Source organism: Bacillus rossius, chromosome 15 (genome assembly GCF_032445375.1).
Source record: "Bacillus rossius redtenbacheri isolate Brsri chromosome 15, Brsri_v3, whole genome shotgun sequence".
NCBI lineage: Eukaryota > Metazoa > Arthropoda > Insecta > Phasmatodea > Bacillidae > Bacillus > Bacillus rossius.
Window position 1 is genome coordinate 22,592,448 of NC_086342.1, and position 136,077 is coordinate 22,728,524.

The 136,077-nt window shown below is 39.9% G+C and overlaps 1 protein-coding gene across 1 annotated transcript; it reads left to right on the forward strand.

The window, feature by feature from the left end:
- The first annotated feature begins 32,559 nt into the window (after positions 1-32,559).
- Positions 32,560-120,230, forward strand: LOC134539652 (uncharacterized). Its single transcript, XM_063381839.1, has 14 exons — positions 32,560-32,660; positions 40,610-40,889; positions 52,954-53,051; positions 55,553-55,693; positions 88,704-88,829; positions 89,611-89,850; positions 92,447-92,575; positions 94,080-94,209; positions 95,803-95,925; positions 97,990-98,079; positions 100,632-100,755; positions 105,507-105,725; positions 114,338-114,429; positions 116,391-120,230. The coding sequence occupies exons 1-14, from the start codon at positions 32,560-32,562 to the stop codon at positions 116,529-116,531; spliced, it is 2,034 nt and encodes a 677-aa protein (XP_063237909.1). The 3' UTR covers positions 116,532-120,230.
- Positions 120,231-136,077: the final 15,847 nt, after the last annotated feature.

A 136,077-nucleotide genomic window follows, 5' to 3' on the forward strand; every position in this document is an offset into this window, starting at 1 on the left:
TTGATTAAAACCTTTATAACGCACAATAACATGATCTATGTTCATGCTAGGACGGAAATGCCTACAGAATGGCCTTTAAAACATTTTAAATAGATGAAATATTTTACAATCTATTACAAATAAATAATTGGTACATTTAAAATTAAGAAAAAAAAACTAATTTTTAAGCACAAAAATTTAGGGTACTATTCCCTTGAAAAGAATTAAGCAAGCATTTGTTTTGAAAAACATTAATAAGCTTGTGGATTTTTTTATTATTTATTCCTTTACAATAATGGCTTTAAACTAAACAGCTTTCATCAAAGTTCTAACGTATTTCCATTCACAAAAAGAACCTATTAATACCAATGTGGTTTGAGATGGATAAATAGTTTAATAAACTGTGTTCTGCAGGTAATTAAGTGCTATGTAATGTGTTTTTTTTTTCATAGAGCTCAAATGGGATTTCCGTTTCGTTGGGTTGGTTTACCTGGTATTATGCGATAAATTTTAAGAGCACAAGAGACTGTAGAGTATCAGGTATAATTGCTTCGGTGCCCCTGTGGGGCCTTGTTAAATCAAACAAGCCAACACCGCAATCGATAAACCTGCAAATCGAGATTCATCAGCTTGTTACCCAAGTATAACCTTGTGGCGTGGTTCTTAAGACTCAACTTGATGTAAGCTTTTGGACATACGCCATTGCTAAAGCAAATGTATGTCTGTAGAAGAAAACTACAAAAAACACAAAAGACAAAAACACAATTTAAACAAAAATTGCTGTTGTCAACAGGATATAAACACCACATAATATTCCATAACAGGAAAATGGTCACCAAACAAAGAAAAACAAAGAAAATGGACTAACAGAACGAAAGAAAAACCACAAATGATGACAGCACTAAAATATTGAACCCAAAAAAAAAATTCAGCACAACAGTTGAAACGAGACAATTGCTGTTGACAACAGCAATTTTTTGCTTAATTTGTGTTTTAGTCTTTTGTGTGTTTTGTAGTTTTCTTCTACAGACATGCATGTGCTTTAGCAATGGCGTATGTCCAAAAGCTTACATCAAGTCATGCACGCCCAATGCACAAATCTTTCAAAGATAATACCATAAGACTCAAGTCTCACACCTAGCTGTGATTTTTTTCATTTTATTGTCTGCTATTTTGCGACGACGTTTTCCTAAATATGCATCACACTGTAATTTTTTTTTTTGTAAATGAACAGAAATATTCATGTAAAATTTACAGATATTTTGTAAATATGTACATTTACATGAAAACAACTGTATCAGTATTAAATAGTGTTCGCAGTAATACCATGTTCGGATACTTACCCGGGAATTTTATGCTTTGTGTTGTTCCAATACATCAAATAGTTAGTTTTATGTAGCCCGTTCCCTAATAGCTTTCAAGTATTTACTGCGCGCATTAATATGCATAATAAAATAAAATAAAATAATTAATTAATTTAATATTAAATTTATTTTTCCTTGATTCAAAAAAAATTATGCTTGATCAAAACAAATTCAAATATAAAATATGCGCCAATTTTCGTAAGAAATATTCAGTATTACCTTGCAAAACGTATTTTATAGATGCAAAAATGAACATAGCCACTCGTTGTATAATGTTCAATATCTTTCTTGTAGTATTACAGATTATTTCTTGGCAACTGGTTTCCAAAGGAATCTTTTTTAAAGTACAGACTTTTTTTTTCAGTGTACAATAGCGCTCTTGCGTTTCTGTTTCGTCTTAAATTTTCTCGACAGGTATTTACTTACTATCATCTCATAGCGTTACAAATTCGTGAGATTGTTCATGGTTATAATAACTTGCGTTAAAATAACATCTGTCAAACATTGGTGAGAAAATATTTGACCCAAAAACAAATGCAAAATATGTATCGTGATAAATCTACATAAATATTGCTTTATAAATATAAATAATAAGAAAATTAATTATCAAATTAAGCAAGACCAAGCATTTAGCTAATGGGACTCCGTAAGATAAAATTAATACGGATGTAATATGTATGTAGGTCTATATGGACTAAAGCTAAGAAAATAGGTTATCTGACTTTTTTTATGTTCCCAAAAAATAGTTTGCTGTTAGTTTTTGTGAACGAAACTAAAATGACATGAAATAAAAAATGTGTGTTTCTTTAGTGTATGTTCGCTTAATAATTAAAAAAAATATTGTAAATATTTTTTTAATTATTGTAAATACTTTAAAACACATTAACATATAAGTTATGACATTTCATCGGACTATTATAAAAACTAACGTCAGTTTTGCCGTCTAGCATAATATAATGTGGAATTGAAAACTAATTGTTTTCTGAGAATGTTACGTTCATTAATTCCGTGTACTAATATTAAGAACTCACCACCTGATAACACACATCATATGTAATTTGTGAGAATTAAGATGAAACAAAGGTTTTGCAGTGCATAATTATTGTACATTTATACGTAATAAAGGCTGATCGGATGATATTAATTTACCTTTTTTTGTGACGAATCATTGAGCAGGAAAAAATGAGAAAAAAAATTTTATTTTTTAAGTAGCTATATTCTTTATTAAAGCAATTTTATATAGTAGTATTATTTTGTTTGATATTGGTTTATTATATTTTATAATGTGCGCCATTTCCTTTATTAAAAAATGTGATACAACCATTTACAACAGGATAAACAAAAATTTATAAATAATGCTCATATGTAAGTGTTTTAATCCTCAGCTAATCTAACATCTTTTCACAAAAAACAAAAACATACATGCCTTTAGTTATTGATTTTTTTTCTCGTAAAATATAAAATGATGGGCATTTTCTTTTTTTTTTCTTTTCAGATTATGGTTCTCCGGAAAATTTCGCGGAGTCATTTCGGGATGGACTAAGATCCAAATACAATTTTTTTATATTTTTTTTTTACTGCTTAAGTGATTGGGCCACAGAAAGGCTATGGGCCAATGGAAAAAAAAAAAAAAAACATCCAAGTTAACAGGTGACCAATGAGCAAGTTGTAATTTGGCCAAGTACACGGAATATCGTGGACTCTATGACCCGGAGGGTCATTATAACCGCGAATGGTTATTTTTTTTTCTTTTTCCTTTTTCGGTCCCTAGCCATGGTCCCATCTGCGAGACGGGGGAACGCCGGGTAATGGGCCGGCGGAGGCTACGGGACGAGGGAGGGGAGGGTGTGGCCACGTGACCATGTGACCATGCGACCACCATGAGTCGCGTGACCCATTCGCGCCGGCGCGCGGGGCAACAACAGCGAGAGAGAGGCTCTTGTGCTCTGCCGCTTCTTGGCGTCGGCTTGGGCGGGTCCGACGGCACGACTTCACCCCCCCCCCCCCCCTCATCCGGCTACTCATCCACTCAACACCCCTCCGCATTTCATTCGGGGCTCAACGTCCGACCGAAGAGGCCGTCGGAGACGGACGCACACGCGACGTGGTTTCGTGTTTTATTTTTTTTTGCCCATCTCCCGATTGGCTACATTTCAAATACACATAAGAGACCGGACAAATTCACGGTTTCATTTTTCCGTAACATGCCAACATTCAAATTACTATACCGATTATGTTGTTTCTTGTCCACTTGGGTATTTTTTTTTTGACGTGACAACCGTCTAATAAATCGACGAACGCCGGCTGCTCGCACGAAAAAAGTGTCCCGTTACGCACATTGTTCCGTTACGCTGTGTCCCGTTACGCTCATTGTACGCTTGCGCCGCATCCATCTCTCTTCCACTCGACTGTTTATAAAGTGAAGTGAAAAGTTAATGTGGCTTTCATTGCTTATTGGAACAACAATTTCGGCAATAAAGGTTAATTATTCTTGCATTTTAAAAATCTGATTACTAGTATAATTTCAATTATTTTATCTTTTATTATTAAAATAAAAATGATTCAATTTTATTCATAAAAGTATGCAATCTTTTCATCAATGTTTTGTTATGACGTTGTCACGTTAAACTATCGTCCGTAAACCGACTTTACAGACAACCAATTTTTTTTTTGGATCTGGAGGACTCTGGGGCCAATTGAGAGACCGTCGATCGCGAAGTATCGAATCGCAGGCTACCTACCCGGTCGACATGACTCTCGATGAACAGGCGGTATTTTCCCGCGCAAGAGCATATAAATAGTGGAGGTTATCCTGAGGGACAATGAACCCGTGAAATTTCCCCAGTCTCTGCTTACGTGTGGGATGTCCTGAAATTCTGGCGATTTTGATAGAAAACACTGGACTTTTAAATAAAGCATACAGTTTATGGTTATGTAAGAAAAAAAACAAAATTCACGCAAGAAGTAACTGTGTTAGGGAACACGGGTTTTTAATTAAAAATTTCCAAATGCACAAATGGCGCACAATTTATTAAAATATTTAGTGAATTTTGGGGAACTCTATATATAGACCTAAACTATGACCAGTGCTATAATGTTAATAGTAATGCTAATTTCGACATTTTAAAATATAAAATGCGAATTTCTGCATTTTAAATTTAAAATGGTTATTTATTACATTTTTGAAACAATTGCGAGGAAGTTTTTAATTCTCTCTTTATATTATATTTTATATATGAAAGTTAAATATGTATAGAAATAATTAAAATATGTATTCACAGTATTTAAACTTAACTTGCGTTGTTTTGGTGGGCACTACGGTTATATTTTCATATTTTATCGCCTTCTTTGATAACCCAACACGTTGACGTTGGTAGTAATTTTTTTAAGTTAGCCAATTTAAAAATTAAAGTGGTGTGGTCTCATTTTTGAAAAAAATACTGAAATAATTACGTGAATATAATTTTCAATTTCTCGAGTAATTTGTTTTTTATTTTTATAGAACATTATTAAATTTGTACTTATTGTTTTAAATATTCCTTCACATTTCGGTTTAGTTAATCTGGTTTCTAAGCCATTATGAGCGGGTTTTTTCTTCACACTGTTGTGTGGGGCAAGTTTCCAAAGGAAACTTCAATTTTAAAATATAGAGTAAAAATATTTGTTGTAAAATGATTTTTTTATTAGTTTTTAAACCTTTCTGCATAAAAAGAAAAATACATCCGACATTGAATAGATTTAAATCGTAACTTCAAAATATGAACTCCGTACAAAGCAGCAAATGGTGATGAGAACAGATTAATTGCAGATTCATATAACATCGTAATTGTAGACTGTGCGACAATGTGACGTCATGAACATAAGGCCTGCCCACGGGTTCGAACTGTTGTTGAGGGGCTTTAACAGTGTCAGCCAGAGTGTGCTATAGGGAGAGCTCAGAGTTAAGAGTGAGACAGTGAACTACTCCCTCTAATCGAGACACAGGCTTAGCCGTGCCACTAAAGTCCAACACAGAAAAAAAATTGTTCATTTTACAAAACATTCTTTTGGAAACCATTTGCCAAAAAATAGTTTGTAATAAAGAATAGTGTGAATTTTTTAAACATATATAAAACTAGCTCCAGTACCCGGCTTTGCCCGGGCTGAACACCGGGTGATTTATTGTCCGCGAGTTACAGCAAAATGGATAGCGATATGTCCAGTGTGTTGGACATTAAGAAATGACACATAATTACTGTTTGTGTATCTGTAACCTATGATTTTCTGTTTACCCATGGCGATCGGTTGAAAGGTTTAGAAGTTGATGCGCTACATCGCCATCTAGCGGCGAGTTACAAAAAAAATGGATAGCATAAAAACCTTCTTCATGATAAAAACACTTCGATGTGCCAACTTTCATGGCGATCGGTCAAACGGTATAAGAGTTTATCGACGTCATACATACCAAAATCCAATTATATATATTCTTGTATTTCGAAATTTTGGGGCTTTCACTTTTGCGGAAAGTGGATGTTCAGGACCTCGAATGGTTTGGAACACTCCATCTCGAAAGAAATGATATTTGTTATTCCTGAAATTTTCGAAATTTTGGGGCTTTGTCCCCAGAGGGGGAGGGGTGATTTTGAGGACCCTGAATGGCTGGGAAACAATAAAAATCGAAAGAATGATATTTGAAAATTTTTAAATTTTGGGGTTTTGACCCCTGAGGGGGGGGGGGGGTGATGTTGTGGACCCCGAATGGCTCGTAAACACTCCAAATCGAAAAATAATAGGTTTTTGGAAATTTTTGAAAATTTTTTTTTATTATTGGGTCTTTGACTCCTTGTGGGGGGGAGGGTAGTTTAAGGACCCCGAATGGCTCGGAAACACTCCAAATAGTAAAAATGTATTCTTAAATTTAAGAATTTTTTTGAAATTTTGGAGTTTTGCATTCCCCCAATCCCCTTACAAAAAATTTGTTGAACACGTCTTTGGGTAAACGTTCCGCCATCCCCCGGACACTTTAGTTAGTAATGACTTAATTTTAATACAATTTCCTCCAATTTTTCGCAATTTTGTGGTTTTCACTTTTGTAGAAGGGGGGGGGGGGTGGAGGTTCAGGACCTCGAATGTTTCGGAACACTCCATCTCGAAAGAATAGATATTTGAAATTCCTAAAATTATCGAAATTTTGGGGCTTTTTCCCAGAGGGGGGCGGGGGGTTCTAAGGCCCTGAAATGGCTCGAAAACGCTTAAAATCGAAAGAGAATGATTTTAAAAAAAATTTAAACTTTCGAAATTTTGGGGCTTTAACCACCTGGGGGGAGGGGGTGGGGAGTTATGTTGAGGACCCCGAATGGCTCGGAAACACTCCAAATCGAAAGAGATATAAAGGAAAATTTATTACCTACCTATGAATAATTTTCTAAATAAATAAATTAATGTTTCTATGTTTAAGAATTTACGTACATACATAATATTAAACTTCAAACTATACACATCAAAAAAAAAACTAAGGATGATTGTGAAACTATTTTTTATTTGTCATAATGTTTAAAACATTTGTAGGATTTGTTTATATGTAAAACTGTGGTGGCCATATTCCGCTTATCCAAAGGAGTATAGAAATTAATAGAGATATCACTCCCTGTGCACACCACAAATCTTTGAATTAAGTAAAAAAAACATAGTCCAAAATGAAAAAAAAAAGTATAAATAACAACTAATTTGTCAAAAAAAATTATTCAACTGGAACGACAATGTTAACATCCACCTGAAATTTAATAGAAGTAGGTAAGTAAGAATATATATAAGAAATTAAATGAAATTAAAACATACATAAATAAAATTATATCACACTCAACCAAACATAATGTTTAATATGAAATAAAGGAAGATGGCAATTACACGTAACTATTATAATAAATAAAAAAAATTAACTTTCCTGAAATAGTAAAATTCAAATTATTCAACAATATATTACATTATTGATAAATATTTCTGGTCTTCGGTCTCAGCTATAAATTATAAACACTAAACCAAACTCCTTGCAAATAAGTTATAAGTAGGTACTGTAAAAAAAATAACAATATTGACAAATAGAAAAAATTAGTAAGCCCTACCAACCTATGAATAAATTTCGAAAAAATTTATAAGTTTAAGAATTTATATACCTACATAATATGAAACTTGAAACTATCCACACATTAAAAACCTAAGAATGTTAGTGTTACTAATTTTTTTTTATTTGTCATAATACCTAAAAATACGTATGTTTCCAAAATGAAACAAAGTATAAATAATGACCAATTTGACAAAAAATATGTACAACTGAAATGACATTGAAAACATACACGTGAAATTTAAAAAATTATGAGTGCCCTAGGTAGGGAGAAAAAATATATATAGAAGAAATTAAATAAAAAAAATGGGTGCGTGTACTTAGGAACGCGCATGAGAAGTTATACTTCTTTGGCATTATTAAAAAATAGTTTTTAATTGCATGCAAAAATATTGCGTGGAGTCCCTCCGCGCGGAAGAAGTGAAACTTCGTAATGTGGAAATGAAAATAGGAAGGGGTAGAAATTTATTTTTAGTGAAATCATATTGTATAAAATCAAACTAAAAAAATAAAGGAAATAAATTTGTAACGATTAATAGATTGATCTTAAGAGAGAGAGACACCTACTAAATGTCTATAAAACTTACTTTTTTATGAGAGTAGATTTTCATGAAATAAATCATGAAATCATTCAACGATAAAAGCTGTTTATTTAATGAAGCGGACGGGTTCGCCCCAAGGAGAAAATAAACGCGTCGAGACCTCGTGGACATAGAGAAATGACACACACTCACTATTTATGTGTTTATGAAACACTAGCTGCAGTACCCGGCTTTGCCCGGGCTGAACACCGGGTGATATATTGTCCGTGAGTTACAGCAAATTGGATAGCGATATGTCCAGTGTGTTGGACATTAAGAAATGACACATAATTACTGTTTGTGTATCTGTGACCTATGATTTTCTGTTTACCCATGGCGATCGGTTGAAAGGTTTAGAAGTTGATGCGCTACATCGCCATCTAGCGGCGAGTTACAAAAAAAATGGATAGCATAAAAACCTTCTTCATGATAAAAACACTTCGATGTGCCAACTTTCATGGCAATCGGTCAAACGGTGTAAGAGTTTATCGACGTCATACATGCCAACATCCAATTATATATATTCTTATACTTCGAAATTTTGGGGCTTTCACTTTTGTGGAAAGTGGATGTTCAGGACCTCGAATGGTTTGGAACAACTCCATCTCGAAAGAAATGATATTTGCAATTCCTGAAATTTTCGAGATTTTGGGGCTTTGTCCCCAGAGGGGGAGGGGTGATTTTGAGGACCCTGTATGGCAGGGAAACACTAAAAATCGAAAGAGAATGATTTTTGAAATTCTCTAAATATTGGGGCTTTGACCCCTGGGAAGGGGGGGGGGTGATGTTGAGGACCCCGAATGGCTCGTAAACAAAACACTCCAAATCGAAAGAAAATAGGTTTTCGAAATTTTGGGAAATGTTTTTATTATTGGGTCTTTGACTCCTTGTGGGGGGAGGGTAGTTTGATTACCCCGAATGGCTCGGAAACACTCCAAATAGTAAAAAAGTATTCTTAAATTTAAGAAATTTCTCGTAATTTTGGGGTTTTGGACTCCCCCCTTCCTCAAAATTGGGTGGGTGGTCGACTTTGGGTAAATGTTCCACCATGCCCCGGACACTTAAGTTCGTAATGACTTAATTTTAATACAATTTCCACCAATTTTTCGAAATTTTGTGGCTTTCGCGTTTGTGGGGGAGGGGGGGGGGGTGGTGTGGAGGTAAAGGACCTGGAATGTTTCGGAACACTCCATCTCGAAAAAAATGATATTTGAAATTCCTAAAATTATCGAAATTTTGGGGCTTTTTCCCAGTGGGTGGCGGGGGGTTCGAGGACCCTGAATGGCTCGAAAACACTTAAAATCGGAAGAGAAAGATTTTTAACAATTTTTAAACTTTCGAAATTTTGGGGCTTTAACCACCTGGGGGGGGGGGGGTGATTTTGAGGACCCCAAATGGCATGGAAACACTCCAAATCGAAAGAGATATAAAGGAATATAAGAATGTAGGCATTTACTGTACTCCTATCTACCATAATAACAATATTGACAAATATAAAAACTTATTACCTACCTAACAATAATTTTCTAAATAAATTAATAAATAACTCTATGTTTAAGAATTTACGTACATACATAATATTAAACTTCAAACTATACACACCAAAAAAAAAACTAAGGATGTTTGTGAAACTATTTTTTATTTGTCATAATGTTTAAAACATTTGTAGGATTTGTTTATATGTAAAACTGTGGTGGCCATATTCCGCTTATCCAAAGGAGTATAGAAATTAATAGAGATATCACTCCCTGTACACACCACAAATCTTTGAATTAAGAAAAAAAACATAGTCCAAAATGAAAAAAAAAAAAGTATAAATAACAACTAATTTGACAAAAAAATTTATTCAACTGGAATGACAATGTTAACATCCACCTGAAATTTAATAGAAGTAGGTAGGTAAGAATATATATATATATATAAGAAAATAAATGAAATTAAAACATACATAAATAAAATTATCTCACACTTAACCAAACATAATGTTTAATATGAAATAAAGGAAGATGGCAATTACACGTAACTATTCTAATTAATAAAAAAAACCAACCTACCTGAAATAGTAAAATTCAAATTTTTCAACAATATATTACATAATTGATAAATAATTCTGGTCTTCGGTCTCAGTAGCCTTAAGACTCTTGACGCTCAGCAGATAAATTATAAACACTAAACCAAACTCCTTGCAAATAAGTAGGTACTGTAAAAAAAATATAACAATATTGACAATAGAAAAAATAAGTAGGCCCTACCAACGTATGAATAAATTTCGAAGAAATTTATAAGTTTAAGAATTTATATACCTACAATATATTAAACTTGAAACTATCCACACAATAAAAACCTAAGAATGTTAGTGAAACTAATTTTTCTATTTGTCATAATGTACAACTGAAATGACATTGAAAACATACACGTGAAATTTAAAAAATTATGAGTGCCCTAGGTAGGGAGAAAAAATATATATAGAAGAAATTAAATAAAAAAATGGGTGCGTGTACTTAGGAACGGGCATGAGAAGTTAAACTTCATTGGCATTATTAAAAAATAGTTTTTAATTGCATGCAAAAATATTGCGTGGAGTCTCTCCGCGCGGAAGAAGTGAAACTTCGTAATGTGGAAATGAAAATAGGAAGGGGTAGAAATGAGAGAGAGAGAGAGAGAGAGACCTATTGAATGTCTTTAAAACTTACTTTTTTTGAGAGCAGATTTTCATGAAATAAATCACGAAATCATTCAACGATAAAAGCTGTTTATTTAATTAAGCGGACGGGTTCGCCCCAAGGAGAAAATTGACGCGGCGAGTACTCGTGGACATAGAGAAATGACACACACTCACTATTTATGTGTTTATGAAACATGATTTTTTTCTGCAAATTAAATTGTAATATACAAAAACGGTATTGAAAATTGAAACAAATATGGCGACACTACAAACTGTCAAGATATTTATTTTTTTCTTACTCTCTACTTAGTTCCTTACAATAGAAAAACGTAACGTAATGGCTTGAAAGCTATTGCTCGGCAGGCATAGAGGAATGACACTAACAGTTTGTATATCTATGACACACATTACATAAAATTAAGATATATTTTTTCAACCCGTTTAAAGATTATTTTTTTAGACAAAAGATAGCCTATGTCCATCCTCAGGATATAATCTATCTCCTTGCCAAATTTCATTTCGATCCGTCCAGCCGTTCAGCCGGGAAAAGGTAACAAACAAACAAACAGACATACAGACAGACAGACAGAGTTACTTTCGCATTTATAATATTAGTATTGATATGTTATTTTGGGGTAATGCTAAGCATTTTTACGAAAATCCGGGCTCAATTTTATTTTAATGCAGTTTATTTTAGACATAGGCCATTGCAGTTTTGAACTACTTGTCATAGAAAAATTCCGAAAATAAAAATAAATAAAAATATGCGTTTGTACAGGTTTGTTGTCTGCCTGCATTTAATCTGTCTCGTCGTTGTTAGCCCACTGGGTTCTTCTGTGTTGTTATATTATTTTTTTCCTTGACTAAGTTCCTTCAACGGAATTCTTGTGCTGTTTGATATTTATATTTTGAACACTTTTTGTCCGTGCTGTCGTTGTTGTGCTATCCATATGCTTGTTCAGTTTCATAGTTGGTTCTGTTTGTCCAACATCAGCTGATTCAGTCTTGTTTAATATGAATTTCTATCTTCATATTATTATTTAATTTTTGTTTTCGGAATTTTTCCATGACAAACAGTGCAAAACTGCAATGGCGTATGTAAAAAAAAACTACATCACATCAAAATTCCCCATTGCATGAATGATTCAAAAAACTTAATTTTATATTTTTATTGATGTTTCATTCGATCATAATATTTTTTAAACTATGGATAACAATCGAAAATTCTAAAAAATTTGAATATACTTTGTTTAACCGTGCCTATCATTATTTCTGCGGTTAATATGCGCAGTTAATACTGGAAACATATTAAGGGAACAGTTTACAAATAACTTTAACTATCCGAGGTGCTGGGAGTAAACGAGTGCCCAGGTAAGAATCCGAACCCAGTATTACTGCGAACACATTTTTTTTTTCTCCAGTGATACAGTAGTTTTTTTCGTGTGAATGTAAGCCTACAACATTTAAAAAAATATGTAAGTTTACAGCATGTTCCGTTTGCGAAATAAAAACCCACGGGGGAATACCTGTAGGGCTGAATGTAGGTATACCCAGGTTTATATTTCATGTTTGATGGTACAGTTCAGGCCCTTTATCCCCATTTGACCTTTACTCGGCGGGAGCGCTTTACACGCACATCCTCCGTCCCTGGAGCGAGTTGGAAGTTTAGCGGGCGAAACAGCCGAACCGTGCGAGACACCTCAACAAAACACCAAGCTAGAGCACGTGCAAGCGGGGCGAAACACTCGCGGGCAAACACTTCCCCCCCCCCCCCCCCCCCCCCCAGCACAGATTCAGCTCTCCGACGGAGATTCTCCCGTCAACAAAAAAAAATAAGGAAAAAAAACGAACGGACGCTCCAACTGTCAAAGTTCAACTTTCAATTCTGCGCCAACGCAGCGTCGCAACTTCTGCACCAGCGACGCCAGCGCCACAAGAGGCGGGTGTTTGAAGCACCGGGTAACAGAGCTTCCACGCCGAGTGCTCGGTGAACGTAATCTTCGCGTTTGCAACATCGGGCGATCGAAGCAAGGAGAACGGATAAAATTTTCAAAGATAACTATGCTTTTTTATTATTTCTTAGTCTTCATCCAGGAAAATTTTCCACATACTAGGACATGTCGTAAATTTGTACGTACAGGGAATTATAAGGGAAGCTAAATCGGTTTAATGTTTGCGACTTTAATTCTAAATATATTACCCACATTGAAATAATGTGTGCTACAGAATATTAGTGGTGTTCTTGTTCTTGAAAAAAAACTTTAACACAGGAAATGTACTGATATGTGTCTGAATTGGTTTCAGGTTAAAATTTAGGTTAAATCATATTCAGTAAATTATATGTTTCAATTTTTTTAAAGTTTTATACTTTCTAGTTTTGTGTTTATTATTTGTAGAAGGTTTTCCCTTTCTTGGTTGTTTTCATTTTAGGTTAACTTAGTTATATACAGGTATTACTTGGAGATGGGAAAAATGCGCATTTTCGATTACCTTCAGGATAGACTACACAGTCCTGTGTACACTCTGGCAAATAACGCCTTTTCATTGGCTGCTGACTTGTAAGGCGTCTCAACAGGTTTACCTGTGATTCGACACTTCTTTGGTTCAGGGTTTCTCACTGGCCCAGGGACGTATAGAAGAACAGTGCCTAAATTTCAATAGCAGTTTAAATGTATATGTCTTTGAATATTAGCCTATCACGAAATGAATTCACTAATTTTTTTCCGGTCCCTAGTTGTACACGCTTTGTTTTATTGTCACTTTACATGTACTGTGTAAACATTTGAGTGATTAAGCGGTAGGCAATTCATGTATTAATCTCGCCACATAATATAAATCAAAATAAAGATAATATTAAAAAAGGCGAGAATAAAACCTTTCCTGCTGCAGCTAGCGGGAACTTAACTCGGTATTCCATGTTTACAGAAATAAATTCAGGCTAGTATTAGCAAAATTATTATTTTTTATGTTAAACGTCTTAGCTTTCGGTATACGGAATTTGGTAGGAATTTTTTCGTAAATGGAACGGAAGTCGCGCGGAACGGAAATGTGTAACCGTGGTGTTGCCATCTGTGGTGGATGTCGCGAAACCAACGTTCACAAATCCAAAAGTAAACTATGTAGTATTAACTGTTTGATGAATTTTAACGATATGGGCAGTATTTTAATAAAATTTTCTTGTCGAAATTCTAGTCAAAATTGGGGCCGTTTCATTACATTGATTAAAATTTCTATCTGCAAATGGAATGATTCGATAATCGACGTAGCTGCTTCGGAAAAGAATTTTAGCGGCGATGCGAAAACTACGTTTCTTTCGCGTCCAGAAATTCGGTCGAAAACAAAATTTGGGTATGTTTATCCCGCTCGTTAAATTTCTTGTCCGATTTTCGTATTATAAATCCTTTTTCTACATGAGAAAACATGAATTCGATTCGTCCCCGAGGTTAGATATCACGCATCTCTGGCGAGTAGTCAAAGACTCGCTCACGTGTATTTTTTTTTGACGTGACAACGTCTAATAAATCGATGAACGCCGGCTGCACGTACAAAAAAATGTCCTGTAACGCACATTGTCCCGTTACCCGGTGTCCCGTTACGTTCATTGTACGCTTGCGCCGCATCTACCTCTCTTCCACTCGATTGGAACAACCATCGATTTGACTTTTTCGAGGCACATTAAACTTGAAACACTCCCATTCGTTTCCTACTTTTCCTATCATCGTCCTATCTTTAACAGAATAACACAGATTGGAAGAAGTTAAATAGCAAACATGTATAAAAGTTGTAGTTAAAATAATCTCTTCGTTAAAGTTATAAACATATTTGAATTAATGAGTGCAAATAAAAGTAAATTTATCAATTAAATTGTAGATTTAATTTCACTCCTTCTTTGTATCCATACAAAATAGTGATAATTCAATAAAAATGATTCAATTTTATTAATAAAAGTATGCAATCATTTCATCAATGTTTTGCTATGACGTTGCCACGTTAAACTATCGTCCGTAAACCGACTTTACAGACAACCAATTTTTTTTTAATCGTGAACTCAGCTTAAGGCGTCGCGCTTGTGCGGTGAGACGGCGGCTAACATGCCGTGTTCAACCTCCTTTCGTCTGTTTGCACGATGCACCGAACGTGTGCACATACTTCAACCCAGCGGCGAGGCGGTCGCCTTGATTTACGAGTCCCGGGTTCGCGTCCAAGTGTCGTCGCCTCACAACCTCGCCGTGAGTCACCGCCGTGATCTGGCTTTCATCCTCACGAGGCAAGCCTCTCACAAAGTAGGCCTGCTTATCGTCCTCCGTCTCCGACTGGGCAAACGTAATTAACAGTGTTTCAGACGACGCGTCCGAATTTCAACTGCTGGCCACAAAGGAAAAAAAAAATTTCCTGTACTTTTGCGAAAGATTCCTATGTAAACGTATTGCCAAGAAATAGTTTTTGATGCTACAAGAAATATATTGTACAAGTCTACAACACATCGCTGTAGTTGTTTTTGCATACCAAGATACAATCAGTAAAACATGAGGCAAAAATTTAATTATAATCATTTTAAAAAGCACCTAAATATATAAATATCACTAGGATCAACGCAATATGGCTACATGGCGATGTACTAACTACTTATATAACGGTCGTAATATTATATTTAACACGTTTTATCTTTTGACCATGCCACACAACAAATGTCTTTTTTTTTTTTTTGTGAATGGAACGGAAATATTCCTGTAAACTTACAGATATTTGTAAAATTTGTACATTAACGTGAAAACAAATCTATTGCCACAAAATATTGTTCTCAGTAATGTTGTGTTCAGATTCTTACCCGAAAATTTATGCTTTTGTGTTGTCCCAGTACCTCCAATGGTTCAAATTATTTGTGAATCTTTCCCTGCACAGCTTCCCAGTAGTAACTGCGCATATTAATAAGCATGGTAAACCAAAACAAAACAAAAAAGTCTAACTGTTGAGTATTCGATTGTCGTTTCCGTCGATTAATATAAAAATTTTCCGGCGGTATTACAAAACTGTCTCTCGGCAACTGGTTTCCAGAGGGGATTTTATGTAAAAGTAGAGAATTTTTTTTTTCTGTGCAAGTTAGCTTTCATCAGCGTTGGACTCTTCCCGGAAGGCATATTGCCGACCACGCCTCTGTCAGACGTGTTTTTGTTTGGACGTTGTTCCTCGCAGAACTTTACGCGGGCTTGACGGGCGAGACATGGTGGGGAGGGGTCCCACTCTTGACAGCCCAGTGACGATAAAACCCTCCCCCATCCCCCCCTCACACTCTGACGGGCTCCATTGATCGACACCTCCCTTTCCCTTTCGACCGCGGGAGTGGGTTCGGATTGTGTCCGTATCACGTCCCTCCTGCGTGCCAGGCGGACGCACGGGCGCTCGGCGCCTCGGGAGATGGAGTGACGGGACGGAAAATGGGCCACGGCGTCAATTTTTTTTTGTTGTTTTTTTTATCGAACCCCTTACCACGAAGCGCTCGAACCTGACAAGGACGTGCGCTGCCGTTCAGCACGCAGCCAACATTCGTTTCCTGAGACAACAAGTTGCTTTTCACGCTGAATTTACTCCCATGCATTATAAATCACGGTACAAGGAAAAACAACTTTTTTTTTAATTTTTATGAATGGAAAAAATAATAACTAAATAGAATTACAAAAACAATGGCTATACTGTTAAAAAAAAAAATTGGTGGTCTGTAAAGTCGGTTTACGGACGATAGTTTAACGTGACAACGTCATAACAAAACATTGATGAAATGATTGCATACTTTTATTAATAAAATTGAATCTTTTTTATTGAATTAACATTATTTTGTATGGATACAAAGAAGGAGTGAAATGAAATCTACAATTTAATTGATAAATTTACTTTCATTTGCACTCATTAATTCAAATATGTTTATTACTTTAACGAACAGATTATTTTAACTATAACTTTTATACATGTTTGCTATTTAACTTCTTCCAATCTGTGTTATTCTGTTAAGGATAGGACGGTGATAGGAAAAGTAGGAAACGAATGGGAGTGTTTCAAGTTTAATGTGCCTCGAAAAAGTCAAATCGATCGTTGTTCCAATCGAGTGGAAGAGAGATATATGCGGCGCAAGCGTACAATGAGCGTAACGGGACACATTGTAACGGGACAACGCGCGTAACGGGACACTTTTTTCGTGCGTGCAGCCGGCGTTCATCGATTTATTAGACGTTGTCACGTCAAAAATATTTTCACCTTTATTTTACGAAGAACGCTGATTAAAAATTGTCCAGGATCTTCGTAATTTGACGGCTTTCTTCGTAAATTTACGGACACTGTAGAATATGCTTGGTATATCAACAAAAAATTTTAAATAACTGGTTTAATCTAAATAATAACCCTCTTATTCTCTCCATGTGTTTGTGTCTTCCTTTGGTTAGAACGTAACACAAAACTCGGATGTTGAAATACGTTGCAGTTTTTACAAAGCTTAAGTTATTTTGAATTACGAAAAACTATTCGTTTATTTTACTTCAATTCTTCGTAGCAAAGTCAGTAAATTTATTGTAATTTCTAAAAGTTTGCGTACAAACGTTTAATGTATACCACAAGGATGTTACACACTATCATTTCAAGCTATTGGGTAGAAATATAGATTGGCCTTTGACTTTCTTGGATATATTAAATTAACACTTGTTCAATTAATCATAATTGAATCTAGACCCATGATTGTTTCGTTAATTCATTTTACCCCAGGCTGGACTCAACTTGCCTAAAGTACAGAAGCAAGCCATATTGGAATGCTCATTGGTTGATGACAAGGTCACAAGGTAATGTCCTTTGGTGGGTTACAACACTGTTAAACATTTTATACTTAAATTTACGAAGACCGCTGGCTACAAATTCTCCAGGGATCTTAGTAAATTTGCGTTATCTTCAAAAATTTATGGTACTCAGTTAACGTGTTTCGAACACGAATCAACAATAGTAGTCCTATTATACTAACAGGACATTCAGAACCCTATTAAATATACAGCAAAAATCTCGTTTTTCTTTTCCACGCTTGTGTTAACCCCGTTCATAACGAAAAACTTAACTCGAAGTCGGAACCAAGCGTAGTTTCTATGAAGAACCAGTTATCTGACATTACGAATAACAATTCGTTTGTTTCTGGTTTAACCTTCGTCGAATAAGTACGATGATCTGCTGTGATTTCTCACAGAGCACGTGACTGGTAGAGGCTCGCTATCTCAGCGTCCTCCGGGCTATACTCTGCGATCCTCTGCACACACTGGTAAGATGTCTCATCTGTAGGGACTGGAAAAATTCGCGTATTCAATGACCTCCAGGATAGACTCCACGATCCTGTGCATACTCGGGCAAACGTCACCTGTTCATTGGCTGCTGACTCGTGAGGCGTCTCAATTGGGAGACTCGTGATTCGATACTGCTTTTACTGAGGGCCTATAATTGGCCCACACTCCTCCAGGTTATCAGTGAACCAATAGCAGAAATTTCATAAAGGTAAACTATTTGCATTTCAGCATATCGCGAAATGAATCCGCGAATTTTTACTCATCTGACAGTTTGTGTTTCGGTACTCCGTTGGCTGAGGATTCCTCACTGACAAAGAGTGTTCGTGACAGCTTCTGTGCCAACAGAGTAACCAGCTCTAAGCTACAAGTATTTTAATTTTAGCCTATCGTGGAATGATTTCGCGATTTTTCTCATTTCTAGTCATGTGGATTTTTCATTACTTTATAGCAGGATATCTTTATTACAGGTTATGTCAAAGACTTTTAAACGGATGGAATTATCATTATTAAAAATTTATGTTCGTATTAAGTAGAGACATTTTTTCAAATAATAAATTGAATTTTACTGTTCTTTTCTAATAAGTGACCAATATAACACAATTAGTCAGGCAAAATTGTTTAACCCTGAATATTTACCAGACTTTATTTGCAAATAGCAAATAAAGTGTAAAAAATATAAGTCGTTAAAATTAATACCAGAAATTAAGGTGAAATTTTAATATCTTGTTGTTCTGGGAATTGTATAACATATTATGACGCAACATAGTTATAAGTCAAGCATTAAAATCGGCTCGCAAAGTGAGGATGAACTCTTTTCCCAGTGTGATTAGGAAATTTGTATGACTTGTTCCCAAACTAGTTAAGGTAGGATTTCGGGAGAAGGTTAGTAGCTCATAAAGACTGCCATTATAAAAAACAGAGGCGTGAATAAAAGCTTTAAAAATGTTACCATGGTCTTTTTTATGCCTTTTTTTTTTACACAGCAGAGTTATTTTTAATTTAGGCAGGGCTAACATCATACTTAAAGACGCGATAATATACGTAAACTATACGTACCGTGTCTGTAACCATCTATTTAGTAAAAAAAAAAAGCCAAATAATTGAGTAAATAAAGCTATACACGTGTTCCTATTGTGGAAAAATAAATGAAGAGAACGAAACATAAAGAACACACTATGACTAGACATCTAGACATTTGACGACAAATACTTGTATGTTTTGCGATGTCTTCAATTCGGCCAAATTTGTTGAAATAGCAAACCAACGGCAATTACACATTCGTTCAAATCACACAAACAAGTCTTTCAAGATGGTAATTTTTTTTTTCAAGAAAAACAGCCAATTTAGAAATAAATGTAGGGGCCTACATTTTTCTCGAAAACATTACGAGACTGAGATTAGAATAAAAAAAATTGTAGCCTTGTCTGTGTTTCGTGATTGAGTTTTTTCAAGGTATGTGTCTACTGTTGGCACACCAATGACAGTAATTCAGTGCGGAAGCAAATGCATTCTGATTGGCTAGGGACCGAAAAAAAATCACCCCTAGGATAGAAACCACAGTCCTCAAGTACTCGAGCAAATTACACCTGCTCATTGGCTACTTCACTCGTGACCTGTTGACTGGGTTTCTTGTGATTCGATACTTCTTTCGTTGAAGGTTTTTAACTGACTCAGAATCATACTTGTGAACTTTCGCCCAACCAGTATCGCAGAAAAATGGTAAACGTATTTGGATTCTAGTATATCTAGAAATAAATCCACGAACATTCCCGTATTTTAACAATGGTATTTTTTGCGAGTAAATCTGACCACTCATTAAACGGTATTCCCGGACTAGCAATTGTCTCCTTGTAACAGATTATTAAGTAAATTGGTCTTAACACATGTACCTGTGGTGGAACTAATAGACGAATAGAATGTAACTTAAAACACAGATTAGAAAACTATAAATTTCACTGATTCATTTGACGGCAAATACTTGTATGTTTTTACGACGTCTTCAATTGGTAGCTGTGAATTTTCCGCCGTCTTCAAAAGAAGCCACTGCCCTGTTTGGCAGGGTCATTCAGGAAGTGTTGGCTTCTGCACTAAACGGCTGTGATGTTTGTGCTGACAGTAGACATAAAACTGAAAGAAATCACCAATCAGGAAACACAGACGATACTTCAGTGAGTGTTTTAACTCACAGCTGGTCTCTAAATGTTTGCTCAAAGATTACATGGCATGTCATTAAATAAATCTTCGTACAGCAAGAAAGATATTGTATAGTATGTTAACTCACATCCGTGGATTTTTTTTTTAAATAGTTTTTCTTTTCAAGAACGATTGCACTATGCGATTGCAAAAATATAAGTACATATATTATTCATTTTCTTAATAACAAAAAGGCACAGGAAGTAATTAAAGAACTTAATGAAAATTTAATCGAAGTTTTCAGGGTAAATAGTAGCAGAATTCACACGTTTCACTCTAAATTTAGTGAGTAAAATAAGTTGGTGTAATAGGTGTTTGAGTTGGTATCACTGAAGTAAATTGATCTTGCCTTTAAATATGCCAGGGTTGGAATCGATTCCACATCGTGCACAAGTTCTTGGATTCCAACCTGGTGCAAGTAAACAATGCAAGATTCACACAATGAGAAAAACATTTGGTTGTCGAAACCAAACCTATGAAGCAGCAGCCTAAAAGACTGTTACTATCATGGCGGTATGAAGTTAGGGAGTGTGTGTTTGCAATACTTGCCGTATTAATAATCACATCCGGATGTCAAACAATGTTTGGCTTAGTTAAGGACTGGAAAATTTTGCGATTTCAATTATCTTGAACTCAGGCAGATCACGCTTGTTCTTTGGATACTGACTCGTGAACTCTACTAACTAGGATGCCTTTGATTCGAAGTTTCTTTTTTATTGTGGGTTTCCCGATCACTGAACCAGCAAAAGGTAAACCTTATCGTGAAATGAATCCGTTACGTTTTCCTGACTCTAGCTATAATTAATTTAACGCTTATTCCTTACTGATGTTCAAAATTACCTATTTCATAATATCTTTATTTTACGATTCTTCAAAGCAAGTTCAAGCTATTAAACTATCTAATAGAATCAGGCCTTTATGGAACAACTGTTAATTTTGCTAGCCGATTGCTAGCCAGAGTGACTTCAACCTTAGAAAAGACAACGACTCCATGGGCTAACACCTTCATGGTTGATATGGACACACAAGTCGGTTGCATCGGAGGTACCATGTACCTGTACTAGCAAAATACAAAAATTAGAGGTAGGTGAAAAATAAATAATTGTCATGAACCACTTTAGAGTTGCAACGGAGTGTATCCCAACCTAATAACTTCAAGTATACAGGAAGATTGCCCCAAGTAAGTCCAAGGATGAGGTGGGAAGATCAGATAGTTGAAGTAGAGCAGGATAGAGGAGAAGAAGGGAAAATAGTGACAGAGGAGGAATGGTGTAATGACAGACGCAGATGAAAGCATTTTACTTTGCCCAACCGGCCACAGGTTTATGATGATATTGATGATAAAGATGGAGATGAACTAAATACATAATCATTTTAACTTGTCTTTAATAAGTTATAAACTCGCCAAATCACCAAACACAGAAGATGAAAGAGTTTTTTTTTTAACTCTCAGCCAATCTGTAAGTATTTTCGCGAAATATACATGACCCTACTAATTGCTGACTGTTTGTCGGCATCTATTTGAATAGTAAGATGTTTCTGACCGTATTTCGACGTAACAGATGTACATCCATGCCTTACCAGGGACTTGAACCCGAGAACTCTCTCACCGCCAGCACCACGTGCAACCAATCACATCACGGAGGTCTCTCCTCTCCATAAACGTCAAAAGATAAACACACAAAACTGTTATACACTGTGGAATGGAATTTCGTTTACGGATCATTCTGTTGGTTCTACTGAAGTTTGGCTTGCTGCCACCTTGTGAACATATTACACAACTGCTCTGTTCACGGCTTGTGTCTCACCACATGCGCGCGTTTTTACATCTGACACTGACGCACGAGTTACCGAACATATATATTAAAAAAAAATATATACATATATATTCCAAAATCCGCGTTCTAGAAACCATCCATCTGTTGAACACACGCCCACGCATAAATGTTTATTTATTAATTTTTTAAAATTTCTGATTCTGCATCAAGGCGTAACCTTGACCAACAAACGTCACCAGTTATAATTCCAGAAGTTTATGTGCTTTGGCGGCACAGGGGTAAAAATGGGGAATGAATGAAGGCGATCTTTCTATGCATTTAAGACTCAGTCTTACGTACCGAGTTGGCTATTTTATTTTTGTATCATTACTATTATCTTAGGAATTGTTCTCTTGTATACTATGCATAGTCTCAAATTTTCGAAATGGATATTTACTGAAGAACATCACGTGGGGTGAGCACCACAACTAGATAACAACAAATTTTCTGTTTCGAGGAAAAACGCAAATTAATGGGTTTTTTTTTCTTAATTTTGAGAGAATGTAAGGAATCATGTCATTATTATTTTACAAAAATTTATGCTTTTTAAATTGTAACATGTTGTGACATTGGCCTGTTGGAACTTCTATCTACATTAAAATTTTCGTCAATCGTAGTTGCCTACTAGCAGTACTCACGCCACGATCTAATAGAGATAAGCATAATGTTACGCAAGCGCTCATAACTTCATATTTACCTGATTTGACCCTTTCAAAGCTCTCAAATAAAATTTAGTAAATAAATATATTTAGGTATATAAAGGGGGATAAATATAGGTGGTGAGACAAAAATTAAATTATCTGGCGGTAAATCTCAACAAAGAACATTTCAAGCTTCAGAACTTCAATTTTTGATAGGTACTAGTCAATAAACTAATTGTCCAAAACTTTGGGATAAAAAAACTACGTAGCTCAAATATAATTAATTTTACATAATTATTCTTCGAAGAACAGCCAAGCAAGTGAGAAAAATTAATAAAAAGGAAAATAACTATATTCTATCTGAGTATCAGTTAGTTTCTCTACCGTACATGGTTTAAGACTGCAGTTTTATTAAGGACTTAAAATTATTTTTTTAATTCCATACATGTGAGCTAACCTTCTAGTACTCGCCAGAAATGTGTAACATATAACCTCAGCACCAAGCTAATTAATGTGTTATAACTAGAGACCGGAAACATTCGCGAATTCATTTCGCGATAGGGTCAAATACAAATCGTTATACCTTAACGCTGCCTTAGCTATTGGCTCACAACTAACCTGGATGACTCTGGACCAATGAGAAACACCCAAGCAAAGCTTTATCGAATCACAGGCTGCTACGCTGGAACTTCTCACAAGACAGTAGCCAATGAGTGGGTGGCATTTGATCGAGTGTACGTAGAACTATGGAGTTCATCCTACAGGTCATTGAACCCGCGAATTTTTCCTGTCCCTAGTTATAAAGTTGCTGATACACTTATAATACAAAACTCGGACACGAAATTTCACGTAGACATCTTGTAAAAAATGCCAATCGTGATAAATACATATGAAAATTGTGTTTTCAGCCACAGCCGCTAGAATTCTCTGCCGGAGCAGCTACTTTGAATTATTGAATCATTTGATTGGCAGACCAAAATATTAAACCATATGGAAACAGGTCCGACAAAAGCTAAAAAGTCTTGAAGAAATACTAAAATCCGGCTTTGAGTTTGATCTGCGACAGGTTATTATTATTATTATCTTTCAGATACAGCCCGTCTTGTTAAAGTTTCACTAAAAAGTTAATTCCATAAAATTTTCCCCTTGGGCTCTGTGAACTTCGGTTCGCCCCATCTGCCACAGATGGCAGCACACCGTGGTTACACATTTCTGTCACCATTCAGAGAAATTACTCCTACTAAGCGCCGTACACCAAGAGCTAAGATGTAACGCATCAAAAAAATATATATTAGGTTAAATTGTATAAAAATAAATATTCATTACGACAGTCAACAACCCAGCAAACCAACGGAGATAAGGCGGTCGGAACACACGCACGGGAATATCCCTCGTCAGTTGACGGTAACAACCCGCTATGGCGGTGTGGCGCAGAGCCTTAAAGCCGGGTCGTAAAGCTTCCGCGGACCCGCGCCGCCGTCGCGCGCATGCGCGCCGAGTGAATTATGTTCTATTTACGCCGCGCGCAGTTTGTTTGCCTTGAGCGGCTGGATGCACCAGGGAGGACAGCCGCCGGCTATGAGCGGCTCCGAGGGATAAATATAGCCCATCCGTCCGCACGGCTCTCTTGAGAGGAGGGTTCGACAACACGAATACAGAATTGTGAGGGGGAGATTAAGGGGAGAAGCTACACCCCTTCCCTTCTATTACGAAGAGGGGAATATAAACATATATCAGGGGTGCCCACAAGGGGGGCTAACGACGCAGACTGCGTCATTAAAATTTCAGGGGGGGGGGGGGGGTGGTTAAAAGACGAGAAAAATGTATATATTATTTACATAATTATAGCTTCTAATGTGAAAATACTTTTCTGGTGCTTTGATAATTGAAAGGGATCTTGTAAATCAAATTGGCAACCCCGCACTTTCCTCAACATAAGCAGTTTGGCATCTGTCGGTTCAGGATGGAAATATTACCTGATATGACCAAAATTATTATTAGAAAATCAGTTTTAATTAATGCAATATGTGATAAAATATAATACTAAAAAGTATAATATTATAAAATAATTGAGTAAATCATTGAGAAAATGGCATAAAAAATTTCGAGGGGGGGGGGGGGGGTGGGCACCACTGCATATATACATATATAAAAATATATAAATATATATATATATACAACCAATTATTAGGGGCATACATATTTCGCGAAAAGATTCCGGGACTTGCTGAAAGTTAAAACACTGTGGCATAATCGGTGTTCCGTGATTGGGGGAGTTTCTTTCAGGTAGGTACGTGTCCACTGTCAGTTCACCACTCACAGTGATTCAGTGCGTATTCAAAAGCGTCCTGAGTGGCTCAGGTCAAACAAGGCGACGACCTCTCTCGCAGACGTCCGCCAATCACAAGGAACAAAACCGCTGGCACGGGTATACCTTGTTGCATTCTAATAGGCGTTCAAATCTTTTCGCGAAAAATGCCTGCCCCTACTAATTATTTTATCACGGTGTTTTATTTTTTGACGTGATAACGTCTTATAAATCGATGAACGCCGGCTGCACGCACGAAAAATTGTCGCGTTCCGCCTGAGCCGAGCGTGCAAGAACTTGCCTACCACCGTGCGAGAAAATCTTCTATAATATCAAACAGGTTAAGGGCGGGCCTTTTAAACTAATTGTTCGTGATTATATTTAAACAAATATTATTTAAATTAAATTTGCAAAAACCTGTAAATAATATTTGAAAATTAAAAAGTATTACAATTTTTCATCACTGTTTTCTTATGATGTTATCACGTAAAATTATCGTCCGTAAACCGACTTTACAGACAATCCCCTATTTTATCGAAGAGGCAGGATGATACTCTGGCTTTTTTTAGCGCTGCATTGCCTCTGAACCAGCGCACGAAATTATTCCCGTCTTGCATAGGACAATCACGAGACTTCGCTGGAAACTACAACATTATGTAAATTTTAAGTAAAAAAAAAAGTTTTAATACGAGTGTTTCTGTGCTGGGATTTTCACGCTTGAAAATTATCCTGATAAAAAAAAAAATATTGTGTTTCAACTGTTTTCACTCTCCTGAAAGTACAGCGGTCTCAGATATCAAAAGGGACCAGGAAAATTCGCGGGTTTATTTTCGCGATACGCAAAAACCCACGTCAGGAAACACAGATAGTGCTACATTGTTTTCACTTTCAGTGGGGGGGGGGGGGGGGGGAATGCACGCTCTCTACACAGAGACCGGGGAAAAATTCGCGATTTTTTTAATTACCTATGGGATAGACTCCATGACCCTCAAAGCACTCAGGTAAATTACAGTCCCTTCATTAACTACTGACTCGTGACACCTTGTTTACTGGAATGCTCGTGATTCGATACTTATTTTGTCGGAAAGATTTTTCACTGCCCCAGGGTCCTTCAGATAAACTGTGGCCCTATCACTGAAGCATCAAAAAGGCAAACGCATTTCTATTCTAGCCTTTTTTGCGAAATGAATCGGCGAATTTTTTCAGGCCACTGCTTGTACATTATTCAGGTAATTTCTGCTGTAAAAATAAAGCATGTCGATTTCCTGGATAGCCTTAGTGAAACGTGGCAAAAATAAATATAAATATATTAAAAATATTTTTTTATGTTAATTATATTGTTCACTTAAAAAATTGTTAATAACTATTTGATTTTATTTGTTGAAAAACAATGTTTACAGTCTGTTATCACGAATTATTCAGCAACAGGTAGTCAAATTAAGAAGACAAGTTAGCTTTTTACTGCTTCAGTGATTGGGCCACAGTTTATCTGAAGGACTATGAGTCAGTGAAAAACCCGCAACAAATTGAGCATAGCATCAGAATCACCCCATCAGTTAACAGATGTCACTAGTCATTAGCCAAAGAGCAAATGTAATTTTCCCGAGTGCATAGATTATCCTTGTGGTCATTGAAACCGCGGATTTTTTTTTCCAGTTACAAAAAATAAAGTTAAATATTCATTGTTAAAAATTACAGTAAATTTACAGATCAAGGAAAAGTGCCACTCAAATAAACGAAGAGTTCTCCGTGATCTTAATAAAGGAATCTCGGCAGAAGGTAGGCTACGGCGGATTCCATCTTTCGAATTCTGTGTTCTCTTGCAAACATGTTAAAATGCACGCGAATGGAAAAAAAATGTGTTTAATAAGTTTTCACATTTTCTAACACCAAAGTGTTAATAGTAAGTAACTAAATAATCGCAAAATTCACGAAGATATACATAAATTTACGGAAGATTATTGCATAAATTTTAACAAACGTCTTTAATAAAACAAACGTGGTCATTTTAACAGCGCGTGGACTTCTCAATGAAGAATGAACATAATATAATTCACAGTATCTGATATCTTGACATTCGTAAAAAAAAAAACTACGCCATATTGCGACCTCCGAAATCTGGGTTCCGTTTAAAACATGTTAAAGAGGCACGTGAAAGAATGAAGAGTTTTTTTTTTTTTTTTCAATGAAGAATTCGCCTCATATAAATGAAGTATTATTCGTAGTTTTTGATATCTCGACATTCGTAAAAACAACACAGACGAACACAGTGGATTAAAAACGATAAGACTAACAAAGATAAACATTTCAAAACGTCAAAACGTAAGTCCAAGAAATTGTATTAAATTAAATAATTTTTGTAGCCGTATATTTGCATGTATATCCGTAATTTTAAAAAAGGTTCCTGCATAATTTGTATTTAGTGTTCTTTGTAAATTTAAGGCAAAACAATTTTAACAGTGTAGAAATCAGTTTATTTACGGAATTTTCGACGAATAAGAAAACTGAAATAAACTTAGGGTTCCATATTATTTACATATAACTGGATGTTCGTAAAAATCTACGCCATATTCCATATTTCCGAGTTTTGTGTTCTGTTCAGAGTGGAACCATCTGAGAATTTTAATATTTTTTTTTGTGTATGAGTAAACATCTCAGCTTTCAGTATTCTGCTTTTGGCGGGAGAATTTTCGTGATAATGGAACGGAAGTCGATGAACGTAAATGCGTCACAAAGATGGCGGACCCACGTGCAGCAACACAAACTCGTAAATACTAACTTTCCCAAACATTAGGGTACATGCCAAACGTATTGGTGTGCCAGATGAAACGTTTGTGTAAGTGAAACTACCCTGGAATATACTGGGTAATCTAGAATAGTTACATTAAAAAGCAATCCCAAATTTTAAAATAATTAAGAAAACTGGCATTACAATAATTCCCTTACCCAAATTGTCCCGATAGCGAAGTTGTAAAACACGCGTTTGATAAACGCAAGGTGTTATATTTAACGTAGTTCAAACCTCGTCAATTGAAAAACGTTTTTTTTTTTTTGAAAATGACAGATTACTGGATAATGAAATTGCATGCATTCATTCTATATGTTTATCTTATTGCTATACAATTATTATTAAATACATGTCTTAGTCCATTTGATTGAATGCTTCATACTAGGCAGGCCTATATCCTTTATTTTTACTAGAAATAAAATAAATTACGTTTATTAGGAAACGAATGTCCATGAATTCGCATGGGAATTAAAAATAAAACTTTATAATATTACAATTATTCTTTAATTCTTTGTTATAATTTGTAGCCTTGTCGTATGCGGAAACTTTATAGTATTAACAGTTTATTGAATTTCAACGGGCTGGGCAGAGTTTTAATAAAAATACCTTGTCAAAATTCAGGTTAGAATGTCGGGATTTAGTATTTTTAACGTATTTTTTTAGCTTCAATACGAGACGTTTCATTAAATGGTTTAAAATTTCCTTCTGTTTCGGGCTGGTTCGTGCCGCTATCTGCGCGTGATGGTGACAATCATCGTTTACGATTCAGGCAGCGAATTCTAGCGGCGGGTGAGGAAACTACGTACTTGAAAAACGAATATTTATCACGTTCGTCATTGAACGGGTTTCATGGTCTCCACATTCGATTACGGGCCCTGAACCCAGGATCTGAGCCGATTCCCCCCTTCCCCCCCCCCCCTCACACACACACACGTACACACACACACACACCTTATTTTACAGTCACGTGCTACGTTATAATTTCATGATTATTTCTTACCTACACTCTTTTTAGAATGTTATTTAACCTGAAAGTAGAGGGTAAAATTATGGTTACTATTTTGTAAGTCCAATCTAAGCTTTGTTTATAAAATTTATTTTACTTTAAAATAACCACAGCGAGTATGTATATTTATTTCACACGCCGAGATAAAAATAAACAGGACTGGACCCAGGGGTCCACCCAGCCCCACCCTTGTGGGGGAGGGGGGGGGGGCCATGCCGGGTTTACAAACTACGCAACGAACGCAGTAGCGCAAATAAAGCATATTATAGGTACGTTTATTTGCAACATGAGAACACGTGAATTTTACTCGTTACCGACGAGGTTGTATGTTTACACATCTCTGACGAGTACTGAAAGATTCGCTCATATATATATATATATATATATATATATATATATATATATATATATATATATATATATTTCCATTCTGCTAATGGCCCGAGCGGCGTCTGTCTCTTCCCGTCGCACGCCGGATGATCCATTACCTCGTAACTTCGTAACGCGTCGCGAACATTACCCATCTGAATCTGTAGTAGTGGAACTCAGCAGATCCAGGGCCACTTTCGTGGAAAGCTCGCTCAAACTTAAGGCTGAGCCTCACACACTGTGTTGATATTTTTTCCCGTCATTACTAGAGAGCTGAAAAATTCGCGGGTTCATTTCGTGTTATGCTAAAATTCAAATAATAATACCTTAGTGCTGCTTCTGCTATTGGTCCACTGTTATTCTGGAGGACTGAGGGCCAATTAGAGACCCTCACTCATTGAAGTGTCGAATCACAGGCCACCCAGTCGAGACGACTCACAAGTCAGCAGCCAATGAACAGTTGGCATTTGCCCGAGTGTGTAGAGGATATTGGAGTCTATCCTGGAAGTCATTGAACCCGCGAATTTTTCCGGTCTCTAGTCATTACATTCATACAAGGGCTATTTCTACCATTTCAACTCGATATCTACTTTTCATTTGTAATATTGTGTCACAAATATTTTTCAAAATAGATTCACTTAGTGTAACATCATGGTTGTAAAAAAAGGCTCATAATTCTTCATAACTATCATCACTTGCGCTCGTTTTCACACCCGTTATATTGCACTCAGCAAACATTTTTTTGAAAACATTAGGGGCAGAAAAAAATGCAAGGGAGGTATCCAGTTGTTTGTAACAGTGTTCTACTACAGGCACGCTTGCTTTTAAGTTAATAAATCGCTGTTACAAATTTGCTAGTAAAATATTACTCTAGTGCAAATTTATTTCAGATTTGTGTTTGTTAACAAAATTTAAAATTCTTTTGGTAACATATTGAAATGTAAATTCATAGAAAGATTTTCAAAAGCTTAAGTCATTTTGTTTTTCCTATCAAATAATACGTAAGTAACAATATACATGTAAACGTTTGTGATTTTGGATAATTGTTTCTAAATCTTACTGCTGAACCGATTTGGATGAAATTTAGAACAGAGATATAATAGAGGCTATACTGTATTCGCACGCAGGCTTTGTATTACTACGAAATTCCACCGCTTAGTAATGTTAAAAAAATATTAGTTTCTATAAAAAAAATATGTCACCTAATAAACTACATACAAAAAGAAATACTTCGTATTTTCTTTTTATTTTATTTTATTGCAGATGCTAATACCTTAATTTCATACTAAGAAATAATATCTCCTTATATAATAAATTGGGTGTTAACATGATGGGCTTTAAAATTTACACAGGGTTACTAGCTGATTTTAATTATTTTCTGAAGAATTTCCACACATAATTGTAGTGAAAATATGGTTGTTTATAGTTTTAGTATAAAAACTAATGACTCCGAATCGAAACAAACCGATGTTAAAATATTTTATATGGATGGTAAAAATTAAAAATATAAAATGTATTCGTCATTTTTCCGAAACCACGCGCATAATAATATGAAAACGGGATAGAAAATGAGGTAATATGTGTCTTTCAGAAACTAATCATAAACATACAATTATTAAAACTGTTAGTAGGATGTTGTTAACAGTACTGTATTAACACGTCTACTATAATGTAAAAGTTCGAATGTTTGTTATTTAATTATGTCTTTATTTTTGATCAGATATTGTTTAAACTATAGAATATATTTAGTGCATAAATTGACCTTCAGAGTTTGACTCTCTACTTCATTTGTTATTAGACCTCCTCTTCTCCACCATCGAGCCCCCCAATCCTGAGTTAAGCTTTGATGAATCCTAGCCTCGGCTTTACTCTACCGGCTGTAAATAAGCCACTTCGTAACTTTTGAAACCAATATGGCTGGTTTTTGTTTACATCTCGACTCGTCAGCATAGTCTCTCTCTCTCTCTCTCTCTCTCTCTCTATCTCTATCTCTATCTGTCTGATCTGTCTCACACGTTGCATTCCAAGTGGGGATAAGGCCCGTTCTTCAATGGAACGGAAACGGGAGACGGATCACGTATACGGAGACGGAAAATGTCATTATCGCATGTATTGCTGCTTCCAAAGTGCAATGTAACGTAACTAATGGCAACCAGTGAGATTGAATTTCAAGATTACGAAATGTTAATTTAAAAATTGTATACACGTGTATGATGCTTCGAAACCATAGCACACGGGCAGAATTTATATAATATAATTCAAATTAACGACAAAGTGATAATATAATACTAGATATTCTTGTCCTTGAATACCATTTTCAGCGGACATAGAACATAAACAAACATGGCTACCACCGCAGCCAAGTACTCGGCTTCTATTGGTCGCAAAGAAGGCAACGTAAACGGAAGAGCTCAGCATTGCCGAGCTAATCCATACTGGTCCGTCTCCGTCAGCGGGTTATTGCAGAAACTCTGTTCCGTCTCATTGTAGCACGGATAAGGAAGGAGCCGATGGTCGGACAGTACACAGCATGGGGGAGAAACTCTAATTACCAAGACTGAGACCTAGTTTTTTGAAGTAGTTATGGGCGCGTCCGCTAGATAGTATTTTTCATAATATATTGCTGACATAACTACATTAATTAAACAGCATTAAGTATTTTCGCATCAATTAAATTAGTTTTGCGCCGCCAAGGAGATAACTTAATACAACCAAAAAAAACGTATTAAATCTATTCCGTTTTTTTTTTTTTTTTTTTTTTTTTTTTTGCTGGTAGTTATGGGCCCGCCCAACAGATAGCGGCACATGTCGCGTGAAACATGGTTTCAGTTTCCACTGTAAGAGTCGCACTTCTTTTTTCCTTTCTTGTTCTGTGGTACACAGCGGGGACGCACCACAACGCCGAAATACCACAACGCCGAACGTACAATAACGCCGAAAAATGTCATTGCAGGACTGCCACAAAGGTTACGTTAGGTAAGGTTAGCACACAAATATATTCAGTTGTTTTTCATTTTGCTCCTGTAGCCCCCCTTCCCCGCAAAATAATTTTTCGGGGCGTTGTGGTACACAGCTGTTTTCTAGCTGTCGTAGTTGTGGTCAATTTTGACATTCGGCGTTACGTTATTCGGCGTTAATTGTACGTTCGGCGTTGTGGTATTTCGGCGTTGTGGTAACGATCCGTACACAGCACGCTTGCAGAAACTCCCCTCCCCCCCCCCTGCCACCTAGCGAGGAGGAGGGGGAGCAGGAGAGGGGGACTGTTCTCGTGACGTGGCGCCTCGCGCGCGTGTCAGTTGTCTTGCCGAGCGCGCGACGGGCATCTGGCTGCGCCCGCGGCCGAGCGGGGCGGAACCCATGGCCGAGCAGCGGCGGCGGCGCCGGCGGCGGGGCGGGGGCGGCGCGCCCTGAGCAGGCGGCGGCATCAGCGGCGGCAGGATGACCAGCTACTGCTCCGGCGACCTGGGCGAGCTGCAGCTCAAGGTGGTCGCCCACAGCGGCAATGGCGACGCGTCGGGCTGCGGGAAACCGCGCGCCAGGTACGTGATCCATAGAGCAACGTCAGCTGTAGAACTGGTTCTGCGCTCCAGGAATTTAACCATAGAGCGACGTCAGTTTTAGAACAGATTCTTCATAATATTACCTCGCACCAGGTAAATGATCCATAGAGCAACGTCAGCTGTAGAACTGGTTCCTCGTGTCTTTCCGCTCTACAGGAATGTAACCATAGGGCAACGTCAGTTTTAGAACAGATTCTTCATAATATTACCTCGCACCAGGTAAATGATCCATAGAGCAACGTCAGCTGTAGAACTGATTCCTCGTCTCTTGCCGCGCTCCAGGAATGTAACCATAGGGCAACGTCAGTTGTAGAATAGATTCTTCATATATTACCGCGCACCAGGTAAATGATCCATAGAGCAACGTCAGCTGTAGAACTGATTCCTCGTCTCTTGCCGCGCTCCAGGAATGTAACCATAGGGCAACGTCAGTTGTAGAACAGATTCTTCATATATTACCGCGCACCAGGTAAATGATCCATAGAGCAACGTCAGCTATAGGAACTGGTTCCTCGTGTTTTGCCGCGCTCCAGGAATGTAACCATAGAGCAACGTCAGTTTTATAACAGATTCTTCATGTATTACCGCGCGCCAGGTACGTGATCCATAGAGCAATGTCAGCTTTAGAACTGGTTCCTCGTTGTCTTGCCGCGCTACAGGAATGTAACCATAGAGCAACGTCAGTTTTAGAACAGAATCTTCATATATTACCGCGCGCGCCAGGTACGTGATCCATAGAGCAACGTCAGCTGTAGAACTGGTTCCTCGTTGTCTTGCCGCGCTACAGGAATGTAACCATAGAGCAACGTCAGTTTTAGAACAGATTCTTCATATATTACCGCGCGCGCCAGGTAAGTGATGCATAGAGCAACGTCAGCTGGAGAACTGAATCCTCGTCTCTTGCCGCAGTGGCGTAGCGTGCCATCTCGGCGCCTGGGGCGGGAGACCAATTTTGCCGCCCCCATTCTATAGGTGCTTAGTTAAAATTAAATTTCACATGCAATGAGGTACCTTTTATTGAAGTTAAAATAGGATGAGCGGTTTTACAAGCGGACTCTACGGGCCTTATGAGCAGCGAAGTCAGAAATAACTTTGTCAAAATCAATATTAGCAGCCAATTCTTGTTCAATCGACAATATAGCCAAGTTTGATAGTCTAGCGGAGCTCATAGTAGATCTGAGGTAATTTTTTATTAGCTTCAACTTCGAAAAACTTCTCTCACAACTTGCAACACTAATCGCCAAAGTCAAATATATACGAATCAAGATGACTATATTTGGAACCGAAATTCCGAGATTCAGTTTTTGAATGAACTGGAGGAGCTCCAGTGGTCCTTTACCACTTATATCTTCCTCTGATTCAGAACAGGCAACAACAACAAACTGCTGAAGACGCTTCCGCTCCATCTGAAACTCGTCCTTGTCGATGTCTTCTAATACATGGGAGGAAAGATCACACTCGAACTTGCTGTCCAAAAGTTTCGCTGGCATCAAAAATCCGAACTTGTCCGATATTTCTTGAATTTGCTGGAATCGAGTCGTCATTTCTTGAATGATCTTGTCGAATGATGCGATAATCTCTCGACGGATTTCCTGTTCGTGAGACAAAGCTGAATCTTCAGAAGATTCATCGCAATGCATGCGTTTTTTCCTGCGAATTCTTCTCGTTTTGAGTTCGATTCCGAGTTTTTCGCAGAGTCTTAGCAAAGTCAATTGCTTCTTGCACGAAACGGTCTCAACTTTCCACTAAGAGGGTTTTCAAAGCGCAGAGTTTCTGAGCACACTTATCCACACTTAGTCCTCGTTACTGCAGGTAAATCTGTGCGTCATCTACTTCAGGTAGCACTGCAGCCCAAAAGCCAAGAAAAATTAGGAAGTTAAATGACTGCATGGCTGTCAGGAGAAGACTGGCTACCGATCTTGTTTCGGAAGTTTCAGATGAATCTGTTAATTTTTCCAGTACCTCAAGAACTACCTCAAACTTATTTTTAAGCATCTTGACAGCTACATGTCTAGCGCTCCAGCGCGTTTCAGTGACTCGTTTTACTGCTTGAACTGTGACGGCAACCAAAGCGTTCCATCGAACAGTTGATGCGGAAAAGAAGGAAAACAGCTTCTCCAGAGTTACAAAAAACGTCACGGAATCCACTGATTCAGAAGAAGTGTGTACCCCAGCCAAGTTTAGTGAGTGGTTTGTGCATGCAACGAATATAGCTTTCGGATTCAGTGCTTTAGTCCGGGCTTGAACTCCATTGTGGATCCCTGACATTGTGGCAGTATTGTCATAAGCCTGTCCTCTCAGATTCTGTATGTCCAGTCCGTCTGATGTTATCTTCGCGATTATATCGTTCCTGAGATCTTCTGCATTTTTTCCTTTTGGTTCGAAGAAGTCAATGAAAGATTCTACCACGGCGACTTTTTCTCCTTCGATATGTACATATCGCAGAACTTGGCTCATTTGGTCATTGTGGGAGATGTCTGGTGTACTGTCGAAGATTACGCAATAATATTTAGCTTCTTGAATACGACGGATGATGGTGGATCGAACTTGCTGTCCCAGTAAGTTTATAAATTCATTCTGGGTTTCTGGAGATAGATACGAAACTGAGACTCTTGCTCCCAGCTTTATCTTTGCCAGGTGTTCCATTAGAAGAGGGTCGTATTTAGCTAGGAGGTGCACTAACTCCAGAAAGTTCCCGCGATTGCCACTATCATCTCCTCGAATGTCTTCTCGATGTCCTCTGAAGGCCAGATTCTGTTTGGCTAAGAACTGGATAATATTCAGCAACCTGTACAGTACATCCCTCCACTTCTTCTCCTCACTTTCGAAACTTCTTGTTGTTTCTGATCGATGGTTGCTTTACAGTTCAGGCGAACTTCCAACTCCTTCCATTTCAAGAAGCTCTGTTCATGGCCCAGGCTATTTTCATGGTCTCCTATTCTTGGATTTAGCTTCCACCATTTGTTGAATCCTTCTTCAGATGCGAAGTTAGAGCCGGAATTGCCAAACAGCTTGCAAGAAAAACAATACAAGGATTGCTTCAAAGGTGAGTACACCATCCATGTTCGGAGAACCTTTTCGCCGTTAGATAATGGTTTGTAGAACCACTCTTTGGTTAGTTTTCGGGTACCGCCTTTCTTTGAAGTCCCTGAGCGAACAACATCGGCAAATTTGGAATCGATGTGCTGTACTGAGTCAGATCCGCGACGTACTAGAAGCGTTCTTACTTCGTCGGTCATAGGAGAAGGCCAGCAACCTACATCGTCGAGATTCACATCTTTGATTTCGGCAGGAGCAGAAGGCACGATTTCAATTATGTCTTCTTTGGCAACATTCACTTTTTATGCAGGCTTATGACTAGATGCTTGAGGTACTTTTAATGAGTCGACTTCGTCTTGACCCTGCTCTGTGGTGGGACCAGAACTACTTCCAACTGCGACGGCAGGTACGTCTTCTTCTTGTACCTTTAAAATAAGTTATGTATTCCCATGAATATTGGCCGGAGGACACGTTAGAATTTCAAATAAGTTTTTTATCTATCACAAAGCAAAAGGGGTTTTGGTGACGGCGCGGTTTTCCGGGCTTATAGGAAAATTTACAAACAAAATTGATTTTGTATGGCAGCTACCTTTTTTAGAGTTTCCCGGTAAAAACTGACTGAGTAAGCCATGTTATAGATGTTATTAAAAGATAAAATGACGAGAAATTTGAGAAAAATCGTTGGCGACATTTTTGAGCTAAATGAAAAATTATGTTTTCTTTGTGACAGGTACCATAAATAATCATGTTATCCAAAAACAAAACGAAAATTCCTAGACTACTACTAGATTTACAAAACATCCCCTACTGAAGTTTTAAATTCAAGTAGCAGGACAAAATTCAGTCGTAAACTTAAAAAGATGTACCTTAACTCAATGTAATTTATGTTAATATACTCCATACTTTTTAAACAATAATCAATGTTCAAACAGCTATTAGAGCAATTTTAAGTGTATTATAAAATAAGATTTAATGAACGAGTGTGACTCTGTACTCACAGACAAACCTAGGTGAATAGGTTTTGCGAGACTAATGTAAGGAATATTGTAACTTTTGTAAACAATAAATAAATAATAATAATAAATAACTGGAGTAATTCTAGGCCATGCATGATTCTAGATGGAGGAATCATATACCTACTTACACTGGAATCACTTCCGCTGCTGCAGGATGCCACCGAAGACGTTAACGTGGCTTTCGAACCAGAACTGGAACTAAAATATTTCAGTAATGCACCTTGAGACTTCTTCGCATCTGCTTCTTTCTTAGCCTTTTTTTTTTGCGGAATTCCGCACCGCTTTCTTTGACTCCTTTTCATTTTCAAAAACTAGTTCAAAGATTGGGTAAAGTTCTTAATGTTTAGTTTTAGAAGATTCAACAGTATTTAAAAGATCGAAACATAATCAAAATGACTTTCGTTCCGTATCCGAAACTCTCGCGAAACAAACATACGAGTAAAGCGTGATTGCGTAGCGGTACTTCACGATGCACTAAAACAAACAAAGATCAGTACTGTAGCATGTGTGCTACAGCTGCTACCTTTGATAATGTCAAACTTTACAGTACAATGCGTAGTACTAAATTCAATGAGTGCGAAAGAGAGGCATTGACACGGGCCGACGCGTGAAACTAAAGATTTTGTATGAGTAATGAACATAATAAGGAGTGCCGCTCAACTCGCTCGCGCGCGCCGGGCGGCGCGGCGTGATGCGATGTTGCCGTTCGTATGTAAACAAACAAACATTATAAAGAGCTCTGTCAGTGATTTCGCAGTTTTTCTTTTAAATAAATATTAAAAAAATAGTTGGTGCGCAAAATTTTAGATAAAAATGGAACATTATAGTGTGTCTGACACATGTAATGAATGAATCATAGATCAGGTCACAACCCGCTTCACCGGCGACCCGCCCCCGCGGGCTGCCGCCCGGGGCGGGCCGCCTCCTCCGCCCCACCCACGCTACGCCACTGTCTTGCCGCGCTCCAGGAATGAAACAATAGGAGCAACGTCATTTTTAGAACAGATTCTTCATAATATGTTACCGCGCACCAGGTAAATGATCAATAGTTTAATGTTTGCTGTAGAACAGATTATTCGTGTTTTCGTGATCCATTGAGCAACGTGGGTTGAAGAACAGATTCTTCGTGCCTTACAACACGCTGGGTATGCCAGTGTAAGATTTCAAACCCAGTATTACTGCGAACACTATTTGGTAGTAATAGAGTTGTTTTATGTAAATGTACCAAGATACAATTAAATATATGTAATTTTACATACATATTTCTGATCCATTTGCAAACATTACCGCGTGTTTCAGTGTTTTCAGAATAAGCTAATCTAAAATATTTTCGGGAAAATTACTTGTCCCTAACAATCACTACCAATAGAGATCTGCAGAATCAGCGTAATTTTTTTGAGACATCACTTGTCATTTAAACTGCACATCTCTTTTGATCTTGGGTATATTAAAGGACAAACAACCACTAATAAAGAACCCCATTTATACGTCCCAAACAATGCAAATCAGACAAAAGTAAAATGTGGCAGCAAACAATGAACTAATAACGTAGTATACTTGTTTGTAAACAATTTAAGTGACGTCTTAGTTTGGTCCCAGAAAACAAGAGCGTAGGCAGAATTATGTTTGAGGTGGGGAGAGGGGAAGAATATAACCACTTATACCGCTATTTGCTTTCAAATTATTTCCATTTGTTAGTAGAAATAATATATTTGTTAAGAGTGTCGGGATAGGGGGATATATCCCCTCAACACCATCCACCATCCTGGCATACGCCTTTGCCAGAAAATAACGTAAATTTCACATGTTTCTAACCTTTTAACGTGACGTGAGTCGCAAGCCGTGCTTGTTTTTTTTTACGATCTGTTTCGTAATAACTACTTCTGCTGAGAGCAAACATTATTTTAACGCAATTGTTTGCACTTATCATGAAGCCCGCGTTTTGGCACTTACTTAGAATCCTTCGCGTGCTCTGTTTGCTCTCGTGATTCACGTTTTCCGCAGACGACGATGTGTGTTTGAACATCGAATGGCTGAAAAATCGGACACCTTCGACAACAGAAACTTTCTCCCTCACACTTTCTTCCGATTCCGTTGAGCATTTCCACGATTGTCATTTCATATTTTCTCCCGCAGATTTGCTTCCCCCCCCCCCTTTCCCATTTTCATTGTCGTCTTCCCATTCGACTGCTAGTTCATGCGTTGGAGTGGCGTCGCCGCTGACGCACTCTCCTCCTCTACCGGTTCCCCCACCACGCACCTGACTATTCCCCTTGTGCGATCGGTATTTTTGTAACGCGCGAAAATTGTAGCCCCCTCAGCAAACAATTTTCACTTCAAAAATACTAAAATTAGAACTACTAAAACAACATAATTATTAATGAAACACAAAGTAACAAATCTAATATTAACAACCAGGGTCGTATCAACCTTGCAACAGTGGGCGCCACTGACTATGTCCTTCAACCTAAGCGTGAGACAGACTATAGCACTATACTTCATACCAGGGTGGTCTGCGTGATCACATGGTAAGAGGAGTGAAGCTTTTTTTTTCTCCATCGGCTAATTGTTTTGCCATATTGGTTAGACGCTCAAAACATTGACTGAAGTGCAGTGTTTACATTGTGAAAACAGTTTAAATTTCTTTATTTTTATGAAAGTGGCTTATCTTATCTAAAAACCGGAGATTCTAATTCGTACTTACTAACCATTTGCAGATGTTATCAACCACAATTTGCGTAATTTTTGGGCGAAACAACAATGGCTGTGGCGAAGTAAAATAAAATAAACTGGGAACTACGTCACAGCATGCCGTCTCCTGACAATTCCTTACTCTATGCTTTATTCTCCAAGGGTTTTTGGAATTGTACATATTTCTTTAGGCGCGTTATGGAAAAATTATGAATAAGTATTTTTTTCCGATGCGCGCGCACCATGCAACAAAAATGGCCACTATAAAAAAGGTTACCTGCATACAATTTTAAATCATACACTTTAGTGATTGATATTGAATATTGGTCCGAATAATTAAAAACATTTCCTTAGTGTGAATATTAGTGATATAAATATGGTCATAAACTTTTTCACGTGTGTTTATTAAAGTGAGGTTATGTTCCCTATGTAATAACGATGTCAGGTTGCGTGTAAGCTTTTACTGTCACTGGCAGGGACTGTCTGTGGTAGGTTTAGTAGTCTCCCGGCCGTTTTCATGGGAGTGTATGTGAGGTTATGTTCCCATATGTGTAATTCATCTAAATTATATGAATAATAAATTAGAATAAAAAATTCAGCACATTTATTGATTTTAATTATTAATTCGAATTAATTTCAAATAGGTATGTTACAAAATTAAATAATTAATTTTATACTTGTGTTTATATAAGTTATTTTATTTTTTTATTTAATTGAATTTATACTTTGCCAACCTTTTTTATTTAATATTTTATTTATATTAATAATTTGCATGCAAAATTAAAGTTACGTTCTTTTTCTGTTACGCCAAGTAGGTATAGCTTTGAAAGGGCGTACAAAAGTACACGCAGGGGCGCAACAACAGGGGGTGGGGGGGGGGCAAGGGTATTTTGCCCCCGCTCTGAAACCTTGAAGTGGGGGCAAACGGGGGGGGCAAAGAAAGTGCTGTGTAATCAATTTTTAGATAATAAAACTGCTTAAAAAGGACCATTTTTCCACCTTGAAATACAAATTTTCCCGGGGGAGGACCCCCGGACCACCCCGCTTCAATAGGGGGGGGATAGATGATTCTTTATAAAAAGGTATATTGCCCCCCCCCCCTCCTTTTGGAAATTTAGTTGTTGCGCCCCTGAGTACACGCATATGTATATGTATGTATGACTGTCACGCCGCGTGTCGCAGCGGCGCCAGGCTGTCCGTGGGCTCGGCGTGGTCCGTCAGCTCGGAGGACGTCGCGCGCGGAGGCGGCGCGGCCGGGGGCGGCGGGGAGGGTGCGGGGGCGGCGCGGCCCCGCTGCTGCGTCAGGGCCGCCGACCCCGCCTACAAGACGGGCCGCCGGCTGCAGCTGCTGCAGATGCTCGTGCTGCCCTTCGTGCCCATCATGGCGCTCATCGTGCAGACGTCGCTCACGCTGCAGGCCATCCTGCAGTACCGCCAGGAGGTGGCCGAGGTGGAGGTGCAGGTGAGGCCGGGCATGTGTCGTTTTGCCCAAAGGCGTTTTGCCTAATTTTAGGCAAAACGCCGTTTAGGCAAAACGCCGTTTAGGCAAAACGCCGTTTAGGCAAAACGCCGTTAGGCAAATCGCCGTCAGGCAGAACTCCGTTAGGCAAATCGCCGTTAGGCAAAACGCCGTTGGCCAAATAGGAGTTAGGCAAAACGCCGTTGGCCAAATAGGAGTTAGGCAAAACGCCGTAAGGCAAATCGCAATTAGCAAAATGCCGTTAGGCAATTCGCCGTTAGGCTAAACGAGGTTTTGTCATCATAGTAACATTTTAGGCATAACGCCGTTAGGCAAAACGCCGTTAGGCAAATCGCCGTCAGGCAGAAGTCCGTTAGGGAAAACGCCGTTAAACAAATCGCCGTTAGGCAAAACGCCGTTAGGCAAAACGCTTTTAAGCGAAATGACTTTAGGCAAATCGCCGTAACGAATTCATGTTTAGGCAAATAGCCTGTTTCTCGTGAGGCCAGCTGCCTTCTTCTTCCTCCTCCTCCTCCTCCTCTGAGGAGTGGTTTAGGCGGGAAGCCTTCACTTCACAGACGAGACAGCCACACCCGAAGTTCCCCGAAGTTCATGCTCGCTTTTTTTTGTTTACATGATTTCACAGTATCTTTAATGTAGCTATCCTAACCAAATCAACCGCCCACAATGTTTTAAAGTATATTATGATGTAGCTAACCTAACCTAATTGACCAATAGTAGGGGCATGCATATTTCGCGAAAAGATTCCGAGGCTAGCTGAAAGTTAAAACACTGTAGCATCGTCTGTGTCTCGTGATTGGATGAGTTTCTTTCAGGTCGATATCGATTGTTACAACACCGATCACAGTGAGTCAGTGCGGAAGCAAACATGTCCTGAGTGGCTCGGTCAAATAAGGCAACTACTCTTCTTGCAGACGTCCGCCAATCACAAGGAAGAAACATATGGTGCGGGTATACCTTGTTGCATTCTTATAGTCGTTCAGATATTTTCGCGAAAAATGCCTGCCCCTACTGATCGGGAATATCTGACAGTAAACCTAACCAAGGAACATTACAAAAACCGCGTAGTGCTAACGCTATGAGGGGTCCAGGTCTTTCTTTCTTTCTTTCTGTAATTCCTCTGAGAAGTCGACTCTGGATAAGTTAACTTTTATTTTGAGATGATAAATGTCTCCCGCGTTTCAACCGTAAATCAACATTAAAACTTCGGATTTTTAGTTGGATTTCGAAGAAATAGTACCTATTGCAGCCGTTACCGTGCGGTAAATTCCGGAAAAAATTTTATGCAGTTTTTCGTTTCATTGTCCGTAGACCCCAAAACCATCGTCAACTCGAAAATTATTTATATATATATATATATATATCAAAATTTTAGGAACACGATAACTGTCGTAATTTTTCAATAATCACTTCCAAAACTGAATCATAAAACGTAATTATGGAAAAATCTCGGTCGAGTACATTAATGGGCAATGTCCGACCAAAGGAGTAGAAATGGGGAAGGTTATTTAAAAAAAAAAAAAAAAACAGGTAAATCGCTATAACTCTGTTTTATCGATCATTTTGTAAAATTGGAGAATTATATGTTATGTATATTAAGATCTTTAAATGTTACAGAATTTTATGAAAGTTTCCAAATTATTTCCAGATGAAATGGGTGCTTCATAATCTACTTACGTATGTAGGATGTGCCGAAAGAGTATTTTTTAAATTTTATTTTATAAATCTACTAAAATAAATTGAGGAATAAATACATGTTGCATAGCGAAAAAAATGTTTTTTTTAGACAGCCCAATTTATTTTTTTGCATGAAGGCTTTATTATAATATGTTTTTTTAAGAATGGCTTTAAAAAACCTAGCGTTATAAATTATGTATTGCAATGTGTAAAAATTTGTTTTTTAGTTTTGTTTGGAAGCGACACAAGTCGCACTTATCATCCGGTCTCGCTCACACAAGGAAACACCTGACTAGGCCAGCCCCTTAACGAAGACCAAATTTTGAAATTAAGTAATGAAAAATTTGTATGGCATAAAAACAGTTGATACCATTATTGCGTTTTGCTGTTCATATTCCTCCCTTTTAATGTGGTGAAAGTATAGGTAAGATAAAAAAAAAATACCTACTGAACGTGTCCTAAGAGTGTAAGGACAATTAAAATACCTACTAAACGTGTCCTAAGAGTGTAGGGATAATTAAAATACCCTTCTAAACGTGTCCTAAGAGTACAAGTATAATAAAAATATTTCCTTACTTAAGGTGTCCGTAGGTAATATAAATAAAATTTATTTAACTTTACTATTCAGGTACAGGTAAAATACGTGCCTACTTAACGTAGCCTTATGTTAAGTGGAAAAAAAATAACATGCCCGTTAAGAAGTACATATGTTCGATAAACATACTTACCTACTTAAAGCGTCTGTAGGTAAGGCAAAGATTGAGTGAAATAGTTTTAAACGAGCACGTTCAGTAGCACGGCCATGCCGGATAAGCGATTTTTCCGGATTATCGAACATCAGTATAGTTTTAATAGGACACTAAAGATATATCAATACACTGTACAATGACATATCAAAAATTAAGTTTACAGTTTAAAAATAAACTGAAGCAAAAAAAATGAACCTTTAAAAATACTGTACATTACAATGACTTGAAACTCACGCATAGTTAGATAATAACGCCAAGCTTACTACGTCTTTATTTAGTTGTGATATATTAATATTTACGCAGAAAAAGTAATAATTGTAAACCAATATATTTATTTACAATGAGCTATACACCACGGATTTATACTTATCAATACTATTTTTATCACTTTTTTATTAACTCGCCTTCTTGTCTGTCTGTTTGTCTGTTCGGTACAATTTTTGCAATAGGTTTCGAACTAACTTCCCGTCCTGGACGACAAACAAACAAACAGACATACTATATGTGTGTATGTGTGTGTATATATATATATATATATAATATTTTCGATTGTGTGCGATTGCTTGGAAATCCGCGTCTACGCTTCACATTTAATATTTTCCTTTTTATTTCTTTGTTTTCCTTTTATATTCTTTTATTCCGTCCATGTTTATGTTATTTGTATTTGTTTTATACTATAGCGCCAGCCTAGTTTGGATCGAGTCTTTGTCTGGCGCTAATAAAAAAATAAAAATATCTATAAATAACAGTCCGCTCACAGTGAATTGATTGCATTTGTTCGTTGTCTGTTCCTCCAACTTTAGCTTATTACTTTTAGCTGTAATGATTTGAATCGGCTTGACTTGCGCAAAGTTTTTAAATGCATATGACAGATCTGACGAAGCTCTTAGCCAATTAAATCTTGATGAAGTGCCAATTTTTATTTAATCGTGTCCTGTCTTGTTGAGCCAACCTTTTTCCCGCGATGTCGAGTGATATATTTACTAGTAGGTAGGTATGACATTTTTTCTATTTCAGCTATGATTAGGTCAAGAGAAACTGAAATAAACATAATACCTAATTTCTCTGCCATAATCTCGTCAAGATGTTTAAAAAAAGTTTGCAAAATTTCACACAAACAAGACTAAAAAGCTTTACATATATATATATATATATATATATATATATATATATATATAAATTTATACCACGATTTTAAAACGGATTAAAACGTGTAAAATAAATAGCCACATACAGATTCCTTACCCCTTCCAGATTATCCTGAAAACTTTGTGATTGTGAATTTTTGATAACTATGAAAATACTTGTAAGATTTAAAACGGAAAACGTGGGGTGCGTGCAATAGATAATAGCAAAGAGTGTGGGGAGTTGTTTGTGAGTAGAAAACTCACAAAACAGTTCATATCATTTGCAGTGCAATAAAATCTTTAGTGACTTAGGTGAACAATCCGTACATCAATTATCTATAACACCCATCTTTCTTTTTTCGTTGTAGGTTAAAAACAAGTTTTCATAAGATGTTTAATATATGAGTGGTGGCCAGTGGCACCGCTAGACATTTTGGGGCCCCAAATATTTCGGAGAGGGGCCTTATTTGGGGGGGGGGGGGGTCCCTTGAAGCTATGGAATAGTCATGCCCGGGAAAATTCAAAGAATAAACTATTTAAAACAACTTTTTTTAAACCAAACTCTAACTTAAATTTCGGCAAATTTTTTGCTAATTTTTATCAACACGTTATGGTATTCTTTCCCTTATATTATACTCGTAATGGTTTTATAAATGCTAATGATTGAATTCCAGTAAAGTCACATCATTACATGAGACAAAAGAATTTGAGATTTCTTTTTAGTGAGAAATCATGTAAACTTAATGAAACCTAAAATATGTTTACCAGTGCTTTAAATTACATGCTAATAACCATTTAATACTTCCATTTTTTTCACTAATGTCCCTATTTTAAACAGAAAACAAGATAAACCAGAAAAATAGTTAATTTTATTGAAAATATTGTTTTAAAAAAAAAGCTTTTATTAAAATGTACTAAATTTCGAATGGCGGAATCAGTTTTTATAAAAGTTTTACTTAAATTAAATAAAGTAAATTTTTTAATCAATAACAATTTTTTTTCTGTTTTTTTTTATAATAATAACGGACTTTCAAGATGGCGGCCCCGAAATACGAAATGGCGGAATCGGTTGTGCATCAAATCAATTTTATTGTCGTCAGAACTGAACAAGTATGTATGATTTCAGCTCTCTAGTTCCAAGCGGATGTGGTTTGAAATAAGCTGGCAAGGTTTGAACTAAACAAACAGACAGACAGACAAACAAACAAACTGTGCGGTTAAATGGAAGCTTGTAAACATGCACGGGACCCTGTACTGTTTCCCGACTCGCCCGGATCCGGAGCCGCCGCTGAGTGATGGTCGTCTTCAATAAACAATTACGGAAATGTGCTCGTGAAATGTGAAACGTAACCCATTAGTAGGGCCATGCATATTTCGCGAAAAGATTCCGAGACCAGCTGAAAGCCAAAACACTGTAACATCGTCTGTGTTTCGTGATTTGGTGAGTTTCTTTCAGGTGCGTGACGATTGTCAAAACACCAACCACAGTAATTCAGCGCGGAAGCAAACGCGTCCTGAGTAGCTCAGTCAAACAAGTCAACTACTTCTCTCGCAGACGGCCCGTCAATCGCAAGGAAGAAACCACCGGTGCGCGTATACCTTGTTGCAGTCTAATAGGCGTTCCGCTTTATTCGCGAAAAATGCCTGCCCCTACCCATTAGAAAACAAGAAACACCATTACGAGAGAAAAAAAATCAGCGAATCTCTCAATACACGCCAGAGATGTGTAACATCTAGACCACGGTCATGAGCGAATTTCATGTGTTCTCTCATGTTGCAGATCCCTGCTACTATTATAAATGCGAAAGTCTGTTTCTCCTACTTTCACTCAGCAACTGAGCAACGGACCGACATGATTTTTTTTTGCACACATTACATATAAATATATATTTATAGTTAGGGACACCTGTATTTCGCGAATACATTTCGTTTCAAGGTATTTCATAAAATACTGTAGCTTTTCTCCCGTGGTTATTGGCTGAGGTCGGTGAGAGGTGTCGTCCCGCTCTTGACGGGGCCAATGAGAATGTGGTCACCGTACTGCTGCACCCTCACAATTTGCCATGACTCTTAGAAAAAGCTACAGTGTTTTATGAAGTACCTTGACATGAAATGAAATCGCGAAGTACAGGTGTCCCTATATATAGTTCATGGGTTGGAGTGTGATATAGACTACATATAATTACGAAATTCCATCCCTAAGGTAAATTCTTTTTCACAATAGAAAATTATAGGAGGTAGGTCATGGACACACAATCAGTGCGTTTGTCCATGTCCACCACACGGTCATATAGCAAGTTCTGACAACTTCCTATCCTTTTCTTTGGCGAAACCCATCCGCTTAGTGAAGCTCGCGGCTGATAGCGAACTAAATGTGCTAATAACAGTTTAGTTTGGGACTTAGTCAATAGACGGCATTTGTAACCAGCTATCGTTTGTTGCGTCCATCACGTCTTGCCTAAGGTGTTACCTACCTGCCCACCAAAATTAAGCTGAAGATTGGCGTCCCAGTTTTGCTGATACGTAGCCTTGATGCACCGAGATTGTGCAATCAATAGCACAATATCCCAGGTAACGCCGAGTACTTCAGCTAGTACACTTATAATACAAAACTCGGACACGAAATTTAAAGTAGAATTTTTTTAAAATAATGCCGAGCGTGATAAATATACACAAAAAGTATTTTCAACGACATTTCTGGACACAAACTACACGTAGTTTCCACACCCACCTCTATAACTAGCTGTCTGAGCACCTGGTAGACTATAGAATCATTCGATTACCAGACCTAAATTTTTAAACTATACTTATAATGAAACGGCTCCGATAAAAGCGAAAAAGACATCAGAAAATACTAAACCCCGGATTTGGATCTGATTTTCGACAAGGAAATTTTATTAAAATATGGCCCAAATTGTTAAAATTTACTAAACAGTTAATACTATAAAGTTTCCCTTTGGCTTTGCGAACTTCGGTTCGTGCCATCCGCCACGGGTGGCAGCACCGTGGTTACACATTTCCGTTCCATTAACGAAATTACTCCCGCCAAATGCCGTATGCAGAGAGCCAAGATGTTGCGCATCAAAAATGAATTCCAGCCGGTAGCTCGCAAGCCTCGTTGTCAAAAACCGTTGACCCCACTCAAGAGGGTCGTCTGTTTGACCGCCAGTCGAGGGAGGGGGGGGGGGGGTAGAAAGAGAGAGAGAGAGAGAGAGAGAGAAGGGGTGTGTAGGGAGAGAAGAGTTACATCAATTCCGAAAGAGGAGGTGATTAACGTCGGCGCCTCTTTATTCCCGGAATTTTCCGTCCATTTATACCGATCAAGAAGGGTAAAGGGGGGGGGGGGGGGTATTTATAACCCGGCGAGGCCCGGAGCGAATATATACACAACCCCCCCCCCTTCCCTTCCACCCCGACCCCCGCGGGAAAAGTTTGAAACTGGAGAGACGTGTCGTTAGCCGGAAGGGTCGAGTTGTCTCGTTAGCCGCAGTGAGGGGTGCTCATGCTGTTTACTTCGAACGCCAACAGCCTGGGGCGTCAACAGTCGAGTGCTGCTCCGACCACCACGCTTACACTGTAATAATTTTTTTTTTGACGTGACAACGTCAAATAAATCGATGAACGCCGGCTGCACGCACGAAGAAGTGTCCCGTTACGCACCTTGTCCCGTTACGCTATTGTACGGTTGCTCCGCATCTATCTCTCTTCCACTCCATTGGAACAACCATCGATTTGACTTTTTCGAGGCACATTAAACTTGAAACACTCCCATTCGTTTCCTACTTTTCCTATCATCGCCCTATCCTTAACAGCATTACACAGATTGGAAGACGTTAAATAGCAAACATGTATAAAAGTTATAGTTAAAATAATCTCTTCGTTAAAGTAATAAACATATTTGAATTAATGAGTGCAAATAAAAGTAAATTTATCAATTAAATTGTAGATTTCATTTCACTCCTTCTTTGTATCCATACAAAAGTGATAATTCAATAAAAATGATTCAATTTTATTCTCAAAAGTATGCAATCATTTCATCAATGTTTTGTTATGACGTTGTCACGTTAAACTATCGTCCGTAAACCGACTTTACAGACAACAATTTTTTTTTTTTGTGAATACAACAGTCATTTGGAAATTTGTACATTAACCTAAAAACATCTGTAACACTATACAATATTGTGCTACAGTAATATTGGTTTCGGATTCACCATGGAATTTTATGCTTCGTGCTCGTCCCAGTACCTCCAACAGTCAAAGTAATTTGTAAACAGTTCGCTGAAAAGCTTTCCAACATTACCTGCGCACATGAATAAACATTATTAAAAAAAAGTCAAATTTTTTTAATATTTGATTATCTTTTCTGAGGTTTCAAAAAGTTATGCTTGAATGAAAAATCAATTTCCGTGAGCAATACTTAGCATTAGCTCGAAAAACGTATTTCTTACATTCGAAAATACCATGGCCTTGCGTTGTACAAAGGTACAATATCGTTGTTGTTGTTGTAGTATCACAAACTATTTGTTGGCAATCTGCTTCCAAAGGAATCTTTTGTAAAAGTACAGAAAAAATATTTTCTGTGCAGTAACTGCACATAAATTACGGAAGCAGGATTGCCTGCTCACGGATTCTTCTATACCTACCATGGTATATAATAGTGGTATGTGTTTTAGTCCTCACAAGAAGGTTTTTTCTCTGTCCAGCTGACGGTCTGCTGCATGTTTGAGAAGCACACGAAACTTTGGGCCAAGTGTGGTTTTGCATCGCGGAAACAGTTTAAAAAGACCACATTTTATGTTTTAAGCGACTGTGTTTAACGGCGCAAATTATAACACTTACTTACTAACAATAATCAGGCGTGATAAAGCACTATTTCAACGATGTTTTGAGTTTTTTGCAATTTGTCGATGGACAGCGTGCCATCTCCTGGCAATTTATACAACCACATACTCAAATTTTTGTCTAGGGTGAGGAACGGGAATATTTAATTGACTGTCTCCAAGTCAGGCCGAACTCGATAAATGACTACTTATACTTATGCTACTTACGAAATTGGGCCACAACTCAAGTTAAGCAAGTTATGAGACTTTCATGCCAGATAGAAAATCTGGAATTAACGAAATACCTAATCGTTAGAGACCTGCAAAATTCGCGGATTCATTCGGTGATAGGCTAGAATTCAAACACATATACCTCTTAGATAATTTTGCTATTGGCTTACTGTTCATCTTGGCGAATCTCAACCAATTATAACCCCTCAAGAAAAGGAGGATCGAATCTCAGACAAACCAGCTGAGACGACTTACAAGTCAACAACCAATGAACTTGCGTTATTTGCCCAGTGTACAGGAGAATGTGCAGTCTATCCTGAAGGCCATCGAAACCGCGAATTTTGCAGGTCTCTACTAATCGCACGTGACCGTATCAAAATTTTGAAACACATTCAAAATCCAGTGAACAGATGTGATCGGCCCGAATATGCACAGTAGTTTAGAGGCCAGCCTACAGATCGTTGGAGCCATTTATTTTCTATATATTCCCTAGCTACTGCAAGGGTCCTGCAAAATTCACGTTATTATTTTTAAAAAGACCAATAAAATTAATTTTTATTGTAAATTTCATCTACTTCTTTTATGAGTTCATGGGTAGAGCTATAATTATTTCGCGTAGACTCATTGGATAGAAATGTAGAGTTGAAGCACATTCACACCTGCTTCACGTTGCTGAGGGACTACAGTGATCTTGACAAACCTTCGGAAACCCTGACCCAGTTATCAACGAGGAGAAGCATTGGTTACCCAAACAATTGTAGCCCGCCGAAGGATGCGACCTTGTTGTCTACTAATGAGCACTCTAAAAAGGATTGACTATCCTGAATGTCCATAAAGGAATGTCCCAGATTCAATTGTATATTATAACAGTTCAATTTAGACTATTTGCAACAAATCATACAAGAAATTGAAAGTGAACTAACATAGTTTTTTTTTACAAATGCTCAATATGTGCACCTTTAGTTATACGGTACACATCCGACTTAAAGTCCAATTCTTCCAGCACTTTGGTTAACACATCCGGAGCAATGAAAGCAATAGTAGCCTCTTCAACTCTGGAAAATCATAAAGATACGGCGTAACGTAGACACGATGTTTTATAAAGCCCCAAAGGGGGAAAAAAATCGCATGGCGTTATGTCATGTGAATGTGGAGACCAGCGAAAAAGAGCTCTGTCGTCTCGACCATTAGGACAAATCCAACGGTCAGGGATTGCGACGTTCAACCACTCTCGTACAAAGAGATTACATTCGGGAAGAGGGAGGTGCTTCCATCCTGTTTCCAAATAAAGTTTGCAGGTTCACCCTCTACTAATTAGGAAAAGAGCCATTCTTTAAACATAATTATATGGCGCTGCAAGCGAGAAAACAACAAATCAGTACTCTCCCATGCGCTTATCTAAAACCTTTTCAGTTACTCTTTAATTTTGACCTTGAACCAACACTACAATGCTTACAGTTGATTCTCCATTAAATTTCGATTCTGGGACATTATTTTATGGACATACGTAGGCAAGTTGATTCTAGCCTGGAATTAAATGAATCTGCGAAGCAATCTGTTATTTTCAGGGACAGGAAAAATTTGTAGTTTCGGTGGCATTCAGGATAGATTACACTGTCCTCCGTAAACTCGGGAAAATAACGCCAGTTCATTGGCTCCTAATTTGTGAGTCGTCTGAACTGTTTTGCCTGTGATCCGATACAATTTTTTTTTAACTGTCTAACCCTGTCGTTACCAATTAGGAGAGTGGATGCAATGCAGCAGTATCCAATCATTAAATTAATTGCACAGTCTTGATATATACAATAATTTACATTTTACCCTGATTCCGGGGGGGGAGAAAGCATAATTTGAACTGTTCTAGCTATTGCCGAAGATATTTGAAATTCCACTACTCGTGTGTCAAATTATTGTTTTCATAACTTAAAAAAAAGAAACATTTTTTTATTGGATTTACAACTAATTGGAGAATATCACACAGTATTTGACTGGACCAATTATAAGAGTTGTTATTTTACTATTTTATGACTGTGAATTGCCATAATACAAATACATTCTACCAAACATAATTAAAACATAGAGAGAAACTACAATACTGACAGTATAACAAAATCCTCCACTGCCGTTGGTTTTTTTGGTTATTTACTTCGAATATATTTTTAATTTACATATTTTTCTGCATAGTTGAACTACTTTAGTGTTTTCCACAGTAATTTTAAATAACTTTATGTTTATAAGGAACTGCTGTTTCCATTCCAAGCTAAGGGAAGGGACACAAGGCGAGCAGTATTAATTCACGTACCTTTGTGGTGGCCATTTAGTTAAGTTCGTATACGCAAATATCGGCTGCGACAACAACGGTCTGTTTTTGGTTGGATGATGGGCTTTAAAGGGGCAGAATTTATAACGAATTTTAATACATGTTCGTTTCAATTTACATGTATGAAGAATATAAATCACGATTCTCAACCAAAAAAAAAAAAATTACAAGAACAGCCAATATGATGCCAAATTGGTTTCAACACTTTTTATGCCATAACAATTTAACGGTTTATATTGAAAATGTAATTTCATTAAAACAGGTATCACACAGTAAAATATTTAAAAAGAAACAGTGATAAAGTTTCTATTATTTTTGAAGTCATCCTCAAAAAATATATTTAAATAATAAAAGCTAAAGACTTCATATGGGAAACTATTCGTAGCAGCCAGTCACTATTGACTTCAGGCATACCATTAGTTTACATACTATGGATTGACAATCAAAACATGGGGAATTGCTACGGCCTACAAAAAAAACTGTTGAAACAAATATGGCGTGTTTAGTGTCTTATGTCTCCCGGCCACAAATTCTGAATGTACACCTTCATGATCTCCGGACCAATTCGAGTGCTCATTTTTTATTTAATGTGAAACATCTTAGCTCTCTGTGTACGGTGGTTAGTAGGAATAATTTCGTGAAAACGACGGAAGTCAAGGAACGGAAAATGTGCAACAGATAGTGCTGCTATCTATGGCGGATGGTGTGAAAGTTCACATAGCCGAAGGGAAACTTTATAGTAATAACTGTTTAATGAATTTCAACAATCGGGGTTCAGTAGTTTTTCAAATATTTTTTTTCTTTTGCCGGAACCTTTTCATTATAGAGTTTTAAATCTCTGTCTTGCAAATGAAATTAATCGATAGTCAACGTAGCTGCTCTAGCAGCGAATTCTAGTGGCGGGTACAGAAACTTCGCGTGACTCGCGTCAAGAAACAAAGTTGAAAACACAATTTTGCGTATTTTATCTCGTTCGGAATTATTTTAAAGAATTTTGAGTTAAATTTCGTTTTCGGGTTTCGTGTAACGAGTGTATTTGTAATGTGATAACACGTGAACTTTCTAGATACAGAAGTTAGATGTTACACTGAAAGCCTCTCTCAATTTTTTTTCCCCCCGCAGGTGACGATAGCTACTGACCTTGGGAAGGTCGTGACCCAGTTGCAGTACGAGAGGTCGGAGGTGGCTTTCTTCATATACACCAATGGCAGCAAGCTCAGGTACGGGCTGGGGGCAGGGTTCGGTGGTCAACACCGCCCCTTGTGTTTGCTCGCAATCATTTAGGGACTTCAGTCTACCATTACTAGGGACCGGAAAAAATTCGCGAGAGTTCAATGACCTGTAGGATGAACTCCACAGTTCTACGTACACTCGGTCAAATGCCACCCACTCATTGGCTGCTGTCTTGTGAGACGTCCCAACGTAGCAGCCTGTGATTCGATAAAGCTTTGGTCGGGTGTTTCTCATTGGCTCAGAGTCATCCAGGTGAGTTGTGAGCTAATAGCAGAAGCAACACTGAGGTATAACTATTTGTATTTTAGCCTATCGCGAAATGAATTCGCGAATTTTTCCGGTCTCTAACAATTACGTTTCATCTACTAACCAGCTAGATTATTTCTTTAATGTCATATGAGTGTACCCCTGTACATTTAAGGACCTAGATTGGGGGGATAGGAGGGAAGAAATATGCGAGACCTCGGTGGAGGCAGGTTTTTTTTTTTTTTTTTTTTTTTTTTTGTGATGCAAGGTGAGCTGTTACATCACCTTACATCAGTGGAAACACAAACCGTAAAGGCAGTGACGCATGTTAAGAATGATAATGCAACTCTCCAAACCTCTTGTTTTGATGGCAAATTTTTTCTTTTCTTTTCCAAACCCCGCAAGAAATAAATTCCTGCATCCTCCACTGCCCGAAAGTAAAGCACAGCATGGCCATTTTTGTGTCTATTGTCTTTAAAAAATTATTTTACCATCAATAAAAAATAGAATAAATATTACTAGGGACTTGTATGCAGCCTTGCTTATATTGTGAAAATTTAGTTGCAGGGTGATGCATGCGCATCGTGAAAATTCACTCTCATCATTTTTCAAATTGCCTAAAAAAGTAAAACTTCTAAAATTATACTTTTCTTATTCATTTTATTGTTTTATGAACGCCTTTGCCTTAATCTACTTTTACACATCATTTTCACTCATAGTAAGGCACTTACCGTATCATTCAACGAGTTTTTCAATCCCATTCTTATAGAAGTCCGCCGTCTGATTTAACAACCACTGTAGCACGAAGAAATCGTTAAACCGGTGTTCTATTTCACTTTTTCGTCAAATTTTTGCACCAGATTTTCAGTAAAGACAGAAGGTCACCACTTCATTCCTCATCATAAGCTCTAACCCATCTCCATACCATCCCATCGTTCATGGTGTTTTCTTCATGCACTTCAATGATCTGACGATTTTCAGCCGCTGTCACGCCTTCAGAACCAAGAAAACGAATCACAGCGCGTATTACACAGTCGGCGGGATTCTCAAACGGCGGAGACATTTTAAATGCTCACAAGCGAACGTAAACACGGTCGGATGTTTCCATGAGAGCGTCTGTGGCTGGCCAACATATGTAGCTGCAGCGGCCGAATATCAAAACGCTACTTATTTAAATATAAAACCCCTCTTTGTATTTTTTTTCGCGATATGATTTCGAGACTAGCTGAGAGTCAAACCACTGTAGCATTGTCTGTGTTTCGTGATGTTTCGTGTTTGTTTGAGTTTCTTTCAGGTACGTGTCTACTGGTTGGTGCCATTCAGTGCGGAAGCAAACAGCGCCCTGAATGGCCTTGTCAAATTAGGCAATGGCTTCTCTCGCAAATGGCCACCAGTTGCCCAGGTAGAAACCGCTGGCGTAGGTGTGCCTCAACGCAGTCTAGTGAGCGGCAAGATTTGCTTAAGAAAAAAAATTCATGGCCCTAGCGATCATCCTCTCGTTAATTCTCGCCTGGGTCAGCATGGACGAGAAGACTTGTATTTTTTATTCAAAATACAGGATGTCACCGAAGATTTTCAGTCGCTCTGATCGCTTGGAGCAAGCATGGAAGGGGACAGGCGGACGCAGTGAGGGGCGGAACAGCTCCGACACTAGCCTGGACAACTGGTAGAGGTTGGGTTGACACCTCAAACCTCTCACCGTAGATCCTTCCCAAACACCTCAGAATCCATTTACCTATAGCTAGGGACCGGAAAAATTCGCGGGTTCAATGATCTGCAGGATGAACTCCATAGTTCTACGTACACTCGGTCAAATGTGACCCACTCGTTGGCTGCTGTCTTGTGAGACGTCCCAACGTAGCAGCCTGTGATTCGATACAGCTTTGGTTGGGTGTTTCTCATTGGCCCAGAGTCATCTAGGTGAGTTGTGAGCCAATAACAGGAGGCTGCATTGAGGTATAACTATTTGTATTTTAGCCTATCGCGAAATGAACTCGCGAATTATTCCGGTCTCTACCTATAGCTCTAGGCAGCTCGTGCAGGTATGGACTCTGCCATGACGGGAGCACATTCCAGAAAAATCCTGCACGTCAAACAAATGCAGTCCTCCGGGCGATGCCTATAAATAACCGTATGTTTCCAGTTGGCCATCCTCACACCCGCCCACGAAACGTTTTTTTTTTTGTTCTCTCCGTCGATCGATGTCTGTTTGAAAAAAGGTGCGAATGTTCTTGTCCCGCAGATCCAATCTGAAGCAACGGTTTGCGTCGACGGACCACGAGCTGAACAACATGATGTCCTGGCCGGACATGGTGATCCCGGGTTTCGACGACAACCGCGTCATGACGAAGGCCACGTTCCAGACGCACTTGGCCAACTTTCGGTGAGTCAGCGGACCAGCTGTGCATGTGCGTCGGTGCGGACAGTGACGTGTGCGTGTGTGTGTGTGCAGAAGACCGCTGCTTGCTTTCAAATGATTTCCTTTTTTTGGTGGGAAATAATTGATTTTTGACGTGACAACGTCTAATAAATCGATGAACGCCGATTGCACGCACGAAAAAGTGTCCCGTTACGCACATTGTTCCGTTACGCTGTGTCCCTTTACGCTCATTGTTCCGTTACGCTGTGTCCCGTTACGCTCATTGTACGCATGCGCCGCACCGACAGAAGTGAAAACTTAAAACTTTGTTTATAAATGTGTAATATAAAATAATTTCTACGTCAAATGTACCTAAGAAAATGAATCTGATTACTAGTATAATTTCAACTTGATCAAAATTATATTTAAACTTTATAGCTAAACGCCAGTTTTTAAAATTGATTACAACTCATCTACACGTGAACTGTTTCGTCGACTGTTTATAAAGTGAAGTGAAAAGTTAATGTTGTTTTCATTGCTTATTACAACAATAATTTCGGCAATAAAGGTTAATTATTCTTGCATTTTAAAAATTTGATTACTATTATAATTTCAAGTATTTATTCTTTTATTATTAAAATAAATATGATTCAATTTTATTCATAAAAGTATGCAATCATTTCATCAATGTTTTGTTATGACGTTGTCACGTTAAACTATCGTCCGTAAACCGACTTTACAGACAACCATTTTTTTTTTTTTTTTAGGATTTCAGGGGAAGATATATTCCCCAATCTCCCCCTTCCCCCTCCGACTGGAAAAATTCACTGTTTCAATGACCTCTAGGATAGACTCCACGATTTTCTGTGTACTTGGGTAAATCACACTTACTCATGGGCTAACAACTAGTGACATCTGTCAACTGGGATGCTTTTGATTCGATGTCTTATATTGCGAGTTTTTCATTGGCTCATAGTCGTTCAGATAAACTATGACCCCATAAAAGAAGCAGCGAAAAGATAAACTTATTTGGATTTTAGTCTATGGCAAAATGAATATGCGAATTTTTTTCCGTTCTGTAGTAATGGGATATGTTGGCTATAGATACCAGCAGTAACTATCCCTCTATTTTTTTTTTAAAAAAAAGAACCGTCACTACTGACTATAGGTAAATTCTTGGTGATGACGTCATTAGAGCGTAACAAACAGTATCGTAACGGAAAACATATGTAACACTTAGAGCGTGCTTGTTCCACCTGCACTTCTATGGCAACACCGAGCAACTGGATGTTGCGATGTCACGTGAATGCTGATACGTCAGATTCATGCTACACACATTATTTTAAAGCCTCTGAACACTACCAGGAACTTAATTTTCAGGTTTATGTAAACTTGGAAACACATAACACACAGTACATTTGCCCTTTAACTGTACTGTACGAGGTGTGATCAAAATTACAGTGAGTGAATTTTTATAGCAGCAACTGCTGCCGCTGCATCTATTTGAAGTAGTAAGCCCGAAGGTCTGATCTGTTGAGGTTTCGAGTGTCAAATTTTAACAAGTTGTGACCTGTCAGTCGGCTTCCAGGGCCGGAAGAGTGAGGTCGTGTTTACCGTGTCTGTCGCGCATCGTGGATAGACACACTGAAATTTCACGGGATTCGTCTGACCTCAGGGTAGAATTCAAAGTCATAGGTGTTCTCGATCCATGTCTGCTTTCCCATTGGTTGATTTCTTAGTGAGAACATTTTTAGCTTTGTTAATTAGCACTACCTGATTAACCTATTTCTCCCTTCTCACGGTCGTAGAGGGGCGTGTCCAAATAACTGCGGTCCAATCATGAGCACATTGCGAGAGTGAGAAGGTTTGCATTCCAACTTGTGACGAAATGAAAGCGCGAAATTTACTTATCTCTTATCATGCATTTCAAACAACGCGTTAACATTAAGTATTATTTGCGAAACAGATAGGCCTACTAGAAAAATGGATCGTACTAGAAGGAAAATGTTTTGACACCATTCCCGACATTGAGAGGACCACGATAGAGGAGCTAAAAGACTTTCAGGAAAAATTTTCATTAATGCTTTCAATCATTGAGTCAACATTGGTATAGGTGCGCATCGTTAGGAAAGGACAGTATTTTGAAGGAGTTTAATTCAAATCTGATGCAGGCTTGTTAGTTTGTTCGTAATGGAATCATTCGCCGGAATTTTCCGATCACACCTCGTAACGTACAACCAAACGTTGACACGTAGGGCCATGCATATTTCGCGAAAAGATTCTGAGACCAGCTGAAAGTTCAAACACTGTAGTATCGTCTGTGTTCCGTGATTGGGCCGGTTTCTTTCAGGCACACGTCTACTGTCACAACACCAATCACAGTAATTCAGCGCGGAAGCAAAAGCGTCCTGAGTGGCTCGGTCAAACAAGGCAACGACTTCTCTCGCAGACGGCCGCCAATCACAAGGATGAAATCTCTGATGCGGATATACCTTGTTGCAGTCTAATGGGTGTTCAGATATTTTTTTCGCGAAAAGTACTGCCCTTTTGACACATCATCACTAGGGGCAGCCATTTTTCGCGAATAAAGCTGAACGCCTGTTAGACTGCAACGAGGTATACGCGCACCAGCGGTTTCTTCCTTGTGATTGGCGGCTGTCTGGGAGAGAAGTGGCTGCCTTGTTCGGCTGAGCCACTCAGGACGCATTTGCTTCCGCAATGAATTACTGTGATTGGTGTTTTAACAATCGTCATGTACCTGAAAGAAACTCGCCCAATCACGAAACACAAACGATGCTACAGTGTTTTAACTTTCAGCTTGCCTCGGAATCTTTTCGTGAAAAGTACCTGCCCCTATTGACACATCATCACTGCAGGAAGCGCAAATAAACCGAGCTCGTTCGGGCGACGCCACTTGAGCGCGCGTGTCCGTGCTAATGGGGAGGGATGTCCGGGTGGTCACATCTCAAACAGCTGGTTCAATCCCTCGCCCAAACACGTCACCCCGCCCTGTTGACATTCCATTACCGCTGACGCGTCCCCGCGGGCTGAGCGTCCAATCAGACCCGCGGGTGAACTCTCCCTCCCGCCTTCGACCGGCGTCCGAGCAGGCGTCTCCGCGGGTCAGGGGTGGCCAGAGCCGCGATTACCAGAGGCCGTCAATGACCTCCACTTGAGCAAATTACACTTTCCCATTGGCTACTGGCTCGTGACACCTTATAACTAGGGACCAGAAAATTTCGCGAGTTCAATGACCTGTAGGATGAACTCCATAGTTCTACGTACACTCGGTCAAATGTTAACCACTCATTGGCTGCTGTCTTGTGAGACGTTCCAGCGTAGCAGCCTGTGATTCGATAAAGCTTTGGTTGGGTGTTTCTCGTTGGTCCAGAGTCATCCAGGTGAGTTGTGAGCCAATAGCTGAGGCCGCGTTAAGGTATAACGATTTGTATTTTACCCTATCGCGAATTGTATTTGCGAATTTTTCCGGTCTCTACTTATAACTAGAGAACTGCAAAATTCGCGGATTCATTCGGTGATAGGCTAGAATTCAAACACATATACCTCTTAGACAATTTTGCTATTGGCTTACTGTTCATCTGGACGAATCTCAACCAGTTATAAACCCTCAACCAAAGAAGGATCTAATCACAGACAAACCAGCTGAGACGACTTACAAGTCGGCAACCAATGAACTTGCGTTATTTGCCCGAGTGTACAGGGGTATGTGCAGTCTATCCTGAAGGCCATCTAAACCGCAAATTTTGCAGGTCTTACCCATTGGCTACTGACTCGTGACACCTTATAACTAGAGACCGGAAAAATTCGCGGATTCGTTTCGTGATAGGCTGAAATTCAAACATGTGTACAATTCTGTTGGTTCTGCTATTGGTTCACTGTTAACCTGGAGGAGTGTGGGCCAATTATAGGCCCTCAGTCAAAACAGTATCGAATCACGAGTCTCCCAATTGAGACGCCTCACGAGTTAGTAGCCAATGAACAGGTGACGTTTGCCCGAGTATGCACAGGATCGTGGAGTCTATCCTGGAGGTCATTGAATACGCGAATTTTTCCAGTCCCTACTTATAACTGGGATGCTCCTGATTCGATACTTCTTTGGACGTGAGTATGTCTTTAAAATTGCTTCCTTAGTGGGAGGCAATTCAAAAAAATGAATGACAACAAAATCGGGGGATACAGTTTGTTTTTGCAGCTACGTATCCTATCATCTCCATCCAAAATTTAATTGCACCACTGGATAGCTAAAGTATCAAAGAATTCGTTACGCCGAGTGACGACTGTGAAGCATCGCGTGCGGTGTAAGGGGAAACACCGCCATTTTGAAGTAATTTTGCTGCCTTTCGAGATTTCCATTAAGTACAACTTTTGACTCGGAGAAGCTACGAAGTTCGTGTGAGTTTCAATCGTCAGCTCTCGTCAAAATATATCGAGTGCATATATAAAATATTAACTTAAAATAGTTAGTGAATATGTATGGTGTTAAAATAAAAATAATAAAATATATATAATGTCGGTCTATAAGCGTAAAAAGGCCAAATCCAAAGACAGAGATCGTATACGTTCGATACAACTGGCACAAAATTATTAGGAAAAAGTGCCTCTTCGCTCCTTCTTTAACTTGCAACTGCGATATGTATCGACTTGTTCCATATGACCGAGTGAAGCAGTGCCGGGAACGTAAAAGAATGGTTCAACGACGGTGCTAGTACATCTGCAGCTGGGGCGGTTGAAATTATGCGAGTGGATGATGTCCATGACACAGCCGCAACCCATTTTTTTTTTTTAGCCTTCAAAATATGTTGGCATAATCGTTCAAATCGTTCCATGCAGTTCAACATACAACATGGTATTAATAATTAAGGGATCAACAAAAATTATTTTAGTATTAATACTAGATCCTGGCTGGGTTGGTTCGTGTCCTGCGTTCCATCCAGATGAGAACATGTCGATTGTCGGGTTCCTCTCCGAATCGCGACTAATCCGAGAACAGAAGGGATCTCCATTCGGCGAGCCCCCATCCACGATGTACCTCCGCCCAGTTGCTACTGGCTGAGCGGCGCTCTACACACACCAGGGGCCTACCTGCATAGAGGCCGCCTGTGTGGAGACTGTTACACGGACAGTTCTAGATGACACCCTGCGTCCTGTAGCTGTTTGCGAGGCTCGTTGCATTCCGCCCGCTGTTCCGACGGGCTGTCAGTAGACGCTGCTCGTAGCTCATACTACTGCTGAAAAATCACACATTGTCTGATCCCTTAGTTGCATGTGTCGGATTCCCTAATTATTTCGGCCGGTGTGTTTAAAAAAAACACTTAAAATTTTTTAACTCGTTATTAGGAACTGGGAAAAAAAATTCGCGGATTGAGTGTCCTCTAGGATAGACTCCGCTATCTTGTATGTACTCAGGCAAATACGGCCTGCTCATTGGCCACTGACTCGTGACAACTGTTAACTGAGTGATTTTGATTCGATGCTCCTTTTGTTGAGGGGTTTTTCAATGTCTCGCTCTCCTCCAGATAAGCTGTGGGTCCAATCACTGAAGCAACAATAAGGTAAACGTATTTTTTTATTATAGTCTGTTGCGAAATGAAAACGCGAATTTTTCCTGTCTCTGCTCATTATAGTCGAGTATCAGGACCAATAAAAGGATTTTGTGCTCAGCCGCAAGTCTAATCAAAGACATCCATCGTGCTACTTAGGCTATATTTATGACACCCTTGTGATGTGATGTCTAGCTCTTATCGGTGTACTTTCCCGACATAGACATAAAGCCACACAAGTCTATCTCAAGGGACAGGAAAGGGTTATGGAGTATTAGTTTCCGATACTGAAGACCATAAAGCGAATTTTAGCACCGCATATAACGTGCGAAATATCCCCCGCAGTATAAAACACCACAATATAGGTACCTAGAAATTTTTTTTCCCAGAAATATTGGATGGCTTTATCCTTGAGAGAGAGTTTCACGATAACGCGAGATAGGAAGAAGAAACAATTCACTAAGTCCAGTTTGCACAGTGAGAAAATAAATAGCTCTACCTTTGAAGAAAATATTGCAATGTCACTTCTTTCTTAGACACTATAAAAAAAGTTCATAAAATTACATGCATAAAAGTTTAGTTGTTTTACTTCTTGTCGTGTAGTCTTGAAAAAACCAGTACAATTGGTGTAATTTTACACAAGTTCTTCTAACACGCAGACATCGCTTTACATAATTATGTGATCACAATGAATAACGTGTTAATTTATACCTTTCGATGTATAGATGAAATTACTCTAACAACCATGTTGAAATAATATCTGTCCTGTTTTTACGCCAGTACACTGTACTTGTGGGCACACACATTTATCGTTGTAAAAGTGTAAAATATTTGCCAGAGTAAATTTACAACTCGCATAGATCTGCAAAAAAAAGTATTTGGCTATTTATACTGACAGAACTCCATTTAATTTACATTATGTTAAGGAAGTTTTATCTCCATTACACACTAATTTATTAATGTGCTTTGATGGACCAGAGGTCAAAACGCAAAACTATTTTTCATACGGTCCTGGGTTCGATACTCTGCTATCTCACTCAGATTGTTAGAAGCGTTGACTTGAATAATTAAAGTAATAAAAATCGCTCTGAATTACATGTTGCTCATTAACGGCTACCAACCAGAAAAAATGTATAGTTTGGAAGTAGTTCAAATTAATATGTGTTCATTGATATTGTAATTTTACTCGACGATGCAGTAAAATTAACCGACAGTTGTGGTAAATACACACATGCATCCATATGTAAATTTATTTATCAAAAAGTAAAAATACGCCAACACCTATGACCTTTACCTTAACCATAGCAATTGCACTTTTCACTTTTTGATTATATTTTTAATTCATGACAAGAGTAAAAGTACACGCAACATAAGTAAGTGTTAAAATTACAATATCATCGTTAGGGCTCTGCTGATACATATATTTTTAACTAAATTACACCACTGGTTTTCAGCGAGATCAAATGAACAGTAAGCCATGGAAGTCGTGGGCCAGTGACATAACTTATAGCCCTGTGACCCTATCAAAGTCAAATCGCCACCTTCATGTCAAAATACTACCCAGTCACTGCCCTTCGGCTCTGTAACGGACAGAATTCTTGATACATATAGGCATCCATATAATAGGAAGGATAGCGGATTGGAGGTACTGTGACAACACAGAGCGTAAATGCCCAGGTAAGAATCCGAACCCAGTATTACTGCGAACACATTTCGTAGTGATACAATTTTTCCCATGTAAATGCACAAATTTACGAACATCTGTAATTTCACATGAATATTTCTGTTCCGTTTACAAAAAAAAACCTTCACAGGGCAGCGCTGAACGGATGGGTTGCGGGAGGGGTGGTTGGGGGTTAGGGGTGGGAAGGGTGACGCTGAAAATGAACTAACACAGCCAGGGCCTAACCCCCGACATCATCCACCTCGCGGATGAGACACAGTGTCGACGTGGCTTGTATGAATAACGATCCGCGCGCGGGATGATTCATCGTCTGGTGTCGCTACGGGCGGAACGCCGTGCATTTCTCGTTCAGCCACACTTTCGCGGAGTTAAACACCTCTCCCCCCTCCCCCTCCCCACCCTCATCTAATCACAAAAAACCACTCACAACACGGACCCTCTCCACCGATAACACTTTTTTTGATGGATGGCTCACACAGCCAAAAGTTAGCAGCCACGTATTTTTCATGCCATCAAATTACTCAAAATTCACGCGAGAACATCAATGCATAATCGATAAACTTTAATGCATGTGGCTAATTACTTATCGCAGGAAACTCTGAAATCTTTTTTTCAGGAGATGAAGTTACCAGAGCGTAACAAAAAAAACAACGGCGTGTGCCCACCACGCACGCTATAAGCGAAACTTCACAGATAGCTAAGAGGGATACGAAAAACAGGATGTGTCCCAGTTTCAATGGTATATTATACCAGTTTAATTAAGACTATTTACAACAATTCATACATTATATTGAAGGTAAACCAACCTAGTTTTTCTTACAAGTGTTCAATATGTGCACTTTTAGTGATACGGCAAAAATCCGACCTGAAGTCCGATTCTTCCCACACTTTGGTTAACATGTCCGGAGTAATGGAAGCAATAGCCTCTTAAATTCTGTTTCTCAAATCTGGCAAATCATTAGGTAGTGGTAGAAAATGTACAAGATCTTTTTTTAAAGCCTCAAAGTAATTTATCGCATGGCATTATGTGAGATAACCGTGGAGGCCAGCGGGAAAGAGCTCTGTCGTCTCGACCATTACGACCAATCCAACGGTCAGGGACTTCGACGTTCAACCACTCTCGTGCAAAGAGACTCCAATGGGGAAGAACGCCATCCTGTTTTCGAATAAGGTTTACAGGTTCGCCCTCTACTAATTGGGGAAAGAGTCATTCTTTCAACATAGATGGCGCTGAAAGCGAGAAAACTACATAGCAGTACTTGGGCAAGCGCTGATCTAAAACTAAGTTACTCTTTAATTGTTACCATATACGTTTACATTTGATACTATTAATGTATATATGTAACATTATTTTATGGACATACTGTATTAAACTACTTCAATACTTAAAACACGCGTAAACATTAGAAACCTGAAAAATTGGCGGATTATTTTCGCGATAGGCTAGAATTCAAATTCAAACTATCACACCTTTGCCCTGTTGCAGCGATTTTCCCACATTTTGCATGGATAATTGTGAGCCACTGAGAAACCCTCAACAGAGGAAGTATAAATTATGGACAACCCATACAAGACGCCTCACAAGTCAGAAATGACTTTTACCCAAGAACACACGGGACAATGGAGTTTATCCTAGTGATAAATGAAAACACAATTTTTTTCAGTCCTTAGTAATCATCCGTTGAAAATATACATTTATTTAGTAGTGTCTGCCCGTGTCTTTAATGAATCTAAGAATGAATCAATGGCATTGTGATAGCTAAATATATGATTCATAACCCTATTGTAAAAGTATAGGTACACAAATTATCATAATTCTAATGCGTACTCAACCAACTTCAGGGTTGAGAGTTTAGTGTTTTGAATTACAAGTTGCGAAAGTATGCAAAAGTAGACAAATTTGTGCAAAAAAATTATGCAAAAGCATGCAAACGTATGTAAACGTTAACGAAATGATTGGAAAGAATACTAAATCGTGTGTTGCTGCTACTTATGTAGACGTCTGTAAAGATGTTTAAATTCAAAACCTTCTTTTACCCCATGATTAGAGCGTATAGGCTTCGGCCTGAGACGCACTTAAGAGTCTTCCCTACCTAGACCCACATCCCGCACACTCTTAGTTTGAAGTTATGTTAGGAAAAAAAATCGTGCCCAATAACAGTTGGTTTGTGCCTGACGACGGGAACAGATGCCAGTTACCGAAACGTCACAACTGTTTTTGACGTGACAACGTCTAATAAATCGATGAACGCCGGCTGCACGCACGGAAAAGGATGACTCATTGTCCCGTTACGCTCATTGTCCCGTTACACTGTGTCCAGTTACGCTCATTGTACGCTTGCGCCGCATCTACCTCTCTTCCACTCGATTGTAACAACCATCGATTTTACTTTTTCGAGGCACACTAAACTTGAAACACTCCAATTCGTTTCGAATTAATGAGGGCAAATAAAAGTAAATTTATCAATTAAATTGTAGATTTCATTTTACTCCTTTGTATCCATACAAAATAGTGATAATTCAATAAAAATTATTCAATTTTATTAATAAAAGTATGCAATCATTTCATCAATGTTTTGTTATGACGTTGTCACGTTAAACTATCGTCCGTAAACCGAGTTTACAGACAACCATTTTTTTTTCTTTGTAAATCTATTGTGTTCGTCGGTGTCCTCATCGCTGTGTTGTCCATAGTATCTGTTTATCTTTATCGATGTTTTTGTATACCTATTTGCTGCGTTGTCCAGGTTTTGTTGTCCGTCTGCGTTTACTGTTGTTACTGAAAATGTCTCGACGTTGTAAGCCCTTTGAGTTCGTCTGAAATTCTTGTGTGTCTGATATTTAAGTTTGAATGTGTTCGTCTGTGCTTTCTTCGTTTTTTTTGTCCATAATACCTGTTTAGGTCATCGTTGGGTTTACTGTTTGACATCAGCTGATTCAGGATTGTTTTCTGTGGGTTTATGTTTACAATTTTTATATCTTGTTTTGCATTTATGAATTTTTCTCACGAAAATCAGTGTAAAATTACAATGTATTAAATTAATTGCTATTTGGCACCCAGTTTACATCACTTGCCTTTCTGTGGGAGTGTGGTGAGGTCCCTCTAGCTGGGGATACGTCAATTTCGTACTAAATACACTATTCTAAAGTTTCGTAACACAACTGGAAACTGAAATTTCTGTTTTGTTTTTTTATAAAATTTTAAAACACAAAGCTTTAACATAATTTAATAATTTTGTTTTACTAGAATTAACATTAAAGCATTTCGAATCGCACGATTAGGTACGGTACGATACCAGGAAAATTCGCGCATTCGTTTCGCGATAGGCTAAAAATTCCAAAACCAACATATTTTAGCAGCTTCTCCTATTGGGCACTGTCCATCTGGACGATCCTGGGCCAGTGAGAAACCCTCAACCAAAGGGCGTTGAGGCGACTCACAAGTCAGCAGCCAATGAACTGGAGTTATTTGCCCGAATATGCAGAGGACTGAGTATAAGTATTTCATCCTGAAGGTCATCGAAACCAGTGGATTTTTTTTTTCCCCAGTCCTTACTTACGGCATAAAACCTATTGAGACCAAGATGTTGAATTTCGGTTCCTGATCTGTATGGGGCATGTATCTTTCGCGAAAGAAAAAAAAAATCGGTTCGCTCTTTAGACTTCGTTAAGGTATGACTGCGCTAGCAATTGTTCCCTTTGTAATAGGCGGCCGTCTGCAAGAGAAAGCCATATTCCCACTTTTAGCTGAGCCATCACGGACGGTTTGCATCCGCGCTGAATGATTTGCGATCTCTGTGAGCTGGCGGCAGACGTTGCACCTGAAAACAAAACCCACAGCCAACCGATGGAACACAGCTGATGCTACAAAGTTCTAGCAACACGCCTGGTCTGGAGATCCTTTTCCGCGGGAAAATGCGCGGACTGTTCGCTGATCTGCTCTCGCATTCAGCGCTGCAGCGAACAACGCGGCGCTGGCGGGACGAAGCGGCCTCGTGATTGGAAACGTGCGTGGTTTGCGACAGGCGGCTGGAAGGGGGGGGGGGGGGTCACGGGGCTAGGGAGGGGGGGGGAAGAGGGGCAGGAGTCGGTGATATGGGTCCGCCGAGGAAAGGGGGTAATTGATACAAACCGCGCGAACAGACGCGGCGCCTCCGCGCCTGGATTGTGTTTGCAGGTGAGGGTTCTCCACTTGTGTATTGGACAGGCCTCTCTCCTCCTGCATGCTGGGTGCGACAACCGCCTACACGCCTCGGACGAACACGCACTCATTCAGATCTTTTTTTTTCCTGCGAAAACAAATCCGTTCGCTCATTAGTAGGAACAGGCATTTTTCGCGAAAAGATCTGCTCACCTATTAGACTGCAACAAGGTATACCCCCACCTGTGGTTTCTTCCTTGTGATTGGCGGCCGTCTGCGAGAGAAGTCGTTGCCTTGTTTGGCCGAGCCATTCAAGACGCATTTGCTTCCGCACTGAATTACTGTGATTGGTGTTGTTACAATCGATACGTATCTGAAAGAAACCCACCCAATCACGAAACACAGACGATGCTACAGTGTTTTAACTTTCAGCTAGTCTCAAAATCTTTTCGTGAAATCTGCATGGCCCTACTCATTACGCTATCGATAAGCAGATACCGGGGAAAAAAAAAAAAAACTCGCGGTTTTCATTTCGCTACAGACCAGAATCCAAATACGTTTAACTTTTATTCTCTGCTTCAGTGATTGGGGCAGAGCTTACCTGAAGGACTGTGAGCCAATGAAAAACCCCTCACTAAAAGAAGTAGCGAATCAAAAGCACCCCAGTTAACATGTGTCACGAGTCAATAGCCAATGAGCAGTAGGGTAAAGTAAGGTAATTTCGTGATAAAATTAATTTTTCGCTAATAAATATTGTTTTATTCAAGAATTACTGTCGTATTTGGGCAAAATTGTTTAACATTTGTGTAATACTAACATTATAAGTAATATACTTACCATTATATACATCTTTTCAACACAAAATTTAATTTCAAATTTTAAATGGTTTGACAGGTAATTTCGTGATATGGGTATCTAATTTCGTGATAGGGGTTAGGCAATTTCGTGATACAATAACAATACAAATATTTTCAAACAAATACCAACTATAATAACAAATAATATAATTTTAACTTGTAACATGCATTCTAATTGCTGTTTTCTTCATTTCATCATAAAAAAATGTTCAAATAACCTTCGAAAAATTAGGTTTAGTCTAGTTTATTTAGATGCTTACCTCGCTCAACTCACTTTCAGCATTAGCACAATTATCACACATGAAAACTAGTTCCCCAGAATCAGCAGGTTGGCACTCTTCGTGATAAGGCATCAAGCAATAACAGCATTGTACCCATTTAGCGCCATTTCTTATTTGAACGTCTCTGAAATAACTGTTCCCGCACATACCACAGATCCAATCTTCATCAAGAATTTGGACTTCCTTTGATTTTGTCTTGCATTCGCGAAGTTCTGGACCAGATATGGACGGTTCTAATGTTGGTGTTGAAGCTTTTGAAGTTGATGGGACAATCTTGGAAGTTGATGGAACAGCCTTGGAAGTTGATGGAACAGCCTTGGAAGTTGATGGGACAATCTTGGAAGTTGATGGGACAGCCTTGGAAGTTGATGGGACAATCTTGGAAGTTGATGGAACAGCCTTGGAAGTTGATGGGACAATCTTGGAAGTTGATGGGTCAGCCTTGGAAGTTGATGGTGTAGCCTTAGTAGTTGATGGGACAGCCTTGGAAGTTGATGGGGTAGCCTTAGTAGTTGATGGGACAGCCTTGGACGTTGATGGGGTAGCCTTTGTGGTTGATAAGATATCCTTCGATGATGACATTACAGGATTCGATGTTGGTAGGGCAGCATCTAAAGTTGAAGTGGCAGGTCTCAATGATGCGTATTTTATTGACCCCAAGATGGTAATTTATCCTACTGGAGTAAGGCATCTTGCACTTGAGTCTCGCTTTTTCTTTCCTTTGTTAATGAGGGTGTCTTTTGACATTGATGGCAGGACCAAGATCTTGTCAGCTACCAATATCTGATCCTTTTCCGGCTGTTCTTGAGGTAGAGGCTTGTTCGTTAGTTTGGAGGGTTCAAAAGTTTCCTTAGGAATAGCACACTTGTTGAATGGATAAATTCCCGTTTTCTTGAAAGAATTTGTAATGTTCTTAGTACAGAAGCTCTCAATAAAGGCAGTATTCATAATCGTATGAAAATTTGTTCTATTTGATTTTTCCATTGGATTTTCCTTCATGTAGGAGTTAAGACGTTGACCCCAATGCGATTTTAGGGATTTGTAAACTCCTACATCTAACGGTTGCAAAAAATGAGTTGTATGGGCTGGGAAAGTAAATAAGAAAATCTGATTTTCTTTCGCAAACGAAATAACTTCAGGGTTAATATGCGATGCGTGTGAATCCATGAAGAGGATGACTGGTCGAGCAGGAGGAATGGAGGCTACAAATAACTGGAACCATTCAAAGAACAGATCACTGGTAATCCACCATTTTGGAGACAACTTCACTATTGCATTAGGCAAACAATCTCTCTTTAGGTTATCGTTCCACCTGACACCTTTGAAAATAATCATAGGCGGAATCCATGTCCCATTTGCGCACACACATCCCAAAAGTGTATGTGATTCTCCCCTGTCTGCATAAACTCTCTTATAAACATATCGCTTTCCCACTGCTGTTACAACTTTGTTTGCTTTCACGACATACGAAAGACCTGTTTCGTTACAGTTCCAAAGCCTATCAGGTGCTTCTTTGATATCCAATCGGTCCAGTAATTCCTCTAATTTAATATAAAAATCCCAAATGATTTCTTCATTTGCCATAGAAGCCCTGTATGCTGCAAGGTTTTCTGGAGCTCTTAATGAGAGGTTGTACCTACTCTTGAAATTTGTCCACCACCATTTGCTAGCACTTTCACTGTCGGAATTTAATAAATTTTCACGGCCGGCACTTTTTGCGAGTTCATATGCTACTTTCCTTACTGTAGAAACAGTTAAACCAAATCCTAACTCTTGCATCTCTATGATGTAATTATACAGACTAATTTCTAGGTTTGAAGTGAGAGCGAATGGTCTTCCTAGTTTTGGCAGAGGTTCATTTCTGTTTTCACAGGGGATATTTTTTAGATAGTCTCTTAGTGTACTCCATGGCACACCCATTTCCTTGGAGGCTTTATAAAGTGAACAATTTTGTTGTTTAACTAATTCAGCAGCTGCAATTAACTGTCTGGAGTCATATTTGCTGTATTTACTTCTTGCTTTATTCATCATTCAACTGAAAAATAAAAAAAGAGCCAATGTATTTTTGTGATAGCATATAGGTAATTTCGTGATATAGGTAATTTCGTGATATAGGTAATTTCGTGATATAGGTAATTTCGTGACACACTATAATTAGCTTTCTAAGTGAAACTAAGTTATTGTAAACTTAATTTACAACACAAACTCTCATAATGATTTTGTTCTAACAAGCTTAGAAAACTTACAAGATCAATTCATATTAAAGGCTTTGAAAATTTATCTTTAGCAAGGACAAAAATGCTAAGAAACGCCATGAACAACATAAGCAATAACAACTGTATGCAGAAGTGCAAAATCATAAAATTATTCACACTGTAAGAGGTTTATATTCTCTACAAAACTGTGTATTAAATGCTAACATACCATGTACATGGATCCTTTTATGAATATTCGAAGTTAAACCTGCAAAAGAGTACTCATATTTAACGAAACTTTGCTCACTTTTACGAAAACTTTTGTTTTGTGACGTTGACGCATTCCAAGACATGAACGATACATACCACACTATTTAGCGGAGAACGCTGAAACTACCAGACCAAAATGCAGCTCCAAAAAACCGCTGGTATTTTCGTTACAAACGTCATAAAAAATGTCACGAAATTACCTGTGTCATGAAATTACCTTACTTTACCCTACAGCAGTACCTAGAGGATAGTAGAGTTTGGCCTAGATGTAATTGAAACCGCCATAAAGTATGCTTGTGCTACCGATTGTTCCCACGTAATTGGTGGCCGTCTGCAAGATAAGCCATTGCGCTATATGGCCAGGTCATTCTTGCGCACTGGATGGCTGTGATTGGTGTGCTGACAGTAGATATGCACCTGAAATAGACACAGCCAACCACAAAGCACTGACGAAGCTACAAAGTTTTAACACACTACTGGTCTGAAATGGCCCTACTGAGGATTCAATATCTGCCAGATTCGCGTATTTTCTATCATCAGGCTAGACTCCATGCACTTGTACATAAATAGGTCGTGGTACTGGTACTAGAAAAAAATAGCAGTTATTAGGCTATTTACGTTCAGGATAGACTTCAGACTCGTGCAAATGGCGCCAATTTCATTGGCTGCTGACTCGCGAATCGTCTGAACTTGTTTGCCTGTGATACGATACTTCTTCGGTTGACGGTTTCTCGTAGGCCCAGAGTCGTCGTCTAGATGAACAGCGAGCCAACAGAAAGAGCGGCTTAACGGTATATGTATGTTTGTGGAGTTTTCCCGGTGTCTAAATCATGTGCTTAATAGGGGATTGGCCAGCCACGACCAACCACCGGGTCAATCCTGCGCGGACACAGAGAGATCCTGGACGGCAGTTTCCTCCGTATTGGTATCGCGGGTTTGCTCCCGAGAGTCTCAGACTTATTGCTTAATCAGGCAACACCGCCGCAGGGTGAGCTGCAACTGTACTGTCGTCACAGCCATTGCGGGCCTCGAGGTCCGAGTGCCAGATCCGGGCATCGAACCGCGGGCCCGCGTAGAGTTCCAGGCCGCGGATTGCCGCCCCACTACCTCTAGTTGTGAAAATATATATTAGGTTTCAATGGCGATGTAGATAACGGATGTTTGGTTACCCTGAGGTGTTTGTGAGTTGGGTTTCTTTGACGGGGTTGCAGTCAGGACTCGAACCCGTGCTGTGCTGAGGGCGATTTCAGGATCACGGTGGGAGAATGTGTGTGTTAGTGTGATTTGGGTTCGTGGGTTCGAATCCCAGTGGAGAAAGTTTCAGCGGGCTGCCTGCCCTGCGCTCTCTATTTCGGGTGTGTAGGTTGTTAGCTGGCTGTGGTGACGCGCGCGTGGCGCTCCCCGAGGTCAGGCGGCGGGATCCCGCAACTAAACAAACCAAGCAAATTGGCGCGGCGCATGCGCACGTCCACTTGGGTGAACATAGAGCCTTCTCTCCTTGCAGCGCCTGGACGCAGGACCGGCGCACTTCTTCCCGAGCGTACGAGGCGTGATCAAAAAAAAAAAGAAAAACTACTGTGGATAAAATTTAACAAAAAAATGAATTGGACGCAATACATATTGGAATACTTCAAAACAGATCCCAGTGAGGAAATTACGTTTTCTATAATTTTTTTTCGGCCCCTTAAAATTCCATTAAGTAAGCAAAATATGTATGTATCGCCCGATGCGTGTTTCCATGCTATACATAGAGACCTGAAAAATTCGCGGGTACATTTCGTGTTATGCTAAAATTCAAATAATTATACCTTGGTGCGGCTTCTGGCATTGGTTGGTTCACTGTTAATCTGGAGGACAGAGGGCCAATTAGAGACCCTCACTCATAGAAATGTCAAATCACAGGTTACTTAGTCGAGACGACTCACAAGTCAGCAGCCAATGTACAGTTGGCATTTGCCCGAGTGTGTAGAGGATATACTGAAGTTCATTGAACCCGCGAATTTTTCCGGTCTCTAGCTTTACAATATGCAAAATTTCTTTGTCAAGAAAAAATTAAAATTCCATTGTTATATGACAACAGCGCACAAGAAACTAGGAACAGTGCTAACGGCAGTCGGTGTGTGCTAGAAAGAGCTGGAAAATAAACCCATTTACTTTCACACTGCAATCTCAAGAGTGGATTTTTTTTTTGACGTGACAACGTCTAATAAATCGATGAACGCTGGCTGCACACACAAAAAAGTGTCCCATAACGCACATTGTCCCGTTACGCTGTGTCCCGTTACGCTCATTGTACGCTTGCGCCACATCTATCTCTCTTCCACTCGATTGGAACAACCATCGATTTGACTTTTTCGAAGCACATTAAACTTGAAACACTCCCATTCGTTTCCTACTTTTCCTATCATCGTCCTATATTTAACAGAATAACACAGATTGGAAGAAGTTAAATAGCAAACATGTATAAAAGTTATAGTTAAAATAATCTCTTCGTTAAAATAATAAACATATTTGAATTAATGAGTGCAAATAAAAGTAAATTTATCAATTAAATTGTGGATTTCATTTAACTCCTTCTCTGTATCCAAACAAAATAGTGATAATTCAATAAAAATGATTCAATTTTATTCATAAAAGTATGCAATCATTTCATCAATGTTTTGTTATGACGTTGTCGCGTCAGGGCCGGTGCAAGGTAAATTGGCGCCCTAGGCGAAAAACCTTAATGCCATCCCCCCCCCCCCGGACACCCCAAAAAAATTTCCCTTGCCTCAAAATACATCACGTAAGCCTAAGATTTTGTCAACAATGAAATGTAAGCAGGCTTCTGTTTTTTTTATTTTTACTTTTTTACTTATTACAAATCATAAACAGGTCACCGTGTACTTTAAATAATTACTTATATCAATATTAACATTCCAAACTGTTACAAATATCCATTTTCATCTAGTTTCAATAATTGTTAAAAAAAATATTATATCAGCTGTTATGTGTCGTGCTGCGCCGCCCCCAGCTACTTGGCGCCCTGGGCGGTTGCCTAGTTCGCCTGTATGGACGCGCCGGCCCTGTGTCACGTTAAACTATCGTCCGTAAACCGACTTTACAGACAACCAATTTTTTTTTGTAGGCTTGAGGAGTCGCGGAGGACCCGGCGGTTAGACGCTTCTGCGCCCGAGATAGCGGCCATAGAGATTGCAGGCAGCTCGGCGGGAAAGACTGGCCAGGATGATATTGAATGGTCGCGGCACGTAGCTCGCTAGGGGGTGGACGTTTGGTCGTTCATCACGGGGGGGGAGGGGGGGGGATGGGAGGCGGTTGAGGGAGAAGGGTAAGGAAGTGGTGGGAGTACGTAAATCCCTGGACGTGCCCGACAAAACAACCCCCACCCACGGCGTCTTCCGCGAAACTTGATTGGGCTTTGAGGTGTCGCCCCGGGACAGCGAAATACGTGACGACACAATCCAGTGATATTGAGGTCGAAGGAATACGCCATTGCCTGCGGCGAAGTTCCGTTCCACACGGAAAAATAAAACTATTTTTTTTTTTCTGAACTTTTCCAAAAAAAATTCCTTCGGAAACCAGTTGCAGAGAAATAGTAATATTATATGATAAATATTATAACTATGCACAACATATGACTATGTTTATTTTTGTATACATGAAATACTTGATGTAAGCTTTTGGACATACACCATTGCTAAGCACATGTAGGCTATGTCTGTAGAAGAAAACTAAAAAAAAAAAAAACCAAAAGACAGAAAACACAAATTAAGCAAAAATTGCTGTTGTCAACAGGATATAAACACCACATAATATTCCATAACAGGAATATGGTCAACAAACAAAGAAAAACAAAGAATAATGGACTAAGAGAACGAAAAAAAACCACAAATGATGAATTGAACCCCAAAAAAATTTAGCACAACAGTTGAAACGAGACAAAAACGCAACAAAACGAAAAGACGAAACAAACACAATAGTTTTCCAAAACAGAAACAAGCGACGTTTCGGGAACTGCTTCTGCTCCCGTCCTCAGGCAGAGACGCACATGGTACGAAAACACAAGTGCGACAGTTTACATAGGCGTGCGCACGGTAGGTGCCACAGGTGCCTTGGCACCACCATTAGGGTTAACGGTATTTTGTTTTTTACAAGCAGAAATAATACATACTTACAAAAATCCGTATTATTTCCACAAAAAAATGTTTTCCAATCGTGTCGAGTTACAGATATGTGCTCATAACACTATCAGTATATCATTTATCAATCTAACCAACTATGCACACGGAAACAAGCCAGGTGCAATTACTTGTGTTGTACACGCGGGCCGCGGCTACGAAACTTCTGAAATGTAAATACTTCTCATAGTCAGGGGTGCCCACAAGGGGGGGGTAACGACGCAGACTGCGTCATTAAAATTTCAGGGGGGGGGGGGGTTGGTTAAAAAACGAGAAAAATGTATATATTATTTGTATAATTATAGCTTCTAATGTGAAAATACGTTTATGGTGCTTTGATAATTGAAAGGGATCTTGTAAATCAAATTGGCAACCCCGCACTTTCCTCAACAAAAGCAGTTTGGCATATGTCGGTTCAGGATGGAAATATTACCTGATATGATCAAAATTATTATTAGAAAATCAGTTTTAATTAATGCAAAATGTGATAAAATATAATACTAAAAAGTATAATATTATAAAATAATTGAGTAAATCATTGAGAAAAAAGCATAAAAAATTTCGGGGGGGGGGCATCATTAGGTTAGGGGGGGGGGGGGTGAGTCATAGTGTTTGGGGGGGGTGGGCACCTCTGTCATAGTTATCCTCGAATGACATGGAATGCGCGCTCGGTGTCCACTGTTCACTCCACTCGGCAGGCGCACGGAATAATAGCCGCCGTCCGCCAGGATTTATTTTAAAAAAGAGAGTTTAGTTAGTTAAAAGGATAGGCTTACTTGATGACTTATATGCAGTCGCCTACAAAACATTTTTGTTGTATTCCAAAAGTTAAAACTTTTGCCCACTCTTATTTTTGTATTTTTATTATTTTAATATTTTACATGTTTAAGATATGTTACAAAAACTCCCTTGATTTGTTGATTTTAAAACTTAACATTTTAGAATGTTTTTTCTAGCATTTATTTGGCGTCTTCAGAAAACATGTAAGAACGGTTTTTCAAAACCACCAGCATGAATTCCGTGCAAACAATTTGTGCAGTTTACTTTATGCCTCAACAAAGCTTAAAACTATGAATAGTTTAGTAGTTTTCCTGGTGATTATAACGTTCAAAGCCATAGTTCCTCATAAAAAAATGTTAAAATTTTTACATCTGTGCATTTAATGTTTTTGTTCGGAAACACCTTAAATAGCACCATTTTGCTCTTTCAAATCCAAATTTTTCCGGGGGAGGACCCCCGGACCCCCCGCTTTAGGCTCGGGTCCGTGAATGACAGGGCTGTTGTGTAATCTGGCACCACCAATACTGAAGTCCTGCGCACGCCTATGGCGACAGACATACGTGTGCTTAGCAATGGCGTATGTCCAAAAGCTTACATCTTCATGCACTCCCCATTGAACAAATCTTTCAAAGATAATATACATGAAATACGTTCTTCGAGATTATACTGAGTATTTGTTACGAAAATTGGCGCATTATTTTACGTTTTAATTGATGTTTTGTTCAAGCATAATTTTTTTTAAACCATGAAAAAGATAATCGAACATCCAACAATTTTACTACTTTTTGTTGTATCATGCGTATTATTTACGCAGTTAATACTGGTAAGTTGTTCAGGGAACCGTCTGAAAATAACTTTTAACTATTTAACTATTGGAGGTATTGGGACAGCACAAAGCATGAATGTACATGTCAAAATACGAACCCAGTATTACTGCGAACACTATTTTGTAGTGATACAGTTGTTTTCACGTGAATGTAAAAAATTACAAATATCTGTTATTTTTACATTAATATTTCTGTTAAATTTTCGAAAAATTAATACTGTTAATGAACACACACTTTGCGGTACGCGGCAAGGTAAAAAGCCCAGTCACAATGTTAATATTTTTTCTCCGTCTTTATTTCAGAACAGAATTTGAGGATTAATACTGTAAAAAAAATGGTTTCCAATTTTCTCCATAAAATAATGTAGGACAAACAACCCTTAAGTAATTTTTAAATCATGTCAAACTATCAAAGTTTATTTTTGGTCTGAACTATCTCAAACTTTTCAATTTTAATCTCATTAAAAAAAATTTAAATTATGCATCACAGTGTGATATGGCATTTTAGACTGGTGATTTAGTACATTTTTTTTTACCTCATGCCATCTATAAATTTTACTTTCATTAACACTAGTTACATCATACAATTTAATTTTAGTGATTTTAAAAGTTATAGACACATCATCTGCTTTTTTTATGTAATATTATTTTACATACGGCATTTGCATTAACATTATTTCAGTTATTGCACATTTATAACCTCTTTAATCGCCCATGTGTTATACGACATTTTAAATATTTGCCTGGCGGAAACGGACGCCATTTCCGTTTTCGCTAGGCGAGTTCTCATTGGCAGATTCCGTTGAAAATCCGAATTATTTTAGAATCCATCATATATTGCAAATGTATACACTTGAAATACGAAACTCTGGACACAAAATTTAACGTAAAATTCTTATAAATAATGCCGAGAGTGATAAATACACATTACACAATACGCTTTCGACTTAATTTCTTGACGCGAATCACGCGTAGTTTCCGCACCCGCCGCTAGAATTCGCTGCCGGGGCAGCTACGTAAACCATCGCATCATTCTGTTAGTGTACCGAAATGTTTAACTATAAAATGAAAACGGCTCCGATAAAAGCGAAATGGCTTGGAACAAAAAAAAATTGCTGAGCCCCGGGCTCTGGACCTGATTTTTCGACCAGGAATTTTTTTTATTAGAATACCGGCCATCTTGTTAATGATATAAAGTTTCCGTTTTAACTTTGTGAGCTGTGGCTCGCGCCATCTTTCACAGATGGCAGCACCGCGGTTACACGAGGAGTGTGATGAAGGACAACGGCCGTGTCAATGATCGGTAGAGACCGGAAAAATTTATTTCGCGATAGTGTAAAATACAAATCGTTATACCTTAACGCTGCCTCTGCTATTGGCTCACAACTCACCTGGATGACTCTGGACCAATTAGAAAACACCCAACCAAAGCTGTATCGAATCACAGGCTGCTGCGCTGAAACGTCTCACAAGACAGCAGCCAATGAGTGGGTGGCATTTGACCGAGTGTACGTAGAACTATGGAGTTCATCCTACAGGTCATTGAACCCGCGAATTTTTCCGGTCCCTAATGATTAGAGCCACGGAATTTTCGCGCATTCATTTAGTCGCAAGCTAAAATGCAAACCTCCACACTGTCGCACTGTGTTCATGATTGGACCGCAGTTATCTGGACACTCCCCTCTACGACCGTGAGCCAACGACGTCCAGCTAGGAGAGAAGTAAGCGAATCAGGTAGTGCCAAATAACAAGGATAAAAATGTTCTCGCTAAGAAATCAACCAATGGGAAAGGAAACATGGGTCGAGCACACCTATAACTTTGAATTCTATCCTGAGGCCAGAGGAATCTGCGAAATTTCCGGGACTCTACTAATGATCGGCGAGACGCCTGGACTGTTCCGCCCACGGCCCCGAGTGTTGCGGTAGCCGCTGGAAGGGGCTGTCCCCCCAACCCCCCGGACGCAGCGCCGAGGTGCAATCACGCCCGCCGACAAGCCACGTTTCACGCGCCATCGCCCCAGCGGCGCGCCCGAGCGGCGCTAATGAAGTGTTCGCGTCTACTGCGTGGGTCGTGACGCAGCGCATCATCATCGCCTCATCAGTTCGCACCACGCGGGATCACTATTAGGCGGTGTTACATCCTTCATGTCTTGTATTAGGGATAGGAAAAAATCGCGGGTTCATTTCGCGACAGGCTAAAATCCAAATCGTTACACCTCAGTGCTGCCTCTGCTATTGGCTCACAACTCACCTGGATGACTCTGGGCCAATTAGAAACGCCCGACCAAAGCTTTATCGAATCACAGGCTGCTACGTTGGGACGTCTCACAAGACGGCAGCCAATGGGTGGGTGGCATTTGACCGAGTGTACGTAGAACTATGGAGTTCATCCTGCAGGTCATTGAACCCGCGAATTTTTCCTATCCCTAATTATAACCTTTATTCTTTCGATGAGTATTATTTTGGTTCGTCAATTTCAACAATTTAATCACAAGACCGGACTTGACGAAGAAAGAAATAACAAGGCAGTCATGGGAAATTGTCGACAGAAGTGAAAACGTAAAGGCTTTGTTTTGCCCCTACCAATAATAACTTTAAAATTAGAAGAAATATGAACTTAAATCCACCAATAATCAACATTCACCAAGTAAATAAACAAACAAAAGAAAATCGCCCAACGTGCTCAATTTAACTTCCCTTTCTGCTACTGCAGCATGTCGGTGACGCGAACCCATGAGTTAGTTGCCCCTACCAAAAAAAAAATCGTTAAACGTGGCTACAGAAGTTTCCAATTCAAAAAAATTTCAAACACTTAACTATACTCGGCATCACAAAAATCACACGTCTGCGAAAAATGAGCTTCGATACGAAGTTCCCCTCCCCCCCCCCCCCCCTTCCGAGTGAAATACGTATAACACAAACGTTTCATGAGAGAAGAAGAGAGTGGCTTCATGCGGAGGCGTGGATAAGGACGAGGACGCTGCACTGCCGAAAGAGACGATCGCCTTTATCGTCTCGACGTCTTTGCGCAGCGCTGAGTGAGCTGCGACGGCTGGAAGAAGGTCGCGAGGAAGGAAAGACGCTGCTACGGCACGGCATCGCAAGGGAACGGTTGTAGTTCGCCCGTTAGTTGGAGTCTCGACCAGTGGAAGAATGCGCTCTCCTCGGGTGAGGCGAAGGTGCGCGAAGGAGAGTGTGCCGAAGGAGACGGTGGAACATGGAGACGGTGGAACATGGAGATGGTGGCACATGGAGACGGTGGCACATGGAGACGGTGCAACATGGAGATGGTGGCACATGGAGACGGTGGCACATGGAGACGGTGGAACATGGAGACGGTGGCACATGGAGATGGTGGCACATGGAGACGGTGGAACATAGAGACGGTGGAACATGGAGATGGTGGCAAATGGAGACGGTGGAACATGGAGACGGTGGAACATGGAGACGGTGGAACATGGAGACAGTGGAACATGGAGACGGTTAGTGCATGTCCATCGACGGCCAGACCGAGCTTGTGCGCGCGCTCCCCCGAACTGTCGGCGCTCGCGAACCAGGTCCGCCAACGGCTCGCCGACAAACCACAGATAAGTAGCTTGGCTTCTGGGTTGTAGTCGTGTCCTTAGGGGAATAATTCACTGACGTTTCGGTCGATATTGCAGTCGCCATCATCAGGGAGAAGTATAGAGTAGGTTAACTGCTCCCCGATGATGGCGACTGCAATGTCGACCGAAAAGTCGGTGAATTATTCGCCTAGGACGCGGCTACAACCCTGTAAGCCAAGCTACTTCAGACAATGGCCGTGAAAGCCTGCGAACATTATTAAACCACAGAGAGATCCTACAACAGCCTGGCTTCTTACGTGCGGTGTTTCTGTCGACGATGGGTTCGCATCAAGAGAGCCGTCTGCCAGGGCGCGCGCGCACACACACACACACACACACACACCTATACAAAAACAACCACACACACACACACGGTGCGTAGAGCTCCAGGGAAAAAAAACAGGGCGATTTCAAACTAGTCAAGATACATCTGAGTGGGGCCTGCTTACGAAAAGCGTTTAATGCTTTGAGGGCCGAAAAGTACTTTTCTTTTCGGATTAAGTTTTTTAAACTGTATTTTCATAAGAGTTAAAATGGCTATAAACGCGTGTTTTTCAGAGTAATACAACAGGTGCAGATTCTTGAAAGCCCTTAAGAGCCTTGAATTAAACCTTTATCTTCATTTCTCCGTCTTATAATATTACGGTTACGGCTCAAATTTCACAGTTGTTATCCTATTGAGGACGAGAAGACTCCGCGCCAGTTCAAAGCCTTGCGCTTAGAGGCTATACCGCGCTAGAAGCACCAGCGAGCGTCGCGCTTATCGTCATTAACACATACACCCCGACCAGACGGCCTGCTTAATGCGCGACAAGGCTCTTTCCCACACCGCCCTTTAAAGCTGTTTCCTACGCCGCATTAACTGCAAGGCATTATCTGGAAGAGGTTGGCCTCCCTGTTGTGCGGTGGCTGGCGAGAAGTCCAGAACCCACCCCTTTTTTAAACACTTACAAACAAAAATGCATTACATTTATTTATTTCTTATTTGATTTAATCACTTTTCAAAATTTGAATAATATTTTATTTTTAATAGGTGCAATTTTTGTGATGTTGGGTGTATTATTCACAATTATGTTTTTTAATTTATTAATGATTGATGTTCTTTCTTTGGTTATTTTCTATTATTTTACGGCCCCATTGACCCTCCTCTCCCATGAAAGATGTTGAGTTCCTAAAAAAACGTCCTCCCCCACATTTTTTTTTTTTAATTTTTGACTTGGATACGCTCTTCATTGCCCATGGTTTATGGTTTTCTGGTTTATTGACGTGATAACGTCTTATAAATCGATGAACGCCGGCTGCACGCACGAAAAAGCATGACTCATTGTCACGTTCCGCCTGAGCCGAGCGTGCAAGCGAGAGCGCGGAACAAGCGATATAGAGGCACGATCGGCTTGTGACGCATCTATCTCTCTTCCACTCCATCGGCCGATGCGTCCGAGTAGAAGAGAGACAGCGGCAGCACACAACCTTCACGTGAACTGTTTTGTCAACTGTTTATAAAGTGAAGTGAAAAGTTAATGTGCTTTCCATTGTTTATTACAACAACAATTTCTGCAAAACAGGTAATTAATTCTTGCATTTTAAGAATTTTATTAGCGATATAATCTCATATATTTGTTCTTTGATTATTAAAAAAACAAGGCATCGGTCGACGAATGCAGTAATAATAGGTTACGTAACAATTTTGACTAAAAAGTTATTATCTCATATAAGCGATCGTATAAAAAGTCAACTGCTTTTATTTAGTATTAAATAAAAAAAATGATCGTGCGTAGCTATTAATGTAAGATTAAAAATTAATGTTTAACCTCACACATGTCATAACAATGTGTCTAAAATGACAAGTTGAACCAGCCAACCACCGTGCGAGAAAATCTTCTATAATATCAAACAGGTTAAGGCGAGTTTTTTAAATGCAGCAATTTAAAAAATTTTATTTATTTGTCCAATTTTGTCATTTCAAATTAACAATTTATTGTCATTTATTTGATTTTAGTTTATTTCTATAACTAATTGTTCGTGATTATATTTAAACAAATTATTTAAATTAAATTTGCAAAAACTGTAAATAATATTTGAAAATTAAAAAGTATGCAATTTTTCATCAATGTTTTCTTCTGACGTTATCACGTAAAATTATCGTCCGTAAACCAACTTTACAAAAACTTTACAGACAAACCCCCCCCCCCCCCTTTTTTTTGTTGGTTATTGTAGTTTATGAAATTTTAGATAGTCGTAGATATGTATATTTTAAGGATATTGTTAATTTTTTGCCTATGTATTTCATAATGATCATTTTTTATAGATAATATAAGTACTACAACTTATCCTCTATCAAATGTAAACAGAATAATTTGTCATTTAATTGTTGACTTGTATGAATAGTTGGATAAAGTATTAACTGTCTCACATTCATTTGAAATCTAAGTTATTAGTTAAAATGCTTAATTTCATTTTGGGAAAATTAATCGAATTTCACCATTTGTTTTTATTTTGTTTCACCTTGCTGAAAAGCTATTCAGGGAACGGTTTGCAAATGACTTAACTCGTGGAGGTATCCGCGCATTTATGATCTGTGTTGTCCTAGTACCTCCAATAGTTAAAAAAGCTTTTTGTAAACGGTTCCCTGAATAGCTTCCCCGAATTAACTGCCCATATTAATACGCATGATAAAAATAAATAATGTCCAATACTGTTAAATATTCGATTATATTTTCCATTGTTGAAAATTTATGGTTGAATGAAACATCAATTAAAATAGAAAATTATGGCGCCAATTATCATAAGATGTATTATCTCGAAAAACTTATTTCATATACTCAAAAATAATAACATCCATGTGTCTTGCAATGTTACAATATCTTTTTCGCAGTATCAACAAACTATTTCTTGGCCACTGGTTTGAAAATAAATCTTTTGTAAAAATTCAGAATTTTTTTTTCTGTGCAATGAACGGATGAAAGGTTGAATTGAATGGATGAAAGGTTGCAGTGAACGGGTGAAAGGACTAGAATGGTGATTATATATATCGCATGGACGCTGGCTGCGTGCCACGAGAGCAAATACGATGAACTCGCATCTGGTGTAAACGGCGGTTACGGAAGCTTAACGAACTGCAGCCTTTCGTTCTTTTTTTTTTATCCCAATCCGGCACAATTCCAGAGAAGCACGCAGTTCCAGAGTGGTTTGACCTTCAAAGCAGCAGCTGGTATACACACTGTAAAAAAAAAAAAAAAATTCACGTTAAATTTCCGAAGAAAAATAGATGATCGTTGTAAGTTTGCTGATATCTTCGTAAATCTACTGATAAACATTGCTGTGCACTAATTTTTGTACACGAACTCACAATGAAACATATTGAATGCTGACGAATAAAAAAACTTTAAAAAAATAATACTTGTTCAAGCGACAGCAATAACACGTGCGTGTTAGCCCTTTTCACGACGGAAATCCGTTTGTGATTTCCACCCAAGATCCGAATTTCCGGAACTACGAAGTATCGTTTCTTTTTTTTTTTGGGGGGGGGGGGGGCGGGTGGGGTGGAGTTTTCTTTGGACGGTCGGCGAATCAACTCTAATTTTTCTCGCCTTCGAACCCCGGAGTTAGGACTTGCCAGGTGACGTCATGCTGCGACATGGGTGACGTCACTTTTTAACCCCGCCCTCTCCATGTTGTATGCGCCCAAAACACTGTGGACATGGTGCTCGACCGAACACGTCTGATGATAGTTAGTACGCATGAATCAAATCTCCGCCGTTAAAAACACTCGCTTTAATTAAAAATTTGGTTGTCTGTAAAGTCGGTTTACGGACGATAGTTTAACGTGACGTCATAACAAAACATTGATGAAATGATTGCATACTTTTATTGAATCATTTTTATTTTAATAATAAAAGAATAAATACTTGAAATTATACCTACTAGTAATCAGATTTTTAAAAAGTAAGAATAATTAACCTTTATTACCGAAATTGTTGTTGTAATAAGCAATGAAAACCACATTAACTTTTCACTTCACTTTATAAACAGTCGACGAAACAGTTCACGTGTAGATGGCTTGTAATTAATTTTAAAAACTGGCGTATAGCTATAAAGTTTAAATGTAATTATGAACAAGTTTTCATATAAATAAACTGTAATCAAATATCTATAATCAATTATATAGATCACCATAATTGTTTAGTCAATTGTAACATGACCTATTATTACTGCACTCGCCGACAGCGTAACGGGACACAGCGTAATGGGACAATGTGCGTAACGGGACACTTTATCGTGCGTGCAGCCGGCGTTCATCGATTTATTAGACGTTGACACGTCAAAAAGAAAAAGCATTCAAAACTGTTTCCACACTGCAAATACTACACTTCAGCCAATTTTTTTTTTTTTTTTTTTTTTTTTGGGATTTAACCAACATGACGCAACAATTAGCTGAAGTAAAAAAAAAAAACAGCTGCTTCACGCATTAAGCACGTAACCATGCTGACATGACCATCCCTTGCCCTCTGACCAAGGCGAACCGCGTTAGAGTCCTAGTGTGTTATATATTTTTTTTTTATTTTTTTTTTTTTTTGCGATTGAGAAAAAGACGCGGACCTTACCGTGAGCCTAGGTGTTTTCTCTGGGTGTATCTTCCCCCCCCCCCCCCCAACGGTACCATTATTTTAAACTTTTCCTCGCTCCTCGCGTCACGCAATTTCCACCGCTCGCACATCTTCTTTGTGACCTCGATTTTAACGACACGTTAAACCACTCGTTCATTATCATGCACGTGATTGCGATCGGCCCGTGTCTAAGGCCCCCGCCAGGTAAGGAGTGAGGCGGAGAGATAGGCGCGAGGCTCGCTGGTGCTTCAAGCGCGGTGGGGATGCCTTATTTTCACAGACGAGAGAGCCAAAACCCGAAGTTCCCCGAAGTTCATGTTTTTTTCCGTATCTTGAACGTAGCTATCCTAACCAAATCAACCGTCCACAATGTTTTAAAGTGTTTATAATGTAGCTATCCTAACCTAATTGACCATTAGTATCCTTTTTATAAACACCGCCATATTTATTTACAATGAACCAAAAAAAAAAAACCGAAGATCACGTTCGGGCGTTTGGCTCTCTCGCCTGTGAAAAGTTTTCCCAGCGCGGTGTCGCCTGTGGACTGGCACGCAGTCTTCTCGTCGTGCGTAGTACAGCTGTGAAATTTGAATTATTCAACAATTTTACTATTTTAATAATAATAATTAATTTCCTTCCTTTTTTTTACACTTTAACAATATTCACTCAATTAACCAGGAAATTTAGCACTCACGAAAGCAAGCTTGTATGTGAGTGGATCTAGTCACTTCAAATTACATGCGGTATTTTGACAAATGTAAACATTTATAAATGAGAAATAAATATATAGAATATAACCTGAGCAACCTTACATTAGTTTTATAAATGATGAAGGTTAAAAAGAGCAATTTATTAAAATTCAATATAATGTATAAACAAAAAGGTATAAATTATATAATTGAATAATTAAAAATATAATTAAACAAAAATTAGTACTTATTTATTAGTGTTTGTTATATTATGCCTATAAATTATGTTCAGTTGATACCGGAAAGCTATTCGGGGAACGGTTTAAAAGTAACTTGAAACTATTGGAGGTATGGCTTGTTCGAAAGTTCTTCTAATCACTATTGACGTTTCAAATATTAACTGGCATGTTCCCGGCAGATGTTCGGCCCGTGTTCGGGTGCCGTTAGGTGCGCGTCGATCGCTCGAGCAAACACGCAGAACCGCCAACTGGTTCGCATTCGAATGAGCTGCAAATGTATGTCTGTTTGTGCACCCCGTTCCCCAACCATTCCCAGGAAGAAGCAATGGATACGTGTTGGGACTCGCAATCATCTTCCTGATTCCCGACTCACTTTCGCTCGTCAGGGGCTGCGCTCCTAAACCCCCTAATGAGTAGAGACCTGAAAAATTCGCGGGTTCATTTCGTGTTGTGCTAAAATTCAAATAATTATACTTTAGTGCTGCTTCTGTCATTGGTTCACCGTTAATCTGGAGGAATGAGGGCCAATTAGACATATTCACTCATAGAAGTGTCGAATCACAGACCACCCAGTCGAGACGACTCACAAGTCAGCAGCCAATGAACAGTTGGCATTTGCCCGAGTGTGTAGAGGAAATTGGAGTCTATACTGGAAGTCAAGGAACCCGCGAATTTTTACGGTCTCTATTAATGAGGTTGTATGCATAGAAGTTTGAAGACTGCAGCTATACAGCTTGTAAAAAAAATAATACATATTGTATTATACATATGTATCACTACAAGAAAAAAAGGAATTACACTTATAAGACAGATGAAGTATTTATTTTTGGCAGGCATATCCACATTGCCAACTGCCTTAAAAATGCAATAGTAAGAAAAATAAACATGAAATATTTGTTTAAAAAACAATAAAGCAAAATTTATAACTAAATTTGAGTTTTAAATTGCAATGCAGTAGGTAACTGCTCCCTGATGATGGCGACTGCAATGTCGACCGAAACGTCGGTGAATTATTTGCCAAGGACACGGCTACAACCCAGAAGCCAAGCTACTTCAGACAATGGCCGTGAAAGCCTGCGAACATTAATTCGTTATTGATCCAAAATAAAAATTAAAAAATTTTGAAGACCGCGGCCTAAGAGTTGGAAGAAGGGCGTGATGTGCTAGGAAAGAGGTGCTGCCAATTCGTGTTATCGAAGAACACGAGGCGCTCCGGTGTTATTCCCCGGTGGGATTAGCGTCCCAGCAGCGACAGCCAGAGGGCGTAGCACGCTGCTCGCGAACAAAGAAAGGCGAGGCAGGTGGCTCTGGCAGAACGGTAATGGGAAAACGGTGAAGTATGACGGCAGCAAAATGCTAAAAACATCTCCCGCAATCCATCCGAACGATCAGAGCCGACGGCGAACACGGCCAATGTCATTAACTTCGCGGTTAAAAAGCGGTAACGTGTAGTAACAGAAATTTAAAAATTACCTTTTTTTGGTTACAAGGAAAAGATAATAAATTTTCTCTACCCCTCCCCACATTTATATCGAATGGAAAATGTGACAGGTCAAAAATTAAATATCTGTTTAAAACTCACATAAACACCACACGTATAATTGAGTCCTTGCGCTAAAATAACATTAACATAAATAATGTTATTTTTTCTCCTCTTTTATTATTCCGTTCTCTATATTAATTTGTTTGTATGGACATTCGATAATAACTGACTCTCTGTACATTATAATAATTTTTTTTTCGACTTTTTCTAAGCACCTCAAGAAGAGTCCAGTGGAGCCAATTTTTTTGAAAATAATAATTACAATATCCCTTTCTTTACTGCTAGGAGTAAGACGCAAATTAATTATTTAAGTTTCCCGTGTTTCGAAAAGCTTTTAGAGTGTTCTTCAAGATCTTTATCCTCTTTTCTTCAGTTCTAGTTATTTCACGTTTGTTAAAAAGGAGTTCCCAAAGGCAGCTCGAAATAAGCTCCTTGTATTTGAGAAGTTTTCGCAGCCTGTATTATTCAACTTCAAGTACGGTTGGTTCGACAGTCTAGAAGGAAAACTGTTAACGTCGTGCTTACAAATTAAACGCTCAGTTAATCAGCATTTGCCTCCTATCGTAAATAATGAACTAACCCCTGTTTAAGTACACGCGTTTGTATTTCGAAGTCTATCAATAACTTTTTTCATCACTCACAATTTCAAACTATTTTTTTTTCGAAGGATGAGTTAAAAACATTAGCTTTTTCAAACAAAGAAAATTACATAAGCAAAATATGTATATATAATTGTTGAATATTAAAATATACGTACTACAATTTGATGCGAACAGGGAACTTTTGACGGTAAATTAAAACGTAGACTGTACAACAACAAAATAACAATTTTTTTCAAGAAGCATTCATATGACTTTTTTGTAGCTTACACATATTTTTTTATGAAACAACATATCGTTAGGTGTTACTCGGTTTTATCTGCATGGCACTGTTGCACTTTAGCCAAATTAGCGTTATTTTCTGGTACTGTTTCCGAATAATATTTTTTGACCCAATCACAACCTGATGTGCAATATCTAATCTCGGTAAAAAAGCACATGCATGTGTTCTCGTGTTGCAAATACTCTTACCTATAATACGAAACTCGGACATGAAATTTAACTTAAGACTTCTTAAAATAATGCCGAGCGAAGTAAATATCTACGCAAATTGTGTTTTCGACTACATTTCTGGACGCGTATCACACGTAGTTTCTACATCCGCCGCTAGAATTCGTTGCCGGAGCAGCTACGTCGACTATCTTATCATTCGATTTGCAGAGCGGAATTTCTAACTAAATAATGAAACGGCTTCGAAAAAAACAAACGTAAAAGGCTTGAAAAAAAAATAAACCACGGCTTTGGACCTGATGTCCGACAAGGAACATTATTAAAGTACTACCCAACCTGTTAAAATTCACCGTACATTCAGTACCATAAAGTTTCCCCTTTTGTCTTTGCGAACTTTGATTCGCGCCATCCACCACAGATGTCAGCACCGTGGTTACACATTTTCGTTCCGTAAGTCGCATTCACGAAATTTGTCCCACCAAATGCCTTATACCGTGAGCTAAAATGTAACTAAGTTTGATGTTCCAGGCACGAGATAAGCGACGAAGGGAGCACCATCACAGACGTGCTCACGTGGTACACTTACGTGAACGGCGCTCTGCTGGAGCACATGACGAAGCAGATCAAAGAGACGGACAACAGTGGTGTCTGGAGGTGAGCTCAAAGAACTTCATGGCTGGAGAAGAAAAAAAAAGGTTCGTTTGAGACAAACAAATATTTGTTTGCATATGACGCAACAAATATTTACTTGATGCAACAAAAGATTTTGTTGGTCGTATGTCATTGTGTAAGTGTATATTTATTTATTCAACCGACTAATGTAATAGGGTGAAGTCATCACTTAAAAACAACTTATCAAACGGAAAGGTTACCTTTCCAGTTTATTTTCATCTGTGTCATTGTACAGAAAATCCTGAAAGGTACCCTTTCCAAGGGTTTGCCTTTCCAGTGCATATTTGCATTAAAACCGAAACATTTTAATTAATCGGAAAGTGTACCTTTCCAGTTTATATCCAGCTACACTACCACCACCAAAAGTATGAAAGTTACCCTTTCCAAGGGAATACAATTCTATCGTCCCCAGCTACAGTCACGTGTTAAAAAAAATATTCATATACCCCCTCTGAACATAACGTCGGTTTACTTCTACCCAGTTGTATATTCCGGATGTGTTTGGTGTATTTTTTTCATTTTTTCATAGTGCATATGCTGATAAAACCTCATAAGTCAACTCTACTTAGTCTCTTTTCTATTCACAAATTATAAAACCTCGTATTTGTCAGTAGAAACCGTGCTCCAAAAGCTCATAAGATCTCCTGTAAAATTGACTGAAATGGAATTACGAGGTTTTAGAAGTAAGCCGACGATAACTGCCGTATCCCCCCACTGAAGTTTATGAAGGCAGTATCCACACGTGACGTGACCTTGGTTGTAGGTACCTGGTGGCCTTCAAGAACATGCTCCGCAGCATCGAGAACGTGGGCATCTCCATGGTGTACGGCATCCACTACTTCGGACGGGGACTCCTGCAGGGCAAGAACTACGTGAACTACGTGAAGCACGAGGCCCTGGGCAGCGACCTGCTAAACAGCTCGCTCAACCTGGTCCCGTCCATCAAGAAGATGTACCAGAACCTCACCAAGCACATGTCGGACTACGGCAGCATACAGAGGAGGTGAGCCGGCGTCAGGCTGACGCGGTCGTCAATACTGTCTACAAATCAGTCAAAGGATATTCGTAATTTTTTTGCTTTCTGGAAGTACCTACATGTGACGTCATCCAAGATGAAGTCGACACTAGCTCTCTACCTGGCAGCAAACATTGGAATCAAAATGGCGGTTGTGACGTCATTAGACATTGGCGTCTACAGCTGACGATCGCTACAGACGAAACTGGGTGAGGAGAGAGTAGGTATGCGTCGTTTGGAGGGTGTACCATAATCTCTCCCTGACACACTTACTGTGTACAATAATTTCCCCATGTACATTAATTCCCATTACAGCATTTCATATTATTAGTACGGGGTACCATAATTATTAAGCGTAAACGGGAATTGATTTTGGAGCCGGTCGCTCCCCCTAATTACTTTTGTTGTTGATGTTGTTGTTGTTGTTGTTGTTTTTGCTTTGAAAACGAACTCACGCGAATCATGTTGGATTTTTAACAAAACCTTAAAAAAACTGGTCAAGCATACAGAAAAAAAAATTCTTCTTCCATAAAAATGTACGTTTTCCCTGTTTGCAACTGGACCCAGAACTTATAAGCTTGAATCCAGTGTAGTTTCTATGAAGATACGGTGTTTTTGGATCATCATTTTAGGTATTATTTCCCTATAGGCTAGAACTCAAATACTGTGGAAAAATGTTTCGGATGGGTGGGAATGAACTGGCGAAGATGAGGAAGAATAGTATGAGCCACAGTTTACTCGGTGATAAGCCCTTAACCAAAGAAATATCATATCACAGTTACTCATTTGAGACATCTTAAAATTCAGTAACCATCTAAAAAGTGATTTTTGTTTGATTTTTCAGAGGATTTTGGAGTCCATTCTAAAGGTCATTGAAAATGCGAATTTTTTCCTCTCCTTATTCATGAACACTGAAGTACCGTCTATTTGAAAAAGAGGGTCCTAAAATAACTGCATACTTTGTATTAACATTATACCTTTAGTGCATGTAACGTTCTATTACGTTTACAAAAGCCGCACCTTGGTCTGAAGGTTTTTTCAACTCCAGCCCAAGTGTTTGGACTGAATGAAAGGGTTACTGTTTAGAATTTCTCCTTTCCAAAACTCATCTTTTCTTTCTGAAGCAATCAGTAGTTAGTTCAGTGAGCTGTTAGGAAGAGCAACACTGCTCGTAAACCTGCCTTTCTTATGCCACACCTTTTATGTATCACTGATTTATTGTGGCCACAGTGGTTGGCAACTTCGCCATCTCTTGTGCAAACAAGTAGATTATTCATGATATCCAATGACAGGAAACTTTATTGAGCCACTCTTTTCGAGCCACTATACTCAGATAGATATCGTAAAATAAAGTAAAATAAACCTTCTTGGTGGTTGTAAGAAGGCCGTTTGTATTGGAGCCGAACTGACTCTCAGACTGTTTCTTGGCCTACCCTTGTTTAAAGACCTTCTACTGGAATTATCTCCAATAATTTTGACGCAGCTCTCTTAGTGTTACTAGTGGTACCACGAGGAGGAGGATAGTCGTTTTTTTCTGCAGAAACTATTTGAACCTTCCTCAGAAAATGAACAGTGCAGTCTCTCGCACAAGAACATCTCATGAACCATCATATCCCATCATGTCCCACGATGTCCCCTCCATGTTTTACCATGTCTCACCATGTCCCACCATGTTTCATCATGTTCAAGTCCACGATGTCCTACCCGATCCCACCATTTCTTAACGTGCCCCACCATTTCCCACCATATTACACCATGTCGGGTATAGTCAGTGTCCTTAAACTAGGCTAAAATTTGATGGTTCTCAAAAATAGCACCAGTGTTACCCTTTCCAACAGTCATGTGAAAAGCATCACATGATGTTTGTTTCTTATTACAGACAGTCACATGATGTTTGTTGACAGAACAACAGTATCGCGAGGCTACGTAAACCATTCGTACTACTTTTGAGACAAGTTAAATGACACGTCTCACCTCTCCCCACATCAGAGACCTTCAGAGAAAAGACTTTACTCTGACCGCTAACTTTTGAGACAGCGCCCTTATACACATGGCCATTGTAAAACGTGGCCTGAAGTGAGGCCAGACGATTAAGTATAGTGTGGGAATTTTGGTGTCCATAAAAATGCAAACCATCGCCTTCCGTGTTTCCCACAATACGAATGTGGTCTCATTGTCTCTGACCCACAGCAAACAAATTCTTCCCTTCATTGTGGGCTATAGGCGAACTCTTGTAATATTTCCTTACCTTTAGTTGAGAATTTTTTAACAAACGTATTCCCTGATTATGTTTTAGACATCCTTGAAGAATGTTAATTTCCCTCAGACAATTTTAATAATTTGAACTATGCATGCTTGCACGTGCACATAACACGTTATTTAGTCTATACGAAATAACAGGAGTGGGTCTTATTATTCTTGGTGAAAAGTAATTTAGTTTTGAAGCTTAGGTACCACTTAAAATTGTTTTCAAGTGTTGTTTTATCAAACAATTAATTTAAATAATTTTATTACAGTAAAATTAAGATTATGTGTTTTAACATTAAATAAAAATAATATATTTCATTTACTTTACGTTTCTCAGGAAGACTTACATCTTGGAAAACAAGAATATATCAGCAGACGTCAACGACGCTATATATTATTTCGACAACATGGCTTCTTACGTTGACGAACTACGCAAACTTCAAGACGCGATCAGGGAGCTAATAAGGCAAGTAAACCTGCTAGTATACTGTATCACATTTAAATATTATGTAAGTTATGATACAGCGATGTCAACTAACCCCTTTACCATCTTAAATATTTTTAATGAACAGTCTTTCCCACATATGTGAAATTTTTACTAGTTCGTGAAGTTTTCTAGTTACTAATTAGAAGGGTTAAGTATTTTTCGCGACATAATTTGAATGCTCATTAGATCGCAATAAGACACCTTTTCAAAAACGGTTTCAGTAATTTTGTGCCAGCGACGTGATAGAATTATAAAGACTGTCGCGTCCACCATTTCTGTCATGCTGAGATCACAGATGTATGAAACACGAGTGGTTAAAAAAAAGGTGAGATAGTCTTTCAGCACTCGCCAGAGATGTGTGACATCTAACTTCGGTAACGAGCAAATTCATGTGTTCTCGTGTTGCAAATAAACTTGTAATATGCTTTACTTGCGTTATTTCATTGCTTGCGTAGTTTTAAAAAACCCCGGCTTTAGAAAAAAACAATGCCGAGCATGATAAATATTCGCATTTCAAGAATGTACCTTCCCAACCCGCAGCTATACTTGGCTGCCTTAATCCTAACTTTGATTCCCACCATCACCCGCAGATAGCAACACGAAACAGAACTGCTCCATTAAATGCACAAATAATAATAATAATAATAATACTTGAAAAATTCCAAACCCCGGCTATGGGTCTGATTTTTGACAAGGGAATATTTTTAAATACTTCCTATCGTATTAAATTTAAATAAACATGAATAATATAAAGTTCCCGCACACGCGAGATGACTATAAATTAAAACTAAGTATTAAAGAATAGTAGTACTATTATAAATTAGTATTTTTAATACCTTTGCGAATTTATGGACATTCGTTTCATAATAAACATTATTTATTTTACGTAAATTACAGGATATTGGCCTGCCTAGAATGAAATAATCAACCAATGCATTTAATAATAGGATACAGACAATATAAAGAAATAAAATATAGTCATATAGATTTTATTAAAACAAAATTAGTATAATCCAGTGATGTGTTGATTAAAAAAAGTTAAAACAAAACTTCCCACTCACGAGGTTTGAACCACGTCAAAAATAACCCTTTGAGCTTCTTAACCATGCGTTCTACTACTGTGCTATTGGGGCAGTAGGGATTTGGGAAGGAGACTATAATTATTACCAGTTTTATAACGTATTTATAACTTGATTAACTATGATTTTATTTTATCAAATATATTCCAGAATAGTTTCACTGTCATAAAGTTTCGTTTGGCAGACTAGTACGTTTGGTATGCGTAATAATGTTTACGAAAGTGACGATATACGGGCTTATTTTAATACATGTGTGGTACAATATCTTTGTATCACATTTCCGTTCATTGACTTCCGTTCCGTTTCCCACGAAACTACTCCTACCACATGACGCACACCTAGGGCTAAGATGTTTACACGCCAGTAACGTGCGACACCCAGTACGAGAAGACGCTCGTTCGCAGGGACCACGTGAACGACAACCTGGTGGAGGCGAGCCACCGCGAGGCGTACGGCGTCGCCATCCTGGTGCTGGTGCTGGTCGTGTCGCCCGTCATCATCATCCTCATGAGGAACGCCGTCGCCACCATCCAGGTCAGTCGGAGCTCACGGCCCGTCTCGAGCAGGCCGTGCCCCGTCTAGAGGAGGCCGTGCCCGCTTTCCCAGGTAGGCAGGGCCCGTGAAACCATATTGTAGTAAGACAATATCAGCAATGTCGCGACCGTGGTTATGAACAAGCCGGATAAAATACTTTCCCTGTAAATTTGAGATGCGTCTGCAGTTAGCTTACACCTAGTTGGATCCATGTTCATGGAGCGCTCGGGGTTGAAGCGGTCAGGGGATAGGTTCTAGAGGCTGATGCCGCCACCTTTCACTCGCTACTTGCTCTGAATAAAACGATGTTTTGGGGTACTGAAGGGACGGTCACTTCACCTAAAGTCATAACGAGGCCCGCGATGGTCGAGTGATCAGATCATTCACCTCCCATCCGATTCCCGAAAAGGAGGAAGGGGGGGGGGGGGTCTTGACCGGTTTCTTCACCAGTTGTAACCGTGGCGGACGTTGCCATAAGCGGTTCAGGGTTTTTTTGCCGATATTTTTAGGATACTCCCGTTTCCTTTCAACCCATTTATTTCCACCATTGCCCTATTGTCAACTCACAGAGTCACAGCAGAAGCATTCAAGTCACGGCCACAGGGGCAGTGTTAAAACGTTCAGTAAATTTACATCATTTTCAGTGAAGTACACACCTCAAAAAATCGGACAAATATCCGTACTTTCGGATAACTGTATATTAGTAGTAACTACGCTGGATTCTGACTTCCAACTTCGGACTTCTTGATTGTGTGTTAAGTATGGTAAACATGCATGCGGCAAGGAAATTTTTTTTTGTAGATTTATATCATTTTTAAAGAATTTGTGTGATTGTTGTTAGTTAATGTTCAAATGTAGTACCCCGAGCGAACGTAAATTGACGAGGATATACGTAAATTCTCAGAAATCCCTGCGTATTTTTTAAACATTTTATTTCATTTAAGGTAAAACGTTTTATTGGTGCACTGATTCATCGAACCTGCTGTTTCGGCACTGAAATGGACACGAAATGTCCTGGGACCGAGTCAATGGACCTAAAATTGTTTGACTGACAGGCAACAAGACGACAGTCATTTCGCCGACATTCATTTGTACAACAGTCGTTTAACCGTCCGCCATTTGACCGAAAACCCGAAAACTGATCTCACTGGGAACCTGTCTCAACTCTTTGAACGGGCAGTTGACCGATAGGCTGTAAACCAAAAAAGTCTTTTTTTCCGGGATGTCATTTATGCTAAAGGTGATTTTTTGAGTCATTTGGCGGAAAATCCGAAAATTTATCTGTTTGGGAAAATTGTTTCAACTCTTGCAACAGGCAGTTCACTGACGGGCAAGACCGAAAGTCATTATTCCGAGTGCCATTTATCCTAAAAGTTTGTTTGACTGTCAGCCATTAGACCAAAAGCCCGAAAACTCTTCTCATTGGGAAAATGCCTCAAATCTTTCAAAAGGCAGTTGACCGAATGCAGAAGACCGAAAGTTATTTACCGAAATGACATTAGATCGAAAAGACGTTTTACCGAAATTCCGGTCAAGTGACTTTTGTGTACGCTGAATCCTTCCCCGATGTTGTTTGGGCCCTCCGTGGCGCAGGTGTACTCGGTGAACCTGGCGCAGAAGGCGAAGGAGCTGAAGAAGGAGAAGAGGAAGAGCGACATGCTGCTCTTCCAGATGCTTCCCCCCAGCGTCGCCCAGCAGCTGAAGCAGACGCAGCAGGTAACGCCGGCAGATGGCGGAGAGACGCTGGCTTCACGTGCCGGGGGAGTTTCGGGGTTCCTGTGAGAACGTAACAGTTTTCGGGTCAAACAAACAGCCAAATGATTTCATTACTGACTTAATTTTCCTTTTGGCTTTTATGCCGACAAGGCAGGTTATTTGAGTAGCGATTTACAAACTGAACAAACATAAAACAAAAAATCCATTTCACAATATCCATAGTTTAACACTTAATCTTGTCTTCTGCACAAAAAAAATTCACTGGTTTACAACTAGCCAACAGAGTAATCAAATGTAGTAGTTTTTATCAATGTTAGCTTACAAATGATACTTCAAGAGGTATAACGTTTTTTTTTTTTTTTTTTTTAAGTTGTTAAATGTAACCTAGGCTGTAGCCGAAGGTGGTATCTGTCCCTCGTCTTTTCTTTTCGAGAGAACCTCCAGGGAAATTGCTAGGGTTGTTCCTCGCTAAAGTCTTTTCTCGTGTAACTTCTCCCGAAATTAAACCGTTCTCAGAAGACTTGCCAGTGATACCTATTTCCCAAATATCATTCGCAAAGCATCACATGATGTTTCTTTACGAACATGTTGTTTGTTTTCGTTTTAACGAACCCATTTATAAGCATAACAAATCAAGAAATATCAATCACAGAATATTTTTAAAAAAATTTCCTCGTGTTTTATACACTGTTAGCACGACGCGCAACAGCAAGGGATCAATCGATTTTTAATATTTTTATGTAGTTTTTCTTATTGTATGAGGAAACGTTATTTTTTCTTTATATCGGTTCAAAAAACAATTTTAAAATTTTTCTACCTATATTTTTACGAATCCCTTTATCTCGTTTTCTACTATACGGCAGTACACCGGGTTAATATCGGACTTCGATGTAATTGTCCACGATTATTCCAAGAGTAACCCACAAGATCCAAGAGTTCAACCTCGTAAAACACCTGCTTGCATGCACTCCTTTATGTTAAACTTTTATCAGGAAATTATTAATTGAATTATTGAAGTTTATACGCATTTGTGGCCATCGTCATAGTTAGCTTTGCTTGAGAGTTGTAGCCGCAATTCAGGCAAAGAATTCGCTGATGAACCATTGCCACTGCAACCACAAAGTCGGAATCTTTGGATTTATCTTGCATCCAATACTTCCTTATTTGTAGTACGTAATTCTTCCACCCAATCGTTCAGGGTGGACAAAAGCAATATATAGTGGACTACTTGTATCCTGAAAATGGCACTTCCTACCGAAATGTCTTGTTGGTGAACCTTTCACTGTAACGTAGCTAGAACCCACTTAGCTAAGATGATTATTTACTAAAGTATTTATGAAGCGTAGTAATTTTGGTCGTAAATATGAAATATTGACTTAAAAAGGAAACCATATGAGTAGGGACCGGGAAAATTCGCAGGTTCAATGACCTGTAGGATGAAGTCCATAGTTCTACGTACACTCGATCAAATGCCACCCACTCATTGGCTGCTGTCTTGTGAGACGTTCCAGCGTAGCAGCCTGTGATTCGATAAAGCTTTGGTTGGGTGTTTCTCATTGGCCCAGAGTCATCCAGGTGAGTTGTGAGCCAATGGCAGAGGCAGCACTGAGGTATAAAAACGATTTGTATTTTAGCCTATCGCGAAATGAATTCGCGAATTTTTCCGGTCTCTACATATGAGTGATTGCGTAGTAAGTCTTTTATGTGATTCTTAAGCTCTCCATATTGTTCGAGCATTTAACAAGCGGCCCCTGCCATTTCAGTGGCTTGTGAACTGACGTAGGCTGGATCCATCGGTCTTTAGCTGAGGAATGTGCATACAGGTGGGGCAGCCTAGGAAGGGACCGAGTTTAAGTCACGCTTTCCCCCCCCCCCCCCCCCCCCCACGCTTAGCCACTCCTAGTGGCACGCGTGCTAAGATTTGGTTTGTCAAGGTTTCAGCACGACTTATAAAAAAATAAACCCTCTCCGTCTACCTGTACCGTCAGTTAGTGTGGGGAGCAATACAGGATGTTTCATGGCCGATGTTCCACGCCTACAGTGAGTGCCCTCGCCGTGCTTCAGGTCCCGGCGGAGTACTACAGCGCGGTCACCGTGTACTTCAGCGACATCGTGGGCTTCACCGAGATCGCTGCGATCAGCACTCCGCTGGAGGTAACCAGGAGGAACTCAAAATACACTTACGGAAACTACCAACCACTGTTGAACCATTTTGCTTTATTCGTTATCTCATTTTGTTAAAAAAAAAAAATAAATAAATAAATAAATAAATAAATAAATAAATAAATAAAAAACTGCTTCTAAAGTTACGTATTGCTTTTTTTTTGCGTTTATAACAATTAGTCTTTTAATGGGATTTAAAGGGGGGCAAGTTTACATTTATTTTTAAAAAATCGTATTTTCGAAACTAATTATGTTTTATGAAAATTAAATAGTAAAAAAATTAACAAAATTATTATTCTACTTAATTTCAAAATTTATACCCTAAGGGTAAACGGGTAACGTTGGGAGTAAAGGAAAAAATATCCATATTACTGAATTCACTATATCTAACGGTTAGAAATTAAGACTGAACAACAATCAGATAGAGTTACGAATTATTTTTCAGTTTTTCCGGATTTCGTCTTTTAAGGGTGAGAAAAGGAAGTAATTTTTTTTGTATTCATAAAAAACCCATAGCTCCATTGCAAAGCTTATGTAAGGAACTTGGCATAAATAACGTAAATAAATAATTATGTAGAGTTCTTTCATCTTATACTCGACGTAAAATGGGTGAAGTGTAGTTGATTTTTTTTATTAAAAAAGTCTTATCTCTGAAGCTAATCAAGCATAATTTAAGTTATGTGGTATTATTTACAGACATGCAATATCTGCCAAATCTTTCTTACAGCATGCTGAAGTTTTACTTTTTAAAAGGTTGAATTTTAAAAATAGTGTTTTAACATTAAAAAATAATATTTTTTGATCAAATCAAAGTTATTTTAATAATAGGAAATATTTAAGAAACATACCTTAACTTACCTTTTCTTATTCAACATTTTACAAAATATCACCTCTTAAGTTGTAACAGGGGTTAATATAATTTAAAAAATAAAATTTTTATGAATCTATAAAATAATTATCGGCAAAATTAATTTTATCTCAATATAAATAAGTTTAGTATAATTTTTGGAGTTCACATCTATGGTTAACATGAAGAAAAGTTTTTATTTTGATTTTTGTTTAGTTAGTAGATATTTCCATATTTGTTTAGTTCTTAATGTTTACATTGGCATACCTGTGGGAAAAGAGGTGAGGGGTAAATAATTTGGGGATTTTGTTTAAGTAATATTAAGTAAACTCAGAATCAACTAATATGTTGTATAATAAATTTGATATCTGTATTTTTATATTTCAAATAAAGATGTGATTGTATCAAATATCCTTAAAAAATTAGAAAGCATTTGTAATAAGGTCCAATTATTTAATAATTATAAGAATATCTCTAACCATAGTAAATAATAGTTTCATTGTAAACGATGGCACAAACTCTGTTAAAATAATTTAGGTGCGGGTTTAAGAATTTGTTTTAAATTGTCCATTTCATGAAATTAAAAGGAGGTAAGTGTGATTTCATCAAGGTAAAATATTTCTTCGAGCACTCTGAAACAGAAGTTTTAACATCAGATACTGAATATATATATTTTAAAAAAGGGGGGGCCGTACGCATAAATTCTCCAAATATTATTCTTAAACAGTTATTTTATTAAATAAATATTTTATGCATCTGAAAATTTATTTTGAATTTTGTATTTATTCAGTAAAAATGTTTGGAATAAATCACATATTTTTTTTTAATGATGAGATTTTAGTAATACTCAGAAATAAGCCACAGCTTATTAGCTAGTTTGTGAAGAGTTAGTTTTAGTGCATGCACAAAAATTTTTGTTTTCAGTGTGAAATGTTTAGCCTTGCTTAAAATTTCAAGCAAATACCAACCACAAATGCTTCGAGGATGCAGGAACACATGACCAGTACCGGCAAGGGAGGCAATTTTTTTATAATTTCCGAAGGCAGACATTCTGTTTACTCCTTCGAGAAATTTTAAATTCTAGTGTTTCGTCTAGTTGCAGCAGTTAAGACTCCTCTCTGATGGGCCAAAAGTCCCAGATTATAATTCCCGTCAGGTCATGAATTTTTCATATGTTGTCAAGTCTGTAAGTTGTGTAATTCATTTACCTCTATACTGTGGAAAGTAATAGCAAACCACAAAGTATCATCCTAACAAGGGAACCCGAATGCAAGTGGTGTGTGCACGAAAAGCATATTTTAACTAGTTCCGTCACAGTATTTGTGTAGGGCCGTACATAACCGAACAGTAATAGGTTCCTGTGAATAGTCTTGATTGGAAAAGGGCCTGGTCAATCAGAATCCATATCCTAAGTAGCTGCAGTAGCCTTGACAGTGGCTAATTCTTGGATGAAAACAATTCATGATAACTGCGACAAAAAAAGTTCCAGATATTACTTCACCTTTGTTGAGATTTGTTTGCTTGTTTTTTTCTGTGGCTTCTCTGATTAACCTGTGGCTGTAGTCGGAAAAATTTTTCAAACTTTTGAGTTTGGTCAAAGAGGATTCCACGTCCTGTTTCATTGTATGTTCTTGCTACGTCTGGGCGATTTCTGTTGTGTTATGTTGTCCAGTAGGTAAATGTTTGCTTTTTCCAGGTTGTGACCTTCCTGAACACCATCTACAAGCACTTCGATGCCCGGATAGAGTGCTACGACGTGTATAAAGTGGAAACGATCGGCGACTCCTACATGGTAGCGTCTGGCTTGCCTGTTAGAAATGGTAAGCATTGCATTTGTTAATGGAAAGAAGTCGTCCGACGAGACATAAACCAACAACTTTCTCATGAAGGATTAACGCAGTAGAAGCTTGAACCAATGTTAGGGGTTTACGAATAACGCCAACCAATCATGCTAGGTGAATCTTACAAGAAAATAAGTGATTACTGAGGGAATTGCGCGCTCTTAAGGCTAAGTTCCACACGCCCAGTTGTTTTGTCATTAATAATTATTAAGAAAATTTCTGAAAATTTATTCCGATACGTCTCTTGTATTTGTTATTGAGTCATGAATTTTCTCACCATATATTTACTAAACGTTATTTCCGAAATTAAATCTCACGCAAATAATGATTATTATAAACACTTGCGTAATTTTTTACCGCTATAAAATAATATTTAGTAAGTATGTTAAAAAAATTTTAGATGAACATTCCAAATCATGCGCAAATACATTCCCCAATTTTTGTTGACGAGTGCTGCTATCTTCATGTTGAGGTCTAAAATTTTTCAGACGACCTCGTATGCATGTTTTTGTCTTAATTTCTCTTACAGTAATGTTTGCCGCGTGTTTTTTATGTTATTCGGAAACATCCTGTAAGTACGTGAAGCTTATTACGAGTTTATTTCTGTCTCCGGAATATATCCCTGTGAAACTGATCTTTACATTTTCATTAATTCGTCAATCAATAGGTACGGTGGTTTTCTTTCGAACACTTAGTTCTTGTTAACAGTGAACTAGCCGCATTGCCTTTATTAACGCAAAGTGTTAACACGCTGCAAAAATAAAGTGCAGGATAAGGTTTCTATCCCCCAGGATGGTCGTTTGCCTTTCGTGAGGACTGCATGAAATTAATGTAACTATTGTTCATTTACTTTACACTTTAAAACATTTTCACTACTGCATGTATGTTTGAAAATTAAAAATGCATCATGTATTATGTTTTAAATTTCAGTAATATTAATTAATGCTTCACATTATAAAACATCATTAATACTGAATAAGCATAAAAGCTCATTAATAACTAACAAGCAAAAGAAAGCAAGTGTTCTGTAATCGAATCGTCTAAAACATTCCATTAATTTTTTCCATTAAAATTATTCTACGTCCACCAGTCAATAAACATTACGAAATTACTGTGTGCACATAAGTTTACAGGCCCGTCATTTGTTGGAATTCGTTTCACAACTACGAAACAGAACTGACAACTTAACCGATTCTGTTAACGTTCCTGTTACATCAAGTTCCCTGTATTAAGAGGTAAATAACCTAAGACAAGAATTTATTTTAGCAGGAAGGGAGCATTTAGTACACTGCAGTACGCCACGCAGTTTTTTTTTCCCTTAAGTGTTCTCTTTGGAGCTGAGGAAATTTCTCTCCTCGCTCTTGGCTCTTCCGGGACAATTTGTCTTTCCTAACTGCTCCTGATAAGAAGGTCAAAGTTATTGGAAAGTAGGGAAGAAGGAAAGCAACGCAAAAAAAACAAAGCCTGGAGGAAGCTTTTAAATATCCCACCAGAGGGAGTTATTTATCGTTCATTCATGAGTTTTTAAACGCTCGTAACCCTTTCTTAAAGGTTTTTTTTTAGCAAATTTCTCCTTAAGTAACGTCGTCGCCCATATTTCAATAAGGTGCACTATAAAACATCGCATGCGGTACTAAAAATGTTGGTAAAAAAATTTTTCTCATATTCATTTCGAGCTTGTACAATTCAGCGTTAATTTACTTCGACACCCATCATGGAAATTAGGTTTTTGTAGTGATATATGTTAGGTCAAAACAACTGGCTGTTTGGTTAAACGTGAAATGTTTACGGCAGAGAGTGGCTTTTAAACGTATTGTAGGGGCTTTTAACGTATTGGAGTAACTTTTAACGTATTGGAGTGGCTTTTAACGTATTGGAGTGAAATAAAAGCGAGACAAAATGGAGCAGTGAAAGTTTGAGTACGTGTTCTAAAGAAGAGGCTCTCAAAGATGAGCCAGAAATGTTCCCACGAGCAACCTCTCTATTTTGATGTGATTGAAAAATCTAATTAGACTAGAGAATGTGCTCATATCTCCTCCCCTGTTACAAAAGAATTTGTGGGAAACTTGCTCGCCTCCCCTTCTCCTATGCACGTTGTACCACATTGCTAATTTTCCCCGAAATAAAAAATATCGATACTGAGGAAGCAAAAGATTTGAGTTTTACCAACCAGAAAAAAAAATATTTGCTTTTACAAAAGATTTCTTTGGAAACCAGTTGCCGAAAAATATTTTGTAATGCTGCGAGAAAGATATTGTAACTTTGCACAACTATGGTTAATTCTGTATATTTTAAATAATTTTTCGAGACAAAACATTATTACGAAAATTGACGCATATTCCACAGTTTGATTTGATTTTGTTTAACCTTGCTTATGACTATGCGCAGTTAATGCTGGAATGCTATTCGGGGAACGGTTAATAAATAACTACTAACTACTGGAGGTACTGGCAAACACAAAGCATGAATTCACGGGTAAGAATCCGAACCTAGTATAACTGCGAACACTATTTTGTACTGATATAGTTGTTTAAATGTAAATGTACAAATTTACAAATATTTGTGATTTACATGAATATTTATGTTCCATTTACAAAAAAAAATTGCATTAGCAGAACTACAGTACTTGGTTTTGCATGAGCAATTTTAGAGTTTTACCAAAAACGCTGGGGCATTGTTTGGTATCAAATCGAAACGTAAAAATAGAATGGTAATGATCGACAGTCAACAACGTAATCATAAGGTCCGATTGGAACTCACTCTACATTATTCAGTTTGTCTCCTGGGGAGTAGGAAACGTACACGACTCAGGATTGATTGACGAATTGAAGGTTACATACCTATTATAGCGAATTTGCAATGGTATTTAATAATACACGTAAATTTTACATTTCATCGTAATGAACTATATAAAAATTAAAAACAAGTAACGTTTATGGCCATGTGTGTATGTAGAACGCTTGAATACCGGTATGCAGTCATAATGCGTTTGAAAGGCCTATGTGCATGAGCACAATACATATTTAGACCTAATTGATATATGAGAATGGTCTGTTTGGTTAGGTAGGCTACATTTAATATACTTAAAAATAGTGTGGACGGTGAATTATGTTAGCTACCTTAGAGAATGATTCAAAAACATGTTAGGAAATAAAATAAAACTTTTTAAAAAATTTTTACAGTGGCTCTCATTTAATAAAACTGTTTTATGTCTTACTAATACAATAATGGTCTAAAATATTTTAGTAACTGCACATCAGACTGCAACCATAAGTTTATTTCTAAAATAAATATTTTTAACTATATTTCTTATAATTTTGTGCCACATGGCATAATTAAGCAAACTTTCAACATATATTTTTTAAGTTTAAATATTTGCTATACTAAAATCTTTTTATAGGTAACAGAACCATTCGAAAACATAACTTTAAATTACCTGTTGTAGAAATTCTTTCTTGGACCTGGAGTTGCAAGGTATTACATTATCCACATCGTATCAGTAAGAAATAACATTATTGTCAATTTTTAGAAATGGTATTTGGTAGAGTTAAAACTTTTTGAATTATTATTCAAATACCAAACATGCTCGAAACTATGGAACAAATTTCATTTGTTTTACAAACCACTTGTCAAATGTCACCACCTAGATAAGAGTGAGTAAAGTTGCACCTTTTGTTTTTATTTCAAATTATTAAACAATTTTAATAACGTGCAGAGCAGTAAAAGAGTTCCTAACGTTTATTTTTAGCAAATTTTGTTTAAGACATTTTAATTTTGAAGCATTAAATTTTATTGTTACCATGAAATGCGTCATTCGAATATTACTCGCAAGCTTCAAACAGTTTTCTCAAACATTCTCCCTACTGGAATTATGTTTACGGCCCTCGAGCAAGACAGAATAAACATCATTAGCTGAAACTAAATTCAAATCAAAAATTTCCTGAACATCCGCTAAAAACTGTTCCAAATATTCTGGTTCGAAGTCACTTAATATAGGCAGCTGTCTAAATAAAGGCTTGGGTAAGTGCTCACTCACTGTTGTACTAACTCTACCAACATTCTGAACATCAGCTGATTGAATGTTTAAGTCTGATTTTGTTGCGTACCTACGGGCCATCTGCCGCAGCTGGTCCATCACGTAATCTTCGGGTATGGTCGCAAGGAATTCGTTTCCCTATTCGTGTTACCGGTAAATTTCCCCCAGGGGGGGGGGGGGGGAGGGGGTTTATAGGAAGCTTACAGTTCACAGGGATGAGAGCCACTCCCGAACAATTCCGAAGTTCTCGGAAGTTTGCCGATCGCTCTTGAAAAAAAAAAAAAGAAACATCATTTTTCAAGGATTTGTATATTTTACGGTCAAAGATCATTTTAAATAACGCTAGCGTAGCCTAACCAGCCTTTCATTTTAGTTACGATAACCTAACATGACCACCCCTCCCGGAAAAAAAAATTAAAAGCTATTATTTATTATACTGACAGAAACTAACGTAACCAAACCTTACCAAACACAACCTATCCTAACCTATCTTAACTTAACCTATCCTAACCTAACCTATACTATCTTTACCTAACCTATACTATCTTAACCTAACCAACCTAACCTAACCTAACCAACCTAACCTAACCAACCTAACCAAAATAACCTAACCAAGCTAACCTAGCCAAGCTAACTCAGCCTTTCACTCCGGTAACCTTGGGGAGTGTTGTGGTGGTGGTGCCTGGACATACAGGAGACAAGCACGTGACGGAGATCGCGACGATGGCGCTGGACCTGCTGGCCGCCTCGGTGCGCTTCAAGGTGCCGCACCGGCCCCAGGAGAGGCTGCAGATCCGCAGCGGCGCGCACACGGGCCCCGTCGTCGCCGGCATCGTCGGCACCAAGATGCCGCGCTACTGCCTCTTCGGCGACACCGTCAACACCGCCTCGCGCATGGAGTCCACCGGAGAAGGTTCGCTCCGTCCCCCGACACGTCCCGTTGCAACTCCACGTTCCGCGCGGTTAAACATGTACATATACTTACATAGTTCTTCCCAGCTGCTTCGCCACCTTCCCATGAGAAGTCAATTGGCGCGATGCCCTCTTTTGAATCTCATATCTTCCAACCCAACCCCTGCAGTTCCAAACTGAAACCTTATTCATGGATGTGGGTGCCGAGGTGGTGGGTTGCGGAGTTATAGTGGCACGCAAGGACAAGCCTTCCTTTTTTTGACGTGACGTCTAATAAATCGATGAACACCGGCTGCACGCACGAAAAACTGTGACGTTACTCTGTGTCCCGTTACGCTCATTGTCCCGTTATGCTGTGTCCCGTTATGCTGTGTCCCGTTACGTTCATTGTACGCTTGCGCCGCATCTATCATTTCATCAATGTTTTGTTATGACGTTGTCACGTTAAACTATCGTCCGTAAACCGACTTTACAGACAACCAATTTTTTTTACGAAATTCCTTCACTCACCGTCAAAGTACTCTCCATTAGATGCGATACACTTGTCAAGTCTTTTTTTCCCCCACTGTTTGAAGCACCTCTGGAACCTTTCAACTTCGTTATCCTCCAGTGCCCTTTGCGAAGCTGTTTTTTCCCGCCTCCACATCATCAAAACTCTTCCCTTTTAGATTTTTCTTCATTCTCGGGAACAGGAAAAAGGTCACACGGGGCTAGGTCTGGCGAATACGGAGGTTGGGGAACGACAAGACCGCCACTGAGAGGCTAAATAGCGGTCCACTCGCAAGGCCTTGTGTGCGGGGGCATTGTCGTGGTGAAGGAACCAGTCACTTGATCGCCAAAGTTCCGGGCGTTTCCTCCGCACGTCCTATCACAAACGTCTTAAAACTTACAAAATAAAAGTGCTGGTTAACTGTCTTGCCGGGGGGGAACTAATTCCTGGTACACAATTCCACGAACATCAAAAATGACAATGATCATTGTCTTAACATTCGACCTCACTTGTCTTGCTTTTTTTTTGGTCTGGGGGAGTTGGGAGTCTTCCACTCACTGGCTCGACGCTTGCTTGGTTTCTGGATCATACCCGTAACACCAACTCTCATCACCTGTAATGACTTTGGTCAAAAAGTTTGAATCATTTTCAGTCTCTTTTTTTTAAAGTTATACTTCTTTAGGCGCGTTATGAAAAACTGATGAGAGTGAAATTTTAAGATGCGCGCGCATCACTGTAACACAAAATTAACAGGTTGAAGCTGCCCTCTAAACCGCTCATTAAGTCTCGAAAAAAAGCTACCAACAAAATAGAAATGGAACCTTTATTAGTCGCGCATGTTGGCACGCTTCGTCGCCTCCGGTCACTGTTTTCATATTTATAATATTTATCCACATGTTTCTAGTTTCTAAATTCACAACACCGTGTTTTAGTTTCATACAAATGCGAATTATACATGTGCTAATAAATTATATTCAGTAGTGATTTAAATTGAATATTTTGATTAATATTATTTACTATTCGTAAACATTAGTAAAAAAGCTGTGCCTTTATACTTTTACAAGTGCTCCAATATAATTGAGGTTAACTATCCGTATGTATTATTTATTGATATAAATTAAAATATTATTATTTAATATAATTAATACTAAATATGGTAAATATTTACAATCGCGGTAGATGCCAAAAAAAATGGTAAAAATCTGAAAATACTTTTATTCTGTGCCCTTTCACTTCCTCTTTTCAAAACAACCGGCGGAGGTAAGAAATTCCAAATACTTTAGGAGATATCGAATTTTTTAATTTTCATCACAATACCTGCGTAGTATGCGGCGATGACCATTGTTTCTTGTCATAGATAATAAGGTTTCTTGTTTACGAGTATCATGTTTCTTATTGGACAATTTTGTCACGTGACTGTTCCGTGATTGGCCAGTATTCAAATGAACCAATATGTGATTATTTATTCCGTGATTGGTCAGTATTCAAATGAACCAATACGTGATTATTTATTCATTTATTGTTCAATACGATGTTTAATTAATCGGTAAACTTCTGCCGTGAACAACTACATCATTTCCTTATAGCATTGAATATATATAACTTATAGAAGTCGCGAGGGGATAGGATTTATTATTCCAATTTTCGGATCCAAAACTGAGGTAGTTGTTAGCTCCGCCGCTAGACAGCTCTTCTTTCCACAAGAGGGTACTCGTAGTTACCAGCTTCCACGCCAGAGCGCTGTAGCGTCGCTTTTTTCAAGGTCGTGCGCGTAATTCTCTGTTTCACTCTATCGAGAGGCGGTGCCTTTTGTTGAAATCCGAGCGCTTAGATACCGGCGGGCGCAACTGAATTGGAGGAGTACGGCCACCGAAAAAAAAAAAAAAAAAAAAGTGCGGTTAAAAGATGCCAACATCAAAAATTAAGTTTTAATAATAAGAAAACTACAGAAATTTCTTAAAGCGTATCAGATTGGAATGTACAGTATAGTGTACATTCCCACTGACATTCGTAGTTCAGAATTTATAAAATGTTGTGTTAACGGAGTGGCGCATTGAGTAAAATGGCAAAACATAATTTGGAATAATTCTTGACAACGTTGAATGATTTTGGTAGCTATGAAACAACTATGGCTGCGATGACTGTTCAAACGCGTGCACGTGTTGTTATTAGTAACAGAAACTAATGGTATGATGTCATACTTTGTGGCTATGCAGTTTATAATTTTTTTAACATAAGATGAAGCATTTTTACATAATGTTTTGGTTGTTTCGTTATTCAAAATAAATAATCTTAAACGTTATATGGTTAATATTCCCATTAGCGAATGACCACAAAAAAAATCAATTTTGCCAACATAGATCTGAAAAGTTAACGATTTACTATGTTAAGTTTGCTTATAAATAACGCACATTTCCCGGATCTCCAAAGAAAATAAGAGTGTTTGTTATAGCATTGAGTTCCCACTCTTTATATTCCTTGCTTTGAGGTTAGATACACAAGTTAAGCCCGGGCTACATTCGCAATAGCAAGCAAACAGCACAGACGCACAGAAGTTCAACATACACTATTAGATATGAGCTGCCACATTGGCAAATAGCACGCGCACAGAAAAATAGCACAGGATCGGCGCACAGAAAGTTCATCAACTTTTAACTTTTAGGTTATTTTCTGTGCGCGACCATGGTGGTAGCCAATCAGCAAACAGTTTAAGTACTACTCGAGTGGGCTTATAAAAGAACAATTGTCACGAAAGTATTGGTGCTCTTGACTTGAGTAGTTTGTTATTGTTTTCAAACACGCGATAACATAAAAATGGAAGGCACATTTGATAGCTTTTTGATAGCTGTAATAGAAAGTAAAAATATTTTGTATGACAGGGGATCCGCAGGATACAAAAATGAAGAAGCTAAATTAAATGCTTGGAAGTCTGTGTCTGAATGTGTTAAAGAAGCCGGATTTGAAATAAACAGTGATATATATAATTTTGAATGCTCATTGTGTTTTGTACGTAAACTTTGAAATATTTAAAATATTTCTGGGTTTAACGAAAACCGTACCACAATAACAACACACGAATCTAAACAAACGTCACGTATGCCAACTTCAGTGACCAAAATTGTGAACGGGAGTTTTACATTTAAAAAACTTTTTTGAATGCTTCCGGTATTATTTTGTGTTGTGTTGTGCGTGAATGTAGCATCAAGCTCTGTGCTATCTCTGTGCGTGTGTGCTATCTGTGTGCTGTTTGCGTGCTATTGCGAATGTATCCCGGCCTTTATGCTCGTAAAAACGATGCGCAAGTATTTTGAATACAAATATATTTTCTTTTAATAACCGAAAGGTAAATATTATTTCCATGAAATATAATACAATTCTTTAAACAGACAACATACAAGAGCTATTTTTTGTTTTGTTTATTATTCCATCTGGCGTGATAAATATTATATTTTAAAAACTGTTTGTGGATTTTTAATATAAAATAAATATTTATTTATGACATCAATTTAAGTTGTTCAAAAAATTCACTTTGGTATGAATTAAACCAAATTCATGTTATCCAGGGCACAAAATTAGAAACTACCAAAAAAGATTATTTACATTGCTGTTTTGTGTAAATCTGTGCACGGACTTAGTAAGTGACATATTTATAATTCCTCATTTTAGCAACCCATTTTAACACAAGAGAAAAATGATTTTATATTAAAAAATTATTATTTTAAACCATTAATTAGCAGGAAACATGTATGAATAATCTATTTAAATTTGCATTTGAACAGTGAATATTATTTTGCAATAATAAATATTTTTATCATCGTATATTACTGATGAAAAGTTTGTATTTCCATCTAATCAGAAGTATTATGACACAGTTAATTAAATTGCTTTACAAGTTTTTATTCACATGAAAATCATTAAAAATTGGTTGGAAAGTTATATAAATATACAAAAACAAATCATTATACATACAATTTTATTATCTTAGTGGATTTAAATTAATGGTGTCCCAGTGACTACTGCGAAGAAAAAAGTCTTGCGAAAGGTTTCCTCGTAATTGAAATTCCTCAAAAAAATCTATCTCTCATTTTTGGTGACATTTCTGACAAGTGGTACAATGAAATTTGAGACTGGCAAATGAATGTTGTGAAGCAATAAACAAAATATCACATTCGTGAACTACAAATGCATAATTGTTTTTATTTTATAATAAAAGTGTATCTAATTACCCGTGGCTTTGCTCACGTAATTTCCGGGTATTGCTGATATTCTACCATTTTAAGAAAATATGTATTACATTTCAAAGATTTTTGAAGAATTATACATAAAGAACTGTCAAGTATAGAACATATTTAATAAATAAAAATATTTTTATGACTTATTTTTAATTGGTTTAGCGTAAGTCTATTTTAACTTTTATTTAAAATTAAGTACCTACCTTATTTTCTATCTCCCGGTTTAGTGACTTTGAGAATATATTTTTCCTTGATGAAATCTTAACTCTTTTCCATCTGACGAAGAAGCCAATTAAAAAATAAACTAAGACTCGCGCACTTATTGTATGTTAAGACTGCCATCGTTTTAAATTACTGTAATTTTTTTAGTTATAGTCATGTTTAGTATAATAACATAATATGCCTTATTACGCATACATTTCAGTATTCATGAAACCAGTGCATTTTTATTTGAAATGTAGAGCAGTTACCAAATTTCTTATCTCGCATATTGATCTTTTGGTATGGCTAGTATTACTTAAACTAAATTTTTGAATTTTCACTGATGCACTGTTTTCCCTTTTCTATGCGATTTAGAAAATATAGCAATATACGTAAACCAATTAAACCAAAATCATCCTGAATTTTTATTACCGAAAAAAGTTAATTACAAAAAATTTTAATGTGCGTATTTTAATATTGAATTTATATATATCTTGCCAATACTGATTTAGTGGGTTACATTTTTTTATTTTTAAAAATAATATCTACCCCTTTTACTACTTAATAGATAACGTTGAATAAGAGAAGGTTGTTTAAGGTATGTTGATTTTCCTTGCCAATATCTAAAAGTAAATTTGTACAAACGCGAAATATAGTTTAAATAAGTATTTTACTTTTAAAATAAAACCATATTTTGAACGTAACACTGACTATTGGCCCAATACAAAGTTTTAATAGCTAATTTTCACTTCACTCGGGTACAGAATCCCATCATTCAGTGATTTCCGTGGCTAGCTTCTTTTGGGATTTCATCATTCTCAAACGACGGTAAGGGAAGCTCCTCTTCAAGGTCGCCTAACGATGTTGATAAGACCTGCCGGGTAATTTGAATCGTTGGTCTGGGATTTTCGAGGGGGGGGGGGTGAAGGATGATGTCACGACTGGGCTGGTTAACCTAGTTCTGCCAAATACCGCCAGGGGCGTATACAGCCGATACCCTGCGATGAAAGCGATCGCAGCGGCGGAGCTTGGAACTACAACAATTCTTCTAAGAAACCGGACAGAAAATTTAACCTGGGCTCGCGACTTCTATACATTATATATATTCAATGCTTATAGTGACAAAGGAAATGTACCCGCCTCCAACTTAAGTGAGTTTTTAACGTTTCTAATTTTAAAGTATTATTTCTTTTTTTGGATATTGTTGCGCAAGTAATAAGTAAAAAAAAAATTACGTGAGTTGTTGATGTTCATCATTTGTCCGGGTTTTGTTAGGTCAGGTCAGTTACATTATAAATAATTTAAAACTAAAGAACCATTAAATTAAATTCACATTATTTTTAATGTTCGCTTAGTTTGAAAGTATTTATAATGTAACTGACCTGACCTAATCGACCATTTTATTTATTACGCATTCACTAACACACGTCAAAATAAAAAATGGCGACGTTCGAAGGGTTAAACGGGCGTTGTATTGCTAAATTAAAAAATTCTATATCTCCTAAAGTATTTGGAATTTCTTATCTCCGCCGGTTGATTTGAAAATAAGAAGTGAAAGAGCATAGAATAAAAGTATTTTCGGATTTTTAGCATTTTTTTTTTTTGGCATCTACCGTGACTCTACATATCATGAAATTAAAAAATTCGATATCTCCTAAAGTATTTGGAATTTCTTATCTCCGCCGGTTGATTTGAAAAGAGGAAGTGAAAGAGCATAGAATAAAAGTATTTTCGGATTTTTAGCATTTTTTTTGGCATCTACCGCGATTGTAAATATTTACCCTAAATATTATTCAATATTATTAATGTTAAATATTTATTATTGGTTATTTAATATTTACAAAATAAATGAATAAATTTAATAAAACATTTAATAAAAAAGTTGTGTTAAAAATTAAAATTTAACATCAAATTAAAATATTAATTTTTAATATTTATTATTAAATTGAATAAATAATAAATATATGTATATATATAAATAAACAAATATGATGAAAACTTGTTGATAAAAATGAAAAGTGAATATTAAATTAAGAAAATAATAATAAATATTTAAAAAATGAATAAACTTAAATTAAATTTTTGAATTCATTATTAAATTTATTTTCTTTTAAAAAATTAAATAATCAATAATAAATATTTAAAATTAAGAATATTATAATATTAAGTACAAATTATGACATATATATTTATAATTCTCTAAATTTTTTTTATTAAATTTTTCAAATTTAAACTGAACTTTATTGACTATGTTGACTTTCTTTTTCCAGCTTTTACAAAACTTTTACAAAATATTTCTTTGGAAACGAGTTGCCAAGAATTAGTTAGTAATAGTACAAGAAATATATTGTAATTTTGTAAAAAAAAGCATGGCAACGGTTATTTTTGCATATATTAAATACGTTTTTTTCGCGATAATAATGAGTATCACTTACGAAAATTGGCACATAGTTCTATGATTTAATTGATGTTTCAGTCAAGCATAAAACTTTTTTTAAACTATGAAAGATATAAACGCGTATTCAATCATTGGACTTCATTTTGTTTTATTATGCTTATTAATGTGCGCAATTAGTACCGGAAAGCTATTCAGGGAACTGTTTACAAATAACTGAAACTAATGAAGGTACTGGGACAACATAAATCATAAATGCCCGTGTGAGAATCCGAACCCAGTATTACCGCGAACATTTATTTTTTTGTGGTGATATATTTGTTTTCGTTTAAATGCACAAATTAGCAAGACAATTTATGTTGCAGTTACAAAAAAAAATACAGTTATCAGCGATCGTCTTGCCGCAGGGTTTCCTACTTCGTGAACACTCGTCAGTTTGAATTACTATCGCTGTATCGCTCACCAATCTGGTGGCTTTGTGCTGCATTTAAAGTGTCTAACTGAAGTGTCGATCTAAAGATGTAATTCTCTGGCGGTATGATTAAAGGTATCACATTGTTGTGCCTAACACGCCAGCCTCTTGATTTACTGAACTCTGTAAACCATGTAGTAAGTTTGACCACTGAAATCTGTAGTCTACACTTACCTGAAGAGTGCAATACTCACGACTATGCGTGGGAATGTGGTTTTACAACCCAGATTTCTGCACCTATACCGTGAGGCTGCTCAAGGTTCAGAAATGTTAAGCATCCATGTTTCGATCTTCTTGGATCTCTTCAGGTAAGTGTAGACTACAGATTTCAGTAGTCAAACTTACTACATGGTTTACAGACAGGGCCGGCGTGTCCATACAGGCGAACTAGGCAACCGCCCAGGGCGCCAAGTAGCTGGGGGCGGCGCAGCACGACACACAACAGCTGATACATTATGTTTAACGATTATTGAAACTAGATGAAAATGGATTTTTGTAACAGTTTGGAATAATTCTTATATTGATATAAGTAATTATTTAAAGTCCACGGTGACCGGTTTATGATTTGTAATAAGTAAAAAAGTAAAAAAAAAACACAAGCCTGCTTACATTTGATTGTTGACAAAATCTTAGGCTTACGTGATGTATTTCGAGGCAAGGAAAATTTTTTGGGGGTGTCGGGCCGTGGAGGGAGGTTTTTCGCCTAGGGCGCCAATTTACCTTGCACCGGCCCTGCTTACAGATTTCAGTAAATCAAGAGGCTGGCGCGTTAGGCACAACAATGTAATACCTGAAGTGTCGATGTTGACGCTTCTGTTCTCAGCGTTGAAGATCCACATCAGCTCGGAAGTGAAGCAAGCCTTGGACGTCGCGGGCGGCTTCCGAACTGAGCACAGGGGGTTCGTGGAAGTCAAGGTAATGCCGTGATGACGAAACACATTACCTTGCTTTGTGCTTGTGTCTGCTGCTTCCATCAATCTAAATGTAACCACTCAAATCTTATGCCAGCTTGAAAATTTTCCGAGGAGCGATTCAAGCTAGAGTGATATATTATTTATTTTGAAGTGGCAAAATCGACATATTCGTAGAGATTGAATAGGATTGTTAAAAGTGTTTCTCTATTAATTCCTCAAATGTAATGTTGTATTTATCTACTGCCCACTTCGAACATATCAGCACATTCATTTAGCAAAAATGTCGCAGACAAAATATTAAAATAATAATAAAACATTATGTTAAAATTATATAACTAAGCAACATGTATCATTATTAGGCAACGTCGATGACTGTGTGCCTTATAGAGTGTCCCAGAACTTAACTTCAAGTTAAGTACAGTTGATAGACCAATTAGTTATGGTTCTGAATCCCATTATTTATGGGTAATATTTTTTTAAGTTTTTAAATACCATCCCTGCACCAAATTAGTTGTTGCTGTGACTACAACCTTTTGTTTGGCAATCATGAATAACCCTACTTTTGATAACAATTGAAAATAAAATCAAGTATGGTATGCTTGGGGGAGGGGGGGGGGGGAATTTTGCACGATTTATGTGGCAAAAATTTCTAATCAGGTAACTTTGACTACTCATTCTGTAAAAAAAAAAAATAATAAGATGCTAACTTAACAAGTATTTGCTTAAAAATAAAAATGTTTGTAAATAACTTTGTTCTAAGTTAAACATAGCAAATTGTTTGCAGTATGAGTAGTCAAAGTTACCCGATTAAGCATTTTTGCCGTATGTCTTGCAAAAAATTTTTTTTGCCCAAAGCATTGAATTTTTTTATTTTGAATTGTTATCAATAGTATTATTATTCATGATTGCGTAACAAAAGTTTGTAATCACAGTAACGAATAATTTAATGCAGAGAGAGGATTTTAAACTTAACAAAAAATGCCCCCAACTCAAAAATTACGACAATTCTTATAAGTATTTATTTTATTCATAACTTTGATTTATATGGCTTATCAATAGTTCTCGACTTGAAGTTGAGTTATGGAACATTCTGTATAAAACTAGATAGCCAATGGTCTATTTTTGGTCTATTTCGACATTGACACTGCTAGTGAATAGATTTGTTTTGATTTTTTTTTCAAAACAACTGTCAATTTCTAATTAACGTAGTGTTCCAAAACTTACTGTGATAATACTGACGTGAGCTTGTACAACATCCATGGGGGCTTTTGGCGAAGCGTGGCTTTCCGTTTGTTTCAGTTTAATGCATATATGCATAGCTTCAAAATAAAATATGTATATTTTTAAGCAACATTAGCAGAGCAAGTTGTTTGAATCAGAAGTTAAGAGCGCTTAATATACAAATAATTAAAAAATATATTGAACCAAAAAAATGGTGATTTAGTGACTCGGTGTGTTAATTTACAACATGTGTTCTTTCCAGAAGTATCATATTCAAATTTGGTTAAATCGTGAATTTGTTTAGGCTTTCGGTATTCAAGTGTGTAATAAAATGAGCTGAAATCATTTTACCTAGATATAGCGATGCATATCATGTACATCACATAGAGTAGTTTTGACAAGGTGATTCGTGTTTTTTTTTTTTTTTTTTTTTACACATTTGAACAGTGAGGTGGTAAATGGGCTGCATAACACCCAGTCCTCAATACTGGAAGTAAATTTTCCAAATAAATAATAACTGATCCTAACCATCGACACCAGTGTGGCACAAATGTGAGAGTCATTCAAATAGCAAAGAATAAAAACTGGTGTGTTCTCCACCAGAAGCGTCATATTTATATTTTGCTAAGTCGTGAAATTATTCAGGCTTTCAATGTTCAAGCGTGTAGTAAAACGAGCTGGAAATGTATTTTACCTAGACATAGAGATGCATATCAAGTGGGATCTGGACGGTGCCTGCAGGGCAAAGGCGTGCTGGACACGTACTGGCTGGCGTGCAAGGAGGGGGGCATCAGCCGGCCCGCGGACCTGGGCTACCTCGCCGACATGGAGGACGACCAGCCCGTCTTCATGCGGCGCCTGCGGGACGAGCGGTACAAGTGACACGAGCCCTTCGCCCGCAGGGACGTGGGCCTTCCACCCGGCCCAGGAGCGGCCCCGGGACGAGGAGTCCATCACGCGTTCACCCGGCCCGGCGGACCGCTCCGACGCCACGGGTCGGCACTGACGCGTGGTCTCCGGAGGTCACCGAGGAACACACCGAGCCATATTCAATGTGACCTTCATGACACGGTGTCACCCGCAGGGACGTGGGCCTCCGACCCGGCCCAGGAGCGGCCCCGGGACGAGGAGTCCATCACGCGTTCCCCCGGCCCGGCGGACCGCTCCGACGCCACGGGTCGGCACTGACGCGCGGTCTCCGGGGATCAGCAAGGAACACACCGAGCCATATTCAATGTGACCTTCAAGACACGGTGTCACCCGCAGGGACGTGGGCCTCCGACCCGGCCCAGGAGCGGCCCCGGGACGAGGAGTCCATCACGCGTTCCCCCGGCCCGGCGGACCGCTCCGACGCCACGGGTCGGCACTGACGCGCGGTCTCCGGGGATCAGCGAGGAACACACCGAGCCATATTCAATGTGACCTTCAAGACACGGTGTCACCCGCAGGGATCCATACTCCTGTGGCTTAGCTTCGCGCTTTGTCGTCGTGAGCCAACCAATGATCTACGGCCTCCGGGAAATAATACTCTGGGATGATCAGCACACATGACAGTTTGTCAGTCGCCCGCAAAGATAAATACTCATGGATCATTAATGATAAACGGCCGCCAGAAATAGACGATGAACCTCTCGACTCACGTTCGAATGGCGATTACAGGAAGATCAGTACAAGTGGCAAATTGTCGCGGTCGCCAGCAGGGATGATTCCTCATTGGGGCCCAGCAGAGAAGTCTGTTGTAATGGGTCGTCAATGATGTATGGCCTCCATAAATAGACGATGATCCTCTCAACTCACCTTCGAACAGTGACTACAGGATCATCAGTACAAGTGACGTTTGTAAGTCGCCTGCAGGATACGTTCTCCTCCGGCAAAGCAGAGCATCACAGCCGGCATCGATGTACTGCCTCAAAAGATTAACTATGAACACATAATCACTTCTTCAACAGTGGCTTTGGCATGAGCCCCTCAAGACATAACAGTCAGCCACCCGCAGGGATACTATGTCATCCGGCCAAGCAAAGCACTCTGCCATCACAGCCGGCATCGATATGTGGCCTCCAGAGATTAACGATACAAACATAATCCCATCTACAACCAGTGGCTGTGTTATAAAACCTTCAAGACACAAGGATCTTCCACCCTTGGGGATACATCCTCCTCTGGCACAGCAGAGCGCTGTGATATATGGCCTCCAGAGATTAATAATGAACATTTCATCCCATCTTCTAGTGGCGGCTGTGATATGAGCCTTTTAAGATATAAGGGTTGTCACCCGTAGTGGCACTCCCAGCAGATAACTCTGCCGTGTTGGGCTGCCAAACACCTACTACCTCCGTAAATGGACGAACACCACGTCATCTGAATAACCAGTGACTATGGTAGGAGTCCTATAAGTGACAAGGATTTCAGTCACTCAAAGTGATAAATTCTTATCGGTTCCAGAAGATTATATTTTCTTTATTGATCATCAATGAAATAGGCCTCCATAAATGGACGATGGCCCTCTACACTCATCTTTAAACAGTGACTACAGGACAAGTAGTGCAAATGACAAGGGTAGTTCGCTTGTATGAATACATTCTCCACTGGATGCTCTGCCATCACGGGCTGGCATTGACCGACGGCCTCTAGAAATTGACGATGAAAGCATAATCCCATTATTAAGTGGTGGCTATCGGACGAGCAGAAAGAGTGACGAGGGTCAGTCACCCGCATGGATACATCCTCCTATTGCACAGCAGAGTGCTCTGTCATCATGGGCTGGTATTGTCAAGAGGCCTCCAAACATTACCATGAACACACTATATTCTAGTGGTAGCTATGGTATGAGGCCTTCAAGAAACAAGGGCAGACTCCCTCGGGGATAATTCCTCCTCCATCCTAACAGAGCAAGCTATCATTACATCCTCCTCCGGTCCAGCAGAGTGTTCCATCACAGGTTGGCATTGACAGATGACCTTCAGAAATTAAAGATGAAGAAGACATAATTTCACCTCCGAGCAGCGACTACAGTACGATAAGAAGATTTCACAAGGGTAGGTACCCACATGGATAATCCTCATCGGGCTCAGGAAAGTGCTCTATCGGCATGTATCAGTGATATACCACCTCCAGAAATTGACGATAATCTTTCAAACTCATCTTCGAATGGCGAATACAGGGCGAGCACTACAAGTAACAAGGGTGAGTGTCAACCACCGGAATATCATCCTGCAACATGTACTAGCATTGATATACGACCTCCAGAGATTAAAGATGAACATGAAATCCCAACTTTTAGTGGCTGCTGTGTTAAGAGCTCTACAAGTGACAGAAGTAGGTCATCCTAATGGATACATCCTAATCCAGCCTAGCAGAGTACTCTGTCATCACGGGTCTGCAATGCAGCCATCAGAAGCAGAAGATGGCCACACCAAGCCATATCATCTTCTAGCAGTAGCTGTGGGATGAGCAATCCAAGAAACAAGAGCTATTTGTCCACAATAACGCCCATCACTCCTGCACAGATCTATTTACTCAAGAAAAATGACTTGCAAACATGGCTGACGACCGCATAGCAGCTTCAGGGTAGCCAAATGAAGCCTCGCTTGCGACTCTACTGTAATAACACTGCCTCTCAGTTCAGCAAAACCCACGCATTCCATGCCAGAGTGAAGCACAGACAGCAAACGTTGACGACGACACTTAGATTTTTTAATCGAACGACGGGGCGAGTGGTGTAAATTAAAAATACAACTTGTTCGCCAGGAGTATTATTTCTTCCATCTAATAAAATGCCATAATATGTTAAACCAAATGGCAGGGTGATACATGGGTGGCAAACATTAATAACGAACTTTTCATATCCAAGTGACACCAGCTGTTTACCACAAATGTCACTTATCCAAGCCCAGCAGGTTCACTGAGGTTTTTTTTTTTGTGTGTCACTGTCTATTGTGGATTTAAAATTGGTGACAATTTACGAAGAATCTCTTATGTTCCCTCATAATCGGTTTTATATGCTATAAATATACTTACGACGCTTGATTGGAAAGCATTGCCTCCGAGGCTATAAATTTTTTCCAGGCTAGTCATTCGTTGGCGCAAGTGCGTGGAAAGGTATGGTAACTATGTCAAAAAGTGAATAGTGCTTTACATATAGATCATGTGTAGCTTTCAGGTACCTACATTAAAGATATTGTGAAGGTCGGGAAATAAGTAAAAAAAGTTATAACAATGAGGCATTACTTTTCAATCCACCCTCGCATACTATAACGAGTTTTCTGCTGTAGTATTTACCTTCTGCACTTGGTAGATAACACAAACTCAACACCCGACTGGTTTTATTGAAATAAAATTTAAAACAAACTCCTACCTGATACCAAAAATTCCCGCACATGAACCCAAGCCGAGTGTTAAAAAAAAATGTTAAAAAGCACATTCTTAACAATGCAGAGCAAATACATTACGATGTCGAAGTGGGCATTTAATTGAATCAATAACAATTGTGTTAATCATAATAACTCTGTTTTATTTAACGTAATATTTACCAATGGCTTGATTTTCATGCAAACATGGATTAAAATATAAAGTATAAAATATTTCATTGTAACCCGCAAACCTTTGTTACTACAATAACCGCAAAAAAAAGGTAGGTATAACACTAAAATATATAAAAAAAAGTTTATATAAAAATTAATTTTTGATTTTTATAAAAAAATATTATATTACGTAACAATATTTGTATAAACATATTATAAAGTTATTATTTCTAAACTGCCTGAAGTTGCTAAAAGATATCAAAAATATGGATGCATTTATATTCAAAGATATAATTAATAGAAATAAATATATTAAAAAACAATTTAAATTTACTATAAAATATCCGTGTAACAAGTCCTATACAAAGAGCTGTGGGAGTGCGCAATTATTTCATGTTTAAATAAAAAGTTTCTTCGAAACAAAGTTTATGTTCTCCCAATCAGGTGCACGCAAATAGATAACGGAGATTCGGCCCCACCACAAGGTCACATAGCATAAATTCAGTTTATCCAAACCATCACCATTTACAATCAGATCAGTTGTACTCACCATTGCTCTCGTAGCTTATCTCAAAACAAGGCATTTAAAATTTATTGGTGCCTTTCAATAAATATGCCCTGGCCTGTCCCCCGGAAGCCGAACAAAAGTGCTCGAGGCTCAACGTGTCAAATTCAAAGTCTCGTGAAAAGTTCTGCACCGCGCCCGTGCATGGTCTGTACACTCCAACAGTCGCGGGCAGGGCCGTATTTAGGGGAGGGCAACCGGGGCGAAAGCCCCGGGGCCTCCACAAACGGAGGGCCCCCACATTAGAGACTTCGGAAAAAAAAAATCTTTCAAATTTCGACAAGTAAACACTAGTAAAATCTTTTCCTTTGATATTCTTTTTTCTCTGTTTTAACTTTACCTACAGTACTTTGTACATGCATGATTATATTATTGTTAAATATTAACAGAAATATTCATTAACACTAAAATTTAATTTCATACAATTCTTGTCTCCGATTATATTTATGAATGTTTTTTTAAATACTAAGAGAATCTACTTTATTTCACAATAAATTATTTATTGGAAAACTCGACTGAAAAAATTGTTCATTTTATTTGAAAAATAATTTGGGGCCAGGGGGCCTCCACTCCTCTGTTGCCCCGAGGCCTCCAGACCTCTAAATCCGGCCCTGGTCGCGGGCCAATTTTACTGCCCGCGCCCGCGCGCGAGCGAGTCGCTACTACGAGATCTCGCCTCGGCAAGCAGTGGACTCCGTCTGTCTAGTCATTTCACAACACAGGCGGAAACTGATTCCGCACTCGCGCGCGACTCCCCAGCGATACAATAAAATTAAAAACCAACAAGAAATTTTTATAAAGCTAAAATAAATAACGTTTAATTAAAAAAATTAAATGTACAATTAAATACAACGAGATTTAAATATTTTAAAAATATATATATTTAAAATACAAGTAAACAAGCATATATATTTTTTTAATTAAAAAAAAGGTTTCAAAGGCAAAACAGTATTTTTGCCAGAGGCTGGCCACAATGCCAACAAGAGTTGTGTCCCGGCTAGACCCTTCGGGAAGCCTAAGATGTACATCAAGATCTGTCCCTGCCCGAACACGCCCGAATATATTCACCTTCGGCCAGCATCGGGTTTATTCACATATATATATATATTTATATTTCTCTGTTTATTTTAATGTAGCTATACTAACCTAACTAACCGTCCATAGTGTTTTAAAGTGTTTTAATGTAGCTAACCTAACCGACCACTTTGAATATTTGAATTATTTTTTCCTGCGCAAAAATAAAACAAATCCCGAGGTTGGCCGAAGGTGAATATTCGGGCGTGTTCGGGCAGGGACAGAACTTGTACATCTAAAGCTCCTCAGACCCTTCTCCACGAGACACTTGCTCGTCACATGCTAATGAGGATCCACGTCTGACTGTGTGTGACACGAACGTTCGTCACGGAAGCACGTCTCCCACTAGAACAAGAACTCAGCGCAACCAGATACTTGACGATGACGTACAGTCTAACGAAATTCGACGACGATCCTTTCATGTTCACTCAGCTGCTTGCAAAACGAGTGGTTAAGTGTCGTTCACCAACACTGGCATCGTAACCCACCTTAGTAGAACCTCTCAACGCCAAATACTTTCCCGTCGTGGGCTGTGGTGGCGTAAGGCTGAATAACATTGGCAATGATACATTTATGTTACCCAGGAGGACGAGAATCGACACAAGCTGCTTGTCAGCAGTGAATTCCTGACTTGCTCTTGGTTCGTACTAGCGAAATGAGATATTTGTGGTTATAGTTTGTCGCTGTTATTTGAGCACTTTTTTTATGCTTTTCACACGATCTACTTTCGATAAATTGTACATTCTTTCGCGTTGTTTGTTATGCATGAATTGGTCATGTAAAATTGTTAGAAACATAAAATATGGTACTTACTATTCAAGAAATATAATATGAAACTGTGTTTTTTTTTCCTGTTCTTAGTGTTGATGTCCGTATAACTTTGTATTAGGTAACATTTAAGTCAAGTTTTATGCTGTTTCGTAAAGTACGGTTACCTCCCAACAACTGCACATACAATTTCGTAAAAAGCACTCAAGCTATCTAGATCACAGCATCTCCTCTCTTTTGCATTACTTCCCCACACTTTTAGATTACCCAGATTGCCTTAGGCCCCTCCGTGACATAGCTAGTGTTTCTGGAGCAGTGACTCTTAGCAAACCCTCTCCCCACTATGATTGAGTGAGAAGTGGACGGTAGAGCAAAGTTGCAAAAAAACCCAAGCGCCACATGGTAGATATGCTGAGGAATGGATGCATTGGGAGGGAAAGTGGGGGTAGATCTTTCACCTGTGATGTTTCTCTTGTTCTCTCGTTTTATTTGTCACAACGAGATGGTAATCCTTGTGGTGTAAAATAGTATTTTTAAGGGGGATACGTCATCTTGGATTTTTCCAAAATTTTGCTATAATTATAATTTTGATCTATTTATACCAATTTTTGGCATGCTAGTGAATAAATAATATCTCCCAGACCATCTATACCTAGCTGCAACCACATATTTACGAACAGGCTCTGTGTCTAGTCATTAAGCGCCGTGAGGAAATAACTAATTATTTTCACGCGGGCGACTAAAGCTATAATGATAACCACAACAGTTTACAAGTGTTAACTTCAACAAGTAGCCGATGCTAAGTACTATGCCATGTAAAAACCAAAAAAATAAATAGCATGGGAACTTTATTGCAAGCGGTATTAAAATGTTTTAAATTGCAATGTGGCGAGGCCTAATCTCCGTTTAACTGCATCCCTCTTAGATCTACCCCTCCCGATAAGTAGCGTGTGTGGGAGTTTGAGTCATAAAGGAAGAAGTTATTAAACGAAAGTAAATTATCAATGCAGCAAATCAGTAATGCGTGTATGTATAGAGAAAAAAAACATAAGGGTGCATTGTCACAACGTATGTTAAAGTGAAACTTCAAGGTTTTAGGGAATAAGAATGCGTGAGTGAGCAAGTATGCGAGTATGCAAGTGCGCAAATATACAAGTGCGAACATGCCACCAAGCTTCTTTACTCCTGACCCCCCCCCCCCCCCCCCCCACCCATTTCCACCACATCGAACGCCCCACTCCTGATCGTTGCACTTTCCGTAACCATCTGAGCACTTCACTCCGTTGTTCTCTGATGACGTCATTGCCAGGACTTACCTTAACAGCTGTAAAAAAGTTTCACATTTTAAAAACTTGTCCATCTTTACGATTAAGGTAAAGACAATACAGAAATATAGACAAAAGAACCACTTTAAAAAAAAGGGTGCGTGAGTCCATGGGCGGCAGAAGTGAAACTTCTTGCTCATTATTTTTTGAGGTATGGGAAACAGAACTATTTTTGGCTGAGGGTCGCAGATCCATATATATATATATATATATATATATATATATATATATATATATATACACACACACACACACACAAGTATGTGAGGTATGTGAGTGCTAAATTATGCGTAACTTCACAAACGTTTGCACGATACTAACCGCAATAAATAAGCTGATAGAAATTACTCATCAGATCGGTGGTTCTTCTTAGGTACTTCAACAGGAAAGACTACCTGGCAATGTGTTGACTCTGACAGTATTTTATCACTCCGAGAGATAAGAGACAGTCATTTTGTCGTTCCATGTAGCAAATTTTAAAAAATGTTTTAGGTACTTTGCGGACCGGTTCTGGAAAAAAATAATAATTAATGTTGTACCCGCATTTACCTTGTGTTTTAAAACGCACTATAGATTTTTCACTATAATTGCAAGACATGTTCATATTAAGTGCTCTTATTCCTCCACATTTACTCTTCAAATAAATAGCTTTTCTATCACGTACGGTCAGTCAATGTAATTTCTAAGTAAGCGTATTAAAATGAATTGGAATTTAGAAACTAATTATAAACTTTGTAGAAATTTAAAAAAAAAACCTTAAAACATCTTTTAACGGGCAGAATTTTATCTAGATGAAATGGTACATGTTTCACCATTATCTATCCTTAACTGTATCCTTAAATGTTATTGCCATACGACTCAAGTACTTCATTAAGAAAAAAATTGGGTTGACTAACAATAATTAACTCATCACCACTTACTCTTTTTAAAAAATGGGTTATTTCGTGTCTTTATTTATTCGTTACATCACCGTCTGGGAAAAATCTATGTTATCGTACAAAATTGAGAGTTTAAACATATTCGCGTGATGCGTTTGTTTCGTGTGAAAACGTGAAGGGCAGATTATAGACATTATTCGATTCTTCAACGACAGGATGAGCCATAAGTTTCCATGAAAATGGTGAAAACGGATTGTCGCGTGATTGCCAAAATTTGTTAGAGAGGCTGTCATTGTGTGTCAACATTGAAGCGAGTCATGTGAAACTGCCGCCGCCCGTCTCTCTGTGGGAGCTGAGGGGGAATATCTAGCGGGTTGCAGTGACGTGTATGTGGATTGAATGTCCGGTGGGCGCCAGGCTAGCCTGAACTAGACCATGAGATGAATCGTGGGTTCTTTCTGCCCCAGCGTGGTCCGCTAGATAAGTCGGCTTACGATGACGACGAACTTACTGTGTTGGTGCTGGATACGCCCTAAGCAATATAGGGGGTTGCATGCCTGGCTGATGGGATTACAAGAACACTGAAATTACACACGGGGACGTTTCTGAGTAACTTTATTAGTCGTTACTCACGAATGACAAGTTACGTTGGTACACGGTACAAGTTCCGGGTTACCCAATGAAAACACTAATTAATTATTACGCTACGATCTAACTCCGCGGCAGTCTTGCGGGTTAAAAGTTCACTGGAGGCGGCCAGTGCCGTATGTTACCATGGGGGGTCGCGTGATGGCGTTACGAAGCTTGGCGTTACAAATTATTCGCTCGTGATACCGGCAGGCATTTGCACGACATGTTAATTAAAAAGTTCACTGGAGACGGCCAGTACCGCAAGTGGAGCCAGTGGCGCAGTTGCACTCGATGCTCTTTAAGCCGGTCGGGATAGTCCCGGATCCGCGGAAAAAGGGCTCGGGGACACGTGGGCAGCTAATAAAAGGAAGTTTTGGGGTAATTACTCACATGGCAGAATGAGTGATCGTTGAATTCAAAGATGATGGCCGCTCACGGAACGTTAGTTGCGCCCCGGGCCTGAGCTTGGAGAAGACTGCCGGAAGATGGCCGCCGCGCGGGGTAGCTTCCGGGCTACCCCCACCACCCCGCGCCGCGCGCCAAGACACTTATATCACCTTACAACTATAAGTTTAAGTAAAAAAATCGTTCCAGGTACTTAATTACAAATTAGTATCTGGAAACTAATTGCTGAGGGCTTGATATATGACAAACTAGCAAGTAACTGTTTGAAAATATAAGTCAGTGGACGACTGTTGTTTACACGTAATTACACTGATGCGCATTGATTAACTAAGTAATTAAAGTGTTGGTGGTGATTGAAATTAACGGGACTGATCATTGTACTTATATTATGTTTATAAGTTATGCATCGAATTAGGTCCCGTGGCGGAGCTCTCACTTGACTCGTCCGGGGTTTGGAGAGGATGCGCTCCGAAAGGGCAACCTGCCACTGATCGGGTGAAACCGGCTTAAGGGTAGCGTCGGTACGACGTCAAACGCCCCCCCCTAGAGAAGCCCGGTTTTGCCGATTAGTCTCCGACGTCACTTGGTATCTTCAGCCAAATACAGCACTTGAACGTGTGCTGCATAGATATGGCGGCGCATGGGGACGCCGCCCCAATCCCTGCGATGTCAGCTGGGCCGGGAGGCGGCGTCGCGATGAACGAAGCGTTGGCGCACGGGGACGCTGCCTCAGTCCCTGCGAAGGCAGCGGGGCCGGGAGGCAACATCGCGGCGCATGGGGACGCCGCCCCAATCCCTGCGATGTCAGCTGGGCCGGGAGGCGGCGTCGCGATGAACGAAGCGGTGGCGCACGGGGACGCTGCCTCAGTCCCTGCGAAGGCAGCGGGGCCGGGAGGCAGCATCGCGGCGCATGGGGACGCCGCCCCAATCCCTGCGATGTCAGCTGGGCCGGGAGGCGGCGTCGCGATGAACGAAGCGTTGGCGCACGGGGACGCTGCCTCAGTCCCTGCGAAGGCAGCGGGGCCGGGAGGCAGCATCGCGGCGCATGGGGACGCCGCCCCAATCCCTGCGATGTCAGCTGGGCCGGGAGGCGGCGTCGCGATGAACGAAGCGGTGGCGCACGGGGACGCTGCCTCAGTCCCTGCGAAGGCAGCGGGGCCGGGAGGCAGCATCGCGGCGCATGGGGACGCCGCCCCAATCCCTGCGATGTCAGCTGGGCCGGGAGGCGGCGTCGCGATGAACGAAGCGTTGGCGCACGGGGACGCTGCCTCAGTCCCTGCGAAGGCAGCGGGGCCGGGAGGCAGCATCGCGGCGCATGGGGACGCCGCCCCAATCCCTGCGATGTCAGCTGGGCCGGGAGGCGGCGTCGCGATGAACGAAGCGGTGGCGCACGGGGACGCTGCCTCAGTCCCTGCGAAGGCAGCGGGGCCGGGAGGCAGCATCGCGGCGCATGGGGACGCCGCCCCAATCCCTGCGATGTCAGCTGGGCCGGGAGGCGGCGTCGCGATGAACGAAGCGGTGGCGCACGGGGACGCTGCCTCAGTCCCTGCGAAGGCAGCGGGGCCGGGAGGCAGCATCGCGGCGCATGGGGACGCCGCCCCAATCCCTGCGATGTCAGCTGGGCCGGGAGGCGGCGTCGCGACGCACGGCTCGCTGTCGTCTAGCACATAGTCCTGGAGCCACGTCGGCGGGTGGCGCTCCCGTCGTGGCCTTCCCGTAGCAATGCTTAGTGGCTCGTCTGGTTCCGTGATGACGGGGTTCGCGTCGGACATGTTCCCGTCAAGGTCCCTGAGCTCCGACGGCGTCGCCTCCGTAATTCGACACTGGCCTGACCAATCCCGGTCCGTTCCCCCTTGTAGGGCCACGTCGTGGGCGATGGAGCTCTCCCGGTTTGGGGAGTGTTCACGTCCGGCGGGTTCGCTGCGGGGCGACGCGACAGTGGCTGCCGGGTCGGGCGGCGGCGTTGCGGCGCCTGGCTCGCCGTCGTCGAGCACATAGTCCTGGAGCCACGTCGGAGGGTGGCGCTCCCGTCGTGGCCTATTCGTGCTCCGGCTGGAATCCCCGTCGGGGCCCATGAAGACCGTGGCCGGGTCGGATGGGGGGGTCCCGGGCGTTGGCGTCCCGGGGCCGGACGTGCCGAGCCGATTGTCCGTGCTGGTTCCCGGGCCGTCGCTTGGGCGTGTCACGCGGACTTCGCCTGTGGGACTCGTCATATTCCCGTCGGGGGCGCGGTCGGGGACACAGCCCCGACGCCGAGCAGGGCGGCGTCGTCTTCGGCGGGGGCGGTCTACTCTCTCGCCAGGCGACCCCTCGCCCCTCTGAGACGCGGGCCCAGCTCCGTGGCCTTCTTCGCCTGCCGTCGTGGGGGCGAAGCAGAGCCTCTTGGGGCGCGTGGTGCCCCGTTGAGCCCCTTGAGGGGTAACGGCCTGGTCCGGGGTTCCATTTGGGTTGGGGTGGGGCTCGTCCGCGGGGCCCATCCCATGCGGCGTCGGGCTCATGGTGGCCGGAGTTGTTTCATCGTCGTCTCGGGGTTCCACTGGGCCGTCGTCATCCGCTCCATCGGGCGGCGGGGCACCCGGTACGGCCGCTAGCCGGAGGTCGTCTCGATGAATTTTCCGGACATGGCGACCACCCAGGTTGATCCGGTACGAGGTCGCTCCCACGCGGCGTTGGACAACGTAGGGCCCCCGCCAACGGGGTGCGAGTCCGGCGCAGTAATTCCGCGGGGCGGTGGACAGCGGGTGGACCCGCACGAACACCAGGTCTCCCGTCCGTAGAGGGGGTGGTGCCCTGGTGGTCTGGGGGGTGATATGTTGGGTATACTGTTCCTGCTGTTGCCGGGCGGCATCATGTTCAGCTGTGCGCCGTTGGTCGCGTTCTCCCCCTCGCTCCTCGGGGTGGGGGACGCCGTGGGTGGCCCACTCGCCGGGCAGAGGGAGGTTGTGGCCCTGTACCATCTCCGCAGGTGTCATGCCGGTGGCGGCGTTCACGCGCCTCCGGACGCAGAAGAGCGCGTCGGCGACGTGGCTGTCCCACTGAGCATGATCGTCCCCGAGGCGGAGTCGTAGCTGGATCTTGAGCTCTTGGTTCCGGCGCTCAGTGGGGTTCGCCCTTGGATGGTAGGAGGGCGTCGTGTGGTGGTCGATGTGGGCCTCACGACACCAGTCCCTCCAACGTGCACCCAGGAACTGGCTGCCGTTGTCCGTCAGTGCGGATTGGGGGTAGCCCCAACGAGGAAGGAACTCGCGGGTCAGTAGGCCGATGATGGTTGCCGCCCGGGAGTTGCCGCAGGGGTAGGCCTCGGTCCACCTGGTGAACATGTCCGTGATGACGATCAGGAACCGTTTGCCACGTGGTGAGCGCGGGTAGGGCCCCATCACGTCGAGGGCGATGGTCTGGAATGGCGTCGACGGTAGGCGGGGTTGTTGTTGTTGCACCCCGTCCCCACGCCGAGCCTTGCGCTGCTGGCAGACCTCGCACCCCTTGATGTATTCACGGACGTCCCGAGCTACCCCGGGCCAGTGGTAGTACTGCCCGATGGCCCGGTGGGTCTGATCTGCCCCCGGATGTCCCGCGAGGTCGTGGTCATGGTGAAACAGCAACACGGCCTCGCGGGCCTCCGGTGGCACGTAGGTCCTCCATGTTCCCGTCGGGTCGGGAGACCTATTCATTATCCTGTCCCCTTGGAGGAGCCAGGTCGTCTGCCCCACTCTCTCGGCCGATTGCCGACGGCGGTGGGCATCAGGAGATCGCTGTTGGGCCTCTAAGACGCGGCGGTCTACGTCGGCGGCCGTGTTCGGAGGCGCGTCGTCCGTGGCCTCGCCTACGATGTTCTGAGCGTAGGCGGGTTGTTGGGCGCCTCGTGCCGTGGCGTAGTCTGGGGGCAGGACGTCTTCCCAGTCGTGGTCATCCACCACCCCTTCGCTGGTGTCGGGTTCACGGGAGAGCAGGTCGGGGAGCTGGTTCTCGACGCCGGGCACGTGCTCAACGACGAAGTCGAAGGACTGTAGGAGCAGTGCCCAGCGGATCAGTTTCCCCTTCCGCCCCTGCATGGTATGCAGCCAGGTGAGGCAGCGGTTGTCCGTGCGGAGCGTAAACGGACGGCCCTCCAGGTGTGGGCGGTACTTCTTAATCGCCCACACGACGGCGAGACATTCCTGTTCGTTGCTGTGGTAGCGTGTTTCGGCTGCCCCAAACTTAGCGCTAGCATAGTCCACTATTTGCCGCTCCCCTTGGTCGTCGACCTGGAACAGTACAGCGCCGGTTCCGAGGGCGCTGGCGTCGGTCTGTAGGACCAAGGGCCGGTCAGGGTCTATGCGCGCTAGTGTGTGGCATCGGGTGAACTCCTGTTTTATCTCGTCGAAGGCCAGTTGGGCGGGCGGGGTCCATCGATAACGAGTCTGGGGCGACAACAAGTCTGTAAGCGGCGCGATCCGTTGCGAAAAATTAGGTATATAGTTTCGCAGCCAGTTGATAAGACCGACGAATTGCTGTAGCCGTTTGCGCGTGCGTGGCACTTCCGCTTCAGCTATCTGCCGGAGATGACCCGGTTGTGGCCTGTTGCCGTCCTCGCTAACTATGTGTCCCAGAAAATCGACTTCGGTCGCCCCAATGTGGCACTTTGCGGGATTAGCGGTCAAGTGATTGGTGGCCAGTCTCTCCATCACCAGCGCCAGATGTCGACAGTGGTCCTCCCACGACTCCGAGAACACGATGACGTCATCTAAGTATGCCAGGGCGAACTCCCCGATGTAGCCCTCCAGGACCCTGGTCATCATGGTCTGGAAGGTGGCTGGGGCGCACTTCAGTCCGAAGGGCATGGCTCGGAACTGGAATCGGCGTCCGTCGGGTACCGTGAACGCCGTTTTTTCCCGGTCCTCGCGCCGTATCGGCACCTGCCAGTAACCGGACTTTAAGTCTAGCGTGCTGAATACACACGCTTTCCCCAGTCCGGCCACGGCGGCCTCGACGCTGATTTGAGGGGGCGGGGCACTAACAGTGACGGCGTTCAGGGGGCGGAAGTCGACGCAGAACCGGTTCGTACCGTCCTTCTTGGAGGCCAGAACGACACAGGAGTTGTAGGCACTGTGTGATGGCTCGATAACGCCGCTCAGTAGCATCTCAGTGACTTGTTCTCGGATGGCTCGCTGTTCGTGGAAACCATAACCTCGTGGTGGGTCGTACACTGGTTGATCAGAGGTGGTCGGGATACGGTGTTCTGCCACCGTGGTGCGTCTCAACGGGCCTGTTGTCATGAAGACGCCCGGTCGTCCCGACAGCACTCGGTTTATGTCGGCCTGGTGTTGTGGAGGGACATTATGACGGATGTCGGCTAACGTCGTGATGGTGCCTTCCGGCACGGGCGTCTGTCCCATAGCGTAAGCCACGTAGCGTTCCGTCCGGCCCAGGTTGAGTCGGGCATGACGTAGCTCAAGCACGGCGTCCTGGTCAATTAACCACGGCATGCCCAGCACGACCTCCTCGTTCAGATCCTGCACTACAATGGCCTTTACCCTGGTGTCGAGCTCCCGTAGGCTTACCTTGATATCCGCGCGGCCGATCATCCGTCCGGTGTGGGCGGTGGTGGCCAGGCGTAGTTCGCCCTGCTCCGGGTGCATTGTGCCAGGCGGCACCAGGTTGGGGCGCACGAAGACCGCACTTGCTCCGGTGTCGATCAGTGCGGTGGCTGGGTGTCCGTTGACCTCCACGAGCACACGCATAAGACCGGCGGGCAGGCTGTGCAGTTGCCCCAGGGTCGGTAGGGGTTGATGGGCGCTCGGCGGGACAGCTGGTGCCACGGCCGGGGGACTCAGTAATGGTCCCCCCGGGGCCCGTTTCCCGACATGGTGGGGGCGAACGGGGGTGTCTGTCGCTGCGGGGGCGGGTCCGGTCGTGCTGTGGGTGGCGGTGGGCCGGGTGAGTCGTTCCTCCGGGGGCAGTCGTTGTGCCAATGGAACGTGCCGCGCGGGCAACCTAACCTGCACTGGGGGGCCCGGGCTTCGGTTACCCTAACGTCTGGCGCTCGTCCGGCTGTCCCGCGTGACTGCTCCTCGTGCCCGCGAACATCTTGCGTCGCCTGAGGCGGTGGGGGTAGTATCGAAGGTCGTCGCGGGGTCGTGGACGCCTGATGACGCTGGTTCCCGGCGCCGAGGTTGTTTTCCGTGGCCTGTGCTTGTCGAGCATAGTCCACGACGGACGTGGTTTGGTATAGCCGCATGAATGGCTGTAGGTCGTCCCTAAGCAGTTTGGTCACGACTGGCAGTGCTTGGGCGGGATCCTGGTTAGGCGAAATTCGCCGAAACAGCCTGATCTTATTGGCTACGAATGCCTCCGCATCTTCACCCTCTCGCTGTCTAACCCCATAAAACTGCGCCGAGCAGTCTATGAGTGGGCATCCGGTATCGAACCGGTGCGTAAAGCTGTCGGCGAATTCGGACCACGGCATTCCGAAGCGCCCCCACCTGGTCCACCAAGTCCGCGCCGCGCCGCGTAGCTGCCCGCTGGCCCTCTCCGCCCATTCGGCAGGGTGTGTGCCATTATGCGTTAGCCGCGATGTGCATTGTTCGAGAAACATGCTTGGGTCCTCGTGTGGGGCCCCTCCGAATTCGGGTAGCGACATCGCCTGGCCAGTGCTCGGTCGTGCGAGTGTGGTCACCGTGGCCCAGTCAGGTATGTACCGCGTGGTGTCTTGTAACTGGGGCACGTGTTCGGCGTGATTTGCCGCTGGGCAAACAGCCGTCGCTCCGGGCGCGGTGAGTCCGTTGTTAACTTGTGTCGTGGGTTCCGTTTTCCCCTTTCCACTTAGGAATTGTACCCAGGCGGGTTCCGGTCCGGTTAATAAATCCATATTAGCCGGTAATCCGCCGCCCTGGTATGACATGATGTCTAGTGTTAACACGTAACTTTCGTCTCGTATGCGTGGCCGTGTGATGACACGCACTGTACGTGCCTGTTTTGTTGCGTGTCCGCGTGCGCGCTACGCCGGGTCGCGAGCTAGGTGCCCGGACTGTCGCATATAACAGAGGCCGATAATGGTGGCAGCTGGAGCTGCGCGCGCCGATCCAAATCGTCGGTGGAAGGGGCTGCCGCGCCGGCTGTGTGAAGCGAAGAGCGAGAACGAACGGTGGGCAGGAGGAATGCCCGGAACACCGCACAAAGCAGAGAGCGAAACGGTCGCCGCGGAGTGGGGGTAGTGTGACGTCGCCCGCCCGCGTCGCACGTCCTGCTGGAATGTTGAATCTTGAGGGGGTGGGGGGTGGAAAAACCTTTGTCTGCCTTCCACGTCACGCCCGCGACTATTCGCCCTTCGCTTTCTAAAAATGGTCGTTCTCCGTCGTAATTTCCTACTTTTCCTGCGAATTTTTCGAATTTTTCTGATTTCGTTTTTCTTGTCACGCACCACGCAGGGGCGCCATTTGCCGCCGCCCGTCTCTCTGTGGGAGCTGAGGGGGAATATCTAGCGGGTTGCAGTGACGTGTATGTGGATTGAATGTCCGGTGGGCGCCAGGCTAGCCTGAACTAGACCATGAGATGAATCGTGGGTTCTTTCTGCCCCAGCGTGGTCCGCTAGATAAGTCGGCTTACGATGACGACGAACTTACTGTGTTGGTGCTGGATACGCCCTAAGCAATATAGGGGGTTGCATGCCTGGCTGATGGGATTACAAGAACACTGAAATTACACACGGGGACGTTTCTGAGTAACTTTATTAGTCGTTACTCACGAATGACAAGTTACGTTGGTACACGGTACAAGTTCCGGGTTACCCAATGAAAACACTAATTAATTATTACGCTACGATCTAACTCCGCGGCAGTCTTGCGGGTTAAAAGTTCACTGGAGGCGGCCAGTGCCGTATGTTACCATGGGGGGTCGCGTGATGGCGTTACGAAGCTTGGCGTTACAAATTATTCGCTCGTGATACCGGCAGGCATTTGCACGACATGTTAATTAAAAAGTTCACTGGAGACGGCCAGTACCGCAAGTGGAGCCAGTGGCGCAGTTGCACTCGATGCTCTTTAAGCCGGTCGGGATAGTCCCGGATCCGCGGAAAAAGGGCTCGGGGACACGTGGGCAGCTAATAAAAGGAAGTTTTGGGGTAATTACTCACATGGCAGAATGAGTGATCGTTGAATTCAAAGATGATGGCCGCTCACGGAACGTTAGTTGCGCCCCGGGCCTGAGCTTGGAGAAGACTGCCGGAAGATGGCCGCCGCGCGGGGTAGCTTCCGGGCTACCCCCACCACCCCGCGCCGCGCGCCAAGACACTTATATCACCTTACAACTATAAGTTTAAGTAAAAAAATCGTTCCAGGTACTTAATTACAAATTAGTATCTGGAAACTAATTGCTGAGGGCTTGATATATGACAAACTAGCAAGTAACTGTTTGAAAATATAAGTCAGTGGACGACTGTTGTTTACACGTAATTACACTGATGCGCATTGATTAACTAAGTAATTAAAGTGTTGGTGGTGATTGAAATTAACGGGACTGATCATTGTACTTATATTATGTTTATAAGTTATGCATCGAATTAGGTCCCGTGGCGGAGCTCTCACTTGACTCGTCCGGGGTTTGGAGAGGATGCGCTCCGAAAGGGCAACCTGCCACTGATCGGGTGAAACCGGCTTAAGGGTAGCGTCGGTACGACGTCAAAACATATCCTCTATATGATACCATTTGTACGAATAAAATAAACAATAATCACCGCTTTCACCATATCTATCTCTGTAAATGCAAACAACCCTACATATGTTTACTACAATTTTTACCATACAGTAATAAAAAAAATTACAATAAAGAAATATTGTATTCAACATCTCTGCAGTTCATATATATATGTATATTTACTTATTTTCTGTAAATATGTTTGTTGTTTTTTTTAACGTGAGGATTGTGTTTCATAAGTGACAAAATTATCAAAGAAAATTTTAAATATACCTGTGAGTCGAAATTGACGAGATAAGTATCATGTATTGACTATGCCTGTGCAATTGAAATTTTAAAAATACCAATGTGAAATGTATGGGGTTCTCATTAAAGTAAAATGGAGTAGCTTGTGTGGTACGAACATTATGTGGAATTAAGCTGTGTGTTGCAAATGTTTCAAGGATTGTCAGTGTGTATCACATATTCACTAATGTGAACTACTCGGTGTTCTAGTCAGTATTTAAAATATGTTTGTTTCTATATTAATGTGTTTAAATAATCTGACTAAATGCAAAACTTGTTTTGTTTCATTTACCTGCTTCTTAATTTATACATTAAAATTGTGCCACAGTAGCATTTTGGCGTGAAAACGTCAATTTGCTCGTTAGTGTGATAGTCAATTTAACTTTCTTGTGTGACAAAATACCATCACATTTCAATCGCAAATAACTAGGACACTAGTAGTGCCTAACCAATGGTTGAGTCTACAACGGAAATTCAGTTTATCCAAACCAACACCATTTAAAATCAGATCAGTTGTACTCACGATTTCTCTCTCGTTGTCGTTGCTGCAGCAAAAACACTCGTAGCTAATCTCAAAACAAGGCATTTAAAATGTCTTCGTGCCTTTAAATAAAATATGCCCTGGCCTGTCCTCCGGAAGCCGAACAAACGTGCTCGAGGCTCAACGTATAAAATTCAAAGTCTCGTGAAACGTTCTGCACCGCGCCCGGGCACACACGCACACCTGCCAATGTATTTATTACCAGGGCAGCCAACTGACACTTCCTATTGCCAACTGTCACGTAAACTATGTACACGAAGAAACTGATTGCAGAAAAAGGTTTTCCTTACGTCGCACCCCGGAGTCCCATAACACGTGTAAGCCTCACGTGCCGAAAGATACAACCATTTTAAAAATATCTGGCACTTCAAATTGAAGCAAAGAAAGAAAGACTGGGCCCAAATACAATTCGAATGATTCATTTAATGGATTAGCGATAAAATTATGTGCATTATTCTTATAATTCAATTTAAATTACTTGACATTAAATATGTTTCTCTGACGATTTTAAATACACTAATAATTTCTCGTAAAATAACTTCTTTTGACGTGACAACGTCTAATAAATCGATGAACGCTGGTTGCACGCACGAAAAATTGTCATGCATGCGTGGCATCTCTCTGGTATGTTGCGGACGGTACAGAAAACTCGGCCGGCACGTGGTGGCGTACTGCTCAGGTTTCACCCTGCCATGCTGCAGGGATAGGCGGGTCGCGCCGGTTGGGACACGCCTGCGCATGTCGCCACACACGGCATAGCGGGG

What these genes read in the sequence shown, in the direction of transcription:
- LOC134539652 (XM_063381839.1), top strand. Translation starts at nt 32,560, where the DNA reads ATGACCAGCTACTGCTCCGGCGACCTGGGCGAGCTGCAGCTCAAGGTG. An exon ending in ACCAATGGCAGCAAGCTCAG is followed by an intron (nt 53,052 to 55,552) that starts GTACGGGCTGGG and finishes CTTGTCCCGCAG; the next exon opens with ATCCAATCTGAAGCAACGGT. An exon ending in AGCTGAAGCAGACGCAGCAG is followed by an intron (nt 95,926 to 97,989) that starts GTAACGCCGGCA and finishes GCCGTGCTTCAG; the next exon opens with GTCCCGGCGGAGTACTACAG.